This window comes from Eulemur rufifrons, chromosome 1, assembly GCF_041146395.1.
Source record: "Eulemur rufifrons isolate Redbay chromosome 1, OSU_ERuf_1, whole genome shotgun sequence".
Lineage (NCBI taxonomy): Eukaryota > Metazoa > Chordata > Mammalia > Primates > Lemuridae > Eulemur > Eulemur rufifrons.
This window is the reverse complement of record NC_090983.1, coordinates 68,694,674-68,838,852: the sequence shown is the minus strand read 5'-3', so window position 1 is coordinate 68,838,852 and position 144,179 is coordinate 68,694,674.

The window sequence follows — 144,179 nt, the reverse complement described above, 5'->3', positions numbered from 1 at the left end:
CTGAGAGGCCCCAACGTCAGGCTTTGCAAACAAAGACTTCAAAGCAGCTATTATATTCAAATAATTTGGACCAATATGTTCAAAGAATTAAAGAAAACCATACTTAAATAAGGAAAGTATGGTTACAAAGCCCCATCAAACAGAATATATCAATAAGGAGATAGAAATTATCAAAAAGAAACAAATGGTGGGTTCAGTGGCACATGCCTATAGTCCCAGCTAGTAGGGAGGCTGAGGCAGGAAGGATTGCTCAAGCCCAGTAGTTCAAGTCCAGCCTGCGCAACACAGTCAGACACAGTCTTAAAAAAAAAAAAAAAAACTATTACAAAAAGAGACAAATTGATATTTAATTGAAAAGTCTAATAACTAAAATGCAAAATTGACTTGAGTGATTAAATAAATAGTAGATTTAGACTGACGGGAGGAAAATCAGCTAACTTAAGTTAAATCCCCAGAGATTCATCTTTGCAATCTGAAGGACAGAAAGAACAAAGAATGAAGAAAAATGGACAAATCCTCAGAGAAATGTGGGATACCATTAAGCGTACCAACTACAGGTAATTGGAACACAAGAAGGAGAGGACAAAGAAAAAGGAATAGAAAAACTCTTAAAAAAAATAATGGTTGCAATTTTGCAAACTTGATGAAAAACATCAATCTACACATCCAAAAGGCTCAATAACCTCCAAGTAGGATAAATGCAAAGAGATCACACCCACACACAGTATAATAAAAATGTTGAAAACAAAGTCAAGAAGAAAATCTTGAAAGCAGAAATAGAAAAATGACTTGTAACGTACAATGGACCCTGTATTAGTTTCCTATTGCTGCTGTAAGAAATTATCACAAATTTACTGGCTTAGAATAAGTTTATTATCTTAAAATTTTGAAGGTTAGAAGTCTGAAATGAGTCTCAGTTAAAATCAAGATATCAGCGGGAGTGGGTTTTTTCCTGGAGGCTTCTTGTTAAGAGTATGTATGAAGAACAGGAATTGATAGTAGAAAAATGTGTGCTCTCTTTGATTCTAACTGATGCTATTCGCTTCTGTGACTGTGCTTGCTTTTAGTTGTTTGATAAATATAGTTAATCAGAATGAAAAACAGGTATAAGAGCAAAGGTAACTCCATGATAGGCTAGGCTTCCTGGATGTGAGAAGCTAACAGCCTAGTTCTGCTTCTGTATATATGGCTTGCTGGCTTGGTGCTTAGCGTAAGTGGAGCCATGGCAGGCTTCACTAAAGTAAAGGAAAACAAAGCCCCGGGGAGGTAACCGCAAGTTACTTCCTGATAAAGGGCTGGAGGGTCCAGGGCCCCTCCAACCAACTAAGTAGATAAGAAGGGCAAGACATGATCAGCGCATGAACGGCTTGTGCAGGGCGTGTGTTCCCAGTATGGCTTGTAACCAAAAACTAGAAGGTATGCAACAACAGCCCCCCTCCCCCATCGGAGACCCTCCTCTTCCCCTGGATGACGTTAACTACAACTGGCGCCAGCGCAAAAATCCCGAAGCTTAGAGTCAACCAATCAGGAGCCAACGCGATCAGCCACTTTTAAGAGAACAAATAAACTAAAGGGGGATGGAGTGCAGACCAGTACGTTGAGTGCAGACCAATATGTCGTGTGCAGACTAACGTGTTGTGTGCAGACTAACATGTCGTGTGAAAACTAGCAAACAGAAAAGTATAAAAGCTTAACCTTTACCCCAGGGCGGGGTCCTAGTTCGTGGAGAGGCCACTGAGTTGGTGCTCTGGGACTTGGACCCTAGCTCGAGCTAGCCAATAAACTCCTTTGCCTTTTTGCAGCCTCAATGACTCTGCCTCTCTGTTCCTGGGGCCAAGGGGAACCGGCTCTAACATGTGCTCTCATGTTTTTTTACAGCTTCTACAAACTGACCACATTTCTTTGTTTATGGCCCCCTTTCATCTTCAAATCAGCAATGACTGGTTGTGTCTTTCAATTAGCATCACACTGAGTCTACAATAATATCCTTTAAACCTTTATTGCAAATATTGCCCATCACCACATGTGCAGACCAGAATGATGATACAAATGTGCTTGATTATTTCTTTATGCTACACTTGGCCTATACTTAGAGCATACAAATCCAGAAGTTAAGGATTAATTTTTTTTACAAGTCTTGAAAAATAATGCTTTGTGATGATGACTGGTAATGGTATATAGAGATGATTATGTTATTATGGCCTTGAGTCTAAGTTACCTATCAAGAATTTTGGAATTTTAAATATATTACGTTTATTGACTTATAACATAATAGTGTTTTCACAAAAATTGTGACAGTAAATCTTTTTGAACACATAAGACTTTGAATAAACACCAATGCAGAAAATGTTGCATATCATTTATTAGATTCATGAACCTTCTAAAGCAGCAGTCCCCAACCTTTTTGGCACCAGGGACCAGGTTCATGGAAGACAATTTTTCCATAGACCCGGGGAGGAGGGTATGGTTGTGGGAGTGGTGAATGATGGGAAGTGACTGTAAATACAGATGAATCACTGGCCCGCTGCTTACCTCCAGCTGTGCAGCCTGGTTCCTAACAGGCCACCTGTACCCATCCACAGCTGGGGACCATGGTTCTAAAGTAAAGTTATTAAAACATCATGCTATATGTAAAGGCTCAAAGGGAATCAGGGATACATTTAGGTAGGGAGCTATTTGGTAGTTAGGGCAATTACTGGGGCCATTAATTGCTCATGTGAACAAGGATAACAGATTCTCTCTAGTTCTAGACAAGACAGAGAGATCTAAAAAAAGGACTGAATTTCAGACGAAGGCAGCTTGGTTAATAAATGGAAAAGAGAACTAAGTCAGACAGAACCAAAACCAATCTAGGAATTCTGTTTAACAAAATATAACAGCCAATGATAAACATTCTATTTTCAGGAAAAAGAGCCGGCAAGAACAAGCCAAGAAGTTAATTCTCCCTCCATAACCTCACCAAAAGCTGAATGAGGCACTAGCGCACTAAAGCAGTGCTACTCAAACCAAGGTGTGCAAACCAATGGGCCTTTTTGCATCAAATCCAGCAGCAAGAAAATCGACATCACAATGGATTTTAGAAATTGTTTAACATGATAGTAATATAATAATAATATGTCTATTGAGTCTAATAATGGAAAATTTTGGCTTCTATTTGTGTGCCTTTTTAAAAACTTCTCTAGTTATTTATTTTATTTTATTTATAGGTTGCCTGCCTATAATACATGGTCATTAAAAATCATTTGGAAAAAAACTATGATGGAGCAGAAATTGACAGAGAAAATCATCTCCTCACCTTTTTTGCTTGGCATTTTACTCCATAAGAAGTTTTAATTTCTTCTGTTATGGTTTGCAAATATTTCCCAAACAAAAGATAATTTTCCCTGACAAAATGGATATGTGCTCTCTCCAATCTCTATTCCTAAAATTCACAAAACAAATGGAAATGGTTACCAATTCATAGAAAATTGGATATCATTTCAATATGTTCAGTTTTTATTCACTCTTAAACATTACCAAATTTGAATTTTTTAGAAGTCTTTATTAATAAGTGAAATCATCTGTTTTTTTTTTTTTTGCAAATAAACACATGCTTTTATTCAGGAGCTTGATCATCAGAATTATTTTAGGTGGCATATATTTCATAAGGATATAATAAAATTTATTTATACATTCTTGAAAAGCTGCAATCATTTACAATAGAGTAATTGGGTTAAACTATAATCATCTTTCAGTGTGGAGTTTCAGATGGCACTGCTAACTTTTAATTATAGCCTTTTAAGTACATCATTATGGCGTTATAATAATTTTGACAAGAAATACAGATTGAGTAACTTTTTCAGCTAAAAATATATGGGGAATCTAATGGCTGGAGCCACATGTATTGAAGACAGTGCCTATAAATGATCACAGCTAATGCAATGCTTAAAAAGCACCCATACATACTTTTAAAATAACAATATAGGATACTCAAAACTTCAAAACATTTTATTAGGTATTAAAATTATTCCTAGATCTTCACCCCCACCAAGTATCACCAACGAACGGAATCCAAAACAACAGATGAGACTGAATAGAAACCAAAATAAAACTGAGAGACTGAACCAAAAGAGAAAATTTTTATTTTCCAGTTTCTTGCCATTAACTCTACATGATGCTGAGAACTTTGATTCTTCATCCCTCCATCCTTTAATAGATGTTAAAAACATCCTGTCAACAAGGCCTGTTGAAAAAGATAAATTTGAGTTTCTATTTCAGCTCCAAGGCTAAAGTTAGCCAACAGTAACACCATATTTGTTATTTACAGGTTTGCAACTGGTGCCACAGTTTCAGTACTTTATTCATATCTGATCACATTTAGAGTATTTTTTTCTTTTCTATATGCCAGCGAATGTTGTCGTGAAAAGTGTGGATTGAGCAATTTGCCTAATAGTGATGATTAGTAAAACAGAAAGACAAACATAAAGGCAAAAGATTTCACTCTGAAATGTCACATTTCTGTTTGGTATTCAAAATGAATAGATTAACCAGTCATATTTAAAACATTGTATCACTATTTGATCAATTGTCCTTCTCTATTTTTAATTGTAAATTAACTTATTTATATGTTTTCATGCAGTTGTAAAATTTTAATATTGGGAAAAATCTGCAAATTTCATTCTTGTATACTTAAATCTCTCTTTAGCTATTCAAAATTTAGAATAGCTCTATGAGAATTTGCCGTCTGATTGAAGAATACCTTTTCAAAATGTAGCTAATTTTCTCCACTTCTATATATAAGTCTTTATGTGAAATATTCTTGAGTCTTTCATTTACATTAGTTCTATAGTGATCTTAAAGTAATTCTGTTTAATTTATAATGGAGATTTTCCACTAAAAACAGCTATATAAATGCATACAAACCTAAGAATTAGTTAATGTCATTTCTATATAGTATCCTTATGAATGATCCATTTTCCTGGTTGACTTTCAACATAATTTCACTATTTGGGCTACCCTGCTATAGTATCAAGAACCTGGTTTTATCTCTTTTTGAAATATGAATATATATAAAGTAATGTATTTAAAAAGGCTAGAAATAAGATTAATTTTTTAATTTAGCTTGTATATGCTATATAGCTAATATATTCATATATAACTAATATTACATATATTTGTTAATTTAGTTTATGTATATCTATACACACACATCTCTTTTTATATATCCTCATATCAGAATTTGAATTTTTCTTAATTAATTGGAGACCAGGTATTTCCCTTTATATTAAAAGAATCTATGAAGTGGGGAGAATTTAGAACCATATTTGTGATTAATATCTTGTGTTCACTCAGGGAGTTCAGGCTAGAACAATAAATTCTGATAAAATTTATAGGTTGAAAGATATGGAAATGAATCATTATTTCACAGATTCTAAAATGAAATTTTAAAATTCCGCTTACAGGATAGTTCACACTAAGTTTTCAAGTAATGTAGCTAGTAACTACACCTAACACCTAATATGACTCTCATTTTTCTCCATTTTCTGCATATGTATATAGAGTCTTCTGTTTCACAGAAGGCTGGATTCATTCAAGCTGGTATATAGTTTTGCCACTCTCTGAGAAGAAATTCAATATGCTATTCCATATGGAAGTTTTTAGCCAAGGAAATGATTTTATTCAATATTCACCACTATTTTATTTTTTCCTTTACTCCTCATACTTGGTTTTAGTATGTTTGAGATTTTCTCAACTTTTTATAACTCTGTATTTCCAAACTTTGTGTATACCCAATGTAATATACTGTGTGAATTAAAAAGAAAAAGTTGACAGTTATACCCTCTGTGATAGTTAATTTTATGTGTAAATTGACTGACCTACACAGTACCCAGATATTTAATTAAACATTATTCTGAGTGTGTCTGAGAGGGCATTTCTGTATGAGATTAGCATTTGAACCAACAGACTCTAGATTGGTAGAAGAAGATTGACGTCAGTGTGGGTACGCATCATCCAATCTGTTGAAGTCCTGAATAGATCAAAAAGGCCAAAGAAGAGAGAAATTGCTCTCTCTGCCTCACTGCTTGAACTGAGACATTGATCTTCTCCTGCCCTTAGACTGGCAGACTTACAACATTGGTACTCTGATTCTTAGGTCTTTGGTCTCAAACTCAAACTACACTATCAGCTTTCCTGTGTCTCTGGTTTACATAATCATATGAGTCATATATATATGACTCACCATATTATATATGCCATATATATAATATAGAAAAATATATATACCATATATTATTTGTAATATATGGTATAAAGGATTTACACACACACATATAAAATTTTTATGTGTGTGTGTGTATATATAAAAAATTTCCTATTGGCTCTTTTTCTCAGGAGAACCTGACTAATATACACTCTGAGCATGATGCTGTATTTTAATCAAATCTCTATCTTTCAAGAACTCTTAAATTTTTCTGGAATATTTTCCCATAAGCAACATTACAACTACATTTAAACATATCATGTCAAGCAATGTAAGCAGAAGTCCTCTTGTTGAATGTAATAATACCTCCTCATTGCCATTACTTTTGTGTTCTATCTATCATTTGATCATCACTATTTGGAATGGCTTGGGAATGATCAGTAACCACAAGAGAAGTCTTATTATTGCCACGACAAGAGACAGAAACCAACATAATATATTCTGCAACATGAAGACTTTAATTCCAACTCAGTCTATGACCTGAAGTCTCTGTCATCCAGCAGCTGTTTTCAGATATCTCCAGAGACCTGGGGGCAGAAAGTGGTATGTCACAGCTGAAAATCTGAACTATAAATAATTAGAATACAACAGAAGTGTGAGCAAAAATCCTCTGTGTAATTATTAACTGTTAACATGGGAAACAGCACCTGATGCCCGTCTTTCACTCAGCTCAATCCTCCTGGCTCTCTGAACCATCCTGGCATCCCCAACAAATGCCAGCTGCTGCTTTGCTGAAGTGCCCTTGTGCTCTCTTTTTTCCAAATGACTTTAAACAAAGAGCCGTGGAAAAGTCTCTAAATCAATACTTTGGATTCATTTGGATTGGACTTGGATAAGGAAGTTCCAAAAAGTTTTCTCTGAATTTCAAAAAGTTATAGTCTTCATTTCCTTTTATAGTATTTACAAATTTTTCTCACATGATACTAAAAGTTACAAAACCTCCAACAGACTGTATGCTATGTGATAGAACACTGTAGCTACGAAAATGAGAAAAGTGCCAGAAGTGTGATTGTCAAATGTATAAGTGAACTTTAAATGTGTAACTTGAAATTCTTATAGCTGAATTTTTTAAAACTTCTTTGGTAAAAAGCAGGCAACATAATGGTAAATAATAGTTTACAAAGTGCTTCCCAGATATTTTGCATATTTATTTTATTTATTCTTTATAACATTTTTGTGGGATGTTATTACCTGCTAGAATCTATAAAAATACTCAGGAAATTTAGGTGAATTGCTTAAGGTCACAAAGTATGATGGTTAATTTTGTGTGTCAACTGGATTTGGCCATTGGACCTGCATATCTTTGGTCAAATAGTCTTCCTGTTTCTGTGAGGATGTTTTTGGATGAGATTAACATTTGAATGGGTAATGGGTAAAGCACACGGTTCTCTCTAATGTGGGTGGGCCTCATCCAATTAGCTAAAGACTTGAATAGAACAAAAGGGCTGACTCTTTTCTGAGTAGGAGAGAATTCCTGCTGCCTGATTGCTTTCAAATGGGGACATTGCTTTTTTTTCCCCCTGCCTTGCGACTCAAACTGAAGCATCCAATCTTCCTGATTCCAAGCCTGCTGGCCTTCCAACTACAACTACAACATGAGCTCTCCTGGGTCCCTGGACAGTCCAAATTACCCTGAAGGCCTTGGGGCTTATTAGCTTCCATCCTTGTATGAGCCAACTCCTTATACGTAGACACCATGGTCCTGCCCTGGCACCATCATTCCCCCTAAGGACTTAGGGAAGACACCAAACAGACCTACTTCCAGGATCAAGACTGCTCCTCCCTTCTGCCCAAAGAATCCCCTCAGCCTCTCTCTCCCAGACCTGCCACCCAGGCCAGGCAGACAAAGGTAACTTCTAACAACCACTGCACTGTACACCCATTAGTGCAGCAACTACATTGGTATCTCACTTTCCCCATCTATGAAATGGATAACTACAGTCATTAGTGGGATGTCAAGGGGCAGAGGCACAGCACAAGTCACACTGAAAGCCACTTCTTACAGATTTTGTATAAGACTACTTTGGAAGTAAGCGTATTCCTTCCAGTCAGTTTTAATGAATGGTAGTACTATATCACATGCTATCCCAGTTTCAGGGTGATAATTTTCTAATAAGTCTTTCTGATACTGTTAGGTTTTGGTCTGAAACCATTGGTTCTTGGTGGGCTCATGGCTGAAGAATGACCAGACATGCCAAAGTTAGGCAAGCACGAAAATGAGGTTTATTGAGGAGAGAAAGATATAATTACAGGGCAAGAACAAAATATAGGTGTACAGAGCATGGTACATACACCATGGATGACAACCAGGCCCATTGTCGCAGCAGGGCAGGCAAAAGGAAGGGCAAAGGGAGAGAGAGACCTTGGCTATGGTTTGCCTCCTATTTTATAGTGTCCAAATAGGGACCTTCCTTGTGGTTCAGAGGTCACCATGAAACCACTCTGATTAGATAGTTGGGAGTCACATGACCTGAGTCGCAATTACGCATGTGGGTTCTAGGTCATTTCCGGACTTTATGGTACCCATGCAGCTTGGTCCATGGGCTAGAGAGTCCTCTGCATTCTTTTGCAGCTGGCGCACCAAGTTCTGATTGGCAGATTCATAGGTTATTCCTATGAATAACCATCCCCCAGGTATGGAGAATCAGAGTTGGGCAGGACGAAGATGGGGGCAACAGCACCCACTTTCATCCCTAGGAGACCCGGAATCCCTCACTATCTACCTAAAAATACTAAAGAAATAAAATAGAAATAATTTTAGTTTTGTTTCTCTGGAAAACCCTGACTAATACACATAGCTACTAAAAGTTAGTACTAGAACACAAACTTGGCCTCAAGTCTTTTGGTACCAAAATCTGTGATTTCCCACCACACCAATTTCTTCTGAACCACTGCTTCATCTTACAATAGGATGCAGAAAAATATAAATAGCCTTAAGACTTTCTCAAGTTATCATGCAAGGGGAGAAAGTAATAAAGGGAGAAAGGAAGGAAGCAATGAAGTCAACAAAACTTATTTTTGCTAGTTCCTATTATGAATCATATACTTTCTCTGCCTTTTCCACAGACAACACAATTTCAGGAGTTCCCACATGATGGGTCTACATTTACATTGTATGATTAACAATGCTGAACGTGCTCTAAACAGGAGTGATTCCAAGTTGATAAAACAATCAGAGAGGATATAGTTATATGACATTTATAGCAGCAGATCAGATAAACTGAAAATCCAACAAGCAGAATTAAATGAATTGCTATATCATAAATTATGTCCCAAGAATTTTATAGCCACATTAGATCCAAAGAGATAACAAGAGAATAAAATCTGAGAATAATTTTGTTCACAAACCATCTAAGTATTTTAATGATGATCAGATATGACAGGTATGGGAGATCCATTTCAGTAGTAATAGTCCTGTTTTTGAGAATTTTTGATTTTGAATACAGGATGAGAATTAGATTTTTATACGAGGCTTAGAGCTAAATAACAACTGCTTGATTCTGATGTTGATTTGATTGGGAGGTATAATGATCGAATGACTTCTCACTCACCATGAAACAGCCACACTGATCTTTCTGTTCTAACAACCAAGGTTATTCTTTATGTCATTTTCAATAGCCATATCTGCTGCCTGTATTGCCTTTGATATTCACTTGTTTGACCCTTTCTTATTCTATAGATTTCCTCTGAGATGTTGCCTGGCAAGAAAGTTTTTCCCAGTTTTTTTTTTGGGGGGAGGGAGACAGCATCTTGCTTTGTTGCCCAATCTAGAATGCAGTGGCATGATCAAAGCTTACTGTTTTATCCTTGAATTCCTAACCTCAAGCAATCCACCCATCACAGCTTCCCAAGTAGTTGTAACTCCAGGCACACACTCTCATACCCTGCTAATTTTTAATTTTTTGTAGAGACGAGGTCTCGCTATATTGCCCAGGCTGGTCTCAAACTTTTGGCCTTAAGAGATCCTCCTGCCTCCGAGGCCCAAAGTTCTGGGACCATAGGCATGAGCCATTGAGCCCTACCTCTTCCCACATCTTTTAGTAACCACTGGTAATTTTCTATGCATCAGCCTATTATAATTCATTGCTTAGCTTTTGTTATTATCTATTTTGATTGTGGTTTATTACTCATCTTAACTCCAAATATCCCCACACTTTTTCTTTTTGTTCATTGCTTTATTGCCAGCATTTACAAGAATGTCATAGCTGTGTAGTCAACAAGCATGACATTTTTATGGTATTTCTCAGCTCAATAAATTGAACTGACTTTCCTGTTAATCTAACGTTATGGAAAAATTAAACTATCATATAAAGCCTATTATGATTTCTGCTTTTATGAAACTCAATATTTTAGGGTATTTAATATCAAGGATATATTTACATTTTTGTCCTGTTTAATTTGAAAAAGAATGCATTTTAGGATTTTATTCTCTGAGCTACTTCCCTGCTTTTTACTTCTATTCTTTCATATTACCATGGAAAAAGTATCTATTTTATGTAGTCAACAAATATTTGTTTTATGAATAAGCATTCTTGAATGGCAACATGAAGAGCTCCAAGGAGATCTTCCATGAAATGGGATATATGTATATAACATATATATGTGTGTGACTATATAGCAAATGAAGAAATAGTTATTCAACATACCTACTAAAACTCAGTAAGAACGATTAGTCTGTGACATTTGAACTATGCTCCACTATGTCCCTCCTTACTCCCAGCTCATTGTGACTTCCATTCCAGGTGGGTGTAGCCAGCAACAGAGGCACGGGTCTCCTTCCCCTAACTGCCAGTTGTGAACTATGGAATCTTCCTGGGAGGGGTAGGATGTCAGTATTTTTATCCTACACTCCAGATCTCTGTTTCAGAGACTAAATTTTGTTGCGGCCCGATTACAGAACGGGGGATGAACACATAAACATACCTACAGACACACGGAAAAAATACACGGACACACATGAAGCCGGTGAAGACTGCAGTACGGAAAGCAGCAGTCGCTTTATTTTTATACTCCTTTTGTCCAGCAGCTGCTTCCTGGTATGTGACTATCTTTAGAGCCCTGAGATGACATGTTCTATTTATGTTCTATTTCTTATGGAAATTGCTCAAGGGAAGGCAAATGTTTGCATCTTAACCTTTGGACCTCATTACCGGAGTGCAGGACGATGAGACACACCTCGGCTATTTGCCATAGGAAACAGTTTGTCTATTTCAATAGGCCATTGACCTTTAGCTCCAAGAAGCATTCAGCAGTCAATGGGCCGTGTCCAGACCCATTGACTTCTGGCCTCAAGGAGCGTTCTGGACCCATTGACCTTTGGACCCAAGAAGCACGTCCAGCTTTGCTGACTCTGAGCTCAAACCAATTCTTGCTCAGGGACGATCCCTACAAAATTTTGCTTGAATGTTCCTTAAATGCTGGTAGTTTCCTTCTTTGATCCGGCCCAAACCTGTAGAATAGAGGGTCTACTTTGGGAATATTTGCTGAGAATACTGGGTCCCTGATAGTCATCACATTGGCTCATTCATAGCATGAAGTTTCTATGTTAGGAGAGGCAAGCAAGGATCAAAAATGTCAATCGTAGAAACAGAACACTCTCTGCACTCTCTAGTCCAGAGATATGATCTGCATATTTTTTCCTGAGGAAAGGCAAGCCATACAAAGAGACCTCAGAAGCTTTTCCTAAAAGAACTGACTTTATTTGAAATAGAGTGTAGGAAAGTTCAAACCTAAAGACTGCTCAAAAACAATGGAGATTTTGATGGAAAGCAATTAAGAAGATACTGATAACTTCATTAGGGATATAAGTTAAATCATAGGTCATCTGGTTTATCACAGACAACCAAAGAAGTAGAAGGTTGAGAAAAGTCTTCTTGAGGTCGGAGCAAACCTAAACTATTGAATTCAAAAACTTTTCATGCAAAGAAACTCGAATTTAATTGGATTAGGTTCTGGAAGAATTTATGTTCCAAAGCATTGTTAAAAAACAGTAGAGTGATCAGCTGGAAATTAGAGGTTACTCACAGCTACATCCGAGGCTGAATGTGTGCACACCCAAGGCATTGATCTCTGAGGAGCAACATCAATGGCTTCAAATGGGCAGAGGTGGGAAGGAGAATAGACTACACTAAAATAGTCCATCCAGTCACTAACAACAAATCAAGCAAATAACAATAACAAGCCCCAGAGGGAGGACAGGGAAAAATGACTAGGGTTGTTATAATATATTTTCTAAAATTTTCGGTTTTCAAAAAAAAGGAAACATGTAAAAAAACAAACAAAAAATATGACTCATAAACAGGACAAATGTGAGCAAAAGAAACTACCTGGGGAGAATGATCAGATGTGATAATTTAACATATGAAGACTTCAAAACAGCCATTTAGTTCTTTAGTTTAAAGAACTAATGGGAATTATGCTTACAAAAATAAAGAAATTAATGATGATAACATCTCATCAAATAGAGAATATCAATAAAGGGATAGTTGTTATAAAAAGAATCAAATAGAAAAAAAGAAAAGAATCAAAAAACATTTAAAAAAGTTGTAAAACTTCCCAAATTTGATAAAAGACATGAATATACATATTTAAGAAGTTCGTGGAACACCAAATAAGATTAAAAGCAAAGACGTGCACACACAAATATATCACAGAAAAATGCAAAATGTCCAAGACAAGGAGAAAATCTTGACAACGGCAAGAGAAAAACAGCTTCTCATTTATAAGGAAATATTAGTAAGATTAACAATTGACTCCTTATTGTAAAAATGGAGGCCAAGGAAGTGGGATGAAATATTCAGTAATGAAGGAAAATACTGTCAACGAAGAATCTTATTCAGCAAAATTGACTTTGAGGGAAAGCCCCTTCCAAGGCCTGTTGATCTCTAATGGCCTTTAATTCAAAATACTCTTTCTACCAATGAGTCATATTTTAGGGTGAAACTTCCTGAGCTCCTTTATGACTAAAAATTACAAATGACAAAAATGGTCAGAACATATTTAAAAGATATTAGATCCAACTATATGCTTACTACAGGAGACAAACCTTAGATTCAAACTCATATCACATAAATAATAATGTGAAAGAAGTTGGAACGGCCATACAAAATTCAGGCAAAATAGTCTTTAGAACAAAAGAATGTTACTAAGATAAGGAGGCATATTTTATAGGGATAAAAAGTCTAATCTATGAGTTAAATAATAACAATCATATGGGACCCCCAAAATGAAAAACAAAAATAGGAAGGAAGGGAGGAAGGAAGGAAAATTCAAACATAATAGAGACTTGAACACTTTCAATAATGGATAAAACAACTAAGCAGAAGATTATAATTGAAGTAGAAGACTTGAACAGTACCATAAACCAACAAAATCTAACAGATATCTATAGAACATTCCACCCAATAATTGCAGATTACACATTTTTGTAAAGTGTACCTTGCACTTTCTCCAAGATAGGCAGTGAATGAAGCCATTAAACAAGTCAAAATAAATTTAAAAGGATTGAAATCATACAAAGTATTTTCTCTGATCTCAATAGATTGGACATAGAAATCAATAATAAAAATTTAGTAAACTCATGAATGTATGAATACTAAAAGCATACTCTTAAATAACCAATATAAATAAGTAATAAGTCAAAGAAGAAATCACAAGGGAAATTAAAAAATAATTTGAGATAAAAATTAAGATGTGACATACCAAAACTTACTAAATACAGGTAAAGCAGTGCTTGAATGAAAATTTATAGATGTAAGTGCCTGTATTAATAGGAAGAAATATCTCTAATTAGTAGCCTAAACTTCTACTTTAAGAGACTGGAAAAGTAAGAACAAACCAAACCTGAAGCAAGAAAAAGAAAATATAAACAATAATGATCAGAGTGGACACTAATAAAATAGAGAACAAAAGAGTGATAGAGAAAATCAATAAAGACAAAGTTGCTTCTTTTAAAAAATTCAACAAAATGTACAAATATTTAACTATATTGACAGAGAATATTAAAGTTACTAGAATCAAAAAAGAAATAGAGACATTACCTTATAGAAATATATATTTATATTATTAATATTTATATTTTATATTTATATATCAAATATAAGTTAATAAATATATGTATATTATGAACAATTATATGCCAATAAATTAGATAACATAGATAAAATAAGTAAATTCCTAGAAAGACCCAACTACCAAAACTGACTCAAGAAGAAATAAACAATTGGATAGACCTAGACAAGTAAGATTAAATTCGTAATAAAAAATTCAGACTAGATAGCTTCACTGGTTGATTCTACTAACCATTTAAAGAATTGATACCAATGCTTCATACATTATTCTAAAATTAGAAGAGAAAATATTTCCTAACTTGTTCTATGAGGTTGGCATTAACCCTGATATCAAAGCCAAACAAAAACATGAAAAAGAAACTACAAACCAATATCCCTTAAGAATATAAATGCAAAAAAAGTCCTTAAAAAAATACTAGCAAACTGATTCCAGTAGCATATTAAAAGGCTTATACACCATGACTGCATGGGATTTATTCCAGGAATACAAGACAAACAGCATATAAAAATCAATCAGTGCAATCTGCCACATTAATAGAATGAAGGTAAAAAAATAAATAATCACCCCAATTTATGCAGAAAAAGCATTTGCAAAATCCAATATCCTTTCATTATAAAAGCACTCAATGAGGAATAGAAGAGAACTTCCTCAACCTGAAAAAAGGCATCTACAAAAAACCCACAGCTAACAACATATTTAATGGTGAAAAACTGAATGCTCTCTAAGACCAGTAACAAAAATATTATGTCTACTCTCACCAATTCTATTTGTCATTGCATTGAAAGTTTGAGCAAAGGCAATCAGACAAGAAAATGAAATAAATAGCATCCTCATACTAAAAAAAATGTAAAACAATGTCTACTCACAAATGGCATGCCCTCATTTATAGAAAATCCTTAATAATCACTTTTTCATTTTTTAAGTCTTAAAACTAGTAAATTAGTTGCACAGAGTTGCAGAACACAAGATTTAAAAATCAACTTTATTATGTACACTGTTAAAAAATCCCAAATAAAATTAATTTAACAATTCCACAAGTAATAGCATCAAAATGTAAAATTCTTTGGAATAAAATTATCAAAAAAAGTGAAAATGTTATGCTCTACCTAAAAATTACAAACATTGCTGAAAGAAATTAAAAATCTTCTAGATATATGGAAAAATATCTATGTTTAAGAATCAGAAGATCTAATATTGTTAAGATGGAGATATTCTCCAAATTGGTCTATAAATTTATTGTAATTCCTATCAGAATCGCAGGGAAGACTTTTTAGAAATTGACAGGTAGATCCTAAATTCATACGGAAATTCAAGGAAACCAGGATAGTCAAAACAATCTTAAAAAGTAGAACAACATTGTAATATTTACACTTCCTAATACACTTTCAAAACAATGTGGTACTAGCACCAGGATAAATATGTAGGTCAACGGAATAAAACTGAGAGTCCAGAAATATATGCCATACATTTTTGGTCAATTGATTTTTGTTGTTGTTTTTTGTTGAGACGGGGTCTCACTCTGCACCTAGGCTAGAATGCGGTGGTCTCATTGTAGATCTCTACAACCTCTAACTCCTGGGCTTAAGCTATCCTCCTGCCTCAACCTCCCTAGTAGCTGGGACTACAGGTGTGTGTTACATCGCCCAGCTAATTTTTCTATTTTTTGTAGAGATGAGATCTTGCTCTTGCTGAGGCTGGTCTGAAACTGCTGGCCTTAACCAATCTTCCTGCCTTGGCCTCCCAAAGTGCTAGGATTTTAGGAGTGAGCCACTACACCTGGCCTGTGGTCAACTGATTTTTGACAAGGGTGACAAGACCATTCAATGTAGTCTCTACAACAAATGGTATTGGGACTACTGGATATATTATATACATGAAAAAGAATGAACTTGGACCCTTATCTCATACCATATATAAGAGTAACTTAAAAAGAATCAAAGACCAAAATGTAGGAACTAAAACTCTAAACTTCTTAGGAGAAATTTACTCTAGGAGTAAATCTTTGTGATCTTAAATTTTGTAATCGTTTTTAGATTTGACATCAAAAGCATAAGCAACAACAAAAGAATAGTAGATAAATTGGGCTTTGGGTTTCCTCAAAATGAACACTATGCACAATATCCACAAACTTTCCAGAAGATATACAAACAGCCAATAAGCATATAATATTATGCTTAACATCATTAGTCATCAAGGAAATGCAAATCAAAACCACAAGGAAATACCACTATACACCCTATAGGATGTCTATAATGGAAAATACAGTTAATAAAAAGTGTTAATAAAGTTTTAGAGAATTTGGAACTCTCATAAACTACTGGTGGGAATGTAAAATGGTACAGCCACTTTGGAAAATAGCCTGGAAGTTCTTTACAAAGTTAAATGTAGAATTATCATTTAACTCAACAATTGCACACCTAGTTATATACCCCACCCAAAATGGAAACAGGTGTGCATGCAAAACTTATACATAAATGTTCTTAGCAGCATTATGCGAAATAATCAGAAAGTGGAAACAAGTGTCAAATATCTGATTAATGGATAAATAAAATGTCATATCATCATACAATGGAATATTGTTCAGCCATAAAAAGTGAAATATTCATACATACTACAACATGATGAACCTTGAAAACATAATGCCACGTAAATAAGCCAGTAACAAAATATCACCCATGATATGATTCTATCCATATGAAAATCCTGAATAGACAAATCTATGGAGACAGTGGCTTAGCAGTTGTCTAAGACTTCTGATTATGTGAGTGACAACTGAAGGGTATAGGTTTTCATTTTGAGGTGATAAAAATGCTCTAAAATTGTGGCAATGTTTACACAACTCTGTGAATATACTAAAAACAATTGTTTGTGCACTTTTAAATGGTTAAGGTTGTATGTTATGTGAATTATCACAATAAAGCTTTATTTATAGTGACTTCCAGGACCAATATTATGGTCTAACTGGTCCATGCATTTGATACCCACCTGTTCTCAGTTTCCTAACTGACAGAGGCACAATTCTTTATCACTAATGAGACTTGGAGAAAGATGCCACTCACTTGATCCCTCAAAAGACAAATGTGAGAATGATATGGAACAGTGGCCTCTGAGAAGCCCCACCAGTGTGGATATAGATAAATTAGGATGCTTTTTACTGGCCAGGGAAGAAGAAGGACCCACACTTGTCCACATCCCAACTGTGTGATGATATTTGACAGGAGTAGAGTTTAAGAAAGTAACAGGCCGGGCGCGGTGGCTCACGCCTGTAATCCTAGCACTCTGGGAGGCCGAGGCGGGTGGATTGCTCGAGGTCAGGAGTTCGAGACCAGCCTGAGCAAGAGTGAGACCCCGTCTCTACTAAAAATAGAAAGAAATTATATGGACAACTAAAATATATATATACAAAAAATTAGCCGGGCATGGTGGCACATGTCTGTAGTCCCAGCCACTCGGGAGGCTGAGGCAGTAGGATCGCTTAAGCCCAGGAGTTTGAGGTTGCTGTGAGCTAGGCTGACGCCACGGCACTCACTCTAGCCCGGGCAACAGAGTGAGACTCTGTCTCAGAAAAAAAAAAAAAAAAAAAAAAAAGAAAGTAACAGACAAGAGACTGTTAGAAAAGAATTCAGAGAGGTGCCCAGGGGCAAAAAAGAAAATGTGATATGTAATATGTACATATAGGTGATATGTAATATGTATGTTTAGGTAATATGTAAGATAATAGACAGCAAGGTTTATTCAGAATTGCTTCTTCTGTTTATAGCTTTGTTGATGTTACTATTATAGGGCCAGGTCTATAGGGTTTAGCTCTTTAACACCTTAGGATAAATTTTCCTTCAAAAGATATCTCCACACCTCCTCCTATTTGTAAATAGACTTGTCTGCCTATCTAACTAACCCCATAGATAGCCCTTTAAGTATGCTCATTGTGTCTAAAATTCCTACACCTCATTCCTTTCCCATGAAGAACTTTAGCCACCTCCAAATAAGCTTCTGGTGGTACCTAGTTCACAAGATATTCCCAAGCAAATTACAATCTTACTTAGTCTCAGAGAACACATATGTGTGCGTGTGTGCATTTGTGCATGCACATGTGATACATATAAATACACACACACACATAGAGAGAGAGACAGTATAGATGAAAATTCTTCTCCTTGACTAATATGTGATTTTATTTTAGCTTATATTCTTGAATATGAAGACTAACCCTGAAAGTAAAAATACAAATTCTGTAGCTTGGTTTCCTAATTTGTGAGTTTTTTTTGATATATTCCATCAAAATACCATATTATCATAATTATCATTATCATAATTGCAAAATAAAGTTTCAGAATTAAAACTATTTTGTTTCTCATAAAATAATATTGAAGGCAGTCAAAATTAAACAGTTTCATATTGGTCTGAATCATAAAGAATTTCAGGTAACAAATAGTTTATCAAACTGTACAGATTATTGAGGTACAATCTGTCTTGTCTTCAAAAAGCCACTGAAATAGTTTACAAACTTAAAGAAATACATAACACAGAACATACTTAGAGATTATATTTGCAATTATTTTACCTTGGTTAATGAATCATTTTTCAGTTTGGAAACATGGTCAAATATATTTTTTTAGAAACAGCACTGTGAAATATTTTCTGCTTAATTGCATAGATCTCTGTGATATCTAATTGGGTTTTCAGGCATGATTTTTAAAAATGAGAATGTTTGCCATTTAAAATCATTGTTCTGGCATGCTTTCAAGCATTTTATTGGAGTGGTTCAAATAATGATTAATTGCAATTTGCAGAAGAAAGGAAACGAAAGAAAATATAAGATTAAAACCATGCATTTGGTTCACAAATGATTTTGCCACAGAAGTCTCTACATGGTCATTTATTTAGAAATGGCCATACACCACCCCCTCCATTTCTATTTTTTCATTTCTTGCTCTCATCATACATTATGCACTTTTTTGCCCTCTGAGAAAGTAGTTGCATTATTTCAAAGAAACATCCCCAACCCCAGATCTCACCTCCTCCACAGAGCATTTTTGAAGCAACTGGATGTCCAAATACATACCTGATTATACTTGTAAAACATTGTCATCTAACACAAAACTTTTGCATAGGCCTACATGTGTGATAAATTCAAGAGGGAATACGGTATAATTGCTTGGAAATTTCAGCATGGTTGCTAATTTCTTCATGTAATAGCATGTTCCATTTCAAACGTTTTGAAAAATTTTATTGTTTATTTCTTCAACTTTAAAGGAAGATTTAAAAAGATTATTTTAAAAAACCCTAAAACCACTGAAAGGCCAATTAACAAAATCCAAATGATTCCAAATATTTTGCAAAATTAATAACCTTTAGATTAGAACTGTCTATTGAGGATGCCAATATTCTACTAATGACGGGAGAATAGGGCAGGTATATTTCACTCAGTTATGAGAGTGTATATTTATATCTATCAAAATCATGATTCAAGGCTAGACCAAAAATGGATACATATTCATTTAAATAAAGGTAGTTATTGCACCCTTGATTTTTATTCTTTATGGAAGACAAATTTTAAAAATCTAATTTTATGAGTGTATTAAATATTTGTAGTATAAATTAGCAATGAAACATTTTTGTTGTCATATCCCATATAAAAGATAAGAGTCCTTGTATAATCATAGATCCATTCCCCTGAAAGAGAAAATAAATATCTCTTTATCTTGATACTTTCTCTGGCTAAATTTGGCTTCTATTCATAAGCAGAACCCCTCACATGTGGCCCTAATTATAGAAGAGATTTCAAACTAGTTATTCCTGGAGCCTGTGCTTACTGACTTTACATAATGATCTACAGAACTCTATGAAATCATGATTCCAATTTCCCTGTTTTTATCTGACATCAGCTAACTTTAGATTTCCTGAGGTTGGTTTTAACCACTGATACCTTTCATCTCTCTCTTCCCTCTCCTCTCCTCTCCTCTCCTCTCCTCTCCTCTCCTCTCCTCTTCTCTTTTCCTTTTCTTCTTTTCTTTTTCTTTCTTTCATCTATCTCTATTTATCTTGGAATTTTTCCTAAATATTGGTTTTCAGTCTCTGACTAGTATCTCTCTAGAGCATGTTAATGGCAAAAAAAAAAAAAAAAAAAAAAAAAACCCAAAACCTAACTCTGTAAAATAGTTAAAAGACGTTTATTCTGAGCTAATATGAGTTACCCTGGCCAGGGAAAACACAAAACCCAAGAAGCCTTGATTAAGTGTCCTGAGATGGTCAGATGACAGTTTGTTTTTATACATTTCAAGGAGGCAAGAGTTATAGGCAATAACATAAATCAATACATGGAAGATATACATTTGTTCAGCCCCTAAAGGCAGGAGATCTTAAAGCTGGGGCTTTCAAATCACAGGTGGATTTAAAGATTCTTCAATTGACAATTGGTTGAAAGAGTTAAGCCTTGTCTAAAATTCTGTAGTCAGTAGGACTACAGTAGTCAGTAGGAAGGAAAGCCTAAATTAAGATAAGAAGGTTTGTTATCTGTCATGTGATACCATGCCAGCAAAAAAAAAAAAAAAAAAAAAACCTGCTAGATTTTGATTTTTCTTTTGCCTGGCATGGCCTCAGGTTTTGTTTAGAATTTGGTAACTTATTGCCACAAAGAGTCTGTTTTGCCAGTCTTATGATTTTGATCTCTGTTTTAACATGAATGATGGTCAGTTGTTTTTTCTACACTCCAAAAATGAGGCATAATGAGGCATATCCAACCTCCCTTCCCTTTGTGGCCAGGAATTCAGTTTTAGGATTTTTCTGGGGTCCTCTTGGGCAAGACGGGGACTGTTCCATTGGTAGGAGTTTCTTTGGATTTTATTTTTAGTTTACAAGCATCTTGAGACCAAATCTGCCAATCTCTAGCTCATGCATAAACGTGGACAGTCCCTTAGTAGCTGCTCAGCATATAATAATCTTTATTAAGCTACTGATTAACTTCTAAGTATTTCCCATATAATTTAACTGCTACCAAGGATATCATGATGTCTAGTTTATGGTGTTGTTATCTGTATAGCTAGATTCCAACTTATTCATCCACTTTTAGTCATTGTGCTAGTAAAAGAAATTGCATAGGTGAATAAAATACATTTATGGCTCAGGGAGCTTAGAATCTAAAATGGAGAAAAATATATCCAATTGTATTACAACATGAAATGCTGCAGTTGCCTATGGACTACCTAGCAAAAAACCCCTATACTTTGTTTACTAGCTGAGTGATTATAAACAAATTAAACTCTATGCTAATGTACTAAAACAGAATAAGAATTTAATTAATATCTATGGTTACCACAGTTATAGAAAGTCTTAATGGACTATGGAATCTCAAAATATGGGGAAATAAGGATAGATTAATATAATGTGAGGACCAAGGCCTTTGTTCCCCAGGAGGTTCCCTGAAAATTACTGACATGAGGCAGATCGATTAATAGGAGAAAAGGCATGCAAATGAATACCCCACCCCACAATGGGGTACAGGAGCTTATATACTGAACTATTTTTTTTTTTTTCTCTTATCCAGATTGCTTTCTGAGGGGCCTGGGGAGTCATGCCTTACAAAACATAAAACCCTGTTAAATAGGTTTGGTTTATTAACCTGGTATAATATGGCCTACTTTCCAACCTGACTCTGCTATAGCATCACACCGTCACAGGACAGATAGCAGACTCCCTTATCATTTTTTTTTTTTTTTAAGACAGAATCTTGCTCTGTTGCCCAGGCTAGAGTGCCGTGGCATCAGCCCAGCTCACAGAAACCTCAAACTCCTGGGCTCAAGCAATCCTTCTGCCTCAGCCTCCCAAGTAGCTAGGACTACAGGCATGAGCCACCATGCCCCGCTAATTTTTTCTATATAGATTTTTAATTGTCTGGCTCATTTCTTTCTATTTTTAGTAGAGACAGGGTCTCACTCTTGCTCAGGCTGGTCTTGAACTCCTGACCTCAAGCGATCCTCCTGCCTCGGCCTCCCAGAGTGCTAGGATTACAGGAGTGAGCCACTGCGCCCAGCCTAGACTCCCTTGTCTTAACCCAAACAGTTTTTTCTACTGATTCTACTCTTTAGACAAAGCTAACTTCTTCAACCAATTACCAACTAAAGATCTCTAAAACCCACCTATGATTTCTAAGCCCCTACTTCAAGATGTCTGGCCTATTGGGGCCAAACCGAGGTATGCTTTCTATGTATTGATTTATGGTTTTACCTGTAATTCCTGTCTTTCCGAAATGTATAAAACCAAACTGTAACCCGGCCGGCTGCTTCATGCACATTTTCTCAGGACCTTTGAGACTATGTTCCACAGGCAGGGGTCACTCATACTGGCTCAGAATAAACTTCTTTAAATATTGTGGCAGAATTTGGCTTCTCCATCATCAATACCCTCTTAGGATTACAGAAAGAATGCAGACTCAGAGCATGGCCAAATTAAAAAAATAAAGGTACAGTGGTAAATCAGATTTTAGTGACAAGACAGGTTATAGGAGAGAGAAAGGAAGAGGCTTGGCTGAGATAGGCTGTTTGTGCAGGTGAAACTTCACAGGTAGCAGCCCTCAGAGAGAATAGATGGTAAATGTCTCTTTTCAGATTTTTAAAGATGTCAGACTTCCAGTTAATATTTCCTAGATTTGGACAAAGGAAGGGCTGGCTGTGTTAACAGAGATTCTTCGCATATCTACAGATGCAAATATCCCCCACAAAAGACAGACTTGTGAGGCCACTTCAAAATATGTCAAAGAAATATATTAGGGATAAAATACTCTGATTTCCTTCATCACAATGGGGGGGGGGGAGTGCTTTCAGCCTCAGAAGAGAGAATCTCTCTCTCTCTGACCCTCTCCTGCTCTTCTTTTACCTATTCCTTTTTCTCCCCAAGGCAAGTCATAGAAACTAAAAACATACTCTATTCTTTACTTAGCTTTTTGTTTTGGAGCTGGTCATAAAGAAATTCTCTGACCTAATTTGTTTCATTATAGGTCATAAAAACCCCATTTCAGAAAGACTCCTGCCCCATAACTGGAAGGAAGTAATGCTGCCCAGAGAGGCCCAGAAGAATCTGAACAGACAGTCCTTGCTCAGTTTCCCCACTCAGTCTCGGTATTAGATCACACCGTTTTTGTTCAGTTACATTTCTACATGGTTGTCCATGCTTTAATCAAGTCCATCCAATGAAGTCTCCATAAAGAGCCCAAAAGGGGGGAAAAGGAGAGCTTTCAGATAGCTGAACGTGTATATGAATAGGTTCCTGGAGGGTGGTATGCCAGGGGAGGGCATGGAAGCTCCACGACCCTTCTCCCATACCTTGCCTTATGCATCTCTTCATCCATGTCTTTTGTAACATCCTTCATAATAAACCAGTAAACCTAAGTGTCTCCCTGAGTTCTGTGATCCACTCTAGCGAATTAATCAAATCCTAGAAGGGGATTGTGGGAACCCCAATTTATAGCCAGTTGGTCAGAAGCACAGGTAAAATAGCACGGGCTTGCAACTGGCATCAGAAGTGGGGCTTGGTCTCCTGGGATCGAGCCCTTAACCTGTGGGGTCTGATGCTATCTCCAGGTAGATAGTGTTGGAATTGAATTGAAGGACACCCAGCTGGTATCTGCTGCAGAATTGATTGCTTGCTTGCTGATGGAGAGAAATCCCCACACTTTTGGTACTAGCTATGTACTGTGTTGACTGTTGAGGTATGAAAGCAGAGGAAAAATTGTTTTTCAACTCAACATTATACTTCAATTCAAAGTAATCCTTCCTTCCTTTGTATCACTGGTGATTTTACAATTTTTTAATGCAATAAAGGTTTAGATTTATTCAGCTTTGAATAAAAACCTCAAATTTCTTGTAATTTTCCACTTGCAATTCTTGTGAAAATCAATAATACTCTTCTCACAATCACAACTCAAAGGTCAATATTCAGTCTTGATTGTCTTTGAATGTTCCACATTTAGGACACTATTGAGTAGCATTATTGTAATTACTTAATCATTCCTTTCTTGGTCTCAATGGTGATTTTCTGTTCATCTATTCTCTATATATTTATCTATCAATCTTATCATTTTGCAAACATCTTTGACCATTCTTTACCTCTTTCATGGATTACCATAAGTTAACCAAGCAGTAAACTTTCTTGCATTTTTATGACAGTAGGTAATTTTATAACTTTGAAGAAGGCTCCTAGACTCTCACAGAGACTGGGAAATAAGAGGTATTATTTTCTGTGAATTTACATTTTAAAAAGATGGCCCTGGGATCCTTGAGAAAGGACCTACCTGGGTTGTAAAACTGGCAAGGGGCTTTGTAAAGGATTTACATCTTAAAGGGGCAAAGGAAAAGTTGCAGTTACAAAAGTTTTAAAGTAAATGCTCTAAGAAAAGGGAGGTACAGTCTCTCTCTGTGGTTAGGCCATCTGAATTCTGTAAGTCCCTATGTGGGAGAGGAGGAAGCCTGTCTAAAGTTTAGTCAAGCTGACGGAAACATTAAGTCTGTCTAGGTCAGTGGAATTTAACCAGAAAGAAAATATAAAGGACCCCTTAGACAGAGAGGATGGCCCATTAAAAGGTCATATACAAGCAAATGAAAGAAGCACAGTAAATCTGAAGCAGATGGTGTTGAGAAAGTATTATGAGAGGTGAGATAGTAGCAGACTTTACAAACACATTGAAATATAATCTGATTCAGCTAATTAAAAAGTAATTTAAAAACTAATGAAGGCACACATGTATGACATAGAAGCAAAACCAGAGAAAGAGATGGTGTCATTTGAGGCCAAGAGTTCATTGGTAAGCATTTTATTATAATAATCAAAGGGCAAGTAAACAGTGCCAAAGGTGATGGCTTAGAAACAAGTATGCATGTAAGGACTGGGAGTCTATCCTTGGCCCTTAAGGCAGAAATCATAATAGAGTAGTGGGGACAGAAATAAGATGGTAAAGAGTTGATGAAGTGAATCAATGGGAGTTGAAAATATAAGAGTAGATCATTTTTTAGAACTTTCAAAAAATTTAGCAATAAAGAGAAAGAAAGGTAAAACAGTAATTCTATATATTGAACAAAGATTTTAGAAATATTTCTGTCTTGATATGTATCAGGATAGCTTCAATGACTTTGATATTTGGGATTTTTTCCTCTTTTTTTATTCAGTCTACCTGACTGATTCAAAATTTGCTTGGTGGATAGAGACAAACTTCTCGCAAGGCATATGTTTACTTCAGATGAGTTTATCCTATCCTGATCCTTAACTGTCCAAACTAAACCCTCCATGGACCCATTTGTTCTATATCTTGATCTTTGGCCTACCTCATACCACTGGCTTAATTGATTGCATTTGCAATGTCTGGTCAGTTATCTCTGAATCAATTGGAAACATCCTATTGTCAACAGAAAAGAAGCCAAACTCTGTAAAATAATTTTAAGAGGTTTATTCTGAGCTAAATTTGAGGACCATGACCCAGAGCCATGCCCAAGAAGTCTTGAGCAAGTGGAATGGCTGTGGTTGGGTTACAGTTTGGTTTTATACATTTCAGGGAGACAGAGATTACCGGTAAAGGCATAAATCGATACATGGAAGGCATACATTGGTTTGGCCTGAAAAGGTGGGCCATCTCAAAGGGGTGGGAGGTGGGGGCTGCGTTTTACAGTTTATAGGGGAAGATTTTGTCTAAGGCTTAGAATGTTTTAAGTTAAGATAAGGAAGTCCATTAATCAGAGAAAAGCTACTGGCCATATATTTGTCATGTAAATGAAGGACTTTGGGTTTGTCTTGAATAGCCTTAGGCCTGTCAATGAGTTACAAAGGATATCTACAAGAAGGGAGGGGATCATGAAGAGGCTTATCTGATCTCCCTTTTCATGGCCAGTAACTTAGATTTAGGGTACTCCCTTGGCAGAGAGGGGTCCACTAAGTCAGCTGGTTGGGAGGAGCCTTAAGATTTTCTTTTAGTTCACACCATCAACACTATAACCTAGACTCACCCAGAGCAAAGCTTATTATGATCCTTGTATATTTCTCAAAGTGACAGCATTGATGAGGACCACATGCTAAGCTCTGAGTTCGCCACAGGCAACTTGGAAATATCATTTCTGTAAAATTATCCATTGTGGAACTAAGATGTTAGACCTCCAATGGAGAAGTGATTGACAGCTAAAAAGACCAAGTTAGAAACACAAAGAATGTATGGAGCAGTGGGATATTAGAAAGAGACAGGGACCAGCAGAAGTGAAGAGGAAAATAAAGCAATTAGATGGGGAGTCTAGGGAGATGGAATCTGTAACAATGCAGGTGTATGCCTTGGAAATCTCAGGGACTTGTAGGTGTTGCTGCTGTTTTGAGAGCTTCAAGAAAAATGTATAAATGAGAAGTGTGTTAGTCAGACAGACAGTCACTAAAATAAATCATTAACTTCTAGTCACCAGAAATCTACATTAGAAAATATATTACATTATACTTATCTAAGAAGTATTATTTTCTAAGTTTTATCTCAGAAAGCTATTTTTCTACTTTTGCATGTTGCTTTGTAGTTCATATTTCAAGGATACATTTTACATATGTATGTTACTTTTTTCCAAATTCTTTTATCAAATGATAATTATGCTTAGTTATATTAATCCATTATAATGTATTAAAACTTGATTAGAATATCATATTATAACATAGTTACAAACAATATAGCTACAATGTAGCTATAACTTTTTTAGTTTGAAAAATGTGATAGAATTAAGAATAATAAACTAGAGTTAACATACTACTTACTGATAACTAAATATATGTCAGTAGTACACTGCTTATAAGCTACTTTTATTTTTTATTACAAAGGAAAGATATATGCCTATTTTGCTCTAGTTAACAATTACAGCATAGCATGGATTCTCAACAAACTTGCAAATAGAATAAAATTACCTTCTTAAAATCATCTGCTCATTTTATGTTATATAGTAGAGAGAATAAATTTAAAATTCTTAAAAGAATTATGCATTTTTGAGTTGTTAAAGTACTGTTTTTTAGCACTTGTTTTTGCAGTTTCTCAACCAGATATTTACTATATCAGCCTTTAAATTTTCTACCTTCACTACAAGAAAAAAATCCTTGCTGCATTAAGGAAGTGAATATAGATCAATCATTTTCTCAGAAATATATGCATATTTTGCTTAAATATCTATATAATTATAATTCTTGTCAGAGTAGAGCAACTGTGGAACAGTGACCCCCAAATCTCTGGGGATAATGTAATATGATTTTATTTCTCACTTAGGTAAAGTCCAATACATTTGGTCCTGTTAGGTGGCTCTTGTAAACAACATTTTTCCAAGCTGTAACTCAGGGAGACTCCACCTTATAATCTGTCTGCCATTTTGTAGGGCCTTGGTGAGAAGAGAGTATGTCAAAGATTGCTTTTTGATTAGCTCTGGGAGTAGCACCCAATTCTGTTACACCCATTCCACTAGCCAGAATTGTGTCTCGTGGTCCCATTCATAAATAAGCAAAGAGGCTGGGGAATATATTTAAGTATCAGCAAGCAGAGATAAATCAGATATTGATAAATACAATCAACTTCCACTATAGTAAGAAAATATTACTTTCTTATTAACATTTTATAAATTTAAATTATGTTGAGATCTATGTTCAATATAAAAGTTTTAAAGGTATTATAGTCTCCATTACCTGGTAAACAACATAACATGAAATAATTTAACTACAGTAATACAGATATTAAATTTAGACTTAATATTTAAATCAAGCAAGACCCATGCTCTATTCTAGATCACTATGTTTAAGATCTGATAGTAAAATAGAGTGGAGATTACAATGCAAACATAGATATTTTGGTAACCAGGAAAACTTCTATAATCTATATTTACATGTAAGTTATTACAATTTAAAATTATGTAGGAAAAATAGCCAGGTCCAACATAGGTTAAGGTTTTATAAGAGAAAGAAGAATTCAAAAACATTTTAAGTTTTCTTAAAGACAAAATTGATCTATATTGCTACCGAAATTTGTCATCTTCTCCTTCATTTCGATAAAATTAGATTCATGTTAAATAATCTAATAGAATATTAAATCAAATATTTCTTTTTTGGAAAATCACTTAAAATAATTTATTTTTATTCACTAATTATCCTTAAATTACTGTTCTTACACGATAAATCCCTCTCTGACCACTGCTTATTATTTAATCAAACTTTCAATATTAGTAATACATTGCTCCAAATCTTTCCTGGTGAGCTATTATAATACCTGTGCTGTTTTTTCTTCTGCCCACAAACCTGTCAAAATGCAAATTGCTTTCTCTGACCAAAAGTACAGCAGGAGCACAGCCTGGTTCCTTTTTACACAAAACCACCAACAGATTTGTTAACAGCTGTTCTTAGGGTCTGTGCACGTAATGGAAATTTCAGAACCTTCCAGGGCCCACAGTTTCTCTGTCGGCAGCTCAGGAATCATTTAACAGTAGGTGACACTTTTGGCAATGTATAATTAAAGGGCTTGTTTTAGCAAAATTACACCCTGTGTAACACATAATAAAAGAGAGGGGGGAGGGAAAGGTAACAGGCCTGGGTGTACAATTTAGACTGAGCAGAGAATGAGCACAGTTGGGAGCCTGACTCTTTTGGCTGTGATTCCTGAGGTCATATTAAGAAAAGCAAATCACTATGTTTCTGCATTATTCAGGTGACAAATGAATCGATAAGAGAATTAAAAATATCTTTCTTTCCTTGTTTGGCTAATTGAGATGAAGAAAGATTATAAACAATTATAAATGGGTCCACAACGTGAACAAACAGAGGTCGTCATTTAATTTGAATGCCAGCCTCACCTTTCCAAGGCTATTGATGTTTGGTTTATAGGGAATACAAGATGGAGAATTTAAGTGAATCTGACATGCGTTATTTTGAACACCTCTGCGTTCATGTACACTCGTGAGATGTCTTTAAAACAGCGTAGCCATGGATCAATGCGGCTTGCACATTTGATTGTATTTCTTTCAAAACTGCTTTCTTAAGTCTTCTTCTCCACCTACTACTACTTGGCAAAGACAATATTTTAGTTTAGAAAACTTGATTTAAAAATAAATTAGAAAGTTAAGGGAGGACAAATATGTTCTATTCTTGACACTTGTACATCCTGTCGCTCATTAAAAACATAACACGATAAATTTGTTTCATAGTCATTGCCTCTGTCATCATCTGTTACTCCCCTCTGAACTTCTGCACCATTAATTACCTTTGCCTACTTCTAAAATGGATAGAAATGAAATCATACCACATGTATACATTCGAGGCTAGTGTTTTTGCTTATCATGATGTTAGTGAGATTTATCAATGTTGTCACACATAGTTGTAGTTCATTTATTTTTATTAATATAAAGTATTCTATAACATGAACATATCATACTATATTTAATGTTAATGAACATTTTAGCTATTATAAATAATGCTGATAAGATTGTTTTACATATATTTTGATGAACATGTGTAAGCATTTTGTTCAGTATGTACATAAATATAGAATTGCAGATTTCTAAAACATGTATGTTTAGCCTCACTAAATACTGCCAAATAACTTTCCAAAGGGATCATTCCAAGTTACACTCTTACTATCAATATATGACACTTCCTTCTCCTCACCAACACTTAGAAATGTCAATGTTTTGTTATATTTTAGTCATTCCAGTAAGTATACAATGGCATTTCATTATGGTTTTAATTTTTGTTTACCTGCTGATGAATGAGGTTAAGCATATGTTCATTTGTTTATGAATAATCAGGACGGCCTTTATTTGAAGTATCTGGCCAAATCTTTAGTCTATTTTTTTTATCAGGTTGTCTATTTTAATATTGTTGGCTTGAAATACTTTTTTCGTATTCTCCATTTTGTTATTTATGTGCGTGTGTGTGTGTGTGTGTGCACACATTTAATATAATCTTTTCTTCATGGCTTGCCTTTTCAAACTGATAAGGAAAACCCCCATCTATTACTTAGCACAGCAGCCACCTGAGACCCCCACTCCTCATGGAAGCATCAGCATAGTACTAACCTATTACCTGGCACATCAACATAACACTAAACCTATCACCTGGTGCAGCAAGTAACCTAACCTATTACCTGGCAGGCATTAGTCACCTGAGACTCCACCCCTTGGATAACACCAACTTAATAAAAGTGGGAAACATTGGGTAGACAGGGCTCAGAATTTGGTGGCGAGACCCCTCTGAGCCCACCGGCGAATAAACCTTGATTCTCCGACTCTCCATGTGCCACTCGGTTTGTCCTCGGGACCACCTGCTGTAACACTTGCTGTAACAAAACCTTTGGTAATGTCTCTTGAGATACAAAATTTTAATTAATTAATTTTAATAAAGACAAATCTGTCAATTTTCACTTTTTTTAGTTAATTTTTTTGTATCATGTACTAATCAACTAACTATATGTATAGGTGTGCCTCTGTTAGTTTTATTTCTAGGTATTCGATGTCTTTAGGGTTTTATAAATAGTATCAACTTTTTTTCAGTTTATTGATGGTAATTCTGATCTCTTTTATTTGTGTTTTACCTTTTTTCTTGTTGATCATTCTTGTAAGGTATTACTTGATTTTATTAAGGTTTACAAAAACTTATGAAGAACAGGAAGTGATAGTAGGAAAATGTGTACTCTCTTTGATTCCAACTGATGCTATTCGCTTCTGTGACTATGCTTGCTTTTAGTTGTTTAATAAATATAGTTAATCAGAATGAAAAACAGGGATAAGAGCAAAGGTAACTCCATGATAGGCTAGGCTTCCTGGATGTGAGAAGCCTAGTTCTGCTTCTGTAGATATGGCTTGCTGGCTTGGTGCTTAGCGTAAGTGGAGCCATGGCAGCCTTCACTAAAGTAAAGGAAAACAAAGCCCCGGGGAGGTAACTGAAAGTTACTTCCTGATAAAGGGCTGGAAAGTCCAGGGGCCCTCTAACCAACTAAGTAGATAAGAAGAGCAAGACATGATCAGTGCATGAACGGCTTGTGCAGGGCGTGTGTTCCCAGTATGGCTTGTAACCAAAAACTAGAAGGTATGCAACAACAGCCCCCCTCCCCCATCGGAGACCCTCCTCTTTCCCTGGATGACGTTAACTACAACTGGTGCCAGCGTGAAAAGCCTGAAGCTTAGAGTCAACAAACCAGGAGCCAACGCGATCAGCCACTTCTAAAAAAAGGAACAAATAAACTGAAGGGGGATGAAGTGCAGACTAGTGTGTCGTGTGCAGACTAGTGTGTCGTGTACAGACTAGTATGTCGTGTGCAGACTAACGTGTTGTGTGCAGACTAACGTGTCATGTGAAAACTAGCATATAGAAAAGTATAAAAGCTTAACCTTTAACCCAGGGCGGGGTCCTAGTTCCTGGAGAGGCCACTGCGTTGGTGCTCTGGAATTTGGACACTGGCTCGGGCTAGTCAATAAACTCCTTTGCCTTTTTGCAGCCTCAGTGACTCTGTCTCTCTGTTCCTGGGGCCAAGGGGAACCGGATCTAACACTCAACTTTAAAATTTGTAGATTTTTTCCATTTTATGATTTTATGTCTTCTACTTCTTTGATTTTTGCTCTTCTCTTTAAACGTCAAAATGTCTGGTTTTTGCAGGTTCACAAAATCTATTTCATTACCTTTATTTCTCTCAAATAACTTCTTTCAATTCCTTTACAGAAGAAGCCAATAATTTAGGGTTTTCTTTTCTTTTCTTTCTTTCTTTTTTTTCCCTGCTGTAAGAGTAGCAATGGTTTACAGTTCTCATCTCTCTTCCCTCACCTTTTATTGCACCTGTTATCTCTAAATCCTGAATATAGATATGGACTTGGACATATAATTTTGCAAGCAGATCAACTCTCTCCGTCTCTGCAGGACCCTCACATATATTCTGAGCTGCGGCTTCTTTTGTCCTCCTCTATCTGAGGAGTCAAACTTCTCTCTTTTATCTTGCTGATGTCTCAGCATCTTTCCCAAAATCTGTCGTTTAACATGGGCTGATTTTCCCATCCAACCTCGTAATTGTTAAAAGTATTTCTATTCCCTTATTGTCATTTAACTAGAGTCCCAGAGGGAGAGTAAAGTCTTGGATTTCTTCTACTATCTTCAACTGAAAGCCTGTATTTGACTTTAAGAATCCATTAAATTATTGTCTACCCTTGACAATCAATCTTGTTTCCTAATTACTCCGTCTTCTTTAAAATAGGCAACTCCATCTGAATTCTTTGCTTTCTTCCTGATTTCCTTCTATACTCAGTGTTTTCATGTGTATTTTTTGCTGACCAATGTTCCTTCATGTGGTATTGTACTCAAATTCATTTTTCTTTGACAGTGGGTGGGCCAGGCTCATAAATTACTTCTTTTCCTTTAAAGTGTCTGAAAATCTGAACAATGATCTGAGTAAATGGTGGATTTCAGCATTTTGATTTACATCAAACAGAGAGTGCAGAGTTAACCCTACATTGTGAAAAATACACTATATGTTGATATAATGTAAAACTCCCTTTAAGTTCTGCCAGTGTTTAACATGGGGCTGGATAATGGTTGGATATGTATGGGAGGCTGATAATGTGAAGGCTGCAATGGGTGAGCTATGCAGTGTAGCAGTCCTCGTGCCTACACAGATGTGGTTCATAACTCACTCAAATTGTGTCTCAGCATGTTTCTAGGTGTGTTCTATGGACTGGAATTGTTTTTTAAAAAACAGACCAAGTAAAAACAAACAAAAAAGCAGACTTTAAGGTGACTTTAAGAAAGATCCTCTTTCCTAAATCACACAGAATTTAGCAGAGACCATTAAAATCCACTAAGGTGCTTTTGAATTGAGTTAGTGATATCCATTTCTTACGCTTGGGAAAAAAAAGAATCGAAAGAATAAAATGATCTCTATTTCTTATGCTTTAGAATATGCATATTTTTTGTAGCTGTGGCTTTGTATACCTGACACTCCACAATATATTGGAATTTATTATAAAAGGCTCCAATTTTTTTTTAAGGTGTCAAAATAATAGCATTCAGGCCGGGCGCGGTGGCTCACGCCTGTAATCCTAGCACTCTGGGAGGCCAAGGTGGGTGGATCGTTTGAGCTCAGGGGTTCGAGACCAGCCTGAGCAAGAGCGAGACTCCATCTCTACTAACAATAGAAAGAAATTATATGGACAGCTAAAAATATATATAGAAAAAATTAGCCAGGCATGGTGGTGCATGCCTGTAGTCCCAGCTACTCGGGAGGCTGAGACAGGAGGATCCCTTGAGCTCAGGAGTCTGAGGTTACTGTGAGCTAGGCTGACACCACGGCACTCACTCTAGCCTGGGCAACAGAGTGAGACTCTGTCTCAAAAAAAAAAAAATAAAAAAAAAAAAATAATAGCATTGTAGTTGAAAATTAGTTCTAGAGAATATCAGAGTGGCTAAATTCTACCTACTGATATACAGCACTCAAATTAGATGAGAAAGAGTTTAAAAAAATATTTGTTTATTTTTTGAAATGAGATCTTTCTATGCTGCCCAGACTGGAGTACAGTGGCTATGCATAGGAAGGATCATCATAGCTCACTGCATTCTTAAACTCATTGCCTCAAGGGATCCTTCCACCTTGGCTTCCAGAGTAGCTGTGACTACAGGCATGCACCGCTGCACTTGGCTTAAAAATTTTATAATGTATTATCTTAATAAAATTTATAGAGTCCTATTAAGAAAAATAGTTTTAAAATATTATTTATTTATAATATTTACATATGTATACTTATTTATTGAAAATATCATTTATACATTTATGTATATATTTAAAATATAATTTAAATTTTACAATGATTTGTTTCAATTATGACAAATTAGGATTATTGTAAAAGTGTTAAGCTTAAGTGTTAGGATAAGATTAACAGTGAAAAGTGTTAGGATAAGATTAACAGTGAATAGTAAGTTACAATTACTGAAATACTTATCAGTTGGTGAACTGTTTATCTAGCATGTAAAATCTGTGCTAGACACTTGGCATGTGAAAACATATTTAATTCTTACAAGTATTCTATGACATAGGTATTTTATCATGCCCATTTTTCATATGAGAAAACTGAGTTTCTGATCTGATAAGAGGCTCTTTTGAGAGCATAGAGCAAATATAATAGATGGAACAGTTAGAAATTTAATTCAGTTCTATTTGTCCTGGGAATGCAGGATCTTCCAACTCAGGAAAGGTTTACTTAACAAGAGCACAGTTTATTTTTCTCAGACTATAAATGCTTATTTTATAGCTACATATAATAATTTATAACTATAATTTTCATCTTGATCTTTTTAGAATCCAGTTTATGTACCATAGTAATATAGGTTTCCAAATATAGAACCTGAAGTTGCTTTCAAATCACAGGGGATTCTGAATCTAAGAGGCTGCAAATTATTAGGTCAAACCCTCAGGAATAAATTTTTTTGGTTAGATTTTATGAAGTTACCCATGTGTTGAATCTTGATTTCCAAGGCTTTGTTCCCATGTTAAAGGCTTAGCACTAAGTTCTTACTCCAAAAGCATTGTTTTTCTCTTTGTTTAAATTATAAGCTTTTATTTTTTTCTTTAGGTAAATCTGCAGGCTGAAATCACTTTTAGGAACAAAATATATCCAAGTGATGTGCAGTGGAAAATCACTTTATTATTCTCGTCATTCTTTTTCCTTTCTTATTCCATTTGGTCGCCCATGATCAAAATGCAATTCTTTTTCAACTGCTAAAAGCGTATCCATACTTTTCATGATCTAGTGTATTTCTTTCAATCTAATAAATATTTATAAATCCTTGGTATTTGTACTTAGATGGACTGTTAACCCAAGTCACCGCCTACCAATAAACTACTGAAAACATTTTGGCTACTATGTTTGCTCTGCAAGAGAACATATTACAAAGACCGACTTTGTATGGTGATTTCTAGGAACTATGGCAGGGTAAAAGAATTGGACGGCTTCAGATAATGTCAGTTTTACCTTAATAAACATGAAAGAATATAATTGATTGAATTAACTACACTTACTTAAATTTTATTGGGGATCGTAAAGCTTTAAGAGACATTTTTCCCATAAGAAATTAATTACTTTATGTGATTATTCTCATTTATTTCCAGCAAGCATCCTCTATTTTCCATTGGTATAATTTTTTCCTACCTTACAATTCTGCTCCTTCTTTCCACCTTTAAACAGATGTTTTGGGGTACAATGGGGTTCTAGAAAATATAAGTTCCTGTGAGTTGTAACTGAATCACTGGTCACAACTTTTTCCAGAATTTGCATTGGTTGGTTTCTCTAGGGAAAGAGACTCTGAAACTGGGATTTGCAACCAGGAGGTTTATGACAAGATTTTTCAGGAAAAATGCCCATGTGAGAAAGGAGAGTGGGACTGGGCAGTAGCAACAGAGGCTTGGATCACTCACAAAAAGAGCTCTGCAGCATCCTTCAAATTTGTCATTGTTGGTGCTAGGGAGCCTGGGACTTTCGAAACTTTCATATGATGCAGGTTGTCTTGGAAATGGGAGACATGTCACTTTGGATAGGGTAGTTTTCTTTGGCTGCAGGAAATTCTTGGAGAGGGACTGGACTCAGCTCTCAGATGAGGTCTTGATTTTGATGGAAAATCTGAACAGCCTCAGTATCTATCACAAATTTTAAAGGGCATATTTGAAAGCAGTAAATCTACATATTTTTATATATCTTATGTTCTGAAATGTACTTTTGTTGTTTTTGGAAGCCAAATTACGTCTCTTACATTTGTCTCTTAGTTTTAGAATCTACTGTTTATTCTCAAAATTCATTAAATGGGTTCTCTTATTTCTAATATATATTTACATATTTGTAATACAATAGGTAGCTAGACAAATGTAAAGGAAAATGGAGCACTATGTAAATACAAAATCAAATATATTCAAAACTAAACTTAAAAGAATTCCAATTTTAAAAACAATTTTTAAAATATAACCTTAAATAATAAAATAATAAAGAATAAATAATCTGAGAGTTTAAGTGAGCTTTCTCCCAAGGATTTTTTAATCATTTTACTCACATCTAGATGAAAAGAAATATTGATGTACCTTTGTCAACAAAAATTATGTTCAATAACATTAGCTAAAATGGGCATTCTCTTTTTAAACTATTAAACACATCTGAAATTTTAACTAAGAATTTAGGCAAAATGTATTACCATACTACACAAATTTTAAAAGAAATTTTAAAAAGCACATGTTCATTTTGCCCCATATGGAACAAGTCTAGATCCATGATTTTGAATTCCATGATGTATTCAGAAAAAATTTGAAATGAATACTATTCAGAGCAGTGATGTCTTTCAGAAAATATTCAGAGGTAGCTCTGGGTAACTGCTAGCATTTATTGAATGCTATGTCTTCACAGACCGTGCAGTGTACTTAATGTATTTTATCTCATTTAATTCTCACTACAGGATACAAAGGCAACTCTATTAAACTTGTTTTCCAATGAGAAATCTAAGACTCAGAGAGTTTATTGAAGTTGCCCAAAGCTACAAGGATACTAAGTAGAAAATCAAGAAATAAATCTTTATTTGAACCCAACACACAGGTTCTTCCTACTGACACCATGTTATTGAGTTCACTAAAATTGGTAGTCACTCAGTTGGAATTTGAGTACTAAGCAATATGAATGAGATAAGTAGTCAAAGTTCTTGAACATAGTACTCCGAGGCCATTTCTACCCATTCTAGAGTGAGCGATAGAAATAAACACAGATCTAGTGATAATTGTTCCAAAATATGTTATGTAGACTGGTATAACAACTACCATACAGTTCCACAAAAGGAGGACAGTAATCTGATTCCTTTCTAAAATATTGTAAATAAGTTTGACTGATAGTGGTTTAAACAAATATATATTTTTAAATTGAAAGATTTTAATATAATAATGTACATAGTAAACGCATTAAAGAATTTAGTATGATGAGTAACTCTTAGTGTTTTTGGCCAGATGTATTCCTTTATTAGCCATATGTGAAATCTCATTTTTTCAGGATACATTTTAGATGGCCCCATGATAATTATATGAACAAGTACAATAAAGTTATAGCTACAAGATGACTTATTGTCATTATTTAGCACTGCATAAACCAAATGAACAGAAGCAAATGAAAACTAAACAATTGGGAAGCTTGACTGTATTTTTTATTTTAAATTTATTTTTAATTATTATAAGTACATAATAGTTGTATATATTTATAAGGTTGATTGCATATAACTTAAGAAACTCAATATAAAGGTAATTCAGTATAAACTGAATTATTTTGCTGGAGTAGATCCAAATACCATCAATTCTATTTCATCCCTACTGTATTAGTTTGCTGGGGCTACCATATAAAATACATAGAAGGAGTAGCTTAAACAACAGAAATTTATTTCCTTACAGTTCTGGAAGCTGGAATTCAAGATCAAGAGCAGATTCGGTTTCTCTTGAGGCCCCCTCTCCTTGGCTTGGCAGATGGCTGCCTTTTCCCTGTGTCCTCACATGACCTCTGTGCTTGCGCATCTCTGATGTTTCTCTTCTTATAAGGACATTCCTCAGTCCTATTGGATTAGGGCCCTACTCTTATGACTTCATTTAACCTTTACCTCCTTAAAGGTCCTGTCTCCAAGTACAGTCATATAGGGGTAGAGCTGGGGGAGCCTTCAGCATATCAATTTGCTGGGAAGATACAACTCAGTTCATAACACCAACCCACTCAACAACCTAAACACTCTCCAATAAAACAATCTACAAATTATGCCAGGCTGAGGCCTGGGAGACTGATAGAGATTTGCAAGACAGAAGAGGGAACCAAATCACAAATTCAGCAACATAGAAGTGGGCAATAACTCCTTAAGATTAGCAAAGCAAGAAAGTAGCCATGCAAAGAAGAAGCAAATGGAGGATGTACAGGGTGACTTTATACAAATGATTAGGCAAAGAGCAGGTCGAAGATGCCAGCTAAAAGAGTGATCAGTGGCATAGATCCTGGTGTGGATACCATGTTGCCAACACTCAGAGAAAAAAATCTGGTTAAAAAAAACAAGTCTGGAAAGAACCTAGGCTAGAGTGCAGTGCAGGTTAACTGAGGTCAGGACTCAGGCACAAAGCACTAGAAACGGACTCAGGCAGAGAGCACTAGAAACAATATGATATTGATTTCCTGAGTTTCTGAGAGGAGTGGTTCTCCTAAATTCCTTCCTGTCCAGAATCAGCTTTTCTGAAGTGTTACACAAATGGATAAGATTAAGCACATGTAGCTGAGGAAATGAGATGGGGGAATGAAAAGCAAATAGTTATAACAGTTGTCTCTGTAGCTTGAGTGATATTTAAGAGTATGAGGTGAGGGCAAGGGGAAGGATGTCTAAAATGAAGGACCAAGAGGAAGAAATGAACCTGTAATATTCAAAACAACAGACAGGGTTAAATGTTAATGCCTGAACATAGTCAGATCCTTTCATCTTTTTCTGATAATTCCTGAAACATATTCCCAAATTATATCCTATTTTCCAAGTTCTGAAAAGAACCATTATCAAATTTACATTAAAAAAAAATTCACTGAAAGCATATACTACCATTTCCCAATGATACATAATCATAAACTTGCAAAAGTTTATGTATTAGATATTTCCCACTATCTTGACCACTTTTCACATAAGATCATTGCAAAAGATATGTTAGCTACTAGAAATAAACACACTCTGAATAAAAAGTGAGAAGATTTTATGAGTAAATGACACATTATTTTCAAAAGCATAGTTTTTCAGTTTAGGTGACTTCATTAAGAGTCTTTTCTGTTGACAAAAATATGAGTTTCATGATATGGCCGAAGTCATGTTACATATTTTTAAAAAACAAATTACATGTAAGCTTTATTTTACAGAAAAATATTTGGGTTAAAACTCTGTAAACACTATGACTACTGGCTATGCACAGAGATTAAGGAAAATATCATTCATTAAATATCCTTGGGGAACAAAGCTTTCCCAGTTAATTTCACATCTGTTTGCTATTTTTAGCCTGACATTTTGCTTATTGAATGATTTTTTTAGCAATTTGTAAAGAAAAAAATTATATTTATATTAAAATAGGCTATTCACAATTGGTAAATCACAATACTTCTTTGAATAATTGTATAATTTCATTTATGCAGAGTAGAAAATATGTAAAACTAATATATGTCTTTAGAAGTCAAGATAATGTTTCCACTTACATTGTGGGCAGTGGCTAGTGAATGGCAGGGAGCATGAGGGCCCTCTGGGATTCTAGTCATAGTGTGTTTCTTAGGATATAAGTTATGCACGTATATTTTGTTTATGAAAATTCATCAAACTGTACAGTTAGGATAGGTACATCTTTGTGTATATGTGTGCAAACTTCAATAAAAATAATTATTTCATACTTAATTTGTTCTCTGTAAATTTCCTGAGACCAAATTTTGGTTTTAGAAGAGTACAATTCCTACCTATTCTCTTTTTTATCTCTTTTTTTATTAATTTATTTTAAACGACAATAAAAATTATATGTGTTTATGGTGTACACCATATGTTTAGATCCAGCAGTGTAACTGTTCTTGTTATATTCACAATGGCTGGATGCTTTCTGGACAGTCCTTGTATGCATACATTGCAGAATGGCTAATTCAAGGCTACTTAACATATACATTACTTCTCATACTTAGTTTTTTGTGTGTATGGTGAAAAAACCTATTTTCTTAGCAATTTTCGAGTATAGCATACATTGTTATTAACTACTGACACTATGTTGTATCTGGATCACACCCAGTTTCTTTTATTTTCCAAAGTTAAATCAGCAGGGAATTATTTGAGAAGTTTTAGTTTATTCTGGCTTTTTATTTATCTTTCATTAATTTCATAACAATCAAATTACATAAACCTCCTATAAATCATGTAGTAAGGGATAAGACCTCACAAATTTTTATGTTAAAAATCAAAACTGCTGTATCAATAACCATTTCAAAATTTGCTAACATTTTTGTATAAAGAAAGCATTTTCAAGTGTATTAAGCCAACAAGATAAACTTGGAAGTAGGAAGAGAAATGGCTTCATGTTTCCACTTCTGTCTTTTAAAATTCATGTTTCTTTCCACCTCCTATCCCTCTACCCCACTCCCACTTTTTAAGATGAGGAAACTAAAGCAGGAATGATTTACTCAAGATCAGTTTGTTCCTATATAGTAAAACTAGAATTTGAACCTAGTTTCATTTTATATCATATGGACAGGGTAGCTCTTCTCAATCATAATAATTACATGTTCTTAATATAACATCTAAATACTTTTTCCCTAAACTATATGTAAAAGTTTGACTATATAAAAATAAAGCACAATTAATATTTGATTAGATTATGCATTACATACTTTAAGCTCAGGTTCTTTGTAATTTTAGCACACAGAAACAAATCTAAGCTCTCTATATTACTCAAAGCCATGCAAATGATAGACTGTGCATTTGTTAAGAAATAAAGATGGTAAAAAATATCTAGAACCTACAAGAAATCACAATGAGCTATAAATCTGACTATAGATTCATTGACAACTAGGAAATAGAAGGAAAACTAATTATAAACTATTGGGTTTATACTTTTATCTTTCTCTTTTAGGGCAGAGATTGGAAAAGACAGATGGTATGCTTACACATGCTAATTTTTTAAAAATAAATTGTATTGTGTATGTTTGATGTTTACCACATGGTGTGGAATACAGGGAGATGTAGGTCAAAGGATACACATGCTAATTTAAGAGTCAATATGGGGCAATATTTCAGATATACAAGCCACAAAAAGTTGCTTTAATTAAAATAGAAGAGATTCTGTTAAGGCATTCATATGTTTATATTTACTAGCAGATTACCTAAGTATCCATGTCATTTTGCTCAATGGTTCTAACTTCAGTGTATCTGTTAAAGAGACTAACCATAGTCTTGGTAGAAGCAATGGTAATTTTGATGACATTGAGATATTTATTTGATAGATTTTATGAGGTAAATGCAAATTTTATGGAGTACTTACTTTTGCAAAACTTTTCAAGATTTTCTTTGCCTGTAATTGTCAGGTCTTGCCTCTAGCTGGACTGTTGTCCTAGTTCTTTGGCTCCTTGCTTGGAAAATTCAAAAGCAGGGCCGGTGCAACACAGTGACCGCAGACAGAAAGCAATTCCACAAAAACAGCTTTTATTGCAGAAAAGAAGGGAGTTATATTTCTTTTTTATAAATAGCTTTTATTGCCTAAAAGCAGGAGTATGTTCCACAGATGAAGGGGTCAGTCTCCACAAGTGGAGAAAGACGTTGAGGACTCCCAGGTCGTTTCCTTTTATTGACCTGGTCGGGTGAGGGGGTTTATTGGAGGTGTGGGAGTACGAGATGGTTTACATACATTATTGACAGGTGCTATAACAAAGTTGCAGCTCCACAAGTGTGTGTGCCTTGAAACCTCAAGGCCCTGTTCTTTGCGGTTGTTAGCTGCATTTTCCTGCAGTCCCTTCCCCAGCTTCTTTGCCCCTAGGAGCTACCCTTCTGGCCTATATCTGCCACCTGTGGATTTGGTCCGTGCCTAACATAATACACAATTAATCTGGAATTCAAGCCATCGTACTGCCCTTGTATATACAGCATATGTTGGAAATGGCTCTTGGCTGGGTTTGCTGAACAAGTTTATAAAGTTGATGCAGTATATTTTCTTTGCCAAAAGAGTAAACAATTAATGTTTTTGTAGTGTTATTTTAAGGACATCATTTTAAAATTAGTCCCATTCCTAATGGACAACCTTTTCCAATGCAATAGTAGCAGCGTTGAGATAAGGCCAACAATATCAAGTGAAAAGTATGAAGATGACTCTGCAAAGCATTTAAAAACATGAAAAATGTATTTTTGAAAATAGTTTTATAAAAGTTTACTCTGTGGGGAAATGACCAGATGGCAAGAAGATGAAGGGATATAATTAACGAATGTCATAAATTATTATGTGTATAGAGGTTAGACGATATTTGCATAAATCAAGGATACATCACCTTCTAACTCAAACCAAATATCAAAATTTTAAGTCAACATAAGTTAAAACTTGATTGTCGTTGCAAATGCACTTAAAATGTAAAAGGATAAAGCAGTAAAGTGTTTTTCTTTCTTTTTTCTATTAGCTAACACAAAGAAACATTTTTGAACTCTGTTCTCTATTAATAAATGTAGGTGAGTTCTATGTTACATTGGTAGGTAAAATGGCTTTGGCCTAAGAAGAGAAGACAAGTCCAGGCAAATCAACCCATGTCTCAAAATGTGCCAAAACCATGCAAAATAGGGTACTAGTATCTGTCCTATTTAATTTATAAGAGTTGGAGGTAGTGGAATAGTTAAAAAATCAATTGAGAATATGTGTATGAAAATGCCTGCAGTGAAATGTTCTAACAGGAATAACAGTATAAGAACTGAGTGACTCAGACCTTGGAAAATTATATTCTTCCAGGTCTTAGAAAAACCAACTTTATTCAGGAATAACGTGCCTACAATAAAATTCACATATCTAACTGGCCCTACCAAAATCAAAATACAGAACATTTCCATCTTGCAATTCCCTTCACCCTCACTGCTCTCCCAGGCTATCACTGATCTGATTTCTATCATCATGTTTGTTTTGTCTATTCAAGAATTTCATATAAATGGAACCAGACATTGCACACATTTTTGTGTCTAGCTTCTTTCACTCAGCATAAAGCTGATGAGAATCACCCATGTTGCAATATCAGGATTTTGTTCATTTTTATTTTTGAGCTGATTTATACTCATTTCGGTATGAATAGACCCATTTTTTAATCCGTTCTCTTGTTAAGGAATATTTGTGTTGTTTCCACCCTTTTTGACTATTACAAATAAAATTTCCTAGAACATTCATATGGAAATCTGTCTGCAGACATATGTTTTCATTTCTCTTGGGTAAACACCCAGGAATAAAATTACTGTGTCACCTACCTAATATTTACTCATAAGAAATGAAAACATATGTCCACATACACACACACACACACACACACACACACAAAAGGATTTCCTTGCTAATATTCATAGCAGCTACATTATTTATTTAAGTTTTTATGTTATTTTTTAAAAAAATAATCTCTTTTGAGCTGGCCCAGCGGTCCCCCATATTTTTGGCACCAGAGGCCAGTTTCATGAAAGACAATTTTTCCACAGACCAGGGTGTGGGGGATGGTTTCGGGATGATTCAAGCACATTACATTTCTTGTGCAGTCACAATAATCTCTGCTAATGCTAATCTGTGTTTGCAGCCACTGCCCAGCGCTGGCGTCACCACCTCAGATCACCAGGCCATATATTCTCACAAGGAGCGCACAGCCTAGAACGCTCACATGCCCAGTTTGCACTAGCGTTGGCGCTCCTGTGAGAATCTAATGCCACCACAGATCTGACAGGAGGTGGAGCTTATGAAGTACAGTGTGTGACGAGGAGTGGCTGTAAATACAGATGAAGCTTCGCTGAGTCACCCACCGCTCACCTCCTGCTGTGCGGTCCGGTTCCTAACACGCCACGAATAGGTACTGATCTGTGGCCCAGGGTGTGGGGACCACAGAGCAAGGCGATGAGATTGAATATTAATGGATGGGGCAGGTGTTCTCTTTTCTTGTTAAGGGGATTGATGATTCCATAGTCAAACATCCCGTGAACTACTTAATCCTGGGGAGAGTAATGAGACTGATATGATAGAGGGAGGAATCTATGCCTGTCTCCGGGAATTTTGAATATTAACCTAGGCTCTGCAACAAGAAAAGCTGGAGTGTGTCTGGATTGGAGGTGGTAGGAGAAACAGTAAGCTGTCGTGATTGTATTGATGTGCAGGTAAACTAGGCAGAATCAGCAGCCCAATCGACTTCTACTTTTCCTAATTGGCAGCAGCAACGACCAATGGCGACAGCAGGTCAGTTATCAGCTTTGCGTCCTGAGGCACAGGTGGGAGCACAGGTAGCACTTTTCGGCAGAGGACGGACCTGCCCAGTCAATAATTGTGCTACAAAGGTCGGCATACAAAGCGTGCTGTGTGTGTGCTGGAACAACAACAAAAAAAGTGTGCTGGAATAAAGGAATCTATTCCGAGCACTGTACCTTGAAAAAGCCCCAGAAATAACTGGAGAAATCAATCTTTTTATAAGGGATTAATATCTAGTGAGTGGGCCTTGGAGGCTAAGAATCTAATAAGGTGGATATCAACATTATTTCTATTTTCATTTTGTTGTCACTGAAGACACCAGTGGAAATGAGCTTCATTTATGTTGGTTCAATTAGTTCATATATTAAGGCTTATAATACAAGACCTAACAAACATTAGCCTAAAACTAATCAGCTCAGGACACATTTTTACTGAATAATTTACTAGGTTCATTCAATTTTGGAAACCCTCAGAAAATTAGTGTTAAAGTTTGTTGCAATATTTCTACAATGCAGGCTTGGATAATTATATAAGACTTACCCACTGGTTTCAACGATTATTTTCCTTTCTCTATGTATTCCATTATATCAATAAAAATACCAAGATTGCTCTCTAGTCACTGGAATTAATGAAACAGTCCAGAATTTTTCTCCTGCTTTTCTTGGTCCTAGGGGATCTTTCTGCCTTTCTCAGTGAAGAATTTCAGTTGTAATGATTGCTTGTTAGTTTAGTAGAATTAAAGTCAAAGTATTGCAAGACAGACATTACAGTTATAAATTTTTAGTAGGTCTTAACCATGCTATTAACACCCACAAGGTAACTGAGAATAAGAAATCCAGTCCCAGGCATATCTGAACTGGCATGCTAAATTATAGATATAGAATGTAAAAAGAACATGGTTCCATCCTTTTTTCTTTAAGCAGGTATAATTGAATTTTAATTTTGGCTTTTCCCCTGTCATGTCTTAGTCAGTAGCATCTCCTCTGTAATTATAACTGGTACATTTAAAATCACAAAACTATAACAAAGAGCATCCTTCTAAATGCCTCAATAGAGTATAGGTTATCACTGGCCATGTGGGCTTACCTCCCACTCTTAACACTGTGCCATGAATAACTAAAGATGATCCTCTAATATATGGCTGCTTTAATAACTTGTAGACACAGGTAGTTTTGCTGCTTAGGTTTGAGAACTGGCCAGAAATCTTTATCAAAGCAGAGCCCTTCTTTCTAGTTGCTGCTTGCCAGGTGCAATTGTGTGCAGCTTTTATCAAGGTCCACTTCTGTGCTATATTTGAAATGTGTTTAAAATTTCCTTTTTAATCATACATGTTCCGGTTCCACTCATGTTATATAAGATCCTTGAATATTAATTTTTCAGATGGTAATAAGAAAATAAGTTTGTATGCCATCATCATCGTATCATCTAGAAATCTTTATGAGGCATCACAAAATCTCTTACATTTGATACTAATTTTAAATACTTGGCATTCTAAGTAAGGAAAATTTGGTTTTACATCCTTGTTCCTATTGAAAATCAATGCCATGTCAAATCTATGGATCTGATTCATAATTATGCTTCTTAAGTGTTGTTTGTTCCTTATTATCCTAATTTCAATTTTATGAAGGGATTGAAATTGTCCAGTAATATGTTGAAGTTGAAGAAAAAACATCTCAGAGTTCCAGATGGTACACATGGATCATATAACGACTTTCCTGGGTATTTGGGAACTGAGAACAAACAACACTCAGTATTAATATCAGAGATATAGTTAGATCCTTGGAGAAAAAGAGAATGTGAGAAATATATGACCCTCTTATGATTTTCCCATAGAGAGCAGCTATGATTTTTGTGTATCTTTCTTTCCAAAAGAAAGAAAATTATAGATCACTTCAGGTATATCATCAGTATTATGATCACCTTGACAAGAATTAATAAGGCCAAGCATCTGACTTCAATAAATTATTTCACATCAGAAATAAAATTGTTATGGACTTTAATGTACTATTGCAAACTTGAAGAGAGCAAAGAGACTTGTTAAGCTTACAGTAGTGTGGAAGACTCTACATTGTCCGCCCCCCCCCCACTTACCTCCTCCCCTTTATCTCCAGCATCATTGAAATGAGCTCTTTTCCCACCCTAGCAAGCAGGGCACAGCCTGTGGGTGCCTGGTTCCCCTCAGGCTTCTATATTTGACAGAGGCAAATACATGGATCTGGAAGGCTCTTTCTAATCCCATCCTTCTCACACACTCTCAGTCCTGACATGGCATCTCTGGAGCTCCCCTGACACAGGCAGAGTAAGTGTGCTTCTTCCCTCATTTTTTGTTCTGTTATAACTTCCTAAGTAAAGGTCTACCATAGCACTTCTCACCTTGTATGTTAATTGTTCGTTGGGCTGGCCCTCTTATCAAGCTGAAAGAAACTTTGATGCAAAGCTGGATCTTATTTGGATATCAATCTGCCATAACTCTTGTATTCCTGACGCATAGTAGACAATCAGTAATCATTTGTTAAGTAAATGGAATTATACTACAGAGGCAGCATAAGCTATGGATATAGAAATAGAAATAGAAATAAACTTTGAAAAATTGAGACTTTGTCTTCAGGGCTAGCAGTTTAAATTTATTTTTATTTTTTATGTTTTTGAGGCAGAGTCTCACTGTGTTGCCCTGAGTAGAGTGTTGTGGTGTCAGTCTAGCTCACAGCAACCTCAAATGCATGGGTTCAAGCGATCCTCCTGCCTCTGCCTCTCTAGTAGCTGGGACTGCAGGCACACACTACGATGTCTGGCTAATTTTTCTGTTTTTTTAGTAGAGATGGGGTCTGGCTCTTGCTCAGGCTGGTCTCAAACTCCTGAGCTTAAGTGATCCTCCTATCTCAGCCTCCCAGAGTGCTATGACTATAAGCATGAGCCACCATGCCTGGCCCAAATTTATATTATTATATCAACCTTGGATCAATCTGAAGAACTCTTTAGTGTTAATGTGATTTAAAATATTTCTAAGCTATAAGTTATTAATTTAATACTAGATAGGAAGGGAATGATATGATCTGATTTGTGAATAAGAAACATTACTTACCAGCATTGTGACAGAAAGAGAACCAGAGGGATTATATACTTTACAATTTTGTTACCCTGTCTCAAATCCACATATCAAAAGAATTTGTCACATTTGATGCTCTTCCTTTTTCTGATAACACATGACACAAGTTCAGTAATACTTTGAGAATATTTGTTCTTTTAGGAACCAGATGAAATGTCATGACTTTTTAACGTATTTTAATGAACTTTCAAATGTGAAACATAGTGAAACATCTGAAAATCTTTATTTTAAGACAATGAATTCCAAATATATGGTTTCAAATAAGACCAGAATGTTTTACAAATACTAGAGTTGAAATAACATCAAATGGAATCAACATCTTTAAACATGCTATCTTTCACCCCAGAAAGCAGTAAACTTTTATTTATATATATGTATAAAAATTTCACTGAAATTTGATTTGAAAGTATTTTGACATAATTTAATTAATTGTTATGAAATAAAAACCATGATTTTCAGAATTATATATAAGGAAACTTTTATGATTCAGTATTTATTCATTCATGAAATATTTACAGGAGAATAAAGACATATCTTTGAGTGTGGTGAAGAAATTAATACTCAGCTCAGAATATAGTTGGTAAAGTATAAGCCAAAACAAATCACCAAGGATACAATTTAAAATAGTTTGAAAAAAATATATGTACATATATATTACATAAAACAAAGATATACAAAATGGAAACTTTAATAGAAAAGTTTAAACTATTTCCATTTTCTCCAAAATCAATGTATTTACATTTGCTTTTCAATAGCTACAAATTTATTTTACTTATGTAGTAATAGAAAAGTTAGAAAAAAAAGAGATATTTAGATAAACCAATAAATTTTACTATTGTTGAAAACTTAGAAAAACACTAAGAATTTTTATAGAAGATGTGATTAAAACCAATTACTGAGTAATTAAATGAGATTAACACAAGATCATTATCCCCTCTTTCAAATAAAAAGATGAGCTGCCTTAAAAATGAAGGAGACAGTGACACCAAAAGAATGGCCTGTGTCAAATTTAGAAGAGTCACCTGAATGAGATGATACAGAGTGCTGTGCATTGCACAAGTTATCCCCAATCCGAAATCTGAAATAAAGAGAAATCCCAACAGTAGTAAAAAGCATTCAGAGTACAGGCTGATATGTTATAGGGAAAATCCTAGACCTAAGATCAAAGACAAATAAAAAAAAAAAAAAAGGCAAAGCATAAGGGAAATGTCATTACAAAAATAGGCATATCACTGAATTTCATGACTAAGCCTGAGACATGAAGGAGAGGAGATGAAAGCAGTTACGGAAGTCCTGGTGACTGGAAAAGTTACATACCACTGGGAGTTTCCTTTTTAACTCTGCACACAACATAAGAAGAAATCTTGTCTGCAACGGACTCCACAGAGAGACTAGGAATGCTGAAAAGCTTTGGCCTTTTACTCTCTCTGGTGTTATTATAGCAAGAAGATGGAGTGGAAAACATACACATACATAGGAACAAATTACACACACACTCCTGAAAATTGGGAGCTGAATAGATCTTCCTACTAAAACAAATTTTAAACACAGAAATTACAGCCCAAAAATCAAGAATAAAATCATTTTATCCTTAGAGAAACAAAAATGTTGCCATTTGCAGTAAGCACAGGAGTATTTTTCACAGGAAAAGCTACGGTACTAATTGTATCTAACATGAAATGTGCACAATTTTCCCTTGTCCACCATTTAAACCTCTCTAAAATAAAAACAATCAGTTGTTTCCTTGTTGATTTCTTGATTTTGTGTTTTCATTTCTTTCTTTTTTTTTTTATTTGTGGGCAATTAAGTTCAGTGCCATTCCAACCCTTATTTTGTTTATGAATTTTGTGAAGAAGATATCAGGTTCCCAGTTTCTGGAAGCTAATGTTCTGCAATACTACAGAAGCCTCATGTCAAGTCTTGGACATTCGGCCCATTTCTCCTCTGAAACTACTCTAGCCATCTTTGTCACACAAGACAAGGTTACCTACACCATCTTGGTCACAAAAGACAAAAAACACATTACAGTGTTTACCAAACTTGAACTTTATAAAGCATGCTGCCTAGTGTCTAGTTTTTCTGTCTAGAATGCACTTGTGTGTGTGTGTGTGTGTGTGTGTGTGTGGCTTATGGGGAACCACTATTTTAGATTTTCTCCTAAATTTGTTTCACCTCCTCTTTGATCGCTGAAATATCCTTGATCATTGGTATTCCATGATTACACTTCTTCTCTTTTTTACATGCTCCTTCTGATTGGCTTCATCTGGACCAGATTTTATGAGTTGTCAAATGCTTATGACTCCATTTATTCTGGTATTTATTTCAGAATAGAAATTGGCCATCAATGTCAATATTTAAGCTTATGAAATACATTCTTGTCAATACTTGGTTGCATTTTTTAAGTCATTAGAGTCTATCTGTGATAAAAATGATAATTTAAACATATAGGAAATGGATTGTTCAATATGTAGAACAATTAGCCATCTATTAAAATAAAAAAAAAATTTCTAGCTCAAGCCATATATAAAAATAAGTTCCATATGGATTGAACATTAAAAATATTATAAATTATGTGTAAGTCATATTAAAAGGATAAAGCCAATATCAGGCTTCTTTTATGGTTAGGAAAAGAAGGAAGCTTAGTTTTTGAATTCTCTGTAACAACACTATTTACTTTTAGATAAATTGGTTTAAATTAGTGATTTTAAAGCTCTGACACAAATATAAAAGCATTCTTTATAGTATTGAAACATATTTATAAATTTGAAAATATTAAGAGGAACAATTTATTGACACTTAAAAAATCATGTGTCTTATTTTGACAAAACAGGTTTGAATGGCTAATAATGTTACTTTTAAGAGTTTGAAGAAATATGAGATGTCAACACATATAGCAAATACATGTAATAAATGCTTTAATGTGCCAGGGCAAACGTAATAAAATCTTTTCAAAATATAGATTTCCTATAAATAAGATTATTTAATAAATAATCCTGATCACCAATTATATTCAATACATATTGTCACATTAAACACAATATTTGAAAGAAGATATGCTTTAATATTTTCTAGGAGTAGAATGTTTTTTTTTTTTTTGAGACAGAGTCTCACTTTGTTGCCCAGGCTAGAGTGAGTGCCGTGGCGTCAGCCTAGCTCACAGCAACCTCAAACTCCTGAGCTCAAGGGATCCTCCTGTCTCAGCCTCCCGAGTAGCTGGGACTACAGGCATGCACCACCATGCCCGGCTAATTTTTTCTATATATATTTTTAGCTGTCCATATAATTTCTTTCTATTTTTAGTAGAGATGGGGTCTCGCTCTTGCTCAGGCTGGAAGAGTAGAATGTTTTTAAACACTTTTGACCTTGAAATCTTTTCCAGCAACAAAATCTTAAAACACCAATGGAGAGAACAGATAAAATGAGAATTTCTTTGGTTAAAATGCGTTTAAGGGTACGGGAGCACTACATACATACATAGTGATATGCTAAGCATGTCTGAGGAACTTCCGAGCTCTGTGGCATGAAGTTCTGTGCTGAAGATGATTTTGTAATAATCAAAATTAATAATTTTCTAACATAATTCTAATAGATCATTAGTCATTTTACATATCCCACTAATAGCTTCTCTGTATTTATATTTTCATTCATAAGTAAAAAAATTTATTTTTCACTGAGTATGCCATTTTAAGTAAGTGAATATTTATTATTTTAATATTGTATAATATTACATGATGCAAAGTTGTAACCATGAATAAAGTACACCAAATACAGCATGAGGATATATTTTATGATGTAATTGGAAAAAAAGTAGTGCCCCTCAATATAAATTCTCAATTTATATATATCATTATGTATGAGGTCAAATAATGGACATCCTTGGGGTTCATCAAAAACCAAATAATCTTTTCAAAGCATTTTATGCTACTGACATCAACATTTTTGGGAAAAAAAAACCTCATTATCTTTTTAGCCTAAATACATACTGTCTTTTTGTCTCAACCATATATTCTGCCCTGAATTTCTTTTTTCCTTTGAATTATGCTCTTCTTTCAAAATTGCAATATACAAATAGACTTCTAATGTAAGAGAAAAGTAGGTAAAGTTGGATAATGCATTCCATTTTTAATAGAATGCATATTCACAGATGAATGAAAACATTTGCTTCTTTATATCTTTACATTGCGCATTTACTCCCACATCTCGATAGGGCTAAATATTAGCCTGTTGGAGATGGGTATTCTCAATATTGTCATTGTTTCAAGACTCTCATAAGAAGTAGTCTGAAATAAAAACATGTGCAAAATGTTTACATTTTAGATTTATAATGATATCTAAGTTGTTAAAAATCCTCTCTTTATCAACACTGTAAGAAATTTCAAGTGATATATATATATAACGGTGGTTAATTATAAATATATTTAAAATAACAAGCATAACAAAAATAACAAACAGCATAACCCAACAGACCCTATGGTTTGTTTATATCCTTCCAGATTTTTTGAAATTGGCATAAGTATACTTCCTCGTCTCACAGAAAAAGATTGTATTCTTAAAAGAAAGAAAGGTTATATTCTCAAGCATTTTATTATATCTTTATTTTCCCCTAAATATGTATTATAAGTAATTTTCCATATCAAGTATTTTTCTACATTATTTTTAATGTTGAAGTATTTTAGAATATAAGTACAATATTTAGCTCACCATCCCTTATTGAATATGTTTTTCTATTGCATAATGCTACAATTAACATCTTCAGCAACAATATACACAAATTTTAATTATTTCCCCGGGATAATTTCCTACATGTAGCATTGCAGAATTGAAGAGAATGCATATCTTAAAACTTTTGTTGCATTTTGCCCTGTTGAAAGCTTGTGACCTTTTTTATAACCATCAATAATGGACAAGAATATAACAACACTATATCACACCCCAAAACAAGCACAGTCAGATTTTTAAATGACATTTAGCTAATTTATTTGTTTCATTAATATGCAAGAAATTACTGAATAGAGACTTTTTTGCATGTCTTCATTTGTATTTGTATGCTTTCTTTTCTGAATCAACCCCTTTTCCTTGTGTTAATTGGATTTCTAACGTGGAATTGTCTAATATTCTAACTATATGACTTATTTTTTTATTGTACATTATTATTTTCATAAATTGAGAATTCTATTTACCGTTAGCTTATTTACCAACTTTTACAATCTTTGCATCTACAGTTATTCTTGAGATCAGTCTTTAGATTTTATGTTTTGGTATGTTTTCTTGACCATGATTTTGGGTTATGGGGTAATACATATTAAAACATACTAGCTGCTCTGAAAAGCAACCCCCAAATCTTAGGGACTTAGTCTTACCTAAACAAAGTCAACATGTAGATGTTCCTGGCTCGAAGGCACTACTGGGCAGCTCCCTTCAGATTCATGGATTCGAGTTACTTCTATCATGTGGTGTTAATCTCTTTAAAATTTGGCCTTCATGTTTGACACATAAGGAAATGCCACACCATGGGTAATTGTGCCAAGAAGTTTTAGCAAACATGAAAAAGCATAGATCAATTCTGTTCAGATGCCCTTGGCCAAATCAGGAACCTGACGCTAGTGTAACTGCAAAGGAGTGACAGAATAAAGTTTTCTGTGAGTACAATAGAAGAAACAGGATATATGCTCACTAGTATATAAATATTTCTAGTTTTTGATTAAACTGGTTTTTTTATGTTGAATTGTGAAACTATTCAATTGAAGAATTTAAATATTATGATAATTATCTGTTCCTCGAGAATGTCAATTCAATTTTGTACCTATCTGAGGCCTGTTATTGACAATTTTTTCTATGTCTGTTAATTTTTTCTGCAGCAATAATGAAAATTCTTGTCTTTCTATAAAATTAGTATTTTAGCAGAATTAAACATTTTTCACAGAGATATTTTTAAAATTTAAAGATGTACTTTTATCTTGTTATTTTTCCTTTTTCTCCTTGTTAATTGGGTTAGATCATTGCTTTTCCTAATGATTTCTTATTTTTTTCATATTTTTGTTAATATTAGATTTAGAAATAATTATTCTACCTTTCAACTTTTAAAATTCTTTAATTCTCCATTATATTCGGTTAGTTTCATTTTTTGTTGAGTAAATAATTTGAATGAATTAATTCACTAATATTTAAAATAAAATAATTTTAGATAAAGATACTTAGAAATCATCAAGACCAGCACTACAACTTTGCAGATGAGACCAACACCCTGAGACTCAAATAACTTTGACATCTGCTCAAGGCATAAGTGTAATAACAGAGGAAGGCTGTTAATAACCAGATCCCTTCCCTTTTACGCATAACCCTCAAAATGTTAACATTTAAAATGTTGCTCTCAATATTTTGAAATATGTTACCTTTAGATTTTAAAAAAAATCACTACTATCCTTAAATGCCTTGTGGGACTTGCAATATCCTATCACCAAATATCCAGTTTAAAAATTTAATAAATAATTTTAAGCATGATAGTGGAAATATGAGTCTGAGAATTATGAGTTTAGACTATGGAGTCACAAAAGCAACTTGTTTTTGCTTTATAAATTTTATTTTGTACCTTAAAAATGAGTTTCCTTTCCTTTCTTTAGGATTGAAAGTAGAAACCCATAGTCTTCCTTGTTACTGTGGTCAAAGTTAAAACAGTTTCTGGTTCATGGCTTAAACCCAGATCTGCCACGGACATAAAATGAATATTTAAATAATTGTTTGATGTCCCTTTTTTCCATATAGTCTACCCACCATATGAATAATACCAATACCTGCAGTGTAACTATTTAATAATTGTGAAAAATTTACAAGAGGCAAAGTCCATTTTATTTCCTGATGTTAATTAGGCATTTTAATTAATGAAGTCTTCCAGTATATTAATAAATTGGTTGCCAGGAATTTGATAAATATGTGATCAGAAATCTTTTAAGTAACTAAAGAATCATCTGTAGTATACTATAGCAGTAGTTTTTAAATAGGCTGGAAATAACCTTAGATAATTTATATATAAATGTCCCAAGAAATTTTTCCAAATATAATGTATTGATTGTGTTTTAAAATGATTATAGCTTGTTACACTAATCAAATTATTAATATCAACTAATTTATTTATTTTTATTTATTTCTCTCACCTTGGTGGATATTCTTTAGTGCAACGTTATTAGAGGAATGATTCTGCTTATTTATTTATAAATGGTATAAAACTTATTAAATATCTATTAAAGAGCAAAACCCAGTGTCTCCTAACTTATAATTAAGTGATGTTAGAGAATGGAATACAGTCACATATTCTAAGATAGAAGAAAGAGGTTACTGTATTGCCACATAACTTATTTGAGCTTTGTGTTTTAAATTAACACTTTAAATGAATATCCAGAAACACAACTAAGTATAAACTCTTCCTGCAAATAGCTTTTATTAAACTACAAAATATATCAGATTTAATATAAAAGAAAACATAATTAAGAAGAGTAAAATTCAAAGTAACACATTAAGGCGTATGACAAGTGCTGTTTTGATAAACTAAACTGCTATGCCCAATTACAAAACTGACTCCTCTGGCGGACGTGCTTTGGAATCTACTCTCACACCAGTAAGTGCTGTCTAAAAATTCATTTGTTCTATTACTTTTCACTTATTTGAACTACACAAGGATTACAGACCCCAATTAGAGAAACAAGGCAGGAAGAGACACAATTTCAACGTGTAAAAGGAGGGAAGTTTTTAAGGAAACTGGAAGGAGGGGCAGTAATACCACAATAGATTTAGTTTTATTTTGATTTGCAGTAATTGAACAGACCTGCCTATGCTGACATATGTCTTAAGTATAATGAGTAATTTAATAAATGCTTATTACTCATCTTAGGGACAGATAAAAAGTATTAAAGCAATTAGCAAACTGACAAATTATAACTGTCTTTACTGTCTAGTTCCTAAAGCTAATCTCAAAATAAACTTTTTGTGATAAATGCTTCAAATCAGTGCATTAAAATAACTAAATTTTTAGACTGAAAATAAACATAATTGCTAGCAAAAATTAATTAATATGCAAATAAAAAATGGATATTTATCAGGGCATATTGACCTAAATGAATGAAGGCAAAAATTTATTTCAACTTTTAATCTTTAATGAAGTGTAAAAATTCCAGCCAAGTTTTAATTATGTAAATTATAAAGAAAATTTCATGAAAGCCAAAAATAAAACAGAAATCAGCCATACTTCTACCATTTTTTTGTCAATATAGAGAAGCCCCAAGTTAGAAAATGATTAGGTTCTGAAAGGTGGTTTATAACATGATTTCTTCATAAAACCAAAGTATAACTATCTAATATATTATAACAGCTGACATAGTCTGGGTATCCAAATTGGCTAAATTTTGCCCTTGGTTTTTCTGAATAATTGAAAGTTGGTAAATAGAGAAACATGAATATGTAAAGAAATAGAAATTCATCTTTGCACCTTCAATCTCACTAGTTTAAGATAGTCTAAGATAGCTACAATGTAGTCACTAAAAGTTTGATATATATTTATATACTTACATATACACATATATGTTTATGTGTACATTTAAATATATACCTATATTTACATAAAAATATTTATATTTATTTTTCTGTTTTGTATTTTTAAATAGAAACATTTAAAAGTAATCTGATAAAAGGAGCTATTCAAGTAACAAGAATTAGCTTTGTTACTATCCAGTGATGATTAATTCGTGACCTACTCATATTTCTTCTACAGTAGTATTTTTTCCAGTGGTATAAATAGCTACTATTACCTTTAGAAGCTTAGACATAAAAGTGATTCATAAAAATCAATGTCAGCTATACTTATACAATTTATTATTTTAAAGAAAATCTAATGAGACCTTCAGAGATTATAAAATCTGTATCTTAATTATACCCATGTTACTCCAGAGCCTCTAAGAATCCATTCCTCTGACCAAGCCCTCTATTGTTCGGACCACATTCTTTTTGTATCTTAAAAATCCCTACCTCAGACAATCTATTTCTCCTTTCTCCTTTTTACTGACTCCTTGTGTTTAAGAGACTGTAGAATGGCACTCCTTTTTAGTGCTGTTTTATGTCCTGCAAAGATTTTCAGTGAGTATTAAGCGCTGCTAGATGGTCAGCAAATTATCTAGTTAGACATCCACGTATCCTGATTTGTCCATAAGAGAAAAAAAGCACATTTTACTTAATATATATTAAAAGGGCATCCAGATCAACTTTATGGCAAGGTTGATTCTTACATTTGGAGGTATGGACCATAACTCAGTGATTTACTTCTTTAAAACCTAAATGGTCAGAACTAGCAGTATCTGTCTCCCAGAATTATTGCAAAGTTTAAAGATCTCTTTGTGACATCTTTGTCAATGTCTATGTGCTATAGCAAAGTAAATATTTTTAAAAGATAAATGAGATTAAATCAGATGTTTGTGTTCTAATTTAAAGAAATCCAATGCATGAAAATTCAAATATATATATGACTTATATCAGCAACTGAAATTTTATATGCATAGAACTCTAATTTTTTAAATATAGTGCATATTGTAAAGAGGATAGGACAACTATTTTTGTTTGATTTTTTTAATGTTCATTTTGTAGTGGCAGAAGTGACAAATCAATAAGATTAAGTTACTTATCAAAGGTGACAGTAAGTAGTAAGTAAGTATGGGGGCTAGGTCTATGACCTAGGTGTTAACAGCACATTAAAATTTCCTTCTGCTTCTCAAGGAGAATTTACATAAATGTTTGTATACAGCGTAACCTTCAAGTCTGTAATAAAAATATTGTTATTCTACCTTTTTCTTTTAAACATCACCTAAAAAAAAGTTCCGTATCCAAGAAAATAAGAAAATAAACCATATTTCACACCACAAACAATGAAGGATAGATATCTGCAATACACTGTGCAATCTATACACCCAGGAAACAAATTACAGGCCATTCAAGATCCCCCAATCTGTGAAAGTAGCCTAGAACTCAAAATCACTTTTCTGATACCATCCCTAGAACGATGGGATTTAGGGACATGGGGAAAAACCAGGAGAGGAGTGAGAATGTCCCCAAAGGCCAGTCTCATAAAGCAGAAGAGAAGAGAAGAGAGTTGAAAAAGTAAACATGCGCTATCACCTGCAGCACAGAAAGGTTAAATAAAATCGATTTCTAAGATCACAGAGCTAGTAACTGGACGTGGTAGGATTTAAACCTTGACAGTTTGATTACCAAATCAGAGCACTTTACCATTGTGCCCCTTCTGATCAGTCAGGGTGTACTTCTTTGTCTTAAGTGGCCTAGCACAGTGTTTAGCATTCACATGTCACCGCTGTAAGGTTTTTTGGATTGGCCGGTGCCAGAGAAAGAAAGACGAACAGAGTTGAAAGGGATAAGTAAAGAGGCTTGATTGGAATGCTCCCGGGTGAGGGCAAGGAGTCCCAAGAGAGGGACCCAGATGAGCTTCACGGTCCCATGAGTGGTACCAGAGAAGTCACCCCGCCCAGAAGTTTGAGTGGGCTTATATATGTTTTTAGAGCTGAGGGATGGGGGTTTCTTCTTCTTTTTTTTTTTTTTTTTAATTAGGGAAGAGAGAGGTGCCTGCCATCAGCCTTATATATACAACATTCATTTTTTCACTATGCTACTGTTGAGAGAAATTATTTATGTTTATTTTTATCATATTTCACAGTCATGTCTATAAATAAGATGGCAAAGGAAGAATAGTTTGGTTTAGTTCACAAAATATTAATGCATTTTAGGGAGCATTTAAACTAAAAACATAAACCCATAATTGGTGATAATATTTGTTGTCTTTGATTCTGTTGTTGCAGATATAACTTGCACAAAATGAAGAGTATATTAAAGGAGATTATCACAATATGGCCACTTCCCTACCCTCTATAACATACATACAATTCACTATATCAAGATTATATGCACAATATTCCAAAAAAAAAAAATCTCAGTATGTTTTAGATGAGGAAAAAATCACTTTTACCTTAGAAATTGAATAAAAATCAAGAAATTTGAGGATAAGATTAATTTCCTAGGAGAAATTTATAATTGGGTGGTAGGCCAGAAAAATATAAAAGGTAAAGCTTATATGATAGGGCTGATACTCAGGCAGAATGTACTGCTATTGTAGTAACACTTACTAAAAATAATTATTTATGCCAGTCAAGGAAGTCTGACTCCTTGAATATCCCAAGGGTCTCCTCTGGTGTCCAGGATAACACAGCCTCTTCTTTAAAAGGATATTTTTCAGAAGATCTGGCAGTTCAAAAGTTAACATTATCCACAGCAACAAAATTTCAGGCATTGGTTTATCTTCTAGCTTACATTTCTGATTGGTTGGTGCCAAACCAGTTGGTAAATATTTTGAATATTACCCTTGCCCTTGGACAAAATTCATTTTTAAGATCAGCCCTAAAAGTGGGAGATGTTCATTCATTACTAGGTTAGAAATGATGGTTGGACTAAAAAAAACAAACTATTGAGAAGAGAAAGAAAATCTTAAGAAACAAATTGAACAGTCCTTAGTAGAAGACGACAGTCAGAAAATGAACGAAAGCTGTTCTCTTGAAAGTGAAAAAAGAAAACCATGAAAAAATCTATTTGTAAGCTCCCCTTGAAGACCAAAACAGCCATACCAGGTGATCATGTCATGTCTGTATGAATTTGAGAGGTAAAAAAAGAGAATCTGTGGACACTAAGTCATGCATCATTATATTAATTTTAAAATAATAATAATTATAAATAATGATGCAGATATGTCATTCTCCCTTAGGAATGTATTTAGGACTCTAAAGACAAGTCTGGGAAAGTAGGGTAGAGTACGGGGGATATAGGAGGATTCTAATATCCTCTGTTCCAGCCTGGGTAAGACCTGTTCTGCTGAGAGAATCTTTCCATATGGAATTATAAAACTTAATGAGGTAAAGTGAACATAATATATCTTTTCACTTGATTCATTTAATTGATTCTCCTGAGAAATCCCAGAATTACTTGATTTCTTGTCTCTAAATATGGAGGAACATATAAGACAAATATAGAAAAATACATTAGAAAGATAAATATGGAACAGAAGGAAACAAAGATCCAGCAATGAGTAGGTATTCAGCCATAGAGTAGCAAAAAAAAAGACAAGCTGAAAAATCAAGTTTAAAATGTTAAAAAAAAAATAAGCAGAGCCTGGTTGAAAGTAGGAAAGCAAAAAAAGAAAGAAAGAAAATAACAGAGGCCCATCCCATTGCTACCAGAATGATGTGGCAGGAGAAAATATTTCCACTGCCACCGAAGAAACAACGAAGTTTTCAATGCCTAGTAAATTCAAAAGTTTAGACCAGACAGAGGATTTTCTGAAGAGAATATTACAAAGGTGTTATTTCTGACTAGTGTCCTAGGTGCACCAGCCTCAAAAGCACCAAGATCAGCTTCACACAGGAAGCTGCTCAGAATTATTATCTGGCTGAAACAAATAAGAGTCACAGAACAGAAAGGAGAGAATAGTTCACACTCCATGTAGCACAGGAAGTTCAGAGCAGCACAAGCCTGAAAAGGAAAATGCACATATTTAATGTATGGCATGAGGATGAAAGTCTGCCTCAAGTAATGCCAGGCAACTGTGCCTTATGCTATTTTAAATTTTGAAATATCCAGGTGGAAAGCATCATGAATTTTCTTCTCTGTACAGGGACCGTGTATATACAGGTAGAATTTTTTTTTTCTTCCAGATATGGAAAATTTAGTGCCATCCTTAACTCTACGATGTCAGATTTTTGGAAAAGCTGAATCTAAGAAGATTTCTCCTTTTCTCTCATTTGTCTCCCCCCTCCGTCTGCTTTCTGTTTTAAACATACCTCTGAGTCTCTGCTTTGGTCTTTCAAAACAATCACATGGGCCTGGGTTGTGCTAAAATCAGTCCTGAGGTCTGGGAGCAAGCTTTTGCTTTTAACAACTGGTTTAGGTGCTGGGACGTGTTTTTCTTTTCTCAATTTCATATGTTTAATGCTGTGCTTACTTTATGGGTGGGTGGGGCACTTGAAAAATTTGAGGTTATTTGATTCAACCTCAGAGGATCTGAAGAAATTACATTTGTTTTGGTGGAAGGCAGCTGATGTTGCTATTGTTAAAGGAACCCTGACCCTCCCTAGGCATCAGGGTAAATTCTCATTTGATGGAGATGGAAAAGAAGAAATTGGCTAGAAAACTATTTGGTTTATGACTCCTTTGGACCAAACTTTAATGAATTTGGAATTTAATTATTTTAGTTATTAAAATTTTGGAGAGAAATATGGTACATGGTATCATTTCAGGGCCTTGATTGCTCACGAAGACTTTGATAATCAGAAAGGATTCATATAATTCATACAAGAAACATGCTATACTGCAGGTTTACTGTGTGAAGTACATTTAGGCTGACCTTTAAGCTCACTGCATAGCTTCTAGTAAATCATGTTGGACATGGCTAGTACATTTTGAACAGGACATGAAAAATAAATTTTTTACTTAACAACATGGTCTTGAAGTTAACTATCCAGACCCATTCTAGAACCTTTCTGGGGTAAAAGCTAAACTGCTCACCTTGGATTCAGGAAACCCAGAGAAGAAATGAATAATTAGGAAAGAAACTCATGAAGACAATACAGTACTGCCCTTTCTTTTTCCCTAAAGAGGTTGACTATTGGATCAATTATTAAATAAGAAAAATAAGAATTCTCATTCTTACAACTTCTATTCACATAGTACTGGGAATCCTAGCCAGAAAATTAGTCAAGAAAAAGAAATAACAGGTATTCGAATCAGAAATGAAGAAGTTAAATTGACCCTGTAGACAGCATGATTTTATGTCTAGAAAACCCTAAGGACTCCACTAGAAAACTGTTAGAACTAATTAGCAAATTCAGTAAAGTTGCAGGATACAAAATCAACATACAAAAATCAGTAGTTTTTTTTTTTGAGACAGAGTCTCGCTTTGTTGCCTGGGCTAGAGTGAGTGCCGTGGCATCAGCCTAGCTCACAGCAACCTCAAACTCCTGAGCTTAAGTGACCCTCCTGCCTCAGCCTCCCGAGTAGCTGGGACTACAGGCATGCGCCACCATGCCCGGCTAATTTTTTCTATATATATTTTTAGTTGGCCAGATAATTTCTTTCTATTTTTAGTACGAGATGGGGTCTCGCTCTTGCTCAGGCTGGTCTCGAACTCCTGATCTCTAGCGATCCACCTGCCTCGGCCTCCCAGAGTGCTAGGATTACAGGCGTGAGCCACCGCGCCTGGCCCAAAAATCAGTAGTATTTTTAAATGCTAGTAATGAACTATCCAAAAATATCAGGAGAATCATCTCATTTGTAATAGCTACAAAATATCAAAATACTTGTGATAAATATAACTAGCACTTACCAAATATTTATTGAATAGATTGACCATGTCACACTTTTGCTGTTGATGACATAATGGGCCTCTCAAAAACATAGATAGAATAATTTTTAATCAGACCTTAAAAAGAAAGCTTTGGAGCAAATATTTATTATGATTTGATATCCATGTTGTGCTTCCTTTTCTATGTAGACAAAGATTCTTAAATCTTTGAGCCTCAAGTTCTTTATTTCCACAAAAGGGATAATTATACTTACCCAATTAGTTGTTTTTAGAAAAAAAAGAAAAGAACTATGTATATAAGTTGCCCACAAAATGCTTGTTCTGTGATGGACAGTCAATAATAGTAACCATTTCAAACCAGAATAACAAGAGACTACTGCTTTTAAGGAAGGAGTTATTTCTACCTATTAGCAGCAATTTACTGATTTTTATTAGAGATATATTTTTCTCATTTATTCCTAATAAGTGGCTAGGTTAGCTAAACTACCCCATTTGAAGAATACCTTCTTATTAGTGAGAAATATCACTTGAATCACCAAGTGATTTCAAAAATTAGAATATAATGCTTAGAGGTTGTAAGCTCTACTAAGGAAGTAAAAATACATCCTTATTTGATTATATAAAATTCACAGTAAACTTTGAAGAAATATGGATTCACAGAGCAACAGAACCTAGAAAAAAGAGGTCTTTGGAGAAATTGTGTATCACATAATGGGCAGGTGATTTATAGCGAGTACTTATGATTTTTCCTCATCTTGTGGCTAATACAGTACTCTAACCTTACAGTAAGGTGAAAACTATGTGTTCTAACTCTTTAAGGGGTAAAAAAAATATTAAATGTTCCATCTTGATGATTTCCATCTGTGAAATACCACACAATATTACCAGTCAAGATAGAACACTAGAAAATGAAGTTTGTCTTTTTAGAAACATAAAGATGTTATCATTTTAAAACATCAAGCATACAGACTGTAAAATTAATCAACTTTCTGTATATGATAAAGATATATTTAAAACACACACTAGAAGATGCTCATTCCTGAGTAGCATGTATACTTTATTTTTGATATCAAATTAAGCTTCTGTGAATTTTCAAAATGTAAAATAACAGGACTTTTCCACATCAAATAAAAATCAAAAGTGTTTATCTTCACATTCAAGAAAATAAAGAAGAAATAAAAGTTTAAGTAGAGGTTCAATAAGAATGATGAATCTGAAATGAGTTGCCAAACTTTAAATTATCAATAAAAAACTCAATTTGATGAATCTTTCAGTAAACTTCAGCAAAAAGCAAAAAGGTACTGTTTACCAAACATGAAAAATATTTCCAGGAAATCATCATCCCATCTAAAAAATGAACACTGCAACCAGTGGCAAATAAGAAATATACAAATCATACATTGAACAGAGGGAACCAAAAAAGCAATCAGCCTTCCTAGGATTAAAGAGAACATCATGGGCTTATAAAAACTTCTTATAGCAGCTTATATAACTTTCAAAAACTATAAGTTATGATATACAACTTAAAAAAACTATGTAACTTATAAATCTAGTAGCATCTCTTGTATTATCATGTGTAGAAAATTGTAGTTAAAGCAATATGGTTTTTATTAGTTGCATAATCTCAATATTTGAAGAAATTTTGGACTACTTCTCTATAAAAGACCACAGAGTTGTCATTGAAATAAATATTTCTTGAGTGAATGGGCAAAGTTCCCTCTTATGAGAGATATATAAACATATACCATTTTATTGTTTGGTATCACATTTTTCAAAAATTAAAGAATTATTTAAATCACAAAAAAGCGAAATAGTAATATTATTCTATCCCAAGCTATATGTTTAGAACTACAGGGCAACTTCCTGAAGAATAAAATTTGAAGGTACAGTTTCTGACACACCTTTGATAAAGGTGTCTGGTACAGAAAAACATATCCAATTCCCTAGGAAAAATAATACAGAAAGAGATAAAATTCATGCGCTAAGCAATTTAAGTAAAATCAAACAAGTATTTTTAGATGTATCATGATCTTTTTGGTTATTAATTTGATATTTGAGACAGATATTTCTGTCTGTATCATTCTGCCTATGAAGTATTCTTTTTTTTAATGAAAGGTCAAATCAAAATTAAGTAACCATAATTTCTTTTGTATATTAATAAACTTGTTATGTACTTCTTTATTTTTTTCAGGCTTTTAAATTTCTTAACTGCTTTAACTTAAAACTTTTTGGTTTGTTTGGGAGTGAATATATATTGTGAATTTTGGAGATGTATATTCAACTTTTAGCACCATTACAACATATGCTTTGTGAATGATCCAGCCCAAAGAACGAGGCTGTTCTCAATACAAATAGCAATCTTAGGCAAATATTTGTTTATAGCTCTTCACATTATGTAAGTTGTGAGAACTGAAAACACAGACCTCATGTGAAAACTGGAGAGTAGGAAGGATTTTGAAAAGACAGCTAACACCTCCAACCTCATTTTCCATGAGCGGATAATGGGTTTAATGGTTCACTGTGTTCCAAGTTAGGCATGTTGCCTTCTTTCAATTCTTCTTTTATTATTAATTAATTTAAGAAATATTTTCTTAGTGTCAACCATGTGAAAGCACTGTGCTAGAAGCTGGAAATTCAAGATTAGGCAAAAAATAGGTCTTCCTCCATTAAATCTTCTGAGATTTAAGGTCTCAGGGACACTGGGTAAATATGACAAATTTGGTTTTTGTACCTCATGATCATACAGTCTTACGTTTGATAGAGATACACGCAAGCCATTGATAATCTTGTAATTAGCAGTTGTGAAACTGACAATAAAGAAGAAAGTATAGAGACATATAAACACATTACAGTGGTTCCTTTTCTTGAACACGTTTCCTTGAGAAGATAGTGTTTGAAGTGAGACCTGAACGATGACTAGCAATTGGAATCAGGAAGTAGTCAGCCTTGAAAAAGAAGAAATAGCCTGGGTAAAGGCACCAGACGGAAAAGAAAAAGCATAATGGTTACTTGAAATTGTAATAAGACGGTGTTGAAGACAATAAGAGCCACATTCTACAACGCCTTATGGGGCACATGAAAAATTTTGATTTTTATTGCAACTTCATTAGGAAGGCACTAAATACTTCTAAGGAGGAAAAAACTTGAGTAAGGGACTTATGTATCAGACAGGTAAGAGATGATGGTTTCTTAGAGTCAAATATTGGTAATGAGAAAAAATTGTGGATTCAAAGATATTTAAGAAAAAAAACTAGATTGTGCTGCTGATAGGTATAGAATGATGAGGCCTAAAGTTATTTGTACCTTTTGCGTATTTTGAAATATTAACCAATGTTCAGCTTTCTCTAAGCTTTTAGCTCTCACTTGCTGAACAGTTTTGCATTGTCTAGAGAACTAGCTGAAACAGTTTCACAAAATATGGAATATATTATACTTATTCAAGTAATAAATTTGAGTCATCCTGAATTTAGTCTTCTAACATTAGCTTACCTCAAATTTCTGTTTTCTCACTAAGAACACTCTCATGCTACATAATTTTAGTCTTTTTCCCATTCTAACCACGTAAATATCCTATGACTTTCTTTGTGGGCTAATTTAACAAAAACATAGGATTTGTCACTTCAGGAGTCTTTTCCTAAACACAAAGAGAGACCAATAAACACCCTACTGTGTTGTTAGTCTCCTTCACAAGCCCAGTGGCTCATTCCTGCAGATAAACCACATAGCAGTAAAAACAGAGTTCAGAACTACATCCCAGCAACATGATAGATTGCACATGTCATGAGCATGGAGCATTATTAATGAACAATTTTACTTACCATGGCCTACAAAACTCCTTTTTTCTGTTTCCTACCAACCCAAGTGACCTGTTCTCTTTCTGCTGCCCTATTTCAATCTGCTCTTCCTGTTCATTCATGAACATGCCAAACTTGTTCCTGACTTAGAACCCCTGCACCACCAGCTGCTCCCTCTACTGAAATGTGCTTCTGCCAAATCCTCTATTGCTTCCTTCCCTTACTTTATTCAAGCTTCTGTTCAATATCCCCTCTTCATGTCTCTAATCACACTATTTTTGTTGATTGCTATTATTCTATATCCACTCATCTTGTTCACTTTTTATCCACGGCACTAATCAGTACCTGACATTATTTTGTATTTTAAAAATTTTGCTTATTTCCTTTAGCAGGCTGAATAAATCCACCTTCTAAGGCAGACATGACCTAATCATTGAAACCTGTTACCTTACATGGTAAAAGGGACTTTTCAAATGTGATTAGGATTTTGAGATGAGGAGATGATCCTGAATTATACATGTGGGCCCAATGTACAAAGGCCCTTACAAAACAGAGGCAGGAGGATCAGAGTGAGTAGTAGCAGAATTGGAGATGTGATAACGGAAGCGCAAAGTTGGAGTAATATGAGTAGATGGGTTCATAAAGTTTTCTTTTTCCAGCTTCTAAAAGAAAGTACTACCTTGATTTCAGACTTCAAACCTCCAAAACTACAAGAGCATAAGTTTGTGTTGTTCTAAGCCAGTATGTTTGTGGTAACTTATTGTAGAAACACTAGGAAATGTAGGAGAGTTTAAACTTGCCCTCTGAAGTTTCGAAAATTGAGTCATCTTTCCAACATAAACTGATGATAGACAAATTAACAGGAGAAAAAACATAAAACAAATTTGTTAATGTGCACATATACATGGAAGTCTTGCAAATATGAGATTCAAAAAAGAGCCTTCTGGCTGAGGCTTCAATCTCTGCTTCGCAGGTAAGAGGGAAATGGGGGATGTGAGCAATTGTGAGAGGTAGTAAATGATTTTCAGGCCTGATAAATGGGCCCAAAGACTAGACAGTAGTTTATAAATGATTCTCTTTAGAAAATGAATGTTACTGACAGGAAGGTGAGGGAAAACTGAATTATGAAAAAAGTTTGTCTTATTATATTATGCATGTAAATTCCCTTAACTAATCTCTTAGACCTGCCCTCAGAAGAATAAATGAAAAGAAGTCTTGGCATAGTGATGACTTTTAGTCTTTTTTATGGTGGTTAACCTTTCCTGGTTATTTAATAAAATTCCTAGGGAGGGGAGCTTAAGACAATTGTATTTCTTTTAGGATAACTTTTTCTCAGTCAGAGAAGGTAACTCGCAGAGAAAACTCCTCCCTGAACTTGGTGGGTGGGTGGGGAGACAAGAGGTTATAATTGGTTCTGAGGCAGCTTCTAAGGCCTTCCAATTTCCTTTAACTCAAAAGTGCTAAGTCTCTTCATATCCAGTATATCCCCACTCCGGAGGAAGTTGGGCAGTGAACTAGATTTTGGCTAGGAGGACAGGAACTGATCTGCTGATGGTGTGAGGTCCTCCTCCCTGGAATTTGGTATCATGTCATTCAGCTCCCTGGGCTGTTAAAGCAGCTTCGAGTAAGGGATTGATTGAGGGGTGAGTAAATGAGGAAATGAGCTTTTTCAGGATTAGAAAGTCTCGCCCCTGGCTGAAGTGTAGTGCTGTTTTGATTGTGTGCCGAAGGGTGGGACGGGATATTTTACTAATCGAGCCAATCAAGGAATTAATCCCCTCTTATGGACGTCCCCAACAAAACTGGCTTGTAAGAGAAGGAAGGGCAGTCTGAGGTGTTGGGGGCTGGGGAAATTTAGTCAAGATGTAATTTTTTGATCGAGAAAAGCATAGTCAGGATCCTGGTAAGTGAGCCAAAGTTTACAAAGATTGAGGCCCTGACTAGTGTTTTTCAGGGGTGGGTGAGGTATGACAAAATCATGTATTCATTGAGAAGTAGGCAGGGTCACCACATCTGCGCCCTGTCATCCATAAGTATGAGTAATACAAATGGGAAAGTTGTCCTGGGCCACGTTACTAAGATAAGAGTATATGGCCCCAGAGGGTATGGGTTAGGAGGGCTTGGCAACAGCCTGGATATCTTGGATTTTTGTAAACATCTTAGTGCGAGTATGGGTGCTCCAAGTATGTAAGGCAGTGGAATGTTGTTCAATAGTAAGAGATAGATTTCACCACATTTCCCGCATAATTGGTTGGGTAAAGCCTTATGAATTAGTGGACAGGCATAAACAGCAGGTTTGGTAGAGCCTTAGGGTATATGTGGTTTGGTCTGCCAGGGTAAAAGGTGTCTCACCCATGGGTAAACAGTTTGTACTACTTATGTGAAGGAGTCATAGCAGGAGAAGTCTGCTTGAATAGTTACTGAAAATCCTCAGGGGAGTACAGGAATATTTGCCTCCAGTGTTGGAGTCCTTATCTGGAGGGGTCAGATGAGTTTTATTTTGGTCCTTCCATGGCTTCAACTGAGAGTGATGGATCCAAGTAGGAATCTCTGGGACCTTAGTAATGGTTGGGGTACAAAGTAAGACTAGTTACGGACCTTTCTACACCAGGGGTAGCTGGGATGTGGAGTACCCATCCTTCCACTGTTTGATGAGCACGAAGTCCCTTGGCTGACAGAGTGGACTAGGGGAAGAAGAGTCTCTAGGTGGTAGCTTGTGTTCTTATAGTGTCTGCAAGAATTGAGCTACTTGAAGGACATGTTGGTGTCCAGTCATTTCCTGAAAATCAAAATCTGAAGTGATCAGAGAAAAAGGTTGGCCATACAGAATTTTAAAAGCACTCAAAGAAAATGGGGCTTTAGCTGTAATGCAAACATGCAAAAGAGGGAATGGGAGAAGTTGTAACCAACTGAGTCTAGTCTCCTGGGTCATCTTGTGGAGGGTGAGCTTGAGGCTCTGGTTAACTTCCTCTACCTGGCCTGATGACTGAAGCCTCCAGATGCAAGGCATATAGTAAGAGATCTGTAGGGCCCTAGAGATTCCCTGTGTTATCTGTGAAGCAAAGGAAGGACCGTTGTCACTCTGTAAGGACCATCGAAGGCCAAAATGAAGTATGATGTCTTCCAGAGGTCTTTGGGAAACTTTAGTGGGTTTTCAGTCCTATAAGGGAAAGCTTCAACCCAACAAGTGAAAGTCTCAACAAACACTAATAAGTACTTGAATCCTGTATAGGGAGGCTCTTGGGTGAAGTCTACCTGCGCAGTCCTCAGTGGGGTAGATCCCATTTCATTGGGCTGGAGAGGCAAGTTTTGCTCCCAAAGCCCTTGAGGATTATTGGTTTGGAAGATAGAACAAAGTGAGGTGACCTGTTTAACAGTGGAGCCTAGTAACGGAGAAACAAAATGTTGCTCCAAGAGGTATCTAAATGGCTTTGGACCCAAGTGGGTCATATTATGGGTGGCTTCTACCAAGTTTTTGACTTTTTTAGCCAGTAATATATAGAGGTTTCCTTTAACCATCCAGAGGGGCTCAAGTGTTATCCTTGAGTCAAGCTGTCAGATATTTCTGAGGTAGAATAAGCTGGAATAGGGAGAGTGGGATTAGAAGGGACTAGGGTTCCAATTAGGTTAGAAAACACTTCGCCCAGGGTTGCCTGTTTGGCAGCCATATCTGTAGCCCAATTTTCTTGAGCTATTAGATCAGCTCCCTTTTCATGTCCCTTACAATGGACTACTGCCACCTCAGCTGGTTCCTGAATGGCTTCTAAAAGCGCATGAACCTGTTGCCATACTTAATTGGCATTCCTTGAGTGGTAAGAAATCCTTGCTCTCTCCAAATAGATGTATGGGCATATAACATCAAGTAAGAATATTTAGAATCTCTATAGATGATGGTCACGGTCATCTTTGGCCAACTGGAGAGCTCAGGTTAGGGCTATGAGTTCTGCTAATCAGGCAGATGTATTTACTGGTAAAGCCTGGTCCTCCACCACTCCTAGATTCTCAGTCACTATTGTGTAGCCTGTATGTCATTCCCCATCCTTAGCAAAACTGTTGCCATCAGTAAACCACTGATGGACTTGAATCATGGAGACTGAGAATAGATCTGACGAGGGAAGGTAGTGGTGGGACATAATTTCTTCACAGTTATGCACTGGCCTGCTTGGTTCCCCTATCATCTCTTCTGGAAGAAGACTGGCAGGGTTAATTACTGGGCAAGGTTCAATCTTCAAGTTAGGGTTTCTATAAACATAGCCTGGAATTTTAATAGGCAGATATCTGGAATCCATTTTGATGTCCCTCCCTGAGATCTTGGAGGCCCAATGGGACATTCTAACAGTAAGGGAAGCTCCCATAGTGAATTTAGTAGTCTCTGGTAAGAATGAAGATATGGCTGCTGTCTCCCTCAAACAGGCAGGCCACCCTGTAGCCACGGGGTTCAAGGTCATTGATAAGTGGGTCACTAGTTGTAACTGGTGCCTCAAAAGCTGTGTTAACACCCCCAGAGCTATTTCATGTCTCTCATGGGCATATAAAAAGAAGGTTCTCTGAGGATGTGGAAGGCACAGGCCTGGGGCTTAGAGTGAAGCCTTTTTCAATACCTTGGACCACTCAGGACTTTCCCATAAATAAAAGAAAGCCTGTATATATGATATTTCAGCCCATTTTCCCTTCCCTTTGCAAAAGAGGTCCAATTGTAAGATGGGGGGTGCTTTAGAGTCCCATGTGGTGGCCACTTTCCTCCACTGTCCAGTTTGTACCATGGCCAGGCAGTTGTGCAGAAGATTAAACATTTCTTCTTCAGAGTGTCTGGATCAAACTTGTCCCAGTTTGAAAGAGTGCACCCCACAGTAGTATTAGGAGGGATTTTTGATTGCTGTGCACTGATCTAGAAAGCAATGAGAGGAAAAAAAGGAGAGAGAAGGAAAGGGAGATACTTTGCCACCTGGGGTCTGTTGGAGCTGGGTGTCCCCAGGTAGTGACCTGGGCCATCTGGTCAAGGAACAAGGAGGGAAAGGGGATCCACTGGAGTCTGTTGGAGCTGGGTGTCCTCAAGTAACAACCTGGGCCATTTGGCTGAAGTACCAGTCCAGACGTCTCCTTTCCATTTTGTAGGAAAAGGGCTGTGCATGATCCCTCATACCTAAGAGCCTCTCATTTTTAATACCAGGACGGTGATACCTGTTTGTATAATGACCCAGTCATTTGTAGCACCAATGATTGGGTGGCCAACCATGATAAGGAAGGCACTTTCTGGGATAGAGCAAATGAAGTATCTTGAAGGTGAAGGAGAAAGGCCCAATAAAAACAGAGGGAGGAAACATCATTTAGTCTTAACACAGGAAAGGGCCATAAGCATCCCCCCAGATTAGAAAGAAAAGTACGTTGTCAAAACCAACATGAAGCCCAGAAGCACAAGAGTTATAGCACAAAATCCTCTTCCCTAAAGTGAAACAAAATGAAAGACTTCTCCCCTACCATGAGGGACACATCCCCAAACTCCTTATCACACACTCAGATTTAGCCAAGAACTCAGCCAGGCAGTCTGAGGAATGACGAGGGTGGAAAAGTGACAGCAAGCACCAGAGCCCCCTCAAGTGCTGGCTACAAGGGGGGAAGATCCAAAGCAAGAGTGTTTTCATGGAAAAAGGCGAGCTGGCTTACCTAGGCAGAGGGATCCAAGTCACAGCACCAAAATGTCAGGTCATAGTTGTCTGGTCTTGGTTTGTGGTGTACTCTTGGCTGAAGAATGACCAGACACACTAAAGTGAGGCAAGCACAAAGTGAAGTTTATGAGTAAAGTAAGATAATGTTCACCACAGACAATGAATGGACCCCCTGTTGTAACAGGAGGGCCCTGATTATGGTCTGGGGTTCCATTTTATATTGCCTAGGCTGGGCCCTTCGCATGGTTCAAACATTACTGTCAAACCACTTTGATTGACAGTTGGGAGTTAATATAACCGGAGTCTTCCTGTGCATGCAGATCTCCCATGAGCCTCTCTGAAACCTGTTGGGGGCGGGGGGAGGGGGCCGGTAAATCACAATGTAGATTTAAGCTAATGACATGATAATTAGCCTTAGGTTTTTCTAGGTCACATTCCAGTTCCTATTGTGCCTGTTCTGCTTGGCCCACGGGCTAGGGAATTCTCTGCATTCTTGTGCAGTTAGTGTGCTACATTCTCACTGTAAGATTGGTAGGGCGTTCCCACCTCTCCCAGGTGTGGCAATTGCTTGGGGCATCCGCCTTTGTCCCCAGGAGGGCTGGAGGTCCCTCACTGTCTACCTAACAGACGAACAATGTTAATTAAGTAGATAAACTTCTACACCATTTGGCATCTCTTGTTGCAATGCAGTTGAAATAAAGGTAACACGGCTATTGTATAGAGTAGAGTGTATATTATTTCCTGAAATAAAAAAGAAAAAAAGAAAACCCTTTGTAACTCAGCTAGCTTTTCAGCACTAGGTGGTTCAGCAATAGACAGTGTTTGACTTTTAAGGACAAACAGTGAATAATCATAATTCAGTGCTGAGCAGGAAAACATTATTGCACTAAATTTAAAGGCTGATTTTTCAGCTTTTGGGGTGAGCAGGATTACTACTGGAGCCAGTCAGGAGCTCAACTAACAATGGTCTACTGCCCTGGCCAGCCACCTACAATGGTATCCTGGCAACCCTGAATGTCTCATTCAAGCCAGAAGGCTTATAATGCTCCTACTTTGGATTTAAGAGTGAGACTCTGATGCACATTTGTTTGGAATTAAAATAAAAAGCCCATTATCAAATGTAATTCAGATACTCATATCAATAAGTGGTTTTATCTTGCTAGTTACACACTGTAGTTTCCTTTGTGCACTTGTTATATATAGAGTATAATCTTCAGCTTCTCCTTTGCCAAGTAAATTTCTTACCTACACTGATGATGCAATTTCCTAGTTCTCCAATGTATTCAGCTATTAAAATAGAATAGCAAATGTTGGAAATTTACATAGAAGCCGATCAGCAGTGTTCATTTTTAGAATAGCTGGGATTCCAAATAGAGATGCTGGGGAGTTGCAATCTGCCATTTTTGTGGTTAAAAGAAAGGCCTACTCATTCAACCAATAGAAATGGGAAATCACAGAGCAATCATTCTCTTTAAATTTTCTGGTCAATATAAAAATGTTATGTGTGCTTTATTTTATGGTAATACACTCATGGACAATTAAAATATATTTGTTTATTTAGTTATAATATTTTAAAGCTGGTACAGATAAAATTCAGCACATTTAAAGACCTAAGAAATATCAAATTAGAATTTGTCCAGACAACATCGCCAAGAAACCTGAATCATAGCGCAGTTAATAAGCATTTTAGGAAACATGACAATTAGATCTCAAGCCTGATTTAACACTTGGCTTGATTTAGGATATTTCCAACTTTAATCAAGGTTACTTCTAAAAATGAAAACTGTCTCAACTCACAACAACCAAATTACTTATAATTGTAGTAACTGATTTTATATTTAGTTCTATTTCTCTCTTTAGAATTAAATATTGGATTTAAATTCCCATGTAGTAAATGCTTTTTCAAATATACACTTAAGATTGGAACTTCTTTTGATTTTGTGTTTTTCTATTTGATTATTTAGAAAGCATTAGTTGTTTATAAATTAATTAACCATGTAACTTTTATAAACATATTTAAAAACATTTAACATAATTCCCATTTTATAGCTTAAGAAACTGGAGTAATATAGACAGAAATGACAAAGTAAAAACCTTTGAAAATCTTCTTTCATAAAAGCAATAAGGATACTGCCATAGATTTTCAAAATCAACTTTTTCAGAATTCTACAAATGAATCAAAGGCTTGCAACAATCTGAGAAGCATTTAATTAAAGAAAATGGATAAAACTTGGTAAGAGCAGTAAGGTTTGTCATATTTTAACTTGTCATATTCCCATCCTCCTCTCCCCATTGCCATAGTAGCCTTGATACTAAGAGCTCCACAATCACAGGGGAGCCAGAAGTGTTTCAGCTACTTGAGGTGGCAGAATAGACTTGTAGCTGCTGTAAAGCCCCATTCTCAGATAGCTGTCCTTAATTTACCTGTCTAATAGTTCCCTGAAAAATTCTACTTGTAAGCTTTGTCTTACTTTGACCTGATTTAGAATTTGTCCAGTACAAACAGCATTTTTCCTGGGGATATACCACTTTAACAAAAACAAAAATAGAGCAGAATTGGATAAGCTAATATGAGACAAACTAGACTTTAATACAAAAATTGATACAAGATAAAAATGAATTATTTATGATGATAAGGTGTCAATCCTTTAAGAAGGTATAGTAATTATACATTTATAGTCAGCTAACAATAAAACCCAAAAATATATAAAGCAAAAAGTGACAGACTTGAACAAAGAGGCAGTTCAATAATAATAATTGTAGACTTCAATACCACAATACCAATGAATTAGAAAACTAGAAATATAATCAAAAAGGAAAAGAAGACTTTAACAATATTATAAGACAACAAGACATAACAGATATTTTTGAAATCATAATTCAACACAACAAATATTCATCTGAAGTGTACATGGAAACTTATTCAGGATAGATCACATGAACATATGATCTAAGCCATAAAAGAAGTCTTAATCAATTTTGAAAAGGTGTAAATCACACAAAGTATTTTCCCAACATCAGTGAAATGAATTAGGAATCAAAAATAGAAAGAAATCTGGAAAATTTATGAATATGTAAAAGTTAAACAACATACTTCTAAATAACCAATTAGTCAAAGAAGATCATTGGAGAAATTAGAACATAACTTTGAAATGAATAGATTAAGCCATGGCATGTCAAAACTTACGGGATACAGCTAAAGCAGTGTTTAGTGGGAAATGTATAGCTGTAAATATCTATATTAAAATAAAAGATTGTAAATCAATAACCCAGGCTTCTACCTTAAGACACTGGAATAAGAAGAGAAAACTAAACCCAAACCAAGTGAAGTAATGAAATAATAAAGATTAGAGTGGACATTAGTAAACTAGAGAATGAAAAAAATAGAGAAAAATAAACAAAAAATAATGGAATAGAATTGAGAATTCAGAAATAAACTGACATGTCTATGGTTAATTTATTTTTTAAAAAGGTGTCAAGTCCAACCATTGAGAATGATTGGTCTCTAATAAATGATAGTGGACAACAGGATATCCACATTCGGAGAAGGCGAGGAACCCCTGTCTCATACCATATACTACAATTAACTCAAAATGATTTAAAATCTACATATAAGAGCTAAAATTTTAAAACCCTTAGAAGAAAACATAGGTTTAATTCTTCATAACCTTGGCTTAGGAAGCATTTTCTTAAATGTGACCCCCAAAGTACAAGCAAAAACTAAATATATAAACTGCACTCCTTCAAAATTAAATGTTTATACTTTAAAAGACACTATTAGAAGAGTACGAAGACAACCTACAGAATTGAAGAAACTATTTGTGAATCACATATCTAGTTGCATCTGTAACATATATTAAAAAAAAACTCTTACACTTGGTAATAAAAAGAAAAATAACCTAATTCAAAATTGGGCAAAAATATAAGGTATATATTTTATTTTAAAAGATATATTAATAGCCAATAAGTATATGAAAAGTTTCTCAACATCAATAGCCATGAAGGAAACACCAAATCAAAACCACAATGAGATACCATTTCATATCCTGTAGGATGGCATAAAAAAAGACAGACAATAACAAGTGTTGGAAAGGATATGAAGAAATTAGAACCCTTGTAGACTCTGTGGAGATTAAATTTCTGTGATAATATGGAAAACAGCTTGGTGGTCCCTCAATAAATGAAACACAGAATTTTCATACAACTCAGAAAATTCCATTCCTAGGTATATGCTCAAGAAAAACACAGGTCCACACACAAAAAAGTGAGTATTCTGAGGTTCATAGCATTATTATTCATAATAGCCAAAGAGTGGAAACAACCCAAATGTCCACCAACTGGTCAATAGAAAAACACATTGTGGTTTACCCGTACAATGGATTATTATTCAGACATAAAAAGGTATGAACTATCATACGTTCTATAGCATGGATTAATCTTGAAAATGCATGCTTATTGAAAGAAGGCAGACATGAAAACATATTATATGATTCTATTTATGAAATGTCCTAACAGGCAAATGCATAGTGACATAAATTAGATGAGTAGTTGCCAGAGGATGGGGGTAATGGGAATTGGTACTGAGAACTAATATTTACAGGATTTCTTTTTGAATCATGAGAATATTATGGGATTATATATCAGTAAGGGTTGTATAAATTTGTGAATATACTAATACCACTGAACTTTACCTTTGAAGAGTGAATTTTATGGTATATAAATTTTATCTTTTTAAAAAAAAAATAAACTGCTGACTCTGGTTATAATTTTTTTTAAATGAATTTATCATTTTACAACAGTAAAATTTATTTTCAAAACTGAATATGCAGAAAACAGAATTTAAGCTCAAAATTACATCTTTTAACACAAAGAAAATAAAACCAATGTAATTCCTAATCAAGTTTTTATTTGCCTTTAAAGATATCACATTGCATATTAGAAAGAGAAAATAATTTTGGAGCCAGATCAAATTTGCTTGCAATTAAGATTTAACACTGGGGCAAGTCATCTGACATGTCTACTTCTCTACTTCCTCACCTTTAAAACAGGAATTAATTTTACTTGGCAAAGTTATTTTTAGATATGGGGGCAATGCATATAATGCACTTAACATAATGTGCAATATAAGAAAGGCTCAAAAATTAGTTGCCATTATTGTTATTATTATCACTTACTGTTTTAGTTTTATTACCCAAATATTTAATCTGCTTTACTAAATCTTTTTGGTGGATTAGAAACTTAATATTCATGAATTTTAGCCACTTATGCTGGATTAGTTCTGTAGCACAATTGTTTGACACTTACAGTGGAAGGGAAATAGGCCATGCTTTCAATTTCACTCTCTCAAAATGGAAAGGAGTGAAATGAGAGGCAATAAAACGTGGTCTACTTCATATTTTACTAGAGATACTTCATACTAATAAACAGAAGTGATTTGAGGCTCAGGGTACACTTTGAAGCACTCAATTAATATCTAATAACACGGTGATGCATTCCTATCCATGACTTTACAGAAGTGCAAAATTGTGTTAGATACCTGTTTCTCCACATTAGAAGTAGGCATCTGATACTCTAAAATAGCTGTTGTAATGCTTATTCTAAGTGACCATATCTACATTACACCTGTAATTTTTTATGACAGGGATATATTTTTCTCAAATATTAGTAACATTTTTCTAAAATAAATTAGTCAATAAATAGAGAGCTTAGAGTTGACTATAATGCCTTTCTTCTAATTAAGTAGCCTTATCAATGTGCCGTATCTTCACTTGGAGATCATGGAACCTCAAAATTCCATTCAAAGACTGTAGAAAACTGATGGATTTATAAAATTGTATGCAAAAATTAGGAATAGGTATTTTTCAGAGGGGCAGTTTGTATGTTTAAGCAGATTGTCAAAAATTTGACATCTCTTTATTCTCCACATTAATGGCATGTACTTCTTGAGTCTAGAATATATTTTCATGACCATGTTTGCCTATGTATTAGAAGCTGACCACAAACATCTGTCAAAAATCTAAGAACAGTGGAAATTTTTTTTCTTTCTGCATATGTAATCTGCATTTCAATTTTTAGAGACAATTAGATTCGATAATTGTTTAGATTTAATCAAAATGTGTAAAGGGTATTAATAATGATCCTTAAATTGTCCACTTGGTAATTCACACATTTTTATTTGTAAATAAAACTAGTTTATATTTGTGATAAGTGTTTAAGCTACTATATTTATAATAAATAGACTCATAAAATGTAACAAAATATTTAAAACTTTTTATAAAATTATGACTTTTCAAATTCACAGTCTGCCAAAAGCAGTCTAATGTACATTCTCAAAGGGATTGCTTTAACAGAGTCTGGGTTGCTAGAAAGTTAAGCTTATTAACAGCAATCATTTTTATTTCAAATTAGGCTATACATATTGCATTTATTGAAGGATTAACTCATTGCAACTCAGGCAGTACCCTCTGTCTGATGGGAAAACCCCATGTAAAACCAGAAATGATCAAAGGGGCTGATGACCTCAAGCCTCCCATTCTAATTGAGACACCTCAGTCAAATTTCCCTCAAAGATGCTGCACTGTTAATGAGGATCTGGAAAAAAATGGAACCCAGACTGTTGCAGAACGCCAAGCCACAGACACCCCCACTTGGGTGCTAAATGCAAATGCAGGCTGATCTGCATTGCAGAGAATATCTGTCTCCAAAAGACATCAAAGGCAAGTCAGATAAAAGATAAAAATCTCACTCTGAGGCACTTTGACACAAAAAAAGCTGTATGAATGTTTCCACTCTTTAAAATAGAAGAACTGCTATTAATAGTAGCTGAAATGCCAAGAAATTATTAATAACTGATGAGGTTGTATAGATTAAACTATCATGCTTCTTTGAGGTTGTTTCATGCTACTCTTTATTTTATGTTTCTATATGTTTACAAAAATAAATCATGCAAAATAGACATAGAAAAAAATGTTCTTTGCTTTATTTTGCTCCTCCAGAAATACTGAAAACCTACTTTAAATAAATGGCCCACAAAGAACTGCTAAAATGACTGGGTTTGGAGACAAGGAAATTCAGCACTAGAACTTAGGAAATAGGACTCTAGGCTCAAAGAAGGCTCTAGGCACAGTCTGTCCTGAATGTACCTTTGGCAGTGCCCTTCAATAAAGTCCTAGATATCTGAATGAAAAACAAAATATTCAATCAATCCTATCGTGTTTTCAAACATTTAGGCTTCACTTTCTTTTGATAAAATGTTTCCATTTTATCCATAACACCGGGGATGTGCCCAACATCATTGCTCATCCTTCACTTGTTCTTCAGCCAGATTTGTTTTCCAGAAAATACTGCGTGCACCATCATGCTCTTCATAAATCAATTATTTTTGTTTTCCATTTATTTTTGATTGATCTGCTAGCTTGCACATGACTGGTTCTTGGTGTCTCTTATTGAATTCATTGTTAATAATTACTTCTCTCCTTTGAAGAAGATTTTTACTGGTAAAATTATGTTTACAATTTACTATATATAATTTCTGTCCAAATTAGTCCTTTATAAAAATTATATTAATGTAAGCAGCAAGTGACATTTCTATGAGTACTGCTTAAAACTGTAAAATACTAGCAAAATGAAGTCTTGGGCTCAGAGATCTCACCAAGAAAAAATACAAAGTTAGTATATTTCAGAAACCATAGCCTGTAAAGGAAAAAGAAGGGGAATGGCGAGGTTATTGTTTAACAGATACAGAGTTTCAGTTAGGGATGATAAAAAAGTTCTGAATATGGATGGCTATAATGGTTGCACAATAATGTGAATGTACTTGATGACACCAAACTGTAGATTTAAAAGTGGTTAAAATGAATATAATAATAATAATAATTATTTTTAAAAAAGGAAAGGGATGGATATACTTGTTCTGCAATATTGTAAGAATTTTCTTACAAAGTTTAACACTTCTTACAAGCTAAGAATTGGAAGAGCCAGGCAAAACCCTAAATAGCTGGGAGCTACGATATCATTGCATAAAAGTAATATAATAAATTAATAACTCTCACAGAATTTTGAACTCTGAAAATAAAGTGCAATGTTGTAATCACATCTTTTAAGTTACTGAATCCTCAGAGGCAAAACTAACTTTTATACCAGGGAATATTTTAATAGTGTATCAGTAAGATCCTAGGGAGATGAAAAGTTTCTTTAAACCCAAGTGACTGAGGGTTCAGAAAACAAAATCCCAAAATGAAGTCCTCAGAAGCAGTTCAGAAGCAAAAGTTTTTCTCTGATCTTGTCCTACCCTCCTGTCTCTCAGTCTCATTCTCCCCTGAGGCTAACTATAGAAACTAGAAACTAGAATTCTGTCGATTATTACAGAGCAAATATTGAAGGGCGAATATTTTAAACTAAGAGACAATACACTGGCATCTGGAACAGCTTTTTTTCTTTAATTATTTTGGGATCAATTCTATCGATCAACTTGTCAGGTCTCAAATATTTTGTAGAAAGCAGAACACCTTTTTCCAAAAGCTGGCCATAAAACCTAAAAATACTCTGTGTAAAAAATGGCCATAAAGAAATTCTCTGCCCTACCTTGTTTGTATTTCAGAGAGGACCCTGCCCCATGCCCAGAAGGAAAAAAATGCATTCTCAGAGAGGCCAAGAAAAATCTAGACAGGCCTTGCTGGGTTTCCCCACTCAGTCTATTAGCATTAGATCACACGCTTTTTGCCCAGTTGGATTTCTGCACTACTGTCTATACTTTATTGAACCTAAGCATAAAAACAGACGATTTCCCTTGTATCTTTGGATCTTCATTCTGAAGGTTCCTGTGTATAAACATTAAATAAATTTATATGCCTTTTCTTCAATTAATCTGATTTTTGTGAGATGATTTTTCAATGAACCTTTGAACCTTCTGCAGGCCAAGGAGAACCCACACACTTTGCCCCTACAGACACATAGAACATAGGATCCTGCCAATTTAAAAACTTGTATTGTAAAATTTAATGCTAGTAGTTTTAATCTAAATGTTATAAAATATAAATTTAGATATTGTGGAGAATATATATGGAGACAGATGTGAAGTAACAACATTGAAATAGTTACTGTTGTTGTCAATCACTACCACTTAAGTTTGGATCATCTTTTACTTTTAAAAAGGATAGTCTGCATCATTTTAATACTGCAAATTCCATAGCCGTCCAAGTAGTTTCTTTGAAATAAAAGTTATTAGCAGTTGAGAAAAGAAAAATAAAGTCATTTTAACATGGTTTCATCATTTAACTTTGGTCAATTTTTGTTTTCACTGAATCAGTTTTGACATTTTGGTAGGCCTTAGGCACTTCTTTTAGAGGCCTGTAGCCTACGTCATAATAACAAACTAAAAGTTCAACATCTTCTTTCAACTATATATTTTCTATTAAATTTCAAAGATCATGGTGATTTTTTTTGAAATTGTTGGATATAAGAAATTCATTCAGCTTCTAGTTGAGTGTAATTTCTTAGCAATTAAGCATATTTGGAAAAATCCAATCTTAGGGCTGAAGGAAAGTATCCAAGAAAGAACAAACTTGACAAAGGAGACCCTTCCCCAAAGTTGGAGCTCAGACCTCTTCGTTGGAAAGGGGTGGTGGCAGCCCCCTCTGTAGTTGCCAGGATCAGAGCTGGTACAGGGTCACTGGGAAAACAGAAAACAAGCCTTGAGGAAATAGGCAAGCTGCAGCCAGAGCTTAGGGACCTACACAAGAAGAGGGCCACAGGAAAGTGATCAACAAGCCCACTGGGGCTGCAGGTTTACTGCAGAGAGGCTTGTATTCCAAGTGAGTGACCTGGACAAAGCGCAACCCAATGTCCTCACAGTGGCATTGATGACCAACAATGGTGCAGCCAGAACCAACTGACCAGGAAACCCCCTCCCTGGCACTGTGACTGCAGTGCCTGCTCTTAAGAAAAGTCAACATCATGCTCACTGTCAAGGAAAAATACTTGACAGAATTCTGTCCATTATTACAGAGCAAATACTGAAAGGTGAATTTTAAACTAAGAGACAATACACTGGCATCTGCAACAGTTTTTTTAAAAAATTATTTTGGGTTCAATCCTATCGATCAACTTGTCAGGTCTCAAATATTTTGTAGAAAATTTAAAGGCCTTGGGTGCAGGATTAATAACTATTGTTTAAAATGTCCCTGGCTCTGTACTTCTCCAAAAAAGGAGTTTGAATCTTTGGTAGCGACTTCACAACTTCTACAGCCCTTATTAATTTTTTTGCTTTTGCATATTCTAGTGCAAAAGAAAAAAATATGAAACAAAAATCAAATGGGGACCATTGAAGCCAGGTCTCTTCAATTTCAGTTGGTTTTCTTTTATTCCTTTATTCATGAATAGTCAATAAACATTTATTGAGTGGATCTGTTGGGCCTGGCACTATGGACAAAATAATGGAGAAAATAAATACAACCTCTGCCCTTAAGTAATTCATTGCTGTGGCAAAAATATTTCTCCTAGAAGGAGAATCCTATCATTAGGTTGCTTGGCTATTGTATCTTTGCTGTCAGGTCAGGGTAATATTTGGAGCTCCATCAAAACAGGCACTCTCTGGTCTTGTTCACCACTGTGTCTCATCTCTGATAGAGTCTTGGCTTAATAAACATTTGAATCAAGAAAGAAAAAAAAAGAAGGAGGAAGAGGAAGAGAAGGAGGAGGAGGAGAAGGAGGAGAGAGAAAAAGAGAGAGAGAGATAAGGATAGCTTAGTAAATATAAGTATTACATAAAAGATCTATATGTTATTATCACCCTGGCTATAAGAAGAAGTAACAATTTTGTGTGTATACAAATAGGATATTTTTCTTTTGTCTTTATGCAAATAAACAAATATAAAATTATATTTTAAAATCTTACCTTTGCATTTAATTAAGTACTCAGTTCTTAAAAGTATTATTTGCAAACTTTTCAAAAGACAGAGCAAAAGAACTAAAAGTTGTAAAACAGACACTATAAGGATGAAAACACTGTTAACATGACAGTAAGAGAGAAAGACAGAAAATATTTCTTTCCAGTTAAAGGTAGACAATAAAACTTGTTGTGTAATGAGCTTATCAGGAGATACGATTGTCCATTCCAGCCTATTATTTCAGAGAAGCAGAGCGTACTTAAGTGGTTAACCAGATGTCAGAGGAAAGTCATTATACTAAAAATTTCATATGAGATAAAAGTGAATAATTTCAGCTTTTGTTAGAAAACCACTTTTATTGCATTGTCATGTTCCATTTACTTTTATGGTCTAAAAATGGCCTGAACTCAAATTTAAAGCAAATTCCGTGAATTAATTTTGAAACAATTTTACTAGAAGTAATGGGAAACATAAAATTCTGTGAGGCTCTGAAAACAAACACCAATTATAACACATTCTTGAATAAAAATCTTGCAGAGCATTTGAATTGAAAACTTTTACACACATTCTTTTGTATTTGTCTGTATAACTTTGAGGTAGAGTAATATGACCTAGGAATTTGAGTTATACCTTATTTTTGCTAAGTTAATTATTAATATAAATATAAAAAGGTTTTTGCCCTCATAAAGATGAATGGAAAAGGTGCTAAATTCAGAGTTTCTGAATCCTTTGTGTTTATGTTTCTAGAATTATCTTTTATCCTGCCTATTTACTTTCTCATTCTTTCTTCTTTTGAAAATTTCCTACAAAATAAATTGTTAAGATCAATACGTGTTTTAGAAAATGCAATCTTACTAGAGTTTTGTTTTTTCACGTACTAGCTACAAAAAATGAATAAATTCATGTTATTCTACAAAACTCCCATACTCGTGACAAAAACCATACATCAAAATGTCTTCCCACTTTACTCCATAATGAAACCTAACAGAAGTTGCCATTATATTTACCAAATGATGTATCATTTTACTATGTTTAATAAGCAATCATTTCTACTTTCTAATTCATATAATTTTTAGAAAAAAACACAATTTCTAAACACATTTTATATCATAAAGAATTATTTATGGAAAATTAATTCTATAATTTCTGAATTTCTCTGGTTCTGAATACTAATAATTTAGAGTATTTACTTTACCTTAACATCTTATCAATGACAAGCTATAAATCAAGGGTAAGATTTATAATATTAATAAAATATCATCAAAAATAAATAAACTGTTATATTTAATAATTTTTCAAAATGTACCTTGAAGATATAGGCGTTGGAATTCTATATCTATTTCTGGGGCACTGTATTCTAACTTAATGGGTGAATATGCAAACACTTTAGGCATACACATGACTTGTCCTACAAATACATCTCTGTTATTTCATACCTAGTGTATTTCTCTTTGTATTTCATCCTACAGGAAATCAGTTTATTAAAAAAAGTTACATAAGCTGATTTTTATTCATGAAGATGGATATCTTTCACCCGTTGGCTGGGTCTAATGATAAGTAAAAATATTTGTACCTTTGTACAGCATAACTATAGTCATATGTTCTACCCCCAAATAAAGTTAACATCCACATATCATGCATTTTGTTAAGTAGGGAGGCTTCCTTCTGACACTCATTTACTTTCTTAAATTGACTGTCCAGGATTGACAGTCATGAAGCAAAAGGGAAGAGGAAGCAAGTACATCCAAACATACTTAAGCATTTTTACTCTATCAACTCCCTCAGGCTATAACTGTTTGAAAAATAAAAGCCAAAATTTCTAGATAATTGTTTAAGTCAATATCACGTTAACTTTGTACCATTCTGGAACTCACAACTTTTTAATTGTGCTATTGAATTACCTAGTGAAAACACTAAAAATAACATCTAAGGCAGTAATTTTCATTAGGGCCAAGTATGGTTTCAAGAGGACATTTGGCAATGTCTGGAGACATGTTTGGTACCAACTGGAGGTGCTACCTGTATCTACTAGGTAGAGGCAAGGGATGCTGCTAAACATCCTCCACTGCACAGAAAACTCCCCACAGCAAAGGATTTGAGAAACCTTGATCTAAATGCCTTGACCTAAAGGTCATTTAGTCCATTAAAATATGAACTTACTGTTGGATCTGATTTAAGCATTTCCCTACAAGTCCCTAATTGGGAAGCTGTACGTTGTCTTCATATTTGGCAAAACTCACAGATACAGAAAAATTTTCAGTTTCACCAAATTGGTAAATTAAATTGCTGATTTCTGGTAAAAGTATCTGAGCAAGAATTTTCCTAAAATAGATCATAAGAAATAGCACAGAAGGTATCTGAAAAGGACAACCTTTCTCTGCCCTGAAGAAATAAAGGAAATAGTTGAAAAGAAATAAATTTCCATAACTTCATCATTGTACTAGGAAACAACAGTATCAACAGAATCTCTAAACCCCAGAATGATGGATACAGACTATACAAATTGAACCAAATTGATGGAAGATAGCAGACATTAACAGAAACTGCCTTTCCAAAGACCAGAAAGAGTTATTAGAAGTATGCTGTGGAAATTCTGAGAAACCATAGCAAGATTTTCTGTTTTAAATTTAAGGCTGGAAAGTTAGAGCCAGAAGGGGTGGCATATTCAATATTGTAGATTACCCATTATCCACCTCAGCCTCTTTATTGTGTACCTTCTTGTACTGCAGAGATTAGAAACTGTAGCTACGTTTCTATGTGTGATTTAGATTCCTATCATCAGATATTCTTATATGAGATCTTAATTGGAAATTCAATTAAAACGAAGGAGAGAGACAGAAAGAGAAGAAAGATGAGAGGCACAGAGAGAGGGATAGGGAAAGAGAGAGAGAAGAAGGAGAAGAAGAAGAAAAGGAGGAGGAAGAGAGGGGAGGGGAAGAGAAAAGACAAGAGGAGAATAGAGAGAGGAAAGGAAAGAAGAGAGAAGAGACAATGGGGCAAGTCACCCACTTGTCAAGCAAGTGTACAGGGACTCCAGAGCCAGCAATCCTGGTGGTTCTTTCTTGATCTTTAGATGGCAGAGTGCAGTTAAAGCGATGGGACTCTGTGGTTGGCCATTGGTGCACACCAGCTTTCTCAGTCTCAATTTCTGGTGTTGGGCAAGTGATGAGTAAGTAGATTAATGTACTGTGAGTTATCATGGTGTCACTCAAAGTAGACAAAATGTGAAAATGACCTAAATGTTCCTTAAGAGTAGGCCACTTAGATAAATGAATGTACATCCATAGAGTTTATTTAAATTCACCTCATTAAAATAATGTAGATCTATGTTCATTGTCAAGGAAAGAGGTGATGATTCAAACATTCAGGCATTCACTCACTTAACAAATATGTACTAAATACCTACTGTGTACTTGATAATGCACTAAATGCTGATGACAAAATAGAAATATTTCCACTCATCACATAAATTACTATTTAGAAATTTATGGTGTATCTTTAAATAGAAAATGTTATGAAACTATGAATAACAACTATCTTAGCATTAAAAATATGTGTATTTGCATATTCATAATAAGACATCTAGGAGGTCATTCAATAAATGTTAACGGTGTATATTTTTAGGCTATAGGGATAAGAGCTACTACCTTATATCTTTATACACTGCCTGATTTGATTTTTTTTGTATCATACTTTTATTGTTTTTATAAGGTATATGTGGCATACTTATAAAATTTCTTTATCCATAGTAGACTATTTCTTCTCAAGTCCAATGTGTCTGATATTTTAAGGAATACTCTCACTTTATGTATGACATATATATATCTTTCTTTATATATGTGCCATATTTTATATATCTGTTCCTGATAAAAATAATACACTATGTCTTCCTAATTTGCAATGGCAACAAAAGGAATCAGCCAAATATAACTCTAAATATGTTGTAAAAATGTCATTTCTTCCAAATGGTAATGATTTATTGAGCATTTACAATGTATAGGACATAGTACTAATTAATTAATCCTCACTACAACCCATTATATTAGATCCAAAATCTAACATCCCTTTACACGATAGGACACTATTGCCCAGAGAGCATAAATATCTTGCCCAAGTGTATATGGCTAGTACATTATAGAGCATAGAGCCACTAAGTCCATGTCTAAGATAATATATATTTTCATTTATCTATTATTTTTATTTAACTTGGTACTTCAAAATTATCTTGCGAAAGATTATTTTATATTCCATCTTACAAAAAATAAGCAGATATTAATAAGCTCCTAACAACATAGTCAATGCTAATTATCTTAACATGTTTTCAATGTAGAACTTAGTTTGTCTTCTCACAGCATGAAGAAGCATAAACTCACTGTGTACATCTTTGGATGTGTTGAGTTCAATCCCTAAATTTAGTGGATTCAATTTATGATAACCTAATAACTGGCAGTAAAATTCTGCTACTTGCCATTCACAAAGCCATGAAAATGTACGTGTTTTGTTTAGTTTCGCTTACTGTCATTTCCTTCTGCCATAGAAAAACACTTTTGAAACATCTATTTTACCACTTTGTAGGTAAAAAATAAGTAAATAAAAAGTCACATCACAATATTGCAATAACCTCAGAAGATTATTATATAACTTCAGCAATATATTGATGTCCTTAAGAAGAATTCTCATTAAGAAAAATGGGTAGCCTATTTGAATCTAAGGGAGAAATTAATATACATTCTGAAATTCTGCAGGAAAGAATAGATTTGTCTGTCCTTTCTCTATTACCTAAGTAGGCGTCTTGCTTTTAATTGTCTGAGTAGTTCTTATAAAGTTGCATCCTTTCAAGGGAAGTTAATGATTGAAAGTTACCATCCTATTAGTTAAGTGATTGATGTTAGATAATTGCATCATGAAAGATAGCAGCTACAAATAAGAGCCTTCCTATTCTCACCAGCTTAGCACTCTTTCCTAATAAAGCATCAGAATATTACTTCCCAAATGTCATTATCACCCTTTGTTTTATAATCAAAATGCTATATAAGAAAGAACAAGGATTACAGTGAGATATGAAGGATACCAGTGTTATACATGAACATGGTCATATTTTCCCTCCCGTATGTGGAATAACACTAAATACTGTGCAACTGTAGGGCAAATGCAACCAAATAAACATCAAGCATAATATACAAAAAAGGGGATTCATTATGAATTCTACAATCAACAAGCGAATTCTTATCAAAACAATTAAAGATGAAAGAGTTCTCTGATTTCTAGAACTATACAATTCAAGTCATTTAAAAGCCCCTATGTTAAACTAGGAATTACACTAAGGACTTGGCATTAAAAAGTGAAAAGATAAGATGTCAGTGCTCAAAGTGGAAATGCACCATCTAAGGGACAGAGAGAACTGATGGAACGGGCTATAGCCCCTCTGTGCAAATACTTTACCCACTCTAGGAGTAAAGGAATATCTGAGAAGGTGTTATATTAGCTAAACCTTATGGATAAATAGGATTTTGTCAAACTAAGAAGAAAAAATAGATAATTCCAGAAGGAGGAAATTACATAAAAGAAGCAGACATGGTGAAACGACATGGAGCATTCACATAATACTTTGCAATCCAAAGCAGCTAACAAGGAGACTGCATGGCAGCAAGTGGTGGGAGATAAAACTAAAAGGAGGATTAGAGCTACATTATGCAATTTAAAATACCAGCTCCATTTTAGAAAGATAATTCTGGCAGCAATTCGGGGCAAAGGACTGAGGATCATTTTCAAGTCTGCGCAGGAGTCTAAGTGGGAGATGATGAGAGAGGCTGAGCAAGTGCAGTGGGGGCAGAATGGGGAGCAGAGGAAGAGAGAGGCGTGGAGGCAAAGTCAACATCAAAGGTGCCCAGCTTCATGGGGAGATTTAAGGAGACAGGCAGACTTCAGCTCGAAAAAGTATGTGACACTTTGAGAACTTTCATTCATTTCATTTAACATGTCTATGAAATAGCACCATTGAAACCCCGACAAGTAGTTTACCCTAGTCCACAAAGAAGATTCAAATCCCAAAACAATAGCTATCCTGATTATTATTCTGATACTCCTTTCAAAATATAGAATAGCTTATGTAATTTTATCTATCCATAAAAATTCTGAGAGATGCTAGCTCTACATTTGAATATGTATCCATATCTATATCTATCACTATCTCTTTATATCTAGCTCGCTATCTAGCTATCTATCTTTGACTTAACCCTGAAAAATGGAAGAAATTATGATTTTATCTTCTGTGCAGAATTTTTTCAAAGTAACAATTTTATTACTTTATGTATGATATACTGACAATGGGATTCTGATCTCTTGTCCTTTCAAACTCAGTTCCTATTTGCTCTATATGACTCCTTGCAAAGCCTGGACACCCTCGTTCAGAAACTTCTGAATGTTCTGACAAACATTCCATATTTCCTGGTTCCAGCATAACCTACTGCTGCTCTAAACTAAAATGACCGTAATTAGACCCCTCCTTCTACTTCCCAATTTGCAAAGAATTATTCCTAACCAACAAAGTACAGTTTAGACCCAGCCCACTAAAAATTTATAATATCTCATTTCAATTATATCTTTGTTATGATTTGGAAATGCTTATATTCATCAATCAATGGTTCTAAAATATTTTTAAACCTAGACTTTGAAAACTAGTATTTTAAATTTGATTCTTTATTAAATTATTATTATTGTCAATAATAGTAAACTAGCATTTGTTGAGTATTTACTAGGTATCAAACAGTTTTCTAAGTGCTTTGCATGCATTATCTTATTTAATCCTCACAATGGATACATCATTATTATTCTTACTCTGTAGTGGGAGGAACAGAGGTTTAGGGATACTAAACAAATACTGCAAGGTCACAGACCTAGCAGCTGTCAAAACCAGAGCTTAAATCTAGTTGTACTTAAACCTGAAGTTAATTGTTATTTCATATTATACTATTGTTAAGGTCTCCACACAAAGTCCCTACCATAATAGATAATAAAAAGTAGGAATTAAAATTGGCTTTAATTGAATGTCACAATTGCTTAAGAGATAAACATATCAAAATAAACACAAAGGTATTAAACACAATAATACAAGAAGTTTAAGCAAAATGTATTATTAATTGGAGAATTCATCTGTAACAATGTTTATTTTTTAAATTAAAAGCCAATGGTCATGATTGTATGCCTCTCCCTTTTTTATACAAGAAGTCCTTGAAAGAATACAATAGATTTTTCATATTTTTAAAGATTAAGCCTATAATCGTGGGGGAAAACCATAAAATGTGAAAGCAAGAAATCTTTTAAGAAATTCTTGGAAAATAGGAGGTAGGTGTGGTACGTTTAATTGACAAGAAAGATCAGAGGAAACTACAAATAAAGCCACATCAGAGAAGATTGTAGAGTTGCTCTTAAATGAAAGTGAATAATCAATGGCAAGGGAGGCTCTGCAAGGACTGAGGTTTAGCATATTTAAGATCTTCATTCTGAAAAGCTAGGTAGCATGGGCAGTCTTCCCTCTCAAGTACTCTCAAAATATTTTCTAAACAGTGTGAATTATCTGCTTAAAGAGAGATCTCATTGCAATAACTAAAGATGAAGATTGGCAGGTGCAGAGCTAACTCTATACCACCACAAGGACTACTGAGGCAGAAACATGTTTGATTCAGGCTCCCAGTGATTGAAGCAGTGATTCTACGTAAGACTTTGGACTTCGGACTTTCTTCAGGCTCTGGCTAGAGAAAAAAAGTAGAGGAGGAGCCCCAATAACTCTTGAGCATCAGAAGGACAGAGAAATGCCATAGCCAGAATATAAACTAATTTCATGCTCTCCCTTCTTCATAATCATTTGGGCTTTTTAAGTATAGTAAGAACATGGGTTCAATAACAAGGAAATATTGATAATTAAATATATTTAGGAAAAAACAACAATGGATGAATAGATATTTGAGAAAATTAAAAATTTCATGTAAAGATAGGAATCTCTACAAACAGACCACATGAAAGTAACTGAATTCAAGAAAACTATATATTCAGTATTCTCAATAAAAATGAACAGTTGATATAAAGAAAAATTTCCTCCCTTAAAAGAAATTAAAACAGTATATTTTGAAAGCAAACAAAACTTAAGGTGGCTGAATATTGGCTCAGTAAACCAGAAGGTCTGAGAGTGTGTCCCTGAATGCTAAACCGAGGGCAAAGTGGTAGAATGCATGAGAGAAAAAGTGAGAAAAATGAAAATATTTATCCACATGTTCCAAGATACATCTAAGAGGAAATTATAAAAGGAGAGTACAGAATTAAGAAACAGAAGAAGTTAAGGATATGGTTGAATAAATTTTTCTGAGTTGTGGAAAGACAGTGTTCAGACTGAAAGAGCTCATAGGTCTCTAATCAGAAAAAAATGAAAAAAAAAACAAATAAAAAAACCCACTCAGTATATTTTAATGAGACAAATTTAGATTTATCTTTGTCAAGTTTCATATCCAAAAATAAGTGGAAAGAAAAAAACAAAATACAAAAAAATACCCCAAAATAATAATAAAAAAATCCATGGCATAAATTTTTTATTGGTGCTAAAAGACAATGATAATCTGCAAGGAAATTATTTTAAACCTGTCAACTTATGCCAGGAAAAACTAACATTCCAATAGAAAGTCCAAAATATACTTCAAAAATTTCTGGAAAAATTCATAGTTGATAAATTGAAGAAAATAGAGAAGAAATTCAAAAAAATTAATGGAATACAAGAAGCATTGTTGTGGCAAATAAAGGGAAAGATAAAATTATATCTGAATAATTATTTATAAAAATGTACATTAAATTAATAAAAATATGAAATGATATTACAAATAAAACAATTTTGGGGTTGTTTATGGGGGAAATACTCAAAAAGAGAAATATTTAAGCATTGTAATGTATCGGTAAAAACAGAAGAATTTAAGGCATAGTGCTTCAAATAGAAATAAGAGAAATCTTTTATGTTCGTAAAAGTTTAAATCCACCCAGGAAATAGAACTAGAATGAATATATTTTACATTTAAAAATAAAGCCATGACATGTATAAAGCACAAAAATATTAGAAGCACAAGATAAAATTTAAAATTGTGTATTCAGCCTGATAGACTAGAATAACCCTCTCTGAAAGAATTAAAAAATCAAGTATTCAATAAACAGAAAAGAAAACTAACATGATTAATTAAAAAAAACCTCTTATATTAGGCAACACAAGAAATCCCATTAAGTTTCAAAAACTTAAGAAAGACCAAATTACTTAACCAAAATGCAATATATCCACAATAAAATAAGAATAGTCCTAGAAGTTTGTTCACTTGTAAATTCATTTATAATTAATTTATAATTAAAAATTTTAATTAAATTAAGCTAACATTTAAGATAATTTAGAAATCAAAGGCAAATAGAAGCTTACTCCATCTATAAAATGTAGTCAAAGCAGTTCTCAGGTAAAATGATAAATACAAGCCAAGATTAATGAAATTAAAAGAAATGTGTAACCTTGATCAATAAAATAATTTAAAAAGTACTTTGTCCAGGCTATCAAAGTAATTAAGAAATTTTAATAATGATATAAAATATTAAATATTACCAGGAATATGGATGAGTGAATGAATAAATCAATTTATTGAGCATAATGCAATTGCATATAAACACATTTAAAAATCTAGATGTAACAGATTAATTTTTAGGAATATGTAAAGCACCAAAATTTATCAAGAAGAGATAAATAATCTGACAAGACTAATAACTATAGAAGATATTGAATAAGTAGTCAACAATAAAGCCAAGACTTTTTATGAATGTGATGTGGAAAAAAATACAGAATTTGCCTAAGATTAAAAAGTCAGTAAGTGGTAAACCTGGCTCCTCACAGTAACATTTGTACCATGGCAAGCACATCTGTCCTTATATGACATTAACTGACTTTTCTATTGTTTTTTTCCTAACCAAACTCTTCATGAAACCTACATTACAATTACTGTGAAAAGAGAATCAATTGTGTCTCTTTATTCATAATGTGTTTCCAGCCTTATATTCTTTTCCAATATTATCCGCCATTTACTTATCCACTCAACATGAATGTGGTGAATGCCAGTCCTAGGCCAGACACTGTGTTTGGTATTAAGGACATTAAATATTAAGATGGGTCTATGCCATAAAAGAAACATGGTCAAATGATTGAGATAGACAAGTAAACCATAAGCTATAATGCAATGCAATGCTTCAACATTTTTTTCATCTTTTCAAATTTAGTAAAATTTCTTATGTGATGAAAACTTTCTTGAAATCTTGAGTTGAAATGAAACTCTCTTTTCCTTTTTCTGCTATACCAATTGGTTTATATTTCCATTAGGATATCTATTTAATTTTTCTTTGTAATACAATTAGTTCATTCATTTATTCAGTGACTATTTCACTAAGTGCTAGATGTTTCCTGGGTGCCCCCTACTGGCTTATAAATTCCTTTCAGATAAAATGTGTGTCTGGTTTTCAGTTCATCAGTGTCTAGACTGTAATATCCTGTTTTCAGAATTGAAAATTGAATAAATCATGTAAATATGGTACTGGAAGATGACTTGATTATAAGAAGTATATTAGTCAATAAAGGTGTGTGTCTCTTATAAGAGCTAATCCTAGGTTAAGTTGCCTTATTGCAAATACATTTTCAGAATAACATAGTGCCATCCACACACTACTCTCTCCAAGTGAGAATGAATCTAATGTGTTATGTTTAGTTTGGGGTTTTGCAATACAAGAATTATATTGAAATAAGGATGTGTGAAGGCACATAAATAGAGTGATGAAAGCTTTGGAAGATCAGATTATGGAAAAAGAGTTAGAAAGTTAGATAAACGGAAATGTTTATCTGTGGAAAAAGAAGAATGTTCAGGGAAGTGGGGAAGGGAGAATTTGCCAGCTTTAAATTTTGCATAACTATTCAGACAGCAAATCTACAATAAATGCAAACTATAGAGATGTAGAGTCAGATTTTGATTTTAAAAAATAGGTAGAAGCTACCTCTTATGTGTTCATGCAGAGCCTGGATAAACACTGAATTGGAATTCCTTAATTGCAATGTTGTAATAGAAATAGGATATTGAACTAGATTATTTCTAAGACTATTTTTCAAGTCATGAGCCTAGGGTAATTTACATATCTAGCTATATTTTAATTTTCTATTGTCTTTTTATTTTAGTACTTCATTATTTTCACTTTAGCTAGAAAGAATGGTATGTAAGAGAATATATATATACATTAAATGTTTGTACTAAGGAGTATTTTAAAAATATACATTTCTGAAGCATAGACTTTCAGAGGTAAAAAATATTTTCTAGCATGTATAAATTAAGTCATAAAAACTTGAGTGCCTACAAAGTGTTCATCAATTATATACTCAGTCACAATTGAAGGTCCACTTTGGTTTTCTACATACATTTTTATTCCTTAAGTACAAGTCTAATTGGGGAGATTGGTGTATTTAACATAATTAAATAACAAACTGATGCATGGACTCAAATACTTTATATGTTTGATTTTTTGCCATTTTCCACTTTCAGCTGCAATATTTATTATATTTTTATGATGTCAAGACAAGCACGATTTAAAAAAAGAATTATAAAACTTAAATGTATTTTTGTATGAGATGTGATATTAATACATTTGATGAAAAGAATGAATAGAAAGACTTAAAAGAGGAAAGAAAAAACAGAGGTACTGAGAGAAGCAACGTGATAAAGGTATCTGTAAAGGAAGAGTTAATGACATAAAGTCCAAAAATCCCTGGGAAGGACTATCCATTGAGTGACTCTGCCAATTATCCTGGGCCCTGTAACCATCTTGACTCTCGATTTTCTTATCTCTGTAGTAGGGATATTGTGCAGATAATAAAGATCCCTTTGAACTCTAAACATAAAATTTTATAACATTTCCTCTGTATTCACCATCAAATAAAATGCATCTCAAATGCTTTGAGAAGCAAGCAGGGTTTTTTCTTATGAAAGGAAAGATACAGCTATTATGGCTTTGGAAATATCTGTAAACTCTCAATTATCCAGTTTTGGGATTACCGATTGCCTTTATTTATCTTTGGTCTCTTTGTTGTCCATTTTTCAGTCATTTCATTGCTTGTTGATACCAGAGGCCTTGTAAGGAATAGGCATATGGGAAATTGAAATTCACAAATGCTGCTTCTATTTGGTCCTTTTAAAAATATAAGAGTATTAAATAGATTAAAATGAGGTGTTTGAATTAACCATGGACCAAATTGCAGATAAATAAGACTACTATTAAGACTGCAGAGCTCTTAGGGAGAATTTCTTCCCAATTACTAACAGTAATGTCAACAAAAACTTTGAAATATAACAATAATTATATAATTATTGACATGTGTAGGGGAGAAGGAAAACTTCCCCTTTGCCCCTGGAAGATTCTCTCTGAAAGATCAACTCACAATAAGACAAGTAAGAGAAAGAAATTACAAATTTATTTACTATGCGCATAAGGAGAATCACAGAGTGATAACTCAATTTCCTAATGGGTTCTAGAAGTTTATATACCCTTACTGTAGAGGGGAGAGGGAAATGGGGAATATAGGTGATTCTGCTGAGTGGCAATAAATGGTTACTAGGGAAGACGAATAGATACTTGGGAGAATGAATAGATGGGGGGAAACAGATTGACTTATAAATGATTCTCTTTGGAAATTAAATTAAGCTGAGAAATAGGTAATATCTTTAAAATGGGTTGGGCCTGGTCTGGTTGCATTCTTGATACTCTTTCCCGCAGTTTATAGAGATAGCAAGGAGGGGTAAGAAAGACAATTGTTCTTTTTGATGAGTCTGTCTGGTTTCAAGCAGATGGAGAGAAAGTCCCTTCCAACACCTACTGAGCTATAAGGGCCTTTAATTCATAATACTCTTCATACCAAGAAGTCATATTTTGGGGTCAAATTTCCTGAGCTCCTTCATATCTTTAGTCATTGGAATCATGCCTAATAAAAGTACTAATATTGGTCCCTACAGAACGTGAGGCATTTAAAGATTTATTGTAATTAAATCCCTAAGACTGAAACAAAATAATCAAATTATAAAAGAATTGATTCTAAGAAAATCTGATTTTATCTGAATGTGAGATAGTATAATATATAAAGATACGTTACCTGAATAGGCAGACATATTAATTGGTGATGTGGATATTCATGAGTCCAATTAATATATGTGTAATACAATTATATTTAAGTAATACAGTAACAAACACAACAAATAAAATCTGCTAATCTAATTTATAGGCTTGTATGTAGAGGTAGCTACAATATAATTTTTAATAGATCTTTGCTTTATATAAACTAATATTTGTATTGGTAAAACATTTTTTGTTCATATAATTTGAATGAACTTTAATTAATGACAATCAAAGAATTATGAAAAATTTTACTGATTTTCTAAATGGAAAACCCTAAAAATATTAATAGTTTAATGATCAATGTATGGTACCATTAGTTTCTAACATATGTTTATACATAGAAGACATTTCTAAAACCTCTTTTGTTGTGCAACGATCACATAAACAAATGTCTGATCATTATCTACATAGGTCTATTTGTTCTATTTCTATTTAGCTGAGACTTTTTATCATAAATGGGTATTGATTTTGGACAGATGCTTTTTCTGTATTGTGCTAGATTGCATTTCCCAAAAATGGGTGCAAAAATATTTCCCATCTAACATGTTTTCTACAGTGTGACCTTGCCAGTTGGAATCTATTTCTCTAGCCCTTCAAAGTTGAGCAGACTTTGGGACTGCTTTGTTTAATAAAACATGGTGACAGTAATGCTATGCTGGCAGATTTGGAGTGTAGCCCTTTACTGGCCAGGTAGTTTCTGCTTCTTGACACTTGGAAGACAGCCACCATATAGGAAATGCAACAATCTTGAAACTATTGCTCTGTGAGAAGTCAAGCCACATGAAGAGGTACTGCAAAATGAGATGACCAATATTAGAGAGCAAGTCCAAGGAACACCCAGGCTCCAGACTTGTGAGCGATGATGCTATCATGGTAATGAACTTTTCAGCCTCAGCCACATTAGCTGAAGCCAAATGAATCAAAGAATGACCTAGCAGAGGCCTTCCTGAGTTCTTGATCCACAGAACAGGGGCAAAAGTAAAGTTATTGCTATAAGCAACTAAATACTAGAATGCTTGAAAATGTGGCAGCGAATAACCAAAATAGATAACTACTGAGATGATAATATAGACTTTTCTCTTTTATTCTGTTAACCTGGTTAAAAAGTACATTGTAGAGATTATGCACAAGAGAGCTGATTAATCAAGTGCATAATCTCTTGAAGTTCTCTCTCGGGGATTACAGACTTGTCCTGTCTATTTTTCACTGCCTGAAAGCCATTGTCTTATGTATATTGTTCCAGTTTTATGCATACCTGTGTTCGGAGAAACTGGTCTACTACAGATTTCTTTATTATGGGCAGAAGAAGAAGGTCATGTAGTCTCTTATTAAACAGCTTTACACCCATTCTGTTATTGGCTCAAATTTAAGTGCCTAAAATATTGCATGTGGTCCCATAGGATATTTATCATTGCAATTGAAGAAAGGGTTGTCAAAGAGAACCAGAGATGGAAAGTTATTAAAGGTTAAAGTGGCAAAAACAGATTTTATTCAGGAACTGTTACAGTAAAAGTAAAGAGACCTCAGTGTAGAACTGGGCTCAATTTCTAGTATAATAAGGAAAAGTGAGGATTTATGGACAAGGAGCAAAGTAGGGGTGGGCATGTCAATGAATAAATTACCAAGAGGAGATATCAAGGGTAGGAGCATTCTTGCTAAACAGACTTAATGAAGTCACTCTTGCTAAAGGCTGGCAAGGGTGATTAGATATCTAGGGAAGAGGGTTCTCTGTACTGACTTAACAGGATTTTTACAACTGAACTATGCAGGCCCAGCAAGGATGAGGTTAAGTTTGAGAGGTATCACTGAAAAGAGGTCTCAGAGAACTAAAGTTTGGTCAAGGAGAGAGTCTTTGTTAGGGTCTGGACTTTAGAAACATGTTACAAGCTTGATCATAACTCTTTGACTTTGATTTTATTATATATAGTATTTTACTGTTGTTATCATTGTTTTCTACAGCCTAACATTTCTGAAAAAGGGTTGCAGCTAAACTTTGAAGTGTGTATTTAATGTTACAATCTTTCTTTTTCTTAAAAAAATTAATTTTACAATATACTATCAAATTGGTATGTTTTTAGAATTAAGAAAATATGACACTTATTCAGTATCATAAATTTCTTATCCTCCATTGAAAATGTAAGGTAACATTGAGCAATTATAAAGCGTCTTAATATAGTACATATTTGCCTATTGAACAAAACCTTTTATAAAAATTCAAGATCACATTTTATAACATACGAATACTGGACACAGTAAGTAGTTAGGAATACTGTGTTTAGAGTCAAAAAGATCAAATTTTAAATCCTTCATCTGATGTGTGCCTCTTAAAGGATGTAACTATTCATCTTGGAATGATTCGTCAACCATTGTATGTATCAAATGGAATGTAAAGTTAATAATACGTTCTTTCTAGGAATGTGGTTATAATTGAACATAGCATTTTTTTTAAAAAAAGCATAGTACTTAGTTGATACTGAAACCTCAAAATATTTTTTAATTATTAAGATCAAGCTTTGATAGCATTATTTGACAATGTATAAAAGTGTACTCAACTTCTAGATCATTGTAAAATAGATGTTTACTGATGCTTCATGTCTTTGTCTATGGAAAAAAATAAATTGCTAAGGAAATCTGGATGCAGAAATAACAGAATTCACTGAGAGAGTGAATAAACATCAGAAGATGAACTTGTCATCAACTCTCCAGAAACTATTTACATTAAAAAATATCTCTCTGTCCAGAAATATTTATGTCTATGCATTTTTAGATAACTTTATGGAGCAGTACTTTGAATTTTTTTCCTACTAAGTGTGCATTATATTGGGTACTCTTTTCTGAAGTTCTGATGAGTGGGGTTGAGGATCCCGGACCCCAGGATCTGGTCTGTATGCCGTACTACAGAGGTGGATTTGGCTAGGAATAAAGGTGCATACAAGACAGAAATCCATCAGAAGAAGTAAAGACAAGTTCAGCAACTAGCAAGTAGAAATAAGTTACAAAAATAATGAGGGCTAGGAAAAATCCCCTGAGACAATGCTATAAGGTCTAGATTTAGAGTAGAGAGCCTTTTGCAAAATGCCAGTGGAGAGGCTCTTAGTTAAGCAGGGGTCTGTTAAAGTCCCTGAGCTAGGGAAACAAGTTAAACATGTGTTAGTCTTAGAAAAAAGGTATAATAACTATAACTACAAGGTATTGAGAAATAGTTCACTCATTACTTAACAAGAAAGACTTTAAAGAACAGGATGCAGCTGTAAGTTAAACTTTGTGGGTCTAGTAAGACCATAAAAGTAAATGCATATGGATAATTAGGTACATCGGGAGGGGGGGAATGCATTTGTGTCTAAAACAAATAACTTCAACAGAAAAACTTGCCTGATGTTAGCCAAGATTGGAAATTAAGAAGAAAGCATTGACTTTGCTTAAGTATGTTTACAATTTATAGTATGCTTTGGGGTTAAAAGAAGAAAGGTTAGTTTGATTTTGGTATTCAAATTTCAATTATGTATCTAATTAGTCCCCACAATTTTTCTTGGTTTATAAATTAGATACATAATGAATGGGTTTCTCTCTTTAACTTTACCTGTATGGCTCATGTTAAAACGTATTTTTAACTTACCACTTACATTAATTTCAACAGCTACTTTATATCGTGACATATTTCCCATTACTCTCTAATGATTCCATTTCTCAGTGTACCCCTTGGAAGCACTTTCCTCTCTTCTCTCCTTCTATAGGACCCTTGAAAATAATTTCCTCAATCAATCAGGTTCTTAAAAACCAAAGCAAGATACATTATAATTTGCTTGTTATACTTTGTTTACATTGTTTGGCTTTCTACAGATAATTTCTGCTTTAGGCATAACGACACAGGGCAGCTTGAGGTAAAAATAAATTAACGTGAAAAAAGGAGAGGAAAAAATACACGGAAAATGGAATATAAATCAGTATCTCAATAAATTTTTATATTTGCTTTGGTCTCTGAAAGCAAATCTCCTGGATCCTCTCCACTCTGCTACTACTCTTACTGCTTCACTTCTGACATGAGATATGTGAGTTTTTCCCTACCAAAATTTAATTTTCTGGCAGAGACCAACTGGGTATCCTACGACTAAATTCAATTCTGACACCCTCCGGAATCAGCCCAGAGCCCCCAGGCAGGTTAAGGGCTCAGTCTTGTAAGGCTGTTCTGTCTTTCCAATGCCAGTGACCAGTCCAGGTTGTCACCTGTGCTTCTGACCAGCTGGCTATACATCACAGGCTCTCATGACCATCTCCTCAGTTTCAATAATTTGCTAAAACAGCTCACAAAAATCAGAAAACAGTTTAAATACTAGATTACCAGTTTACTATAAAAAGGTACGACTCAGGAACAGCCAGGAGGGGGAGATGCAGAGGTATGGCCACGGAGCTTGCATGCCTTCTCCAGTCGCACCACTCTTCCGGACCTACATGTGTGCACCAACCTGGAATCTCTCCAAACCCCATACTTTGGAGGTTGTATGGAGGCTTCATTAAGTAGGCATGATTGACTACATCACTGGCCAATGGGGATTCAGTCAATCTCCATCTCCTTTCCCCTCCCCAGAGGTGGGAGTGGGATGGGACTGAAAATGCCAACTCCCTGATCACATAGTTGGTTCTTCTGGCAACGAGCTCCCTAACTTTTGGAGCTTTTGATGTCACCTCATTAACGTAAACTCCCTGTGATTGAAAGGGGCTTGTTATGAATAGTAGAAATGCTCTTTTCATCTTTATCACTTTTATCACTTAGGAAATTCCAAGTGCCAGGAATGTGATGAAGACCAAATATATATTTCTTATTATAACTCACAATATCACAGTTTCATTTAAAGCAGGGAGGCAGCTTTGACTTAAACTAGCAAAGGCTTTCCTTAGGACCTAGTAGGTCCTTTTGCTCCAAGAGGCTAGAGATTTCTTTTTTATCATTGGCATTTCTTCTTGTGATCTTGTTTTCCTCTGCTCTTTTTTTACATATATTAGATCAATGATGAATTACTTCCACATTTCCATTTCTTTTTTTCATTAGAAATTTTATTAGCCTTCCTCTTTTAGTTCTTAGGGGATTGCTCAAGCTGGACTTTTACTGCACTGATTCAATTTCACTCTTTGCTATTTACTAGCTCCCTTTAAGTGATTTTTAAAAATTTAACAATTGTGACTTTCAAAATAATTATTTTCTATCAGAATTTCTAATGGATTCATTTTGAATTCTGTTGAGATTATAAAAAGAATATTTTTAAAAACTTTCTCCTACTGGGTGCAGTGGCATATACATGAAATCCCAGGAGGTTGAGGCAGGAGGACCACTTGAGGCCAGGAGTTCAAGACCCCTTTTCAAAGCAAGCAAGCAAACAAACAAAACCCTGCTTATCAGGGAGTTTCCTTAAGAGGTTAACATTTAGTTATTCATCTTCATATAAATTGTCTTTTTTAGAATATATATGTGTGTGTGATATTTTTCTCTTTGCTTATTACTTCAAGAAGAAAGTATATGTTTGTTCCACATGATAATTGAAATGGTCCTTTTAGAGTTTTTATGGATGTAGTTTGAAAATTTAGTCTTAGAGGAGAGAAAGGATTATAATGTCTACATTCTGATATTGGTAATTGGGAACTGTGTTTATCTCTGTGAAGCAAAGATGTATGGAGAAGGAATTCCTCAGAGAAGAGAGTGGTGATGCAAGGCACAATCCTTGCTGTGTGTGTTTATTGTGATAGGAATTAGCTATGGGACAGCACTCTCCTCTCTAACTGGCATATCCGATCTTGTGGAGAGCCTGTTTTAGCAAGAACCTCTTTCACAGTGCTCTCTGTGCCTCTAATGATGCTCCTTGAGAATACATTTCAGCAGCCCTTCTGGTGCTGAAATTCACTGTGTTATATTTCCTTCTTGGAGTGGACATATCTCATATATAAACCCCTTCTTCCAGACTCTGTCATGGCTATCAGTCAATTCTAGTGCCTGACACTTTAACTTGGGGTATTTTTGAAAATTCTATTAAACTTATTCCCAGGCAGACTTTCCATTTAACTCATCATCTCACAGACCCCAGCAATATTTTCCTTTATCCAATCTGTTCTGCATTACATTTTGCAGAACAACCTTCTATTTTGTCATTTCAATGAGAATTTTAGAGCAAGGAAATTCAAATGTGCTGGTTCAAGTCATCAACTTGAAATGAAGGTCTTTCCTTCTAGTTCGGCATAGTATATCACCCATGAAAAGTAGGAAATTGAAGTTTGACAGCACTTTTGAATGTCTTGAACATGTTCTGTGAAATAATGAAATGTCTGCATAGGGCTGAGATTTTTGTGAGAAAATCTCACATCAATGCAAAGAATAGTTGAATTTGAACTATTCTTCAAATTGAAATGTTCATTTGTGTAACTTACATAATGATTTGAAGTTTTCAATAGACATCAACATACTCAAAAAAAAAAAGAAAAGAAAAGAAAATGAAATAACTTTTCTTTAGAATTCTGCTTCTAATTTACTTCTTTTCATATTTAAGTGTAAAAAAAGACATTTTAAATTATTTCTAAAATAATATATTTATATTAATTAAATCCAGTTCCATCTGGTAGACTACTTAAATTTAATGTATTGATTAATGTTCCTTCCTCACAGAATAATTACTAATTATAGTTAATTTAAAACTCGACATTTTTAGCATGCTAATTGGAAAGAAAATAACTACATATAATGCCTCACATTTTTCCCTTTCCTATAGTAAAATGAGCAAGAGTTATTTGTTCAAACATTGTTAACTATCATTTGGTTTTTAGATGACATTTACACTTAGCTTATATAAATCATCTATTGTTCTTGCTCTTAATGAGTTTATGCTGACATACTGTCTTATTATCACTGATTTATTTTTTTAAATAAGCATAAATGTCAAGATGTTACTGGAAAAGTGCAAGATTGATTGGCTGTATATTTGCCTATTATTCCGAGTAAATTTTATTTTTCTCAATGTCATCTGATTCTACAAAGTAGGCAAAAAGCAGCTTATCTGGAAAAATTTATATATAAGAATATGTAGTGAACACCTGTTATATACTCAGTACTTTTACAGTTGAAATGTTAGGGAGTTAGGGAGGATGTTTACTGTATGTCCCCTGGTTTCAAAAAGCTCATCCTGTTCTTGTGCAAAAAGATTATAGCATACATTTTATCATAGGCGGTGCTATCAGGCAATATATTGTAAACAATTAAACTGTATTGTAAATGCCAGAAGAAATAAAATGGTAGAAAGTACAGTGAATATTTGATATTCAGATGTGTTTACAGTGAAGATGTAACTTTAGTTTTATTTTATAGGTATAGTAAGATTTGAATAGGTAGTAGAGAAGAGGTGAGACATTCCAGGAGAAATGATCACCAACTTGAAGAAACAAAAACAGAGGAGAATACAGTGTAAGACTCTGCCCATAAGAAAGGATATAAGATAATAAAAAAGTAAAAAAAAAAAAATGCAACAATATTCTAAATTAATGGGGGAAAAATAGTTTTATTTTTAGGAGGATGCATATTAATCATGAATCTTTGGTTATTAAACACTTTGTTATATTCACTATCCCCCTATTAAAATGAACTTTATAAGTAAGGTCATGTAAAGCTAGGGAGATCTTAAAATATAAGTATGGCTCTGACATATGAATGGAAGCATATTGATCAATGGTTTGTCAGAAAGAGCCAGACTCAGATCAAGCACATGGTACTGACATATGAAATCAGATAGACCAGTAAAATAGAATAGGGAGTCCACCAACAGAAGCAAATATTTAAGGAAATCCATTATGTGATAATGTGGTATCTCAAATAACTGGAGCAAATATGGATTTTTAAATAGTCTTGGGACAAATGATAGCCATTTAGACAAAAATACAATTGGATACATAACTCATACCACAAATAAAAAGTAAATCCACTGGATCATATATTAAATGAAAAATAATAAAAGCATAAATGTGCTAGAAGCAAACATGGATAAATCCTCTATAACCTGGGTATAGGGTAAGATTTTCTAACAATGATTCAGTTTCAAGATGTCACAAGAGATAGGTAAATTTAAATAAATAATATTAAATACTCTTTGAATGACAATAAATGCAATAAATAACATCAAAAGACAAATGATGAACTGAGGGCAAATATGCACCATGTACATCGCTAATAAAGATCTATATTCTTAATATAAAAAAGACCCTTAAAATTTCAGAGTTTAAAAGCCAAAAAACCTGGTAGAAAAATAGGCAAAAAACAGGAACACAGAATTTTTTAAATAATACAAAATAATGGGCTCTTAAACATATGTATAGGTGACCAAATTCACACATATGAGAAATGCAGACCAAAAACTATGGAGAGATACTATTTCTCACATATCACATTGGCAAAAGTTAAAAATCTGACAACACACTCTGTTAGTGAGTTGAATGGAAACAGTACATTTTTTACACTGCAGTGTTTTAAAAGATAAACTTAGGCAAGTTAAAATTCTAAAAATTTTAGTTGAGCATTCAGCAATTCATGAATAGGGCAGCACAGATCACAAGTAGTTCAGTGCTCTACTAAGGGGGCAAAAGAAGCAAATTTTTACAAGATGTTTGTGAAAGGAGGACAAAGAAAATACATTTCATTGGTTAAAGTGGAAAGTCTCTGCTTAGAGGTTAGTTTGGCAGTTTCTGATTGGTTAACCTCATTTTTTTTTTTAAAATAATATTTACATTGAGTTGAGCTTCAGTTGCGTACATAGGAACCAAAGGCACTGGAGTTATCCTAGTTTAATGGTCTCCCAATTAATTTTTTAACAATTTCCCCCTTTTGGTTAGCCTCTCAAGTATCAGAGATTAACCAAAGCTTGGGCATACATGCCACTGTCTGTCACATCATGCCTGGTTAGTGTTTTGACTCAATGTGGAACTTGTAAGTCATGACATTAGGTCCACTGAGGAAATTTTCTTTTTTCTTTTTGTTTTTATAAGTGCAGTGAGACCATTTAGTATACTGTCGATGGTTGTGAACACGCAGTGAAGACCCTTGAGGAAAATCAGCACACCAAGGAGAATACAACGATGACTATCATTAGGATGACACCAAGAGACTGGAGTATAAGTCCCTTAGCCAAGGACCCCAGAAACCAAACCAACTAATATTTTATGGGACAAAATAAAAACATAGATAATGGTTAAAGTACACTATAAACTCTATCTCTGAATCCAAAGGCATTTAGTTGAGAAGATGTATATTTTTGAATTCAAAACTTATTTTCCTGGTATGCAGTTTGAATGCTTCTGGTTATGGCATAAAGCATATAGTTTGACATTTGGAACCATGTTGCTATTTCATATACCCTATAAAAAGAGAAATCTGTCAGAATCAGTGTGAAGGGCTGGGGAGAGGAAGTGGTACTAAAACAGAATGCAAACAGAAACAAGTGAATCAAACTATTTCAAACTGAATGTAATTACCATCAATGAAGTGGTAGGATCAGTGGGAGACAATTGAATACAGTACTTTGAATATGTATTCTCAGCCTAAAATAAAACAAATCCTGAACTACATCTATCAGATTTGATTTCAAAGAAGTACTGGTTTCTAATTCCATAATCTAATTTCTATTTACCACAGAATTAAACAAAGGAATGCATATACTGCTGATGTTGGGAGGCAGATTTCTTACCATCAATGAAGAGAGATACAAATGTGGAATGAAGGAAGGGTATGAATAACCCTTGGTTTTAGATTGAAAAGAGAGATATCAGGATGCAATCACAATTTTACAGACACAGATAAAGATATAGATACATGCATAAATTTGTAAGGTGTGTGTACGTGTGGTGTGTATGTGTGTGCGTTCCCAAGGTCTATCTATTGAGCCTCTCTAGAAGAGATTATAATCCAGTAACAACATACGTAAATAATACTCCCCATTAAAAGGAGCTAAAGCTCCATAAAAAAAAATAGCTAACTTCTTGGCTGAGGCAGGAAAAAAACAAACCGACATCATTTTTTATGCCGAAGCATAAGAACATGCTTTAAAATTATGGGGGCATCTGAAAAAGACAGAAGAACCAGTTTGAGTGGACTTCCACTGGCCAAACCTGGAAAATAGTAAAATTAAAACACATAATAACAGTGGTAGATATCAACTCATTGAATAAAGTAAAAATGTCAGTCCATATTGAAAATTATTTATAGACAGATGATAGATCACAAAAGAAAACTCTCTCATAGTAGAATGAAAACTAATAAATGAATAAGGAGTGACAGATAATTACCATTTGACAATCTTCATAGTACTACTTAATTCAGGTAAGAATGATTGATTAGTGGATGCAAAACTGGTAGGAAAACTTTTGATGAGGGACAGATATTAATGTAGTCACACAGTATCTTTCCATAAATTAGTTATTAATTACAAAGGGAAAAATAGTAACCTTACAATATTGAAAACTGTTTGGGTACCAATTATTCCAATGATCCTGACTGGGACTCAGTTATCCCAATAACAAAGTTAATAGCACCAGTATTGGAACAAACTCTAACCATTTCTCACTGATGTGATGCAATGAGAAGGACACGACATCACTTCTATGATATTCCTCTCCAAAATGCATAACCTGAATCTAATTATGAGAAAACACCAGATGAATAAAACCCGGGAAACTGTATTTGCTTCCTATTGCTGCTGTAACCAATTACCACACATTTAGTGGCTTAATACAACACAAATTTATTATCTTATGATTTTGGAGATCAGAATTCTGAAATGGGTCTGATCGAGCTAAAATCAAGGTATCAGCACAGCTATAGGAATTTATTATTTTGCTTTTTCCAGCTTCTAGGGGCTTACATTTCTTGATTCATGACCCCTTCCTCCACCTTCAAAGCAAGTAATGTAAGATTTTCAAATCCTTCCCCTTCTCCCTATGCCTCTTCCTTTCTCTCCCATCTCTATTTTCACTGACAAATTTCCTTCTCTGACTCTAATACTTTTGCATCCTCTTATAATTACGCTTGTGAATACATTGTGCCCACCTGGATAATACAAGATAATCTTATTTTAGAATTCTAAATTTAATTACATCTGCAGTCACTTTTGCTATGTAAAATAACATGGTCACAGTTCTCAGGGATTAGTAGGTAAACATCTTGTTAGGCCATTATTCTGTATGTCACAGAGATATTTTATAAAATACTTGGTTGTACCCTAAACAAATGCCAATGTCATGAAACAAAAAGAAATTTTGATGATTTGTTGCAATTAAAGGAGTATAAAGATACACAAAAAACTAAATGCAGTGCACAATCCTGGTTTTGATTTTGGACCAGAAAAAAATTGCTATAAAATATTATCAGAATAATTGACAGAATTTGGAAAATTGAACAGTGATTCACTTATATAAGTAAATTTCTTTGTTCTGAGGAAAAAATACACTTAAATATTTAGGAGTAAAGAAGTATACTTCTGCAACATACTCTTAAATGGATTAATACTAGTAATAACAAATCCACATAAACAGAGAAAATATGGCAAAATATCAACAACTGGTTAATCTGTTAAAGGGATGACGGAGTTTTTTTTCAAGATTCTTGCAACTTTTTCTGTAAGTTTGAAATTATTTCCAAATAAAACCATATAAAATATACTTTCCAGAAGATCTTTTACATTATGATCTTATCAACTAAGCACTTTGTTTTCAACACATAAATTAGCAGATTTATGTAGAAACGGTCTTTAATATGTCACCTGAGGATTATAGGAAAAAATAAATCAACAAGGCTCAAGAGAGAAGGTACTAGAACCAAAATGGTCAGTGTTGACCCCTAAAATGAGGTTGCATTCAAGTTCAATGGGATGGATGATATTTTATAATACTATAACATCAGTGATAAACTACAAATGTTTTCTAAGCTATAGAGTATTTTAGAAGATTTTTTCATTACCAGAATAACGTGATACAAACAATAATTATGGCATAAATGTTGATGATGGACTGGAAACAAATAACTTTGGAATTTAGCAGCTAAGGGAACTTAAAACATGGCTTTTATTAGCATTTTATTAAATAATTTTTCAGATGGTAAGGATTGAAACTAGGATATTAGCAGGTGGCCTGGAGAGGAAGAGATATAGTTATTACAAAAAAGGAATGTATAGTACTTAATTACAAGCAAGATACAGCAAGACAATGTGAAAGATAAAACTAAGAAGAACGAGACATTTTTATTTGACATTTTTTAGTTTGGATAGATAACTAATCAAATAGGGGAACCAATGACAGGAAAATTTTTATGTGAAGATGATTAATTGATACAATAAGGCTAACTGAATGGTAAGGTAAACAATAAGAGATAACCAATAAGATATTGCAGGTTTAGGACCAGATCTCAGTAGACACAAAAGGAAGTTCAATCATAAAACTTAGTTGTCAGAATATGCCTACTGATTCTGGTATCCTACATTAACATTAGAACTAGAGTTATTTGATATTATGGAAATACGGAAAATTTAATATGGTAAGAAGAGAAATCTATTTTAACTTAACCTATTTCCATACTTACATAGCAATAAGCTGTCAGTTTATGCTCTTTAAAATTTCCATTTCCTTTCAAGATAATATGGATTTTGTATGTATAATTTGTCTCTAATTTTATCATGTACTGTTATTTTAAGGCAACACGACAAATCTATTTTAGTCAAGATATCATAATTTTAGAACCTGTGTGAAAATTAACTTCAAAGTCTGTAAAATTACACTCAAGTTGTCATCAGTAATTTCTCCTGCTACTTTTCAGAAAAAAATTCATTCATCCCTCCTTCAAATAAGCAATATAAATTTTACTATGTTAATGTGTTCTGCAAAACTGATGATTATCATTTACTAAATACTCTGCCGGGATTTATTTTTCCTTTTTCATATTTCCTAGTGCTATAACCCTCTAAAGAACTTACAATTGAAAAACACTCTTCTATTTTCTACATCTTCTCTACCTACCCTTCTACTTAAAACCATTCCATTGGATTTCACATTTGTGTTGCATCCTTTAGAAAAATAGCACCATCATCGTGGACATTTATAGAGCACTTGCAATGCGTTAAGTGCTGTATTAGTAGGTAATGATCTAACAAATGGGAAAGTCTTGTGCCTTGGAACACTGCAAATTTATACCCCACAGTTCTGGAGGTCAAAGTCTAAAGATGTTAGTAAGGCTGTGTCCTTTTAGGAAGCTTCACAGAAGAATGTTTTTCCTCATTTTTTCCACATCCTTTGGTTTATGGCCCTTCCTCCATGTCCAAAGCCCATCACTCCAACCTCTGTTTCCATTGTCCCAACTCCTTCTTTTGCCTCTGACCTTCTTATCTCCTCTGATAAGGACCTTGTGATTGCATTGGCCCCACCAAGATATTCCAGGATAATGTCCCCATCTCAAGATTCTTAATCACATCTTTAAAGTCCCTTTTGCCATGCAGGGTAACACAGGTTCTGGCAATTAGGAGGTGGCTCTCTTTGGGGGATCATTATTCTGTCTATTACACATTAGTCAGAGAGATAAATATCACTCAACTTATTAGGTAGTAGAAGTTGGAACAAACGGAGTATTGTATGACTCTAAAGGATGTGCCACAAATCCCTACACCACCCTGCCCTCCCAGATAGCTCTTATAGTCTCCATTCTCCTTAAAATTCCCACCTACATTAACTCACAATATAAGCACCATGAAGCACACATGCTTAACATAGTGAGGACTGTGGAAATGGAATCATAATGAAGATTACTGTTTTGCTCCTCAGAAATAATCTAGGAATATACTACTTTTCTATAAGCAATGGTAAACTTTTTATATTTTTAATTTTTCAGTGTTAGACACAACAGAGGTTATAGAACCGGGTTGTTTGACCTTTATTCTAAAAAACAAATTGAAACAAAACAACACAAAAACTCCTCTTTGCCACATGCTCCCCTCACCTATTTTCCAACCACAGCCAGTGTACTGTGCCCTTCTGTATTTCATAGTCATGTGACAGCCTTAAAAATATACCTAAACTACATTATCTATTTCAGAACAATTAATGTCCACTTTAAAGTTATTGAATGTGAAGCCTTAAAGAGTTGATGTAAATACTAATGCAAACACAATAGACCACTGTGGAACCCCAGTCTAAAGTAGCATATATCATTATTGTTACTGACTTCTTCATCTTGTTTATATATGTTGTTTTGGTGCTATTAACATCTCTATGTGCTCAGCAGAATTTCTGATCTAACACACAACAGCATCAAGATAATATCAAATAAAAAAAACAATTAGCAAAATTGACATTGGAAATGAGCAGTCTCCAAGTACTTTTTAGAATATATTCCTAGCAACATAACAAATTGCAATATTTATTGGACATTTAAATTAGAAATTAATCTGCATAGAGCTGCAATGTCCTACTTTATTCAGAAGTTTATAAAATCCAGCTTCCTGTTTCTCAAGTTCTGATGGTTTCTTCTCTGTCATATTTTGGATATTCCCACCTTCAATATATCCTTCTGTTATTAAATAAAAAATCAGTCTCTGCAGGGCGTAGTGGCTCAAGCCTGTAATTCTAGCACTCTGAGAGGTCAAGACAGGAGGCTCATTTGAGGTTGGGAGTCAGAGACCAGCCTGAGCAAAAGACAGATCCCACCTCTACTAAAAATTGAAAAAATTAGCCAGGCGTGGTCATTTACACCAGTAGTCCCACCTAATCAGGAGGCTGAGGCAGGAGGATCACTTGAGCCCTGGAGTTTGCGATTGCTGTGAGCTAGGCTGATGCCATGGCACTCCAGCCTGGGCAGCAGAGAGAGACTCTGCCAAAAAAAAAAAAAAAAAAAAAGTCAGTCTCTAAAATGAATCTATATTAACCACATTGCACTTAAGACTGAACTTGCTATTTCTTACGATGTTACCTAAAACCTTCAGATTTTTTAGTACGTTGTCCCCCACCACCTTTCATTTTTAACACCAGTCATCAAAAGAGTTCTGTAGTGTGGTGATGGCAAATTATCCTGTAATCTTATGAATGTGTATGTATTCTGATAGTCTATGTCCTGATAGCATCGTTGCTGAACACATTTTGTAAACTCAGACCATTTCTTTTTGTCATAGAGCTAGTTTGAAATGGTTTCACTTCTTTTTCCTTTTGTATCACTTCTTCATATAATCTCAGAGGAGCAAATTCTTAATACTCCTTTTGCATTTTCTAATTATACTTGTTAAAACATGCCAATGTAAACTGACACAGTTTAAAATACAAAGTTCTTCATGTTTTCTTTTTCTAAGGATTAGAAATGAAAACAGTCCTATAATGTCTTTTCATAAAAGTAATGTTTATCATTTTATCTGAAAGAATAAGCAATAAGTTGAAATATTATTTTATGAGTTTGACACAAATAATCTCAAATGAACTTCATGTTATAGTAGCTCTGCTCTTTATTACATTAGCAATATTATAATTCAGATTTTGGCACATTTTCTCAATTAGTTTTACTGAATCAAGGCCATCAAATATAAAATGCAGCTTTCCTGCATGTAATCAGAAAATAGATAAGCAATATGATACTCAGTTTGCTCATAATTTCCACAGTTGTTGAATTCTTAGACTTTATATTCCAGACATAGATAAGCATGGTTATTATTATGCTAGAATCTAAACCAGGACAAATAAGAAAATTGTCATGCCTCCAATGAGACTTCCAGGCTATTCTAAAAGACTTTTTATTCATTTTATTTTTATTTTCTAGAAGGAGTTAGAATACAATCATTACAAAAAACATATGCTCAAATGTGTGATTACTTATTAAGTTTCATAATATGTTTTTTAAAGAAAATATATTAATTTTATAAGTAGTTCTTACATTGTATCTAAATGTATTAGTAGGATTAAATAATTTGTACGATATGCTGATATGTCACCAAAAATCCAATTAATTTTATAGCACATAATTTCCCCATAGAGTATTTATAATGCTCTCTTTTACAGTAGCTTATTGGTTGTATGTAAATAATTTAAGCATAATCTAGCCACTATGTAATAACCCTTACCAGGAAATCAGTTAATAATTGCCTGAAGGAATATATTACAAATGTGTTTTATAAAAATTGTATTCTTAATGTTAACATAGGTAGTCAACTATTTTTTGTGCAGTGTCTATGTGCCTGATACTGTAATAAGTGCTGATGCTCACAATAACCTTCAAGCAGTGGTTTCTTTGTGTTACAGATTCATAAACTGAAGATCAAGAAATTGATAATCTGACTGGTCAGACTACATATATTTTATTGTGTCCAGCCTTTTGAGCAGCATTAAAAACAATCTAGCAATTCCAAAGTGTAGTGACTGTGATGGAAATGGGGTTCCAATTTTCATCATCCAGAGACCAGTTTAAAGTTTCATGATATTTAGGGTGCATTATGCCTATCTTACAATAATTTTAAAGGCAGGGGTATTTTAGAAGATCTGGATCTCTCCTGTGTAACTCTAGAAGATATTGCAAAACAATACAACATCACAAAAATGAACACTAGGAAAGTCAAATTCATTCAGAGTGATTGTAGAAGATCAAGTGGAGAAAAAGACAAAATTATCTTAATAAGGAGAATAAATCTGAAGGTGCCCAAGAGAAAATAATTGCAAATATAAATTCAATTATGAGCATCAAAGAAAAGCAGGAAAATAATCAAGAGAATGATATAAAGAAGTAAAAAATGGTGATAGAGAAAATAGTGAAAATTTAAGAAAAAGAAGAAAAAATACTCATTAGAGTCCCTTAAAAAAGAATACTAATATTTAAGACAATAATATAAGCAAACATTTAAAAAATTTTAAAAAGACTTCAATCTACATATTGAAAATACTCAGTGGATACCTGGGAGAATTAACACAGAAAAATTAACCCTAATTAATATTAGATTTCAAAGACAAAGTCCTCAATGTCACCAGGTATAAAGATCAACTGACTTACAAAGACAAAATAAAAAGACAAACATCAGGTTGTTTTTAATACAAGATGTTCAAAGCAAGGCAATAGTAAAATACTAGACAATGGGAAAAAACTTTTTAATTGATTATTTTATTTCAAACAAAGATTTCCTTCAAATATCAAAGCTATAGTTAATGTTTTGTTTTGTTTTTAACATACAAGATTTAGGGAACTCTGTATCCATTAGCTTTCTAGGTGATAAGCCTCATCCAACCAAGTAATGACTAGGAACATTTAAGCAAAAGAATGGATCATGACAATTTTGATATTATATAAATGTACATCTAAGACAAAAACAATAGAAATGAGGATGGGAAACTAATGAGCAATTGTTTATATTGTGACAAAATAAGAATAATACAAATAAAAAATGGGAAGAAAGGAAAGAAATAAGGGAAGATATAATAATCTGTAGTAATGAAAGAACATTAAAGGGTACCATATTTTAAAAAGAAAGTAAAAGATTAAATAAGCAAACAGAAGACTAAGGGCATTAGAAAGATTTTAAATACAAAGGTAACCACTACAACACACACACATTTGTGTATGTCACACTTTCTAGAGAAAAATATAGCCAATATTGCAAAAGACAATTATACTATTTTATGACACAGTTGAGATACAATTTATCAGTCTTGTCAATAAATCTGATTCAGCTTAAGGCATCTAATGGAAGAAAAGATTTTCAATTTAGGTCTCAAAACAAGACTCACGCATGTACTGGATATAAAAGACAAACCTGAAACTAAGTGACCTAAAAAGGCTAAAAATAAAGGTATGGACAAATGCATCCGGGAAAAAGAACTGTAAAGATAACTATAGTAGCAATTCTATTGTTAAAGTACAAATCAATCCCAAAAACATTAAACATGGAAAATAATAATATTCATAAATGTTAAAAAGCCAGAAGTCAAATGACGATATGGCACTTATTAATATGTGTTCATGGAAAGCAGCCAGGTGTCAAGTTAGTCAAACAGGATAACAAACGGCCAAACTGAACACCAGAGGAGGTTCTTGTGAGTCACTGCAGATGGCGAGGAGGGGGGTGTAAGTTGAATGCTGTAAAGATTGCAGCAGTGCGCCAAGACCTGTGTGGGACAGTGGCTTTCCTTCATGAAACATAGCAGGTAAAGCCTTGTTATTGTCTGTGGTTGAGCCGAAAGGTCCCACACAAAATTTTGGCCTGGAGCCAGATTCATATGTAACAATCATATTTATGAAGAAAACTCCACAGAGGGCACAAAGAGACATAGATTTAAACACTATAATATAGGAGACTTTAAAGCATCTTTTTGTAACAAATTTCCAAAAACCTATTAGCAAAAAAATAAAAGGTAAAAAAAGACATGAACAAACATATATATGTACATGGGACATATATCTTTTCAAACTCCCTCAAAATTAGAAAAATGTAAATTAAAACAACATTGTGATAACATTTCTTACCTATCAAGCTTGCAGGAATTAAAAAGTAACACCCCACAAGCTGTTGGCAAAGCTGTGGGGAAACAATCACACTCCTGTGTTGTTGGTTGAAATACAAACTGCTATAATCTTTCAAGAGAGGAATTTGGCAATATCTAATAAAATTACAAATGCATTTACCTTTTGACCCAGTAACCCAAGTAATCACTCCTAAGAAACTGTCTTTAATTTACCTGCAACTATATATATCCAACCGGTGACTCATCGTAGCATTGTTTGTAATCAAAAACTCTTGGACACAATCTAAATGCTCATACCTAGAAGAATGCTTGACTTAGTTACGGTACATCTACACAATAGAATATTTTCTGTAAAAAATGATTTGAAGTCACTTTCAGGATATACAGATAGGTGGAAAGAAGTAAAATGCAAAAGCAAAATGCTATCCTTTGTGTAAGAAAGGAGGGGACATAAGGAAACAAACAACAAATATACACACACATACACACACACACACACACACACACGCGCACTCATTTGTACAAAAGAAATGGAGGAAGATTAAACCAGACACAAAATGTTTGGTTACTTACAGGTCCTGGATGGGAAAAAGACAGAAAGAAGGAAAAAATTGGGAATTGAGTAACAGGGATGAAGACAAGGGGGTGCTACTGTGAATATACTTTGCATAGTTTTGACCCTTAGAGCCATATTAGTGTGCTCATATCTTCTGATAAATAAGTAATTAAAACCAATTAGGGTGTGGTCAGAACCTAAAATGGAATATATTATAATATAAAAAGTAAAAAGTAAACCTAACAATATTTAAAATGAATTATATCACCACAGTAAAGAAGGTACATAATGTTTAAGGTTAAAAAATTTGGATATGTCTTTGACCCAGAAGGATTTATAGGTTCATGAAATTAAGTTTATTAGGCACCTACTTCAACACAAGCACTGATTAGTTCTTTCTTAATCAAAAAAGTATTGGGCCATGTTTGTTATAGAATATATTCTCAACAATGGATAAATGAATGAACAAATAAATGATAAATTTGAAAATATCAAGATTAAATCTTTAATTTAGGATTGGTTCTCCACTGGGTATGATTTTGCCCACTATGGGACATTTGACTTTTTCTAGAACAAAGGCATTGAGTTTTACAACTGGGGATACGGGAGATGCTACTGCCAGCCAGTGGGTAGCTCCTGGCATCTAGCGGGTGGAGGCCTGGATGGCTGCTAAACATCCCACAAAGTAATGTTGGTGGGTGGCTTCCATCAACAAAAATTACCCAGCCCCAAATGTCAAAGCTGCCAAGGTTGAGAAAATCCAGTTTTAAACAAGTCCACCTGTGATAACTAATAATAGGTTAATGAGAATCTGTACGTTTTAAGTATGTATATAAAAATGAGTATTCAAGGCCGGGCGCGGTGGCTCACGCCTGTAATCCTAGCACTCTGGGAGGCCGAGGTGGGCGGATCGTTTGAGCTCAGGAGTTCGAGACCAGCCTGAGCAAGAGCGAGACCCCATCTCTACTAAAAATAGAAAGAAATTATATGGACAGCTAAAAATATATATAGAAAAAATTAGCCGGGCATGGTGGCACATGCCTGTAGTCCCAGCTACTCGGGAGGCTGAGACAGGAGGATCGCTTGAGCTCAGGAGTTTGAGGTTGCTGTGAGCTAGGCTGACGCCACGGCACTCACTCTAGCCTGGGCAACAGAGTGAGACTCTGTCTCAAAAAAAAAAAAAAAAAAAAAAAAAAAAAAAAAAAAAAAATGAGTATTCAAAATGTTAAATACTATCACAAAAGTAATTTATATGAAATTTAAGAAGGCAATAATAATTGCACTGATTTGGAATACCATGGAAAAACAATCTCCTTTCTGTTGTTTTACTATTGTGCAGAAAATCACAGATATTAAGTCAGGTTTGCCCAACATCTGATCAGAGAACTATATGTTCTTTTTTTGCAAGTGAAAATATCTTTAAAAAACTCATCAAACACTCTAATTACTCTATTCTTTGTTCTGCACAAAAATTAACCACAGCTTCCTGCAGAAGACAAGGATGCAGATGTTGCTTTTACATTCAGCCAGATGATTTCATTAAAACCAAATTGTAAACTCAAATATATGTTTCAATCTCTTATCTTCCTTATGTCTGCAGCATTTTAAGTCCTAGGTTATCAACTTTGTATAAAACATAGGCTAAGAAATGAGCTTAAGATATCACATTAAAATCAATTCAAGAAAAGTATTATAATTTTTATGAAGAGTAGCCATGCCTTTTAAAATCTGTTTTTCACATATTATGCTATTAAGTATATTAAGTATATTTCTCACATGGAATTTCTGGAAATTCTGAGGATATTATTGAATTCAAGAAGTCCAACATATTTAAAATCTCTTCTGTTACCAAGAAGGCTCAATTCTTTTCCTAGCAGAATATATACTCTTCAATTACCACTTGATCATGTTAGCCATATATATTGAATGAATCACTGAATACTTCACAGTTTATAATTCATATATATTCTCTATGATCACATGCCACCTAGTATATTATATATTGTCTTCCTTCTAAGTAATATAAAATAATTTATTGTTACAATTTATTTTTCAGCATGAAATGAATTTTGAGTTTTGCAGAATTCTCAAGTAGCTTAGTCACAAGTAGAATAGTTTGAAACATGTTGAACTAGACAATGCATTTGATCTGGACTCAAATGGATTGTTTACTTACTATTATAGCATATTCCTGTGAGATGAGACAAGTGGCTTTCCAAAACACAATATTCAAAGAAAGTTTTTTTGTCTAATATAATTCCTAAAGGCCTGCCCCAAGATCAGTATATTTAAGCTGAGATTGTAACTTACAGCATTTGAACTCTAAGTAGGATTTTTTAAATGCATGGAAGGAAATTATCATTTTACATAGGGCCAATAAGCATAAAAACAACAATAGAAGTTGCTGTTTACTGACCACCTGCCTTGGCACTGTGCTCAGAACTTTACAGATACTCTTATTACCTCATTAATATTGACCATAGTATGAAATAGGTTTGAATTGCTCCATTTTACCTATGAAAAAATTGAGGTTCAAACATGGTATGAGGTTTTCCTAAAATTGTACAACATATAAAAGATAGTTGCAAGATATAAACGCAGGTCTGTCAAATTTTAAATCTATATTGTTGCCACTGGACTAGCCTCCCAATTTGCATTCTCTGTTTTTAAAATATGCAATAAAGTTTGAAGGAAAAAGTATAGCCTGGAAGGTTTACACTTGTCAACAATTCAAGTTAGGCCAAATCAGGAGGCCCTATTATTTTATTTAAAGTTAGTTCCTGAAGAAAATATAATCACTCTTTCGAAGGCAGTACATGAGAGATGAAGACTCTCAAATCATATTCCTTAGGTTCAAATCATTGTTATGCCACTTTCTATCTTTGTGACAATTGGAAAATTGCTTAGCTCTTTTTTTCCTCAAATCTCTCATTCCCACACTCACAGAGTTATTGCCACTATTAAATGAGATAATGCATGTAAAATACCTGACATACAAGATGTATGCAATTAATGGTGGCTTATGTTGCTGCTGCCATCTTGTTGATATTATCATTATTACTCTAGGATAGCACAAAACACATAATTCCATTTAACATCCTTTGTACACATCACTAAATATAATACTAGAGTTGTCTTGTTAATGGCATTTGTTTCTTTAGTTCTCACATCTTGTTATTCTCAGAAAAACTTGTTTTCATTTCCTAGCATACTTCATAGGTTAGGAATCATATTTTTCTAAGAACTTGATCTGTACCTTGTTTAAACAGGTGGGCCAGAAAAACATCAGAAAATATCAACTGGAACCAATTTTAGGAGTAAACATTTGATTTCCCTTTCATGAATTCACAACTCTTGACTATGATAAAGTTTTAGAAATTTTTCAGAATGTCAGAATTGTGTGCATATGAACTTAGCTGCCTTCACGTAAGATTTACTTCCTTACTCTTTTTTATTTTGAAGATAAAGGAATATTTCTCTCATCAGGAATTAACATAATGTCTTACATCTTAGGCATCCCATTTTTAAGTTTTAAATTTACTTTTAAATTAGTTTATTACTATTTTGAGACCTTTTAATGTTAGGTGTGGAATTACATAAATTTTAATGTCACTTTATAAGTCAGGAAAAATAAAACTGATTTTTTTATTTCATTGATTTCACAGTTAATTTTAAAAGAAGTAAGGTTATTAATCTGCAGATTATAACAAATATGTTTGTAGTGACAATTTGTAAATTATTAGAATTCATGCACAAGAGATTGCATATGAGAATGTTTTCTCAGTTGGATGACGAACTTCAGCAATTTATCATCACAGAGACTGTTCATGTTGTTTGTCTTACTTCTCTTACAAATGTGTATAATTGTTAATCTTTGAACAAACAATAATAAAAATTTAATATTATAAAGCATTTTGGAACATCCAAAATTTACACACCATACTTATAGGTTTAAACTTAGCCTGAATTTCTAACATTTATTCAAAAAGTAAATATTAACTTTTTTTTTTATAAACATTGCAAAGAATTCATTTTATTTTATTTTATTTTTTATTTTATTTTTTTTTTCATCTTATTGTTATGGGGGATACAGAATTGCAGGTTACATACGTTGCCCATGTACCGCCTTTCTCCCCAAGTCAGAGCTCCAGGCGTGTCTGTTCCCCAGATAGTGCGCGTTTCACCCATCATGTAGGTATATATCCCTCCCTAATATTAACTTTTTTTATTCATCATTTTCAGGATTCATGATCTGCCTCAGCAAATAACAACACACCTGAGTCTCAACTATATTAGTCTGTAGCTCTTTACTATCAATCTATAACCATGAGCTATACTGTTTTCCATATATCTTGGTCATCTAGAATGAAATATAAGCTGTCTTAGACTGAATTTCTTTTATTTTGGTCCTGTTTTTCTCTCTCTTCATCTACCTATATAACATTTTTCATAAATGCAAGGTAATTTAGTCCAGGGGAACAATATTATATTTAAAAAATGCTATGTCAGTCTTAGAACAGGAAGGAAGCTCAAGAAATCCTGACTCCATGCTCAGTGATTTCAAGGATACAAGATATTAATAATAATAAAATCAACATTTCTAGAGCACTTACTACCTCCCAGATATTGCACCATATACTTACTAGCTCTCTTACTCCTTACAACCACTATACGAGGTAGCACTGTTGTTATTCTCATTTTCCAGAAAAGGGAATTTAGTAACCAAAAGATGAAATAACTTGGCCAAAGTCAGGTAGCTAATAGATAGTTTCAGCCAGGACTTGAACCCAGGGTAGCTAGTTCAGATTCTGCACAGAAAGTCTGCTATACTTGTCATAAAACCATGTGTTCAGGGGTTTTTAGAGTCCATTTCAATTTACTAAACCTTCCAATGTGCTTTACCCTATTTAAAATAGCCTTTACCATCATTTGAGATAAATATTATTATCCATATACAGTTGAGAGAACTGTGAACCAGAAGTTTAAATATTTTGACTCAGAGCAACAGCAGGTTAAGTGGAACAGTAGGGACTAGTAGAGAACTGTCCAGTTCCCAGGCTATAAAGAGATAAAAATATATAGTATGACTTTACAATAATCAAGCTTTAAAAAAATTATAGAAATTTTATGTCAAACTACATTTTAAAATAAATTATATCCTAATTTATTGTCCTTAGAAGGTTTTGCCATATTTTTTGAAGCTTAGATGCCTTTGCTGTAGTTTTTCAAAATACCCCTATAATGATAACAGAAAGAGGCAAAGAAAAATGAAAGAATAAAGAATAGTTAGAACTAATCAATCAACACTTACGTGCACATATGGAAATAACATTCATTGGAAATCAAGCAGGTGGAAGGGGGCGGGGGGGATGGGTAAATTCACACCTAACAGGTACAATGCACACTGTCTAGAGGATGGGCACACATAATTTTAACTCAAACAGTATAAAAGCAATTTATGTAACTAAAATGTATGTACCCCAGTAATATTCTGAAATAAAAAAAGATTAAATGAAACAACAATGAAAAAAGAACAGTTAGCAAAAATTCAATATTTAGACTCCTGTTAATCTAGTGAAAAACATGTGCTTTCCTTAAAATGTTAAATCAAATTTTCTATTGATTCAAATCCAGAAACTAAGTAAACATAAGTGCTTATTTTTCCTCAAATATTTTATGTATAAAAGATGAAATGTACCCTATTGCTACAACACTGACATAAATACTTTCACAAAGGACAAGGTCTATAAAACTCTAAACAAGGACAGTGAATTCACATGAGGCTGAATGCATAAATATATTAGTTTAATGGAATTGAAATTTTATTTTATGTCTAATTCACTGTCCTGATTGTTAAAGTTTTCTTTGAAAAACAAAAGCATGATTTCTATCTGGCCTCATATCCCCTTTTGTTCCCACAGTTTTCTGATTCTTCAACAATTCTTTCTTTTAGAACATTTTCTAAATGGTTTTATTCAACTTGATCAATATAATTACATTCAGAGATTCTAATTTGGTTAAGTGATGTCATGAATATTTATTTTTAAAATAAATTCGTTTGTTTAATAGTATTTCCCCTTTCTAGCAGTGAACTTTTTTCTTACTTTATTTACATTCTTAGCCTATGTGCACAGTCTGAATAGGCATCTAAGTTGCCTTATGTTATTCTGCTACATTTGTAACCACATTTCCAGAAACATCTCAATTTAACAAAATTTGTGGCTAGAACCTTTTGAAAAAAACAGAAGTTGAACTTCTGATGTGGATGGCTCTGAAAGATACTTTGAAGCAACTCCTTTCTTTCCTACAGACACAGATATCAGATAAAGGCAACATTAAAATATATGACTGTATTCACAAAGAAAGCTAAATATCTCCAAGCGCCTGAAACTGAACATATTCTTTTACACAAATGATCTGTGGGGACTGCTGATCCTGCTGTCTGCTCAGCTCTGTGTCTAGGTAGAAACGGGAGTGGCCAGAAGTTTAGTTCCTGAGGGATAATGCGGACAAAATTGTTCCTTTCAAAGTGGAAGGTCAAATTCAGTCTCCAAAGACAGAATGCTTAGGGAGTCTCCAGTCTGTAAAAGGAAGTAGAAAAAAAGCAGTTACCAGCCACTTCTTGGGGTTCTGGTATCAGAGTAGTAGAAGAAAGTATGGCATCAGAGTAGTAGAAGGATGTACAATACTGGAACAAAGAATTAAAACTACAATGTGTCTGGCTGCTGTTTCAAGATTTCTAAATTCGTGGAGATGCAAAAGGCCCAAGTCGTCAAGATGAGATAGAGTTCTGTGCAGCTGTCCCAGGGGGAATGGTAAAAGAACACAAAACCACCTGAACTGTTAGGGGTGAATGAGTGAGCAGCTACTGAAAACCTTCCTCAAAACTATCCGGCAGATCAAAATTCCAAGTGACACAAAGAAATCTAATGCTGAGAAACACAGCAAAGAAAACAATTTAGGCTAAATGAATTTAATTACCAAACAGTCTGAAAAAATACTCTAAATAAATGTTTACAATGCTTACAGAATAAATAGATGTGCATAAAAATAAAATAGATAAGAGAACATTATGAACAACTTTATGCTCATAAATTTGATAACTTAGATGAAAGAGAATAATTCTCTAAAGAAACAAATTACCAATGCTCACTTAAGAAGAAATAGATTAAATCATGCATATGTCCACACAAAATACAGTAGTTTCCCCTTATCCTCAGTTTCTCTTTCTGTGGTTTCAGTTACCTGAAATCAAAAGGTCAATAGCAGCATAGCACTATGTCACGATGTCTACATCATTCACTTCACACTGCATCTCGTCATGTAGGCATTTTATCTTCTCACATCATTACAAGAAGGGTGAGTACAGTACATTAAGATGTTTTGAGAGAGGGAGAGAGAAAGAGAGACCACATTTACATAATTCTTGTTACAATATGTTGATATAATTGTTCCATTTTATTATTAGGTAGCATTGTTAATCTCTAACTGTACCTAATTTATAAATTAAACTTTATCTTAGCTATGTATGTAGGAAAAAACATGGTCTATATATAGAGTTTGGTACTCTGCAAGGTTTGGGGAATTCACTGGAGGTCTAGGAATGTATCCCTCTTGGATAAGGGGGGACTACTGTATCTGTAGGCAAACATTTAAAGTGGTTCTATTAATAATCATCAAAACCTAGAAGAACATTTGTCCTTCAATTGCTTAATGGGTAAATAAGCTGTGGCATATTTATACAATCAAATACTACTTTACAATAAACAGAAACAAATCACTGATATAGATAATGATGTAGATGAATCTCAAATACATTATAATAAATGTTAACATCAAACTCAAAGGCTAAGTCCTATTATGATTCAATTTATATGACATTCTAGGAAATGCAAAATTGAAGGGCATAAAATAAATCAGTGGTTGTCAGGAGATGACTGTGGTGGTAACAGATTGATTATAAAAGGGCACAAGATTTGTATTTAGGTGGGGGGTGGGGGAGGGGATGGGGGTATGCCTACACAATGAGTGCATTGCGCACCGTTTGGGGAGTGGTAACACTTGAAGGTGCTGACTCGGGAAAGGGGGGGTGGGGAAAAAAATATGAAACTATTGTTTTTAACTTGCACTGTTCACTTAATAATTTATCATGAACATTTCCCATATTATTTCATATCATTGTACAAGAAATAATGTATACATTAAAAAAAAAAAAAAAGGAAGGAAGGAAGGAAGGGAGGGAGGGAGGGAGGGAGGGAGGGAAAGGAATTTCTACTCAACATTCCCCTAGTTGAGACTATTTTTCTGGTAGGAATAAATTCAGAGTTTTGTCAAGCAAAAAAAAAAAAAAAAAAAAAAAAAAAAAAAAAGGGCACAAGAGAATTTGAGGGGTGATGGAAATATTCTATATCGTGATTGTGTTGGTGTTTACAATTCCCTAATTGTTTTGGCTAGGACTTCCAATACAAAGTTGAATAGCAGTGGGGAAAGTGGGCATCTTGTCTTGTTTCTGATCTTAGGGGATGGCTTTCAGCCTTTCACTTGTGAATATGACAGGATTTTTGTAAATGCCCTTCAAAATAGTAAGTTACCTTCTATTCCTAGTTTGCTAAGTGTTTTTTTTATCATAAAAGAGTGTTGAATTTTGTCAGATGCTTTTCTGCATCTATTGAGATGATGTGTGTGTGTGTGTGTGTGTGTGTGTATGCACACACACGTTTCTTCATTCTATGAATGTGGTGAATAACATTGATTGATTTCTTATGCTTAGCCAACTTTGCATGCCTGAGACTTTATCATGGCGTATAATCATTAAAATGTGCTGTTTTTTTTTTCTTTTTCTTTTCTTTTCTTTTCTTTCCTTTCTTTTCTTTTCTTTTCTTTTTTTTTTGAGACAGAGTCTCACTCTGTCACCCGGGCTACAGTTTCATGGCGTCAGCCTAACTCACAACAACCTCAAACTCCTGGGATCAAGTGATCCTCCTGCCTCAGCCTCTCAAGTAGCTGGGTCTACAGGCACGCACCATGACACCTGGCTTATTTTTCTATTTTTGGTAGAGACAGGGTCTCACTCTTGCTCAGGCTGGTCTCGAACTCCTGAGCTCAAGCAATTCTCCTGCCTCAGCCTCCCAGAGTGCTAGAATTACAGGTGTGAGCCACCACACCCAGCCCACAATGGGCTGTTTGATTAAGTTTGCTAGTATTCTCTTGAGTATTTTTTTGCATTTATATTCATAAGGTATATTAATCTGTAATTTTCTTTTCTTGTGATAACTTTGTCTGGCTTCGGTACCCATGTTGGCCTCATAGAATGTTCAGGAAGTGTGCCCTTCTATTCTATTTTTTGGAAGAGTTTCAGTAGGATTGATGTTAATTCTTCTCTAAATCTTTGATAGAATTCACCAGGGAAAGCCATCCGGTGCAGGGCTTTCTTTGTTTTTCACTTTGTACAATTTGGTTATATTGTTTCTTAGTATAGATCTCTTTGAGTTTATCTATCTTGAATTTATTGTGATTTTTGGATGTATAGATTCACTCTGTCTTCAAATTTAGAACATTTTTAGCAAGCATTTCTTCATATTTGCTTTTCCTGCTCATTCTCAATCTCTTCTTCTGGGACTTACACAATGTGTATTTTGGTGTTGTTGATGGTATCTCTTAGGTCCCTTAGACTCTGTTCATTTTTCTTTACTCTTTTTTTTTCTCTACAGTCCTCAGACTAGATAATTTCAATTGCCCTGTCTTCACATTCAAGGAGTCTTTCTTGTGCCTGCTCAAATCTGCTGTTGAATCCCTGCAGTGAACTTTCCATTTCAGCATTTGTGGATAGAAGACAGACAGAAAAGTAAATATACTTCATAGTTCCTTTTAATGAAAGCTTAAAATTGGTCAAAACTAACCATAGGGGTTTCCCTTAGGTAATGAAACACAATAACTAAACAAGAGCAAAGCAAATTTTTTAAACCACAAAATTCAGAAGAGTGGTAAGCTTTATGGGGTAAGGAGGACCCTGTGATAAGGAAGGCATACAAGATAGAGGAAGGGGGTTCTGAGGTGCCAATAATATCCTATTTCTTGGCCTCTGTGGTGATTATGCTGTTATTTACACTATATCAAGTAATGAAGTTGGACATTTTTATTTTATACACCTTTAATATATGTGTTGTATTTCAAAACTCAGAAAAAGTATGGGAAATTTAATCACTATGGAATGTGAATGATTTTTTTCAAAAATAGTCAAGGGGCAAATTTACTAGCCCATACATGAAAGTTGATAAATACTAATCAACACCAATAAGGAACGTGAAATTAAATGAAGTATCTTGGATTTTCTTAAAATTTGTTAAATAAATTTGCATATTTAGCTTAAAAAATCACTGTCAGCCTCACTGAGTTGAATTTAAAAGACAGATGACTTAGGAATGGCTGGCCCACCTTTTTTTTTTAATAGATTTTTCACCAGGAAGCTCTTCATTTCCATTACTACCATATCTAACACTGATGCTCACTTTCCTCTCCTGATAACATTTCTGTGATTTACATTTTCCTTTATTGAATGTTATTATTCATGAACTGCGGTTTCTTCTCAAAGCTGATTTTCATCAAACATGACCTTTCATGTTTTTCTGTTGTAATGTAATGCAACTTACTTGGTAGAAGATTAGCATTCATGTCAATCACAAATCTAGTCACCATATCTGTTTTATTCAGTCATCAACCAGAAGACTCACACATTTCATTCTAAATATAAAATAATCTGTCTCATCTATGTAAGAAAAGAAGTCAGCCTCTATGTGTCTTGCACTGTCTTTTATTTTCCAGTTTCTTAAAGTTAAGATTACAAATGGTGACCAACTACATTTCAAGGTCCATGGTGGTTTTTGAGCCAATTATGCCACAGGCAGGAAGAGTATAAAGAGATTGGTAGCAATCATAATGGTCTTTCTCCAACTTCAGAGCTGGTATCTAATCCAACAGAAATGTGCCATGAGTTTCAGTATTTCCTGAGAATGGATCATTCAAGTTTCAACAATTCATATTTCCATCAGTCTTAACTCTTGCTTGCAGTGTTACAGGTCACACAACCTAGTCATACTTAGGAACTGGTCAATCTGACTCATGCCCCTGCCTAGGACTATGGAATCTTCCTAGCTACCTCCACCATCACGCTCCTTTATGAAGGCTGAATCACATCTTCTCTACATCCCACCTATTTCTGGAAGCCCTGCTATGTATTTATGAAGACTCTCAGGAATGACTTCCTCTCACTTAGCTCACATGGATCATTGATTACTTTGATGCACCTATTATTCTGTTCCATCTTGCTGTATCACTAAACATTGATAACTGTCAGAAATATGTCTATGTTGCCAAATCTTTTGGATATTACCTCAACCCATACAGCTCCTTTTCTTAGGATATTATCTAAAACCTAGACAGTTTTTCTTGTCTCTCATTCTGTTCTAGTAAGTAAATCTCTGAAATATTTTGTATTGCTAAATGAGGACCCAATACATTAAGTCCTCCAAAAATGTCAAATAATTATAGCAAGTGCTGAAAGATTATGGAAGAATATTTTAAAACAGGCATGAGAAAATGTCTAGAACAACTGTAATATAAACTATATAGGCCTATGTAGCCAAAGATATGAACTAAACTGGTTTATATTTATAATTTCTCCATGAAATGCCATATGGCCAAACTAGTAAGCCCATCTAGATAAGCCAATATTGAATATGTTCCTTCCATATCTATATAACAGAATTTTGGGGAAAATATATATACTCATTTCTGATTTTAGGCATACTTTTTCTTAAATTATCTTTTTTTTCATATTTTCTAATATTTAAATCTTTAGATTAAAATGAGATTCAACATAATCTGTGAAATATAAGTGGTATTAAAATTTTGAAAGAAGTAATACTGCATTATATAATTATAGTAGACATTCTTGTAGCTGAAATATAAGAAATTCAATGGATGAATTCCCATAATTATTCTCTGACTTACTGCACACATGGAATCACCCTTATTAATTGAATTGTGTACCTCTATTTAGTCTGTAGGCTATAACTGTTGTCTACTATTTGAAGGTCATAATTAAATTAAAAAAAAACAGTAACAAAAATCATCAGGTAAAGAAAAAATAAATAAAAAGACAAGTTTCTAGTTTACATTAGAAAGCTCAGAATTAAGGGTATAATTAAGTAATTAAGTTCACAGTACTAACACCAGGCATATTAGATTATCAGTTTAGAGCAGCAAAAATAATAATTTCAAATTCAACTGTATGCTGAAACGATCTCTGCACTATTAGAATCATCTTAACTTATCAAGCAATGGCTGCATGTCAGCAGCATGTTTTACTCTTGTCAAAATACATAAAGTTTTCTATTAAAATATAAAGGGTTGCTGAATTATTGGTTTATCAGGAAAAATGAGGCCAATAAGAGTTAATAAAATTCTCCTCACAGTCCTTATTCTGTGTAATTTCAACAATTTTGACCATTCCTTTATCCTTAAGTACTTTTCAACTTGGAGACTTTGCAAACTCCCAGGATATCTAAATTTCTAGAGATCTTTTCTCAATTACAATTTATTGATATTCTTCTAATCATTATTTATGCTTTCCTTGGTTAGGGTGCTTCTTTCTTTAATTTTTCACTTTATTGAAACTGTATTCATTTTGGAAGATAATATCAGTTATTGTATTTTTTGTGTAATGTTTTGTACTATTTTCTGACCGTTTGGTAAAAATTATCCACAGCTCATAGTACTTAGTTCCTTTCTCTCTCATGCCATATAGGGTTAGTTGTAAGTGTTTCTAGCTCCCTTGATAAATTTTAGGTTTAGGTAACATGTAATTATTGAATACTATTCTGTTCAACCTCATCTAGTGTACTGCAATTCAATTCTGGCTCTAACCACCCAGAGTTAGCACAGACACCACAGGTTAAGAGCTCAGTCCTCCGTAAGACTCTCCTCACTTGTGTCCTCACACTAGCCATACTTCAGGGGTTCCCATGACACCTATGCTTCTAACCAAGCAGCTACAAACTCAGGGACTTTGATGATCCCCTCAGGTTTGATAATTTACTCAAGTGACTGACAGGACTAGACAAAGCACTATACTTACAATTACAATCATATTTTAAATGATCATATTAAAACCAGCCAAATAAAGAGTCACATGGGGCAAGATCTAAGAAGAATATGAATGCTGAAGTTCCATGTCCTTTCCTTTTCTCTGTAAAATCAATGTGCATCAGCTTCTCAGCACATCAATGTGCTCATTAACCGGAAAGCTCCCCTGAGTTTCCATGTCTAGAGACTTTATTGGGGTTTCGTTACACAAGGAAGTTTGGTAAAATCATTGGCCAAGTGATTTAACTCAATGTCCAGCCCTCCTCTTCTCCCCAGAGGCTAGGATAGCTCAGAGATCTGACTTTCTAATCATATGTTTTGTCTTTTTGGTGACCAGATCACATCCTGTGTTATCTCATAGCTTCACATAAACTCAGATATGAACTAAAGGGCTCATAAATAAAAGAGACACTCTTATAAATAATTCAAGAAATTCTAAAAATTTAGAGGCTCCCTCCCAGGAACCAGAGAGAAAGGGCAGTCAAATTTTTTATTATACATCAAATATCTGTTATAATTCTGTAGGAGCTATACCCTATTCTTCATGATATCCTCAGAATACAACCATAGCAGCCACACAAAATACCTACTAAAAGTATGTTTAGTTGTATTGCCTTGCTTCTGTCTCATCATAAAATAATTGTTTCTTTAATTTTTCTCCTATTTTTTCTTCCTTAGATGAAAAAATATAATTGAGTTCTAAAGCTATATGGTATTATTCTCACAACAATTTTTAGAAGATATTTATTAAATAATGAATTTTTTCTCCTTACAGGCAATATTTTCAGATTCTTTTCATAATCAAAATGCATCTTCATATTTCTTTGCAAGCAAGTATAACAATGCCCTAATTTAAAAGACAAAGCAAAACACTTTTCACACAAACTGGCACCACTTAATGATACCATTCTATTTTGTTTTCTTCACTTCATAATTTCTTGATAAATTTTTCTTTGCATGCTAGAAAAATTTCTTCCTCACGCAATCTACTTTGAACCGACTTCAATCTTGTTTTTTATCTCTAATGAATTGATGTTCTTAAAGGATCACAAACAAAATTGCAATCAGCAATTCATTGGTCTGTTCTGAATCTCTCCCTCTCTAACCTCTCCAGCACATTTGATTTTCAAATTGTCCCTTTCTTTAGCTTCTGTGACATTAAAGTTATCTACCTTTGGAAAGTTTCTCATCCAGCTTTTGTCCACTTCATCCAAGTTAAGAATGGTAATTGCATTCTTAGTTCTCTTCCCTGCTCTATCTCCATGCCTGAAGGGTCTTTTCAAGTACCACGATTTCAAGTCCATATGTATAACATGGCTAAAATATCAAGTGGCAATATGGACAAGACTCAGTGGATGTATTATTGGTAGATTTCACACAAAGTTGACCGCAACTAAGAAAGCAAGAAAATGCTTATAAAATATGCAGTTAGAATTTTTCAAGTGGCTTATGTTTTAATAATAATAATATTGGTGGTACTACCTAAATGCTCTGTGCTTCAATCTCTTATTCTGCAGAATTAGGATAATAATAGCACATATAATTAATAGGCCTAAGTAAAGTTACGCCTTTAATACGACATCTCTATGGTTCTCCTGGAGAGAATTGGAACCCATTATATTAAGTGAAGTATCCCAAGAATGGAAAAACAAGCATCACATGTACTCACCAGAAAATTGGTTCCCCTGATCATCACCTAAATACACATCTGGGAACAACACCAATTGGATGACAGACTGAGGTGGGGGGCGGGGGAGGGGATGGGGGTATGCCTACACAATGAGTGCATTGTGCACCGTTTGGGGAGTGGTAACACTTGAAGGTGCTGACTCGGGAAGGGGGGGTGGGGAAGGGAGGGATATATACCTACATGATGGGTGCAATGCGCACGACCTGGGGAACAGACACGTCTGGAGCTCTGGCTTGGGGGGAAAGGCGGAACAGGAGCAACGTACGTAACCTGAAATTCTGTATCCCCCATAACAAGATGAAATAAAATAAAAAAAAAAAAAAAAGAAAAAAAAATAAATAAATAAAGTTACGCCTTTATAAATTTTGTTGCTAGGATTTAACACCTGGCATTCTGTATCTGAAGTCTATTTTCCTAATCATACTTCTGACAGGTAGATACGTTTACCTCTGTGAGTTGGAAAGGTAGCAAGAGATAAATGTTTGCTCTCTAACAACAAATACCCACTTTATAACAGTTAACTAATCCCCATTATTCGTCCAGGTGTTAGGAGGTAATATGCTCAGGAAACAGAAAGATGTAAGAGGATAATTTGATAGGAGTCAAAAGTTTTCCACCACGAAGTATTTCTATTTATGTTTGTGTGTGTGTGTGTGTGTGTGTGTGCGAGAGAGAGAGAGAGAGAGAGAGAGAGAGAGAAGAAGAAGAAGGAGGAGGAGGAGGAGGAGGAGGAGGAGGAGGAGGAGGAGGAGGAGGAGGAGAGGGAAAATAAGAGGAGAGGAAGGAAGGGAAGAAGAGAGAAAAGGAGAACAATGGAAAGGAGAGGAGAGGAGAGAGCCTCATCCTCTCTCATTCTGATTTTGTACACTACTGTGTGAGGACAATTGGATCCATCACAGCCATGTTGTTTGCCATAAAAAGAGATGATAATGACACACTGAGGGTGGCAGACTAGAAATTTAGGAAGGACATGGATCAATCCATGGAAACAGTTACCTCCTCTAGACTTTCTAAAATATGAGAAAAATAGGCCCTTATTGTTTATATATAGCACAATTAGTTAAGTGTCCTTTTACTTTCATCTGGAGACATTCTGACATATTCAGGGACAGGTCTGAACCCTCCTACTTCGTATCCTCTAATGCTATGTTATAGAGACAGTGAAAGAACTTAAGCTATAGAATCAGATTGTATTTAAAACTTTTTTTTTTTTTTTGAGACAGAGTCTCACTCTGTTGCCCGGGCTAGAGTGAGTGCCGTGGCGTCAGCCTAGCTCACAGCAACCTCAAACTCCTGGGCTTAGGTGATCCTACTGCCTCAGCCTCCCGAGTAGCTGGGACTACAGGCATGCGCCACCATGCCCGGCTAATTTTTTTTTGTATATATATATTTTAGTTGTCCATATAATTTCTTTCTATTTTTAGTAGAGACAGGGTCTCGCTCTTGCTCAGGCTGGTCTCGAACTCCTGACCTCCAGCGATCCACCCGCCTTGGCCTCCCAGAGTGCTAGGATTACAGGCATGAGCCACCGCGCCCGGCCTGTATTTAAAACTTATGTGAGTTTCTCAACCCACTCCTCTATAACTTCAGCTTCCCCAATTACAAAATGAGGATAATTATAGTAAACATTTTGTTCCTATCGTGATTATTATCAGCATCATATTATTACCTTTATTTTTGTTGTAATTACTATCCCTTTGTGGGCTAAATTTCAAATAATCCTTTCTAGTTCTGACATTTTGCCTACATATTTCTAACTGCCTTTACAATATACACAGTAGATTACTGTTACATTGTTTTTAAATATTTTATATGCAAGTTAAATATGGAGAAAGTTTTATAATAGCAAATTATGGATGTCAGGTTGAAGGAACACAAGTGGAAAATTTCCTAGAAAAGTTGTAATTGAAGATTGAATCTAGGGAGTGGTTAGTAAGTGTTGGGATCCTGCAAACTAGCCATGTGGCTAAAAGCCAAATGACTGCTGAATAAAGGTTCACTTTTCCCAAACAGTAGAAACAAACACCAAAAGCCACAACACTGATAGGAATAACTATATTAAGACAGTGAAGAATTCCACTGAAATAATTTAAGTGACATAAGAGCCTTAACATTTCCATTTCCTTATGACAGGAAATGCTCACCCCCTTATATATGTTTACTAATTAGTGATAAAATTTGCTGTAAGACATATCATGCAATTAGCTCTGTCTCTGGGCTATTTTCCGTTGATATTTTTTCCTGAACATTTCTACATAACATCTTGTTTTTATCATAAACTTTCAATGTTTAATATCAAATTGTTGTTTCTGCCCAAAAATGATATAATAAAAAACACTGACTCCTGATTTTAGCCTTCTACTCAGTCTCAATTCCTTCGAATCATCACTTACTTTTTTTCTCTTCTTCATGCATTCTATCAAAACCATTGTCAGAACTTTTATTTTTTTTCCCAATCTCTCTGAATAACTCTCTTCTTTCATTCTCATTACTACCACAGTAATTCAGATATATTACTTAATTTCTGAATCTCCCACAAAAGTCTCTACCTAGTGTTCCTTATTTTAAGCTCTGCACTCTCCAAGTAAAGCTACCTTTCCTAGTGTCATTTTCTCTTCTTGAAAGTCTATTTTAGTTTTCAACCTCGGTACTCATCTATAAAAATTCTAATATATGTTAGATACCAAGTAAATATCATCTTCACCCTGACAGGTAACCTCAACCTACAGTGGACTCTAAAATTTGATCTCTAAAATTATATAACAAGAAGGGCTTTCCAGCCTCCATATCATAGCAGCTTCTGAATGAGCTCAGTCTAAGCTTCAGCTCCCTTCACTACAGCTGGGGACCAATTCTGCCTGTGCAGGGACCTACTGTGAGACAAGAGCCCATCTGAACCAATGAGACAGGCTGACCAGCCTTTGTCCCACAGCAGATCCAGAGGAGGCCAGTCTCCGCTCCAGCCCCTAGGGCTGCAATCAGGGAACTATTCTGCCTCTGCAGGGAACTGCTGGGAGGTGCACCCACTTAGGCCATCGGGGCATACTCACAGCAGACACTGGAGGCCCAGTCTTAGCTCATGACGCTCTTACTACAGAGAAGGTACTGTCCTATATTTGCAGACTTCAAATAAAAAACATAACAATGCATCTAAAAGAACTAGCAAGGTAAGAGATCTCATTAAAGTAAAAATAGAATCTAAATATAATGGCAATATGAATAAAGTATACCAAATTATATCTTGGATTTCAGGAAAGCTTTAGAGAGATTATTCTTGAGCTGATATTTGATAGATAATTAGTAGTTTTTTTATTATTTCAATTTCTTTGTTAAATTTCTTTGCTAGAATCCTGATTTTTTTTTTTTTTTTTCTGTCTGTGTTATCTTGAAGTTCTTTGAGCTTACTCAGGAGAGCTATTTTGAATTCCCCATTTGAGAGGTCACATATCTCCATCACTCTAGTATTGGTCTCTGGTGCCTTCTTTAGTCTATTTGGTGAGGTCATGTTTTCCTGGATGTCCTTGATGCTTGTGAATATTTATTGATGTCTGGGCATTGAAAAGTTAAGTATTTTTTCCAACCTTCATAGTCTTGTTGTTTGTACCCATCCTTCTTGCGAAGGTTTCCCAACAATTTAAAGGAAATTGTGTGGTGTTATCTAAGCTTGTAGTTACTGTAGCTATTTCAGCACTAGAGATGCCCTAGGCCCAAGAACCCTATGTTGGGGGTTCAACCCTTGTTGATTCCTAGGTACACAGCCTTTGTGGACCTGGAGAAGATAAAGGAAATTCCCTTGGTTTCCTAAGTAAAGTTTCTTGCTCTCTTCCCTCTCTTTTCCCCAAGTAGAAGGAGTTTCCCTCCATGCTGGGCTGTCTGGAGTTAGGGGCCAGGTGACATAGGCATTGCTATAGCCACTATAGCTGGCACCATAATGGGTTGAACCTGAAGCCCATGGCCTCCCAGACCAGCACAGTGCTGGAGCTCACCCAAGGCCGACAGTTGTTCCTGCCTGGCTGCCACTGATGTTTATTCAAGGCCCAGGGCCACTTTAGTCAGCAGGTTGTGAACCTTGCTGGGACTAGGTTCATCCCATCAGGACAGAAGATTCTATTCTGGCCTGGAGTATGTGTAGAAATACTGTCCAAGAGTAAAAATTGGAATCCGGGTTTTCAGGAATCTGCTTGGTGCTTTATTTTACTGTGACTGAGCTGGTACTTAAGTTGCAAGACAAAGTTCTTTGTACTCTTCCCTCTCTTTCTCCCAAGTGAAAGAAGTCTCTCCCTGCACTGCCTGAAGTTGGGGGTGGCTGGGTGGGTAATGCAGACACTCTCATGGCCACCACAGTTGGTGCTGCACTGGGTTGCACTCAAGTCCCCTGCCTCTGAGACCAGTGCAGCACCAGGGCTTGCCAAAGGGCTGCAGCTGCTGTGGCCTGACTGCCATTCAGATTTAGCTGGGCTCTCAGGCCACTTTCGTCAGCAGGTGAAAAAGCTGGCCAAGGCTTGGAGTTCCTCTCATTGGGGCAGTTGAGTCCCTTCTGGCCCAGGGCTGCTCCAAATGCTCCCTCCATGGGCACTAGCGTAACTCTGTCTGGTGTTGAGCTCTGCTGTGACAGGAAGCACTGAGTTCTAATGCAAAGCCCCAAATTCACTTCACTTTCCCTCTTCCAAGCCCAGAGATTCTCTCTCCACATTGTACTGCCTGGGCTGGGGGAGGCTTGGTATAGGCAATGCAAGACTGTCCTCCCTACCCTTTTCAATGCCTCTTTTTTGTTATTATGTTAAAAGTAAGTACTGTGATCACTCACCTGATTTTTTTGGTTCTCATGAGGGTGCTTTCTTACATGGTTAGTTGAATTTGCTGTTCCTGTGGGGGAATGATTACTAGAGGGCTCTATTCAGCCATCTTATTCCACCTATAATGAGGTCTTATATCATATTGTATGATAGTATAGTTTATTGTTTGTTTTAAGTCTCTCCTCTATCACACTGCTGTAAGCTTCTAGAGGCAATGACCATTTCAGGAAAATCAGGAAAGTTCAGTTTCTGGAGAATAATATGGACTGATTAAATACAGCCTTGTTTGATTGAATTGTATGCTAGAATAGAAAATTAGCAAACATATTTTGTTTGGACAGACATGCAATATGTTCATCCAATCATTTTAATTTCCTTCCATTTTCCAGCTTCCTTGCATCTAAGTGGTGGCTTGAAATTAATTGTGCCCAGTGGAATGTGGGTCCCAGGAATGAGACATGACTACTAAAATCTCCTGCTAGTTCATAAGCTTACTCTTTCCATCCCCGTTGCCAGCTAAATAAAGATTATCCAGTCAAGAACTGTGAGAGCCTAGAAATTGCACTGGAAGATTGCAGAACCATAAGTAAAAAACAAACAAACCCCACGTTATTATTGTGTCTATAACAGTTATTAATTTACATAGAATGTGTTGCTTGATGATGGTTGGCTTTCAGAGAGAGCTCAATATTCCTTTTAATTGTCTTTTCCACCTAAACAAAATTGGAGTGATTATGTCAAACACAGGTATTTTCATTCTATGACCATGTTGTTTTATAAAGAGCTTTATGTTTGAAGAAGATGGAAGATGGGTTTTAAAGTACCTGCTTCTGTAGGGTTGGTCACTTTTTTATGTGTTGATTTCTTTTTCTTTGGAATTAGCTTCTGGTGATAGGCCTCCTTGGATTGTCTTTTGAAATATAGATCTTATTCACAGATACTAGTGAAAGAAACTTGGAAAACGGCTCTCCAACCTCACCTTAAAAAGTGAATCAAAAGACAGAGGGGGATTTAGGAAAAAGGAGGTACGGAGTGAACATAATCATGCACCATACAATGGCGTTTTGGTCAATGATGAGCTGCATACACAGCAATGGTCCCGTAGATTATAATGGAGTTGACATATTCTTATCATTTGGTGACATTGTAACCATTGTAACATTGTAGAGCAACACATCCCTCAGACGTTTATGATGTTACTGGTTTAAAAAATCTACTGTGGTGCCAGTCATATAAAGTATAGCACATACAATTATGTAAAATATCTAATAATTGATGATAATAAATGACTATGTTACTGGTTTATGTATTTACTTACTACTTTTTATCACTATTTTAGAGTATACTCCTTCTACTTATAAAAAAAAAAGTTAACTGTAAGACAGCCTCAGGCATATCCCTCAGGAGGTGTGCAGAGAAGGCATTGTTATCATAGGAGATGGCAGCTCCCTGCGTGTTATAGCCCCTGAAGACCTTCCAGTGGGCCAAGATGTGGAGATGGAAGACAGTGATATTGATGATCCTGACTCTGTGTAGGCCTAAACTAATATGTGTGCTTGTGTCTTAGTTTTTAACAAAAATGTTTAAAAAGTAAAAAATATTTAAAAATTAAAAATAGAATAAAAGCTTATAGAATAAGGATATAAGGAAAGAAAATATTTATGTAAAGCTATATAATGTGTGTTCTAAGCTAAGTGTTACTACATGAGTCAAAAAGTTTAAAAAATTAAAAAGTTTATAAAGTTATACTAAGCAAGATTAATTTATTAATGAAGGAAAAAAATATGTTTTTATAAATTTAGTGTAGCCTAAGGGTAGTTTTTATAAAGTCTACATTAGTGTACGTTAATGTCATAGGCCTTCATGTTCACTCACCACTCACTGACTCACCCAGAAAAATTTCCAGTCCAGCAAGCTCCATTCATTGTAAATGCCCTATACAGGTGCACCATTTTCTAATATTTTATATCATATTTTTACCATACCTTTTTATGTTTAGGTATCTTTGGATACACAAATACCATTTTGTTACAATTGTCTCTACAGATTTGTAGTCTAGGAGCAATAGGCTGTACCTTATAGCCTCGGTGTGCAGTAGGCTCTACCATCTAGGTTTGTGTTAGTGTACTCTATGATGTTCACACAATGATGAAATCACGACACATTCTCAGAACATATCCCTATCATCAAGAGATGCATGGCCATAGTTTAAATCAACTATTATACAGATATCCACATCCCATGTTGGGCTCATTTTCCCCTGTCAGTCATGTGGGAAGGTATTCAGGACAAACTCCCCAAAGAATTTCTCCATTTGCTTTTCGTGTAGAACTTAGGCCTCTGATGATCTTTGCAAAAGAATTCATTTGCAGGCCCCAATGTGCCAGTCTATTACTTCAGAGCACTGCTTACTAATATGAGAGAAAAGTCTTACTGTAATAAAGCATGATTTGACATGAGAAATCTGTCTACTTTTCTCCTATGAATCTATGAAAGTGATATGTACCTGGCCAAAAAAATCAGAAATCCTGAGTTCTGGCTAAATTATCTCTTAACATCATCAAGACCTAAAAACAAATCTGGATTCTTTTTTAACTTTTTATTTTCTCACACACTTAAATGGAAAGCCAAAATTTTTGAACAAGTCCAATTATACATAAGAAAGGAATAGATGCCTAGCACCTGAAAACTGTATACCCATACTGAACCGAAATTGTTGAAAGTACTCCACTTCTTTTTTTTTTCTCTTCAAGTTACCAAGAACAGAAAATTTGGAGATGAACAATACTGTGATTTTGGGAAGTATGACAATGAAGACTTGGGTGTTTCTTGCATAATAGAGTATAGTTAACAACGATGTTATGCTGAAACCTACAAATTATGCTTATAGTTATAAGAAAAATATAAAAATTGTGAAATAAAGTTTTATCTTAAGAAAAATCCATGTTGTTTCTTATCCTCCAAAATATCAGATATTTCAAAAGCATCCTTTATAAAATGATGTCAATAAAAGCTACTTTGTGCTACATAGCTGTACCTCTGCACTCCTCTGCCAAGTTAGCTCATTTTTAACTAATATTTTCCATGTGGAGACACACTTCCTCATGTCCTTGTTCTCCCTAACACCCAGGCGTTTCTCCTGTGTGCCATTCAGAGGGCAATTCTTCACTTAGCCTCACCTGTAGTGCAGCTACAATAAACTGTCCCATACCTCTATTTCCCTTGCTTAGACTTTTGATAATTAAAGTTCCAGTGACCCGCAAGAAATGTCTATATCCTTTACAGGTAGCCTAGATATACATATCTAATTTGTCTTAACTGTTTTTCTTCACAATGGTATTTCTTCCACCTTCCCACTTTAACAGTTCCTGAATAAATACCTAGAATAGAGGGGAAAATATGAATATGATGAAAAAATTATTAATAGTAAACTCAAGATTGACAATAACATTTTTCAAGCTTCCTCATTCCTTGGATCAGGTAATTTCCATTCAACAGGTATGTATCTTATAACTGCCATTTGCTAAGCACATTTCCAGGGCTGGGAAAACAGGAGAGAGTAAGGCACAGCCACCTGAGCTGGACACAAATAATTAAATGTGGCATGATCTTTGCAGCAATGAAAGTATGCCTGTGTCACAGAAATAACACAGAATTTAAGCTAATGCTCTCAGTATTCTATAACCATTAGGGAAGTGGGAAATGTCAGGAAAGAAGTGATTCCTAAGCAGAATTGTGAAAGATCAGTGGGAGTGCCCGGATTTACATAAATTGAGAATTTCAGGAAATAGAAAGTGTTAACATCAGTGTGTGGATGACTCTCTTATGTCTTTGTCTCATTTAGCAATTGCTGAGTAAAACAGACAATATATATGTTTGTGTGTGTGAGAGAGAATGAATGAGAGAGAGCCAGAAACAGTAAAAGCAGGAGCAAGCTGTGACCAAAATAGACTTTATAGTTATGAAAGATAACATTCTTCCTAACCCTCATATTATATTACCAAATCTATTTTGCATTGGGATATAAGATCATCGTATTCCTAATAATTATCAACGTTGTCTCCATCATTCAAGTTCAGAAGGCACATCTTTCTATGTTGCTACATCCATAGTTTTATTCATGTTTGGAAACAAAAACGATTGCCCATTTCCTTTCTGGCTTTTTGTGAGCTGGTTCTGGCACACTAAGTAAGATATTAGAGCCATGATGTGAGACATGTTAAAACCCCGAAACTATAGAACAAAAATCTCTCTTCCAAATAGGTTTGGAAAATATCTGCTCTCTAATAGGAGATAAAAAAGTGGCCAGATTCCTGAATGTCACATTTGCTTTTTACTTTCTACTAAAGAATGTGGCTCAAATAAATATTGTCAATGACCTTTGTATGTTCCTCCTTAGTAGCCATTCAAATATTTGATAACTACTTAATTAAGAACAAATATCAAGTAAGAGAGAAACAATTTTTCTAGACATTTTTCTAATTAAAGGCAGAAGCTTTGAAAGCATAACACGTTTTAAGGTTCTGCAAAATATATGCTGCATAACAAAATTTTTCTATCCTTATATGTGATAGTCCATGTTTAGAGAAAGAAAAGTGACATAATATGAATCAAATTTTCCGGGAGCAAAAGGCCACTTACCTTGGAAATTCCATCTCCAAAATATATTATCTTTCTTACTTTCAAAAAGCAGAATAACAATTACCCAAAAAAGAACTCCAATTTTTGATTTTCTTGATTATAAGCTTCATCCTTGGTAGAACCTTTGGACAGGATTTATGCAGGATGGCTTTTAAATTTTGGTTATCACTTAACGTTCAAAATGGAGAAAAAATAAAATTATATAATTGTTATCATATAGATATGAACTTTATGACCAACCTATGTCTTTAAAAGTTATACTCAGCTATTCCTTATTGAAAAGTATAGCAAGTGTGAGGAGAATAGGAATAGATAGATAATAGATAGATAGATGGTAAGTATAGATTCTCAAAGCCTCAATTCCTAGATTGATTTAGAGTAGTAGAATTCTAAAATAAATATTGGTAAGCTCACACATGAATTGTTAAAGCTGTCTCTCTGTTCAAAGCATATTTGCATGAAATTGGAAATTGTCTTACATAAAAGTGATTCTTGAAATGAATATAACAGATTCATTCATGTTTGACAGCAGAAAGAGATGAGCAAAAAATTTTTAAAAGAAGCTTATTAAAGTGTATTCATTTTAGATTCATAACATTGAGTAGTTACCACATATGTATAACCATAATATAGATAATTGAAATCGTGCAACAAAAATCAATTTGATTGAATAATAAATCTAATGGAATAGAAGTGCTAAAGCAAAACCATAATTTGCAATCTAAGGATAAAGGTAAAGGCAGAGAATACAGTATAAAAGTACACAAATAATAGTTTGGATTATTTTCCAGAAAATTTTCACTATTCTTTTCCCCTCACTGGGAATGAAATAAAATTCCTGCCTGTATTAATGTTGGGCTTGGTCATGTGACTGACTTTGGCTAATAGAAACTCATGGTGTTGCAAGCAAGACTTGGCTTGGATTTTATGGTCTGATGGTCTGCATGGGAGGAGTATGTCCCAGATAGCCTGGGCCTCAGCATGGGGCACAGACAAGAGACCACTTGTCATGTAAATTCTGGTTCAAGGAAAATTAGACAAATATGGAACAGGCTTGAATTCATACCTGGAGCCTGGAACCTGGGCCCCAGACACTGGAGCCATGAGTCTGATTGAGCCCAGTTTATTTGCAGCCAACCCTCATACCCATGAGCATAAGAATAAATAATTTTTCTTTAAACTCAAAATATTCTGTCTCTTAAAAGCAAGAAAAAAAGGAACAAAGTCAGAAAGAAAATGAAGTCTGGGGGTCTTATGCACAAAATTATTTTGCCCCAATTTTTTATATTAAATATTAATGTTTTTGTTCACTCTGACTATTCTGTAGTTAATAGGTGAAAAATCATATGTGACTATGATTGTTCATCAATGTATCATTTTAAGGAAACTTGATACAAAGCTTTAAGCATAATGACCTATTATTCTTCACCAATGATCTTTACATTTTTAGAGAGTAACGTATCCTGATATTTCAAAGATCTTCAGGCTTGGTACTAACATTTATGAGTAACTGAATTAAGAAAATACAACATTTTATGAATGAGTGACAAGGAGAATTAAGACATGTCAAAAATGAAAGTGTCAGTGATTGATTTAGATGTGTGCAATTGACTATAAAAATCAGCCATTGGTCTGTGGTTTTATTTCAATTCTGTTTCTTCAGGCACAGTTCTGACATATAACACTATTGAATATTATCATCAGTGAGATACCATATAAAGTCCGCTTTGTCAAGAAGCAGTGTACTTTCTTCCTATATTAATGAAAGATTTCCAGGTGAACTATGAGGAGGAGAAATGTGGCATGGCCATCTTCTAATCAAATCCAAAGAGATTTGCTTGTCTTCCACACACATTGCCTGGTGTTTTGAGTTACGTCCTATAATTAAATCCAGAGGGAATGAGCTGTAATTCTCTCTGATAAGCCATCTTTCAATGTTTTCACATAAATTTCAGGAATGTCTTGGTGTAATAAGCTAATTGGTCTCTGTGGGAAATATAAAAGTTCATTTTGAAGAGGTTTGCTTTTATTTACTATGAGTTTTGTTTGGTATATTATTAATATGTGAAATAAAGAAGTAGATATCTATGCATGTGCAAAATCATCCCTATAATCCATGTAATAGATCATGTTACACGAGGCCTATTTCAAGTCAGTTCTTTGGAACACAGATTAGACTTTTTCAGAAAAATAATGGTATCCCCAAAGATTAGGATTCCAGTCAAGACTGAAAAATAGCTATCTAAACTCCTAAACCATTTTAAATTCTCTTTGGAATAAGGCAGGGTATATTAAATAAATAGGAGAAAACAAATAAAGCCTAGTGGAATTGACTTATCAACTACACATGAACAATATCAGCATAGGAAAAATAATTTATAATTTTGCTTTTATTTTCAGGAAATTAATTACCTGTACTCCAATCCAGGCAAAAAGAAAAGGACTCTAGTTTGAGAAGAGGTAAACAACATCAACATGTTATTAGATTGTGAAAATTTAGGATATGTTAGAGGATATGGAGAGTGCTGCTGAGTGAAGTCATTTGTGCTGGTGAATTGGAGTGGCCCTATATTATAGCAGAATATTAGAAGCTAGGGAGGCCGATAGTGGTAATAAAATAGAATATGCACTATTTTATATAATATACATTTATATACTATATATTTTATATAATATAGTTTTCAATCTTTTCCGGGAAGATAAACAGAATAGGGTTAATGGCAAAAGGACATTAATTGGGACATGCTCTATAGTGGCAGGACAAGCTGCTTACAACACAACTGGTCTGTTTATAGTGGTTGCAAAGTGGAACTCAAGATAAAATTGGTGCAACGAAAAAAACTGTTGGGAACCATGGAGTAGGCAGTAAGTTGAGAATCCATAACAGTCAGGAAAATGAACATTTCCCAGCAGCAATAAATTGAGCAAAAAATATCAGCTGAGAATGTCCTGCCTATATGCCTGCTGACAAAGAGAATTAATCTGAGTTTTGGTTTTTTTTTGCCTGTTCTTTTTTAAATATGTGGGTTAATGTCTTACTCTCTGTAGTTGAATAGAGGTGACTCTCTTGGTAAAATTAGCACAACTCATTTTTACCAGAAGAATGTATTTTAAAACCAGAAGTTCAATTGAGTGAGGTGACTAGAACTGTCTCCAATGCTTAGTGCAGTGTTCAAATCTAGTATGTTTAGATTATAATGAATCATCAATAAATCTAAGATGAAAAATTAATCAATATTTTGGGATAAAAATTGAAAAATTAAACAATAAGTTGGTGTTCACCCCAGAATAAAATCAACAAATATTTGCTGAGCTTGTGTTACTTACAAATAACTTTAAGTGATGAACTTTTATCAGCTCTTTTAGTTTTGTGAGCCATCCAGCCAACCTTGCTGTACTGTCTCTTCCCTTCTAGGGGTGTTGGGAGGAACCCTGCTTAAATATGCATCACATAGAGAGAACAGGGGTCTCAAAGTTTGTCAAGAAATATTTTCAACTGAAGATATGGTTATGAAAAAAGCCCTAGCTAAGAACACACTATATCCTGAGCAGTGCCAAGTGTGAACAATTGAGCTCAGTTGTGACCTCAGTTTTTGCACCCATGTTGCCAACTAAGAGCCTTGGTGACAGCATCCAGAATCACAATGTAGGAAGCAACTCAAGAGCAAGACTTTCTTAATCTGTCTTCATCGCCACTGTATACCAAAGGACTGACACACAGCAGGTTCCCCACAAATCCTTACTGGTTGAAACTTAGGAAAACAGTGGAATGTATTCAAAAACAAGAACGCAGGTGAAAGCAACAAAAAGCAAGATGTTCTTTTGAACTGTAATTAAGTGTCTGCCTGTAGATGCTTTGACTGGTGGTTGGCTTTCTGTTGCTTTGTTGGGGCCCATCAGAGTATTTGGGTAAGCAACATTATTCCCCCCGTGCAAGTCACAGTCTTGGCACTTTATGCTAAGAATGGGGAAAAAGACAATGATTTTCATTTGCCTTAGGTATCAAAGCCTCTCTCCTGATTTGCTATAGACCTAAATGCATGTTTGTATAAACCTGGGAAAAACTGACTTATTCACGAATAATCTTAGTTATGCTGAGTTATCATTTAGCCACTATTATCTCTTTCAGTATTTATACCATATTCAAATTCAGACACCATTCTACCAGATTCAAATTCAGTTAACTTGATTATAAAATGAAACCTTTGGACTCAATTTTTAAGAGCCTTTGAAATTTTAACACTGTAGTAAATTGTGGAGATAAAAGATGACATTCAAAATCATCCAAAATCACCTCAAGTATAGCTGCTATTTCATTGGAAAAAAAGCAGTACACATTTGAAAACTTGGTATATGAGTTTCCTAGAGCTGCTGAAATAAAGATGACGAATGGGTGGCTTAAAATAACAAAATTTTGTCTCACTCTTCTGGAGGCTAAAAATCTAAAATCAGCGTGTCAGTGGGGCCATACTCCCTCTGCAATGTAGAGTGATTAACCATCAATAGACCTGAATCTCATCTACTCCATTTGTATAAGGCTGGGGCATCCCAAGATGGTATCAATTTTTCCCCCCTATTTGGAGTCTTTTAAGATATAAGGCTTTAAACAAAGTAGATTTGCCCTAAAGGAAAAGCAGGCTTCCATCACATACTCAAATTCTCTTCACTACCCAAGAGGTTGTGAGTATATGTTTTTCAAAAATGTTGTTGAAAAATAGGAATGAATAAAGTTATTTAGATTATTTCAAAATTTTATTTTATATGTCTATAGTACAAGACACATATGATTAACATACTTTGACAAACAGTTTTTAGTAATTTTGATGTTGCCATAATAAATGATGTGTTGACCTGGAATACTGAAAAAAAAAACCAATCCTTTGTTTCTTACTGAAGACTTCATGTATGAAGATGAGTATATGTCCAAATTTCTTTTAAATGTGAGCAGGAACATTTTTGAAAATCTTTTATTTTTAACTTTTTCATTTTCAACTTTTTGGGGGTACATAATAGTTACACAGATTTATTTGGTACCTGTGATATTTTGATATAAGCATGCAATGTGCAATTATCAAAAATGGGTGACTGGAATATCCATCATTTCAAAAATTTTATCATTTCTTTGTTTTGGGCACATTCTAAATCTTTTCTTCCAGCTATTTTGAAACATACAGTAAATTATTATTAACCATAGCCACCCTATTGTGCTATCAAGCAATAGATCTTATTCCTTTTATCTAATTCTATTTTTATACCCATTAACCAACTCTTCTTCATCTCCTCATCACACTGCACTTGTCACTCTGGTGATCATCATTTTATTCACTGCCTCCATGAGACAGTTCTTTCATAGTCTCTAGGCCATGTTATTTTGGAAACCTTGTCTGACATCATATGAGCACATTTAAATGGACTTACATTCCATATCAAGTGTAGTTTTTTCTATAATAATTTTGAAGGAGTTTTATGAATTTTGTCTTTTAAATTATTTAATGATATGAGTAACTCATTTAC